Source organism: Nicotiana tomentosiformis, chromosome 8, assembly GCF_000390325.3.
Source record: "Nicotiana tomentosiformis chromosome 8, ASM39032v3, whole genome shotgun sequence".
Classification (NCBI taxonomy): domain Eukaryota; kingdom Viridiplantae; phylum Streptophyta; class Magnoliopsida; order Solanales; family Solanaceae; genus Nicotiana; species Nicotiana tomentosiformis.
Window position 1 is genome coordinate 29,063,713 of NC_090819.1, and position 144,179 is coordinate 29,207,891.

The window sequence follows — 144,179 nt, forward strand, 5'->3', positions numbered from 1 at the left end:
GAATTACAGGTCTAGGTGTAGGTATAGATGGGTAAGCAGGTCTAGATGAAAAGGACCCATTTATATCTTGGGAAGACATATGATTATAGTAAGGGGTAGAGAACGGAGTAGTATACCCTAGGTGTGGTACAAAGTATAAGGGAGGTGGAACTGAAGACGGGAATGTAGGTGGAGGCACATGAGGAACAGAAGGTGCAGGTGGTGGAGAGGTAGGGAGACGACCTAAATTACGCGAAACTTGTTTCTTCTTCTTTGATTTACCTCCAGCAGCAATCTGAATAATACAAGTAAGAAAAAAATAGCATGTTAATTCTCATAGGACCAAATTTAAAAGCATAATTATTACATAAGTTAGAAAAAACAAACATGTCAATTATCATCATCGCTTGTTTCATTTTCATTATCCATTTCATCGTCGTCGCTTGTTTCATTTTCATCATTAGTTTCATCATCCTCGCTTGTTTCATTTTCATCAGCAAATTCTTCCTCCTCAATGAATTCATTTTCATCACCTGAATCTTCCTCTGCATTAGCCATAGATGTCCCAATTCCATAATCATGTTCAACTGACAGATCAACTTCTTCGTATATACCTTCACTATGCAGCTCATATTCTAATTCATTATCCATAATTTGTTGAACACTTGATATATCATTTTGGTACGCTACAACTAGTGTATCCTAAACTTCCACTCTTTCAAATGGCTTAGTTTTAATAACTACCCATCATTGAGTCTTATTTTTATACATCAACGGATAAGGAGCGTAATACACTTGCTACACATTTTGTGCTATAATAAATGGATCATAGCTTTCGTACTCCTTCGCGTGCTTAACTTTTATTATTTTGTATTGTGGGTGTACCTTTGTACCTCTATTTGGTGTGGGATCAAACCACTTGCATCCAAAAGTATCAACTTTTTCTTTGGCCAACCAACATACTCTATTTCTAAAATCTACTGGAGCATACCATAATAATCGATATCCCCACTTTGGTCACCATCACCACCTTTTACCCACACCCTGCTATTAATTATTTTCTTATTCTTTAACCATTTTTCCGTATGAAACTTGACAAAATACGTAGATATAATTTTGACTTGTGGGGTAGGCCCCCAAGCTATATCACGCAAAAATGGATCACATATACCATTATTTGGATTATGAACCTATATAGAGTTGAAGAAAATTGAGAAGTTAGAAAAGTCATATAGTATGTACATAATGAAAATTTTGTTACATATCAATTAACATTTACATAATCTCTAAACCACTCTGAAAACTTTGGATAAATATCATCATGGCCGAACTGACTCACAAAGTAATTGTCCGACATATTTACAACGTTTATCAGTTAAAACAAGAATAGATTATGCACATAGGTCAATATTATAATTCCAAACCTACTTGTAAAATTATTAAACTTCGGGGTAATTGAGCAATACATGTGTTGTAGCAGATATTTTTTCCTTATCAGTTCAACTTCTTTTTTGACGACTTTTAGGACCTCTATCGGGTTGATTGAATATGGATATAGGGGTGCCAAAGGATCATTATTACCTTCATCATCATGTCGATTCGGCCTATTTCTCAAATATGGAACATGATTCTCAAAATAATACGAACAAAAATGAGAGGTTTCTCTAACTAGATACGATTCACATATTGATTCCTCAATCTTGGCCTTTTGTTTCACGGTCCGTTTACATTTACCAATAATCCTGCATAATACACATTTAGATAGGAATTCTTTTAACCAAAATACATAAAGAGAAAATAATTATTGGTCATTACCTCTCGAAGGGATACATCCATCTACATTGAACCGGTCCTCCAAGTCGTGCCTCTTGTGCAAGGTGAATTGGGAGATGTTCCATTACATTGAAGAAACCACATGGATTAAGATTAAAGGAATATTACTTTCCATGAAAATTAAGTTTTCATCCCTTAATGTGTTAGAGCACAAGTCTTTAAAAAAACAAGCTTATCTATGTGATGGATTTCCATATTCTCTAAGGCAATGAACTAAATGCAATAGGAATTAACGATTCCAAGAAAATGTGACAATCGTGGCTTTTCATATACATCAACTTTCCTTCTTTCATGTCAACACACCTGAATAAGTTTGACGCATACCCATCGGGCATCTTCAAATTCCTTACCCACTCGCAGATCATTCGTTTATCATCCAAAGTGTATGTATAACTAGCCTTAGACTTCACCATCCTGTTATTTACTTCTTTTAGTTCTAATTCTCTTCGCATGCGGTACTCTTGTAAATACATCCCGGCCTTCAAGTTATCTTTTATCTTATTCTTGTCATCCATTATAGTATTAAACAGGTTATCAAAAAAAATCTTCTCAATATGCATGACATCCAAATTATGTCGAAGAAGATTATGCTTCCAATAATGTAACTCCCAAAATATGCTTTGTTTAGTCCAATTATACTCAACGCCATAACCAGGTATTCTAGCCGATGGAGACTCCGTTACCTTAGGTAGATATTTAACCCTCTCCCAAATTTCCTCACCTGACAGGTTGGTGGTGGCTCATCATAAGCTTTTTGATTTTTCATAAACGCGCTAGTATTTCTCCTGAACTCATGATCCATCGGAAAGAACTGCCGGTGACAGTCAAACCATGTATTTTACCTCCATGTCTCAAAGTGAATGCTTTTGTATCTTCCATACAGTAGGGGCAGGCTAAATTTCCAGCAGCCGACCACCCAGACAACATTCCATACACAGAAAAATCATTAATAGTCCACATCAAAGCAGCACGCAATCTAAAGTTTTGCTTAGTTGATATGTCGTATGTTTCAATACCTTTATACCACAATAATTTTAGATTATCAATCAACGGCTGCAAATATACATCAATTGAACTTTTTGGATTACTTAGACTCGGAACTGTGCAAGTGAGGAACAAATATGGACTTGTCATACACATCTCAGGTAGAAGATTATATGGCGTAACAAAGACAAGCCAACATGAATATAGTGCAGCAGAGACAGAAAATGGAGTGAATACATTTGCACACAAACCCAACCTAACATTTCTTGATTCATTAGCGAAGTCTGAAAATATCCTATCAAAATGCTTCCATGCTTCTCCATCTAAAAGATGACACAAAATACCAGGCGGCCTTCTATTTTCATAGTGGCATCTCATATGAGGAGCAGAACTCGTTGATGCATACATCCTCTTTAATCTAGGTATAATTGGTAAGTAATGCATCTTCTTAACTGCAACTTTCTTACCTTTGGCATTTGTGACTTCCTTAAAAGGAGACAGTCCACAAAATTTGCACACTTCTAGAGCTGCATCATCTTTATAATATAACATACAACCATTTTCACAACAATCAATTTTTGTTGAGGAAAGTCCTAACTTGGAAACCAATTTCTTTGCATTATAGTAATCATTGGGTAAGTTAATGCTTGGACTAACTTCACTCATAAGCCCAATTATAGCATTCATTCATGCTTGAGAAATATTTCAATCTGATTTAATAGTTAGTAATCTAACTGTAACAGACAACTTAGAGTGCATTGAGCCTTCATAGAGTAGACGACTAGCTGACTCTAATGATTCATAAAAGCACTTTGCCTCATCATTGGGAGTCTCAACAATATTTTATTGGGATTGAACCCCTGGGTAAATACCGAAAGCATCTGACACCATTTCATGTAATCGAGAATTTTTAACATTATTCTCCATTTGTGCACTACTCTCACCGCCAACTAGATTTTAAAAATGAACATCACCAACACTACAATAGTTCTCTCCATGAATAGACCTCATATAATAATTTTCCCTAAACCCCTGGCTATAAAGATGAACTTTAACATTTTTCGGTTTCAAAAACTTTGTACACTTGCATTTCACACAAGGACACATAATTGTTCCTAAATTATGAAATTCTAAAAGTGTTTTTGCATGAGCAATAAATTCTTTAACACCTTCAATAAATTCTTCCTTTAATCCACAACGATTAGGATGATTTCTATCGTACATCCATCTACGATGTTCACGTTCTATTTAGTACACAAATAATATAACACAAACAAATGAATAGATTTAGAACAATTTATTTTTTTCAAGTTAGTTTATAATTAATATTAAATAGTATACCTTAAAGAACTCACTTAGTTTACAATTAATTTTGAATAGTATACCTTAAAAACTCACTATTATTCGTCTTTTGTTTAAGTCAAGAAAAAGCTATGGTTCTAGATCAAATTACTATGAATGAAAAGTTCTTTTTCATAGAAATGCTCCCATTAAGTTCTTGAAATCAGTTTTAAAAAGTCAAACCAAGATTCTAACATATTGGTTATCGTCCACAAATAATTTTAAACTTGAATGTATCTAAGTGACATGTATTGCTCCCTTTCTTAAGCTTAGTAGTCTTTTGATGATGTTGTTGTCACGACCCAAAATTCAACTAGTCGTGATGGCACCTAACCCATCCCGTTAGGTAAGCCAATTTCTAACTAACCAATTTCAATAATAATTATTAAAGCAATTTAAGTGAATAAGGATCCTGATCTTATACAATCCCCAAGAACTGGTAGTACAAATCATGAGTTTCTAAGAATAGAGTATACAAAGTGGAAATGAAATAAATACATAGTTTATTTGAATAATACATAAACAGAGCTTTTATAAATCTAAGGTTACCCTAAACAAGAGAAAACTACAACACGAATGCATGTACATCTTCAAATCCTGCAACCATCGAGCACATCAATAACAACAGCCAACATCTATACGCAATGTGCAAAAGTGTAGTATCAGTACAACCGACCACATGTACTGAGTAAGTAACAAACCTAGCCGTAGATTGAAAGTAGTGACGAGCTTCCACCAAGGTCGGGTCCAAAACCAATAGTCCACAACAATCCATAACAACATAAAGCAAATAATATCAGAAGTAACTCAGGGATAAAATACTTAGCCAAATAATGATTTCAAAAAACAAAATAGTAGTTCTTTCTTTCAAATACATCAGTGAAAACCCAAATTATTTGCCGAAGTTGCCAATAATATGAATAGTTTGAAAACAATAAATTTCTCCAAATATCTTCTCAATAATAAATAATATGTTTCATTTTCATTTCGTATAACCCGTGTAAAACAAATGCATCACTATGCACATCTGTCAAAATGTGTGAAAAATCATGAATAATGTGATGTTGTACAGCATGAGAAAAAAATACATCTCTATGCATGTATGTCATGTGTGCATGCCAATGCGATGCAATTCAGTGATAAAATCATAAACAGCTCCTCAGGCAGAACATCACTCATATACAGCCCCTCAGGCAAACCTCACAGTCACTCGTGCCACTCGGGTATACCTCACAATCACTCTTTCCACTCGGGCATGCCTCACAATCACTCTTTCCACTCGGACATACCTAACAATCACTCATGCCTCACAGTCACTTAGCACTCGGCACCCGCACTCAGTAGGTACCTGCGCTCACTGGGGGTGTGTATAGACTTCGGAGGGGCTCCTTTATCCCAAGTGCTATAATCTGCACGGACAACTCACGTGCTATAATAATAAAGTATGTTGCAGGCGGGCAGCCCCGATCCACACTCATCCTTACAATCAGGCCCTCGGCCGATATCAAACATGATGCGGCGTGCAGCCAGATCCCATAAATATGCAACATGCTGCGGCGTGCAGCCCGATCCCATAAATATCCTCACAAATCATGTCCTCGGCCTCACTCAATCATAAACCTCTCAAGCCACTCGGGCATTTCAGTAAAAATGGGGCATTCGGCCCAAAACATTTATATGCATCAAAATAGAGTCATAACACTGAGTTATGATATGCAATAAAATGAATATGACTGAGTGTGAATTTTTAATTTAAAAAAAATAATTCATAGCAGTATGACCTCTGTGGGTCCCAATAATACTGGCACATAGCCTCAATCATGATTTTAATATGCTTTTCAGCTTAATTTCTCTAACTCATAAAACGCATGGAAAATGCCAAGATCATTTAACTACAAAATTCCATAGAAATAATTATGTCACAATTTTTATAGTGCACGCCCACACGCCCGTCACCTAGCATGTGCATCACCTCCCAACAATTCATGAAATACATATATTCAGGGTTCATACCCTCAACTCCAAGATTAGAAGAGTTACTTAGCTTGAACAAGCCGAATCCAATATCGAGCAAGATAAACAATGCTCCAGAAATCCCATTATGCGCGTATCAACTCCCGAACGGCTCGAATCTACCACAATTAATTTGATTCAGTCCACACAATTTATAGAAATTAATTCCATATCAAAATGCTAATATTTTCCACAAAAGCTGAAATTACGCCCCAAAAATCACCCGTGGAGCCCACGTCTCGAAATCTGACGAAACTCACAAAATACGATAACCCATCCAATTACAAGTTCAACCATACTAATTCCACTCAAATCCGACTCCAAATCGATATTCAAACTTGAAAAATTCGTTTTGTGACATTATAGAAATTTCCTTCTATTTCTCTTGAAGATTCAACAATCTTACACCAAAAATGAAGATTAATTCATGGAATATAATCATAAGGGTGTTAAGAACACTTACCCCAAGTTGTGTGGAAAATTTTCTCTCCAAAATCGCCCAAACCGAGCTCCAAAATGTCCAAAATGAGAAAAACTCTCTGAACCCTCGTTTTAAACACTGCCCAGGCATTTCCGCACCTGCGGTGCCTGGGCTCGCACCTGCGCATTTGCAATTGCGGACAAAAATGTGTGCCTGCGGAAAACAGTCGGCCCTCTAAAATCTCGCATCTGCGGGTTTCACAGATGCACATTCCCCTTCATACATGCGGTCGCCTCATGCCATCCCCAGTCCGCATCTGCGCCAACGCCTTCGCACCTGTAGCCTCGCAGATGCGGGAAATTCCTCACACCTGCGAGCAGTGCCCAGTCCCACTCTTGGCCGCTTCTGCACCTTATTTCACGCACATGCGGCTTCGCACCTACGATCAAATTCTTCGCAAGTGCGATCACACCAGTAGGCAGCAGTTCCAACATTTCCTTAAGTCCAAATTTGATCCGTTAACCGTCCGAAACTCACCCGAGGCCCCCAGGACCTCAACCAATGGTATCAACAAGTCCCATAACATAACACGAACCTACTCGAGGCCTTCAAATCACACCTAACAACATCGAAATGACGAATTACTCCTCAATTCAAAATCAACGAACTTTGAACTTTCAAATTCTACATCTTGTGCCGAAATACATCAAATCAATCCGGAATGACTTCAAATTTTTGCGCACAAGTCACATTTCACATTACGGACCTATTCCAATTTCCAGAATCGGATTTCGACCTTGATACCAAAAAGTCAAACCCCCGGTCAAACTTCCCAAAAATTCAACTTTCGACAATTCAAGCCAAATTACACTACGGACCTCCAAATAATTTTCCGGACACGCTTCTAAGTCCAAAATCACCATACGGAGCTATTGGAATCATCAAATTCGATTCTGAGGTCGTTTACACATAAGTCCGCATCCGGTCACTATTTTAACTTAAGCTTTAAACCTTGGAACTAAGTGTTCTAATTCATTCCAAAACCTCACTGGGTCGGAGCCAATTACCCCCGGCAATTCACACAATAATTTTTAAAGTACAATTTGAGAAGTAAATGGGGAAACGGGGTTGTAATACTCAAAACGACCGGCGGGGTCGTTACATTCTCCCCCACTTAAACATGCATTCGTCCTCAAACGTGCCAAGAGTTGTTTCCAAGCCATCAAATCACTGTCCCATCTTACCTCACACGTACCCGGGGGTGAACCCACATCACCCTATCCCACATAAGGCTTGGCTACACAATGCAACTGAAAATTATTAATTTAACCTTAGCCCACAAACCTTGGAGTTTAATTTCCAACATTTAAAATTTCTTTCAAGACACAAATCTTACATTTAAACACTATATAAGTCTGAACAAGTTATATCAAGCTATAGCCATAACCCCAGATATAATCACATTGCATACTACACAACTCGCATGCTCGTAGCACCATTCCTGATCGCAGTGACTACTCCAAAACCAACCGCATACTAGTATTAAACCCATATCGAACCAAACCTCATCCCAAAACCTTCGTACACTGTTGATAATAAAAGAAACACGCGAAATTTTATGACCACTTACCAGATCAACGAGTCACGGAGCCCTCTCGCCCCAACCAGAACCATAATCCCTTTCTGAGCCGACTTTCAATATTATACTCCCGAATATACCGAAATCAAACCTGATAGTACCCATTCTAGGTCCAATGACCTTATATTACTAAACATAATTGTTCCATAGACATGCCTCACCAATATAACTCAGAGCCATAACTCGTGCCATCCGTGCACTAATACGTAACAATTCAAATGTACCTAGTCATGGAAAATGACTCAAATGAGAGAACTGCCCCGCCAGATTAACAAGTACCTCCACAACGAAACGCTGAAAATTCATCATTCACCGTATAACCATCACCCGATTGTAACACGAGGTTCATGTTATATACTCCGAGCTACCCTACTCCAAATTAATAACGACGGAGAGGCAAATGACAAAAATACCACACAAAACCTGAAACGACATAACCATTACGTTATCGATCATGCAATACACCAAGTATTCATCACACTCAAATTTCGCTATAAAGCTCAAATAGAACCACACCATCTGTGCACATAACCAATGAATCACAACTCCTCGTAGCATAAAGGAGTAACTCACAGATCATTTGAGAACACGAATAAGTTCAACTTCAACCGAATGACACATCCCTCAATAATAGCAGTATGGAGCCAACCATTCCGGCTTGTTGTAGAATGCATATCTTAATTAGGCCTACCTATGGACCCCAAATCAACTTGGGTTACCCACAAATAGATAAAAATCCCTCCGAAAATCCTTAGTGACTGAATCATAACACATTTCATCATTCGGCTAGCTCTGGCCACAACTTCACAATCCACAACCATGAAACAATCTACTCATGGGAACTCCCAATCTCCAAATCCATAGAACACGCGAATCACCATATTTGATTCCATCTACACCGCCTGAATGCCTAATACCTCTCTCATACACGATCATCCCACGAGAAATACTTTAAAAGTTCTTCCGTGCCACTTGACAAAATTTGAATATCAGCAGTCTATCAACCATGTGAGTACCGCAATACTAATTTATACATCCGTAAGTCAAAATACAATGTGCCTTCTGAAGTCCGCCCCTTTCTCATACAACACCAAGTAATAATAGTATTCATCTATTTATTTGAAACCGTCCATGTTGTCCAACATTCGTTACCTTCTCTTCAAGACTGTACTACTACCTTGTACATGAAAATCTAGCTTTCGTACAACACATAACATCTATCTTGCCATCATGTGAAAAACACAAGAATCTTATTATCAACTTTGAGTCACCAATAATTTACATACCATTTTAGTTAAAAACCTTTCTCTTACTTCTTTCCAGGAGGAAATCGCAACACACAACACGTCCTCCACACCGGTAGAAACCATCAAGAATACTTTGGAATCCATTTGCACATAATCAAGCCCTTAAAACTAAATTCCTCTAACTCGACCAAGTCACGCATGTCGCCAAGTCCAGGTGTATTACCACAAAGCACCTGTAAAAAAACCCACATCATAAGCACCCAAAGAACCAATCATATCCATTACCATACTAATCCAACCTACTACCCAGTTGTCCTATTTTCTCTGAGTCCCTTCCGAATTTGTCTTCAGATTGATACTTTTTCTTGCTAAAATACCATGATCTTTAACCACAACTCACCCTACAAATCTTAGCATAGAACAACAACGCCCTACGGCCCATAAGTAACTGTATTCTTCTTAAGCACCTTCAAAAATACCACAACTATAACACTAACTCTAAGAGTACATTATATGAATCTGAAATTGTTCTTCTTACCTTCCTTACACAAAAATGTAGAATCCATAGTCATATAGAATTTCCGCAAGTCTAGGCACCATCAATCGCAAATCTCGGATTTATCCATACACAAGTCCAGAAACATTCTCAATTCTTATATATAATTCTCAAACCCACAGGAATTTTCTCGGGAGTCACCCACTTTGCTCAAATCTAATTGCACCGCCCAAATGGGTCAAAAGACACGTGCCCCATTAGCACCACAACACTCAAAGAAGTAACTCTACTTTAACACACATATCAAATTCATACTCCGTGCGCACTATATCATTCACCAATAACAACTCACCCATCCCACGATTTTTCATATACTCATCCGTGCAATATAATCCGTAACCAGGAATTTCCTTATTCGAGTCATTAACGGTCTCAACTTTGCAAGTCATAACTGGCCCACTAGTATGCCTCAGCCCAAAACTAAACCTTTACACAAAATCATGAAATTGAATTATCAATACCAGGCTCCCCCACTTGGCTCAAAGCCATAGATTAAAACATTCCATAACTCATAATATCAATACTCTATTACTGTCATAATACCATGGTCAGTTCAACGAAGCTCTTTCTCAAACTCATGCAATGCCAACCATAAAAATACCCCAAATCATCCGCTAAGATCGCAATCATTCTCTTGATACTCAAGTCGACTTTCTCAGCCATTCGAATTCAAATCTCCACACATGCACCCCACTGGCAGAAAAGAAACCCTCCACTCATATTACAAGGAAAACACCTACGTAGATTACTCTCCAGGAGATAACCCACCTCCCTAGCCTCAAATTGGCATCTTGTTATATCTTTTCGTAACCACAATTTCTATGCAATCACTTAGTCTGTCTGAGTCCAAACTCACTAACCAAACATGAGAATTTAAATTGGTCCCAAAATTTAACAATCGTGAAAGATCCTTCAAAATATTAACACTCGATATTGTACATCACATCAAAACGAAAATCAAGTACCCAATGGCCTTCCTTTACATTTCAAGGAAACACTTCTCGTCACATTCAAATCGTCTTAACACATTCCGCAGTTACATCGTACTCATCACAAGGATATTCCACTGCTCATCGAGCCACAAATTCCGCTCGTAGGGACATTACCGGACATATGAGTCCAAATGTACAAGTTATAACTGAAGTTACCGAGCTTAAACTACGGTCTAACCATGGCCTCAAGTCCTCCAGACTAGCCCATCACCAAAACAGAGAATACACATCTCGCACATCATCCCAGAAATCACAAGCCGACGATACACATCTGATATCGAGCACTCATGTGCGCATACGAATACATGGAAGGAATTCAAAGAGTTTATGTCTCAAGCTGAATTAATCTCGCACGATAAGGAAAGAAAAATGGGAAGTATATATCCTAAATGCCATGTAGCCTCTCGAAGATAAGTATAGACGTCATCATACCGATCCGCAAGACTCTACTAGACACTTGCTCATGACTTGTAGAACCTATGAACCTAGAGCTCTGATACCACCTTATCACGACCCAAAATCCAACTAGTCGTGATGGCACCTAACCCATCCCGTTAGGTAAGCCAATTTCCAACTAACCAATTTCAATAATAATTATTAAAGAAATTTAAGTGAATAAGGATCCTGATCTTATACAATCCCCAAGAATTGGTAGTACAAATCATGAGCTTCTAAGAATAGAGTATACAAAGAGGAAATGAAATAAATACATAGTCTGTTTGAACAATACATAAACTGAGCTTTTTTAAATCTGAGGCTACCCTGAACAAAAGGCAACTACAACAGGAACGCAGGTATATCTTCAAATCCTGCAACCAACGAGCTCAACAACAGCAGCCAATATCTGCAAGCAATATGCAGAAGTGTAGTATCAGTACAACTGAACCCATGTACTGAGTAAGTAACAAACCTAGCTGTAGATTGAAAGTAGTGACGAGCTTCCACCAAGGTCGGGTCCAAAACCAATAGTCCATAACAATCCATAATAACATAAAGCAAATAATACCAGAAGTAACTCAGGGATAAAATACTCAGCCAAATAATGATTTCAAAAAAAATAGTAGTTCTTTCTTTCAAATACATCAGTGAAACCCCAAATCGTTTGCCGAAGTTGCCAATAATATGAATAGTTTGAAAACAATAAATTTCTCCAAAAATCTTCTCAATAATAAATAATATGTTTCATTTTCATTCCGGATAACACGTGTTAAACAAATGCATCACTATGCCCATCTGTCAAAATGTGTGAGAAATCATGAATGATGTGATGTTGTGCAGCATGAGGAAAAAAATACATCTCTATGCATGTATGTCATGTGTTCATGCCAATGCGATGCAATTCAGTGATAAAATTATAAACAGCCCCTCAAGCAGAACATCACTCATATACAGCCCCTCGGGCATACCTCACAATCACTCTTGCCACTCGGGCATGCCTCACAATCACTCTTGCCACTCGGTCATACCTCACAATCACTCATGCCTCACAGTCACTCAACACTCGGCACTCACACTCAGTAGGTACCTGCGCTCACTGGGGGTGTGTACAGACTCCGGAGGGGCTCCTTCAGCCCAAACGCTATAATCTGCATGAGCAACTCACGTGCTGCACGGACAACTCACGTGCTATAATAATAAAGTATGTTGCAGACGGGCAGCCCCGATCCACACGCATCCTCACAATCAGGCCTTCGGCCGATATCAAACATGCTACGGCGTGTAGCCCAATCCCATAAATATACAACATGCTGCGGCGTGCAACCCGATCCCATAAATATCCTCACAAATCAGGCCCACAGCCTTACTCAATCATAAACCTCTCAAGCCACTCGGGCATTTAAGTAAAAACAGGGCATTCGGCCCAAAACATTTATATGCATCAAAATAGAGTAAAGAAACTGAGTTATGATATGCAATGAAATGAATATGACTGAGTGTGAATTTTCAATTTAAAACAAATAATTCACAGCAATATGACCTCTGTGGGTCCCAATAATACTAACACATAGCCTCAATCATGATTTTTAATATGCTTTTCAACTTAATTTCTCTAACTCATAAAACGCATGGAAAATGCCAAGATCATTTAACTACAAAATTTCATAGAAACAATTATGTCACAATTTCTATAATGCACGCCTACACGCCCATCACCTAGCATGTGCGTCACCTCTAACAATTCACGAAATATATATATTCAGGGTTCATACCCTCAACTCCAAGATTAAAAGAGTTACTTAGCTTGAACAAGCCGAATCCAATGTTGAGCAAGCTAAACAATGCTCCAGAAATCCCATTATGCTCGTATCAACTCCCAAACAGCTCGAATCTACCACAATTAATTTGATTCAGTCCACACAATTTATAGAAATTAATTCCATATCAAAATGCTAATATTTTCCACAAAATATGAAATTACGCCCCAAAAATCAACCGTGGTAGCTCACATCTCGAAATCCGACGAAACTCACAAAATACGATAACCCATCCAATTATAAGTTCAACCATACTAATTCCACTCAAATCCGACTCCAAATCGGTATGCAAACATAACAAAATTCGTTTTGTGACATTATAGAAATTTTCTTCTATTTCTCTTAAAGATTCAATAATGTTACACCAAAAATGAAGATTAATTCATGGAATATAATCACAAGGGAGTTAAGAACACTTATCCCAAGTTGTGTGAAAAATTTACTCTCCAAAATCGCCCAAACCGAGCTCCAAAATGTTCATAATGAGAAAACATCTCAGAACCCTCGTTTTAAACACTGCCTAGGCATTTCCGCACCTGCGGTGCCTGGGCTAGCACTTGCGCATCCACATTTGCGGACAAACATGTGCGCCTGCGAAAAATAGCCGGCCCTCTAAAATCTCACATTTGCGGCGCTATTCTCGCATCTGCGGGCTTCGCAGATGCGCATTCCCCTTCGCATATGTGGTCGCCTCACGCCAGCCCCAGTCCGTATCTGCGCTAACGCCTTCACACCCAGATGCGGAAAATTCCTCGCACTTGCGAGCACTGCCCAGTCCCACTCTTGGCCGCTTCTGCGACTTATTTCACGCACATGCAGCTTATTTCACGCACATGCGACTTCGCACCTGCTATCAAAATCTTCGCAGGTGCGATCACACCAGTAGGCAGTAGTTCCAGCATTTCCTTAAGTCCAAATTTGATCCGTTAACCGTCCGAAACTCACCCGAGGCCCCCGGGACTGCAACCAATGGTATCAACAAGTCCCATAATATAACACGGACCTACTTGAGGCCTCAAATCACACCTAACAATATCGAAATGACGAATTACTCCTCAATTCAAAATCAACGAACTTTGAACTTTTAAATTTTACATCTTGTGTCGAAACACATCAAATCAATCCGGAATGACTTCAAATTTTTTGTGCACAAGTCACATTTCACATTACGAACCTATTCCAATTTCTAGAATCGGATTCCGACCTCGATATCAAAAAGTCAAACCCCCGGTCAAACTTCCCAAAAATTTAACTTTCGGCAATTTAAGCCAAATTCCACAACGGACCTCCAAATAATTTTTAGGACACGCTCCTAAGTCCAAAATCACCATACGGAGCTATTGGAGTCATCAAAATTTGATTCCAAGGTCGTTTACACATAAGTCTGCATCCGGTCACTATTTTAACTAAAGCTTTAAACCTTGGAACTAAATGTTCCAATTAATTCCAAAACCTCACTGGGCCCGAGCTAATTACCCCCGGCAATTCACACAACAACTGTAAAGTATAATTTGATAAGTAAATGGGAAAACGGGGTTGTAATACTTAAAATGACCGGTCGGGTCGTTACAGTTGTAGAGCTATGCAACTTTCAAGTTTTCTCCTTTCCATATCTTATATACAAAGGACACATATTTCTTTCAATCCAGTTTTCTTCTACCGTATTTCTTTAGTCCATTATATCTTTCTTATCCTTTACCATAAATCTATATGTTCTTTTGATAAAATCTTTTGGAGGATAGATATAATACTTATAATAAAGGCTTTTTTGTCAAGGTAAAAGCAATATGAATTCATGTAGTTGTTCTAGCAATTTAACAACTTAACTTACATTTAAAAACTGAAACCAACTTAGAGAATAGGAAATAAAGTTACCTTAAGACTTATAACCTGATTTTGTCTTCTTTCACGCTTTTTGTATCTTCACTTCCTGGTTCGCTTTTCAAAAGGAGCAAAAGAGATGATAATTATACTTAAAACATTATGCTGGTAAAAAAAAGATGTAAAAAAATCCAAAGCAATAATCGGAGAACTCTAAATTAATTTGAATTGTAGTACTAAATAATATATGAATAAAGCAATGATCAGAGAATACTAAATTAATTAGAATTGCAGTACTAAATTATACATGAATATTCCAAAACAGAATAGATGTGATATGTCTACTCTAGAAAACATTAGGTTCTTCCTCCTAAGCAATATAAAAAGTGCTTGAAGTTAACTTGCTTACCAGAAAACAAAGGATCTGCAAACTGGTTCCTACTTTGGTTGTGTAACCATTTAAACTTTGTCTTTTGTGACATATTTAGATCTATTAACATCTTTATACTTCCCCCAATGCCACAAACAACATCTCCAAAGAATGATCCAAAGACCATTTTCAAGTAAATTATTAATGAATGATCTGAAGACCATTTGCAAGCAAATTATTAATGTTACTAGCCTAGAAACATCAAATGAACTACTTTTCTTAGATATTGCTATGAAACTACAATGACTAGTGCTTAGAGAAAATACTTGGTTACTAGCAAATCAGCAGAGAAGTGGCACTTGCTGCGCTCCTTATCCGGGCAAAACACAAAGATAGAGAAAAATATATTTCAATCAATAAATTTCATTACAAAAAATAAAAGGCAACCTAACAAATTCATAATGATCAGTAGGTAAGGAAAAAGATAAAATCTTTCAGGCTTTATAAAGCTAAATCGAGTTCAAACTCTAATAATAATCCTCTAAAATTAAAGTGAAAGGAGAAGACAAATTCAACTGGGTCTATGAACTCAAGACCCAAGAACCCAACTACACACACAAAAGCTAGGTTTTTAGACATGGAGGAACCCTAGGTTTTCAGGCATTTAGGGTAAAATCAGAAAAAGGGAGAAAGGAAGGGGGAGAGAGAGCGAGAGAGAGGAGGGGGGGAAGGCGTCACTTACTCGTAGGATGATCGTGTATGAGATATGTGTTAGACATTCAGGTGGTGGAGTTAGGATCAGATATGATGATTCGTGTGTTCTATAGATTTGGAGGCTAAAATTCTCAAAAGCAGATTGTTTTGTGGTTGTGGACCGTGAAGATGTGGCCAAAGCTAGCTAGATGATAGTATGTGTTATGGTTAGGTCATTGTGGACTTTCGGAGGGTTATTTATCTATTTGTGGATGACCGGAGTTAATTGGGGCCTATTGGTAGGCCCAATGAGGATGTGTATTCCATACCGGTCGGATTGGTTAACTCTGTACTGCTATTGTTGAGGGATGTGCCATTCGGTTAGAGTTGATGTCATTTGTATATGGTATGTTCTATGTAGTACTCTTCTATGCTACGAGAAGTTGTGATTTGTGGGTTATGTGCACACATGGTGCGGTTCTGTTTGGGCCTTATAGTGGACTTCGTGTGATTTGGTGATTTGGGGTGTGGAATGGGTGATTGCGCCTTAGTTATGGTCTTTCCGGGCTGTGGTATATTGTGTTGTTTGCTTCTCCATTGTTATGGTCATGCACTTGTGTACTTGGCGTCGAATTGCTTATAATTGTTAATTTTGAGCATTGGGGACTCGAGGTATTTCATATGGATCAGTGTTTGGATGGGTCATGTATTGCAACTGGGCTATGATAGAATATGATCCTTTGTGTTAGATTCGTGTGTTTTGGTTCTACGGTGTGATGGGTTCTTAGCATTGCGATGTGGTGGTACTTTTTGAGCTTGCGGGACAGTTCTCTCATTTGAGTCATTTTTCATTTTTGGGTGCATTGAAATTGTTGTGTATTGGTGCACAAATTGTATAGTTTATGACTTTAGGTTATATTGGTGCGGCATGTCAGTAGAGTAGCTTGTATGTGATGAGATGAAGTCGTTAGGCCTGAAGTGATTGCTATTGAATTTGATTACAGTGTGTTTGGAAGAGTAATATCGGAGGTCAGCTTAAACTTTGGGGCTATGGTTCTGGTTAGGCGACAGGACTCCATGACTTGTTGACCTGATGAGTGGTTATGAGTTTCTGCGTGTTTCTTTCATCATCGGTAGAGTTCGAAGGTTTTAAACGAGGTTTTATTTGAGATGAGGTTTATTACCGGTATTAGGTTTATTTTTAGCAGCTATTGTGGTAAGAAGTTATTACTGTGAGCATATGGGTTATGTGGTATGTCATGTGATGGCATCTTGGGCTTTGGTTATGGCTTGATACAACTTGTTCAGATTTATACAATGTGTAGATGTGATATTCAGGTCTTGTAAAGAATTTCGGATATTGGAAATTTGGTACCAGGGTTTATTAGGTCCGGATGGTGATTTTGGACTCAGGCGTATGCCCGAATTTACCTTTGGATATTTCTAGAAGGTTTCGGCACTAATTGGCGAAAGTTGGAAATTTGAAGGTTTGGAAAGTTCATAAGTTTGACCGTAAGTTGACTTTGATGACATCGGGTTCGGATTGTGGTTCCGGGAATTTAAAAAGCTTCGTTATGTCATTTGAAACTTGTGTGCAAAATTTGAGATCATTCCGGGTTGATTAGATATGTTTCGGCGCGAGTTTTGGAAGTTGAAAGTTCAAAAGTTCATTAAGTTTGATTTGAGGTACTATTCGTCGTTTCGATATTGTTATGCGTGATTTGAGGCCTCGAGTAGTTCCGTGTTATGTTATAGGATTTGTTAGAATATTCGTACGGGGTCCCGAGGGGCCCAGGTGAGTTACGGACGTGTTTCGGATCATCTTTCATTCATGTGTGATGGCTGGCCTTTCTGGATCTTGTGTGACCGCACCTGCGGAGCCACAAAAGCAGCAGTGGCATCGCAAAAGCGAAGACTGTGCTGGGGGCAGGTGTCTGCAAATGCGGAGTTTTCTTTGCATCTGCGAAGGCGCAAATGCGGCGCATGAGGGAGTAGAAGCGAGAGGCATGCAGGTGCGTGAAGTTTTTTTGCACCTGCGTTTACGCAGAAGCGGAGATTTTTCGCAGGTGCAATGGGCTGATTGGCAGTGCTCTTCCGCAGGAGTGAGATTTTGGTCGCACACGCGAGTCCGCGAAAGCGGAAATTGGTTCGCAAATACGAACGGCACTGGGCAAAAGCTATATTTTAGAGGGTTGGTTGTTTTATTCTCATATTTTAGACTTGGAGCTCGATTTTGGGTGACCTTGTAGAGGCATTTCACCACACGAATTGGGGTAAGCATTCTTAACTCAGTTTTGATTATATTTCATAAATTTATACTCATTTTTGGCATTTGGTTGATGATTTCAAAAGAGAAATTGGAGGGTTTTGTCTAAAGTTTCATAGAGTGAATTTTTGAGTTTTGAACATCGATTCGAAGTCGGATTTGAGTGAAACTAGTATGGTTGGACTCGTAATTGAATAGATTGTCGGATTTATTAAATTTGTTAGGTTCTGAGATGCGAATCCGGGGTAGACTTTTTGGGTTACTTTGGGGTTTTGATTAAAGATTCGATCTTTATCGATTGGAATCCTTAGGCATTATTTGATGTATTTGAGTTGTTTTTGGCTAGTTGTGAGCCGTTCGTAGGTCGGTATGCATGGGATGGCATTTTTGGAGTATCGTGTGGCTTGCTTGGTATTGGATTTGGCTTGTTCGAGGTAAATAACACTTCTAAACTTGGTGTTGAGGGTATGAACCCCTGAATATACGTGATATGTGTTTAGTGCTGAGGTGACACACATGCTAGGTCACGGGCGTGTGGGCATGCACCGTATGAATTATGACTCGGTTATTTATGTAGTACTTTGTAGTTACCTAATCTTGTTTTTATCTATGAAATCTCTACGTGCTAGAGTAATTGAGTTGTGATCCATGTTAGAAACCATGTTTAGGCTATATGCTTATTCTGTCGGGACCCACTGAGGTCATATCTGTTGTGAGTTATTTGCTTAAATAGCAGTTACATACTCAGTCATACTCGTTCATTTGCATATCATATATCAGTCTCTGTTGCTATTTATTGATACATCATATCATCATTTTGGGGTGATTTTCATGACATTGTGAGCCCGAGATACTGGAGAGATTGATGACTGAGTTGGGGCCTGAGGTCCATATTGTGAGTGGTATTGATGGGATCGGGTTGCACGCCGCAGCAGGATTTATTATTCTTGGGCTGGATCTGCCCTGTATTACTGATTCATGATGGGATCGGGTTACATGCCGCAGCATGTTTTATTGATTCATGCCATAATTGGCTTATTATAGTGCTTGGGCTGGATCTGCCCCTCCGGAGTTTGCACACCCGCAGTGAGCGCAGTTGCTATTGATTTTTGGGCTAGATCTGCCCTAGGCTGGATCTACCCTATACAGTGATGAGTGACTCAGAATGTTGAGGGTTGGATCTGCCATGTTCAGTGCTGAATGACTGAGTGTGTCGAGTGATTAAGCGTGATGAGTGAAAAGTGTGAGACAGTGAGATTGAGCTCTGAGAGTGTGAGTATGAGTTCATCATTGTGATGCATTGCATTTGACATGCACACTTGACATATAGGCATAGAAATGCATTTTCCTCATGTTGTAAGGTATTGCGTCATTCATGACTTCACACACACATTGATATGTAGGCATAGAGATGTATTTTCCCCGTGCCGTTTGAAAATGAAACATTTACATGCTGAAAGTCTTGGGAAAATCACATTTTTTACAAATTTACTCATATTTTGGTAATTTCGGTAAAAGATTTGGGTTTTCACTGATATACTTGAAAAGCATGCTTATTTTACGGAAATGTGAACGAGTTGAGTATTTTATCTTTGAGTTACTTCTTTTTTCACTTTTATTATGTCGTTATGAACTGTTGTTGGCTATTGGTGTTGGACTCCAACCTATGTTCCAGCTCGTCACTACTTTCAACCTAAGGTTAGGTTTGTTACTTATTGAGTACATGGGGTCGGTTGTACTCATACTACACTTCTGCACCTTGCATGCAGATGTTGGACGCTGATGTTGCTGTGTACGGCGGGAGCTGAATTCGAAGATGTACCTGTGTTCCGATTATAGCTGCCTCTTGATCTTGGTAGCTTTAGAATTTTTATCTGATCATGTATATTTCAAACAAATGATGTACTTTATTTCATACAAGCTTTGTAAATTCTAAATCTTAGAAGCTCATGATTTGTACTACCAGTCTTTGAGATTTTGTATAAAAGCTCAAATATTTCTTCATTATTGTCTCATCAAATTTTATTGGAGTTTATTTATTATTAATTGGCTTACTTAGCAGGATGAGTTAGGTGCCATCACGACTGGTTGGATTTTGGGTCATGATAGAGGGAAACACTCCTCCTCTAAGGTTCTTCGGATGGAGCCGAATTGTTATGTCCCAAATTCCCATGAACTGGGGACAAGGGAAGAGGGACATCCCCCTCTCAGACGACTGCGGGCAGTGAAGATGATGTAGCAGTTGTTGGTGGCGAAGGCAAATCTGGCTAAGAAGGATATGAAGTCGATGGTGTTGTAGGTTGAGAAGTAGCTGCAACAAATGTAGGGATAGTTGTTGGTTGCTAATCAACCGAAGACGGAAGAGACTCGATACCCAGCCTCCCGGTACCGGGAACAATGACTGGGACTCGAAAGTGAGAGTTAGCATCTTCCACTACATCATATTCCCCCTAGAGCGTCAGGACGTCGTCCTCGATTGGCGTAACTAGGTCAACCAAATGCAATATGTTGAGCTAGTGAAGGTCGTCGTTTTCTAGTAGAGAAGCCCCTTAATCACTAGTTCATCCATCATCATCGATCACCACAGTGTCTACAAATAGCTCGGGCGCGATGCTCATTACCATATTGCCCACTACTGGCTCGGGCACGGCGCTCTTGCCTTTTTATTTTTGCCCTCGACCGCGGAGGGATGTCTCCTTTTTGGTTGCTTGTTCTCTGGACGGGGACTCAGAGGGGAAGAACTTGCATTGGAAGCAGACCCGATGACACCGTTTGGGTAAAATCCTCTTGCAGCAACCTCGTCGTAACAGCAGGATCGGCCAAAACGTCCTCCTTGGGGATGGTAACGGAGCCCTGCAGAAGACCTGAATTCAACAAGAAAGAAAAGTTAGCCAGTATTCATATACGTAAGGGGAAAACGAGATAAGTTCAACCTACCATGATTTTTGGCCTTCCACCCTTACTTAAGGGCATGTTCTTTCTACTTGCGGGTCTCAGGCTTAGTGACATCCAGAATCTTCTGGACCCACTGATCCAAGCCATCAACCCTTGGTGGTGTCCACCGAGTTGCTGAAGCAGTGAAAGAAGAAGGATCAGTAATAGCATGGGACAAGTTTTAGCTAAAAGGAAAGACAGACGATGAACTTACGAATACATTTCCATGATTCAAGAAAAGATGGAGTTGCGGCCGAGATGATGTCCCTGGTGGCAACTGCAAAGAACCGCTCCATCCATCCACGGTCGTTGTCATTGTCCATTCTTGTTAGCAAAGCATGGTCACCACGTTTTCTGAAGTTTATCATTCCCTTATGGAAAATCTTAGGGAATAAAGGTTCATCAGTCGATCCAGGGACAACTCTTCTCCCATCTCCTGGCATAGACGTTGAAGGCAAGCAACCGTTCGCCACACAGAAGGGCTCATCTATGCCAAGCAGGCTTGGTAATGGAAGCAAAACCTCAAGATAACGGAGTCAAGCCCCCTACTCAATGAGAACGGGCCCAAAGTAAAATGATACGTATAAACGTGCGTAAAACCTTTCTTGGAAAAGGTTACCTGCTCCACTAGGCCAGGAGCGATGATGTCCAAATCTTGACAACCACAGTCCTCCTTCACAACAGGGATGCCAGAAGGACGGATGGAAGAAGGGTATATGCCAACAGCCCATGTTCAAAATTTAATTATGAAAAATTGGACTTTTCCCAATGATGGATCTCCTAAACAGTTTTGTTGAGAGATTAAAGTCTAACCAAAAACACACAAACAAAATAAAAAATAGAAAAAATCTAAAAACATGTCTTTTAGTTTTTCTTAGATAGTAATAATCCCCCGTAATTTTTCTTTGTGCCTCGGTCCTTTTCCATGAGATGTAGCTTGAACCATGTAGTAATTTTTGTTTATTTTTAGAGTAGGATGTAGGAAATAAATGGAGGAAGAATGATGAACCTAGGCGACCTTGACTTGTTTGATCATAACATATTTAGGATTTGGCATGTGTAGTATCTTCCGTATGATTTGAAATTATTGATGATGCATTGCTTAGTTGGATAGCATGTTTTGTGACGCTTATGTCTCGTTTACTTGACTTATGTTCACTTTGTGCTTAATGCTTAATATCTCGTGGCTTCATGAATACTTGCATTAGTTGAGTCGTGTGCCATGTGTGGTAAGGTTTTTGTGTAGTCCATGTCTTTGTACTTATGTCTAGAACTTGCCCGATATGTGAGTCGAAGCAAAATTTTAGGTGATGCTCGGTTTGAAAAATAATTTTAGGCTTTCTTTGATCTTTTCGAGCTTTATTGCTATCACAAATAAAATCTATCCCTAGTTAACCATTTTGAGCCTATAGACTTTTATTTGGCACCCACATTACAAGCCTATACCCTTTTTTGTTATTAATTGATATTGTTTTGATCATTTTACCTCTTAAAGCACTTTAATTATAAAATAAGCTCTAAAAGAAGTAAGAAGGGACTAAGTGTGGGGTAGCTTTTGAGTGGAACCAATAAAAGAAAGAAGGGTGCATTTATTTTGTAAAATAATATACCACTACCGTAAATTGAAAAAGAAAAAAAAAAGAAAAATCTTTAAAAAGAGAAGTAAAATTATAGGTGAATAAATTGTTGTCTTTTTCTTGCTAGTGGGGTATAAATTAAAGTAGTGCTTAAAGAAAGAGGGAACATTGTTGGTGGTGATTGTAGTTGTGAAACTAAAGTGGATTGAGGAATTTGCGCTTAAGTTATCATGTGATGTGTTAAAGTGTTTAGGAGGTTGAGTCACTATTCTTAAATATATCCTACCCATCCCTTAGCCCACATTACAACCATAAAAAAGTCCTAATTGATTTCAGATCGAGTGAGCCTACATTAGTAGAGATTTACATTATGGGCAAGCCTATGGTACCAATTGCATGCATGTGACTTCTTTGTGAGAGTGAGATTTTATTTGATAGATGTGAATCTTTAAATTATATTTGATTACGAGATTTGAATGTGTGGATTCAACTTACCCTATTGTTCTTGTTGTGAGGGCACATAGTTTCATGAGAGATATGTAACGTTATAAGACTTCTCTATGATATTGGGTGTTCAAGCCATTAGCACACTGTGATATTGAGTCGCATTTTGAGGCTAGGATTGTTATGAGCATGTTGTCTTCGATGTGAATATTTCTTTTGAAGAATGGCATGAGTCATGGGAATTATTTGTTGAATGCATATACTCTAGCTTAATTGTTGCTATCAACCGTGGTCATTGGTATATTGTGCCTTAATTGTGTAAAATTAAAGTGCTAAAAAAATATGCAAATTGTTGGCTTACTCAAGGACGAGCAAGAGTTTAAGTGTGGGGTATTGATGTTCGGCCAAAAATATATATATATAACCATTATTACCTCACATTATAGCATTTTAATCATCTTTTGAGTGTAATTATATTACTTTGTACTTAATATTATATTTTAACTGTATAGGAATAAAGCGATATGAAGATGACGAGATTTGGAATAAAATTGAATAAAACGCGAAAGAAAAAAAGAAGGAAAATAAACAAATAAAAAATGAGAAGAAAATGAGGGACACCCTTTGGTGTTTGCCCCCCCAAGTGAAGACAAAAAAAGGAAAGAGATATACAACTTAAAGGAAAGAAGGCAAGGAAGAATTGAATTCGTGGAATCGTTACTGTTTTCTGTGCCAGGGCCAGCGCTAGGCGTTGGTCTGGATGTTGGGGATGGGGTACTTTTCCTAGTTCGCTCGGTACAAAGTTATTTCGTCCCTACACGTCCCTAACTCATATTAAAGGGGTCCTAAACCTATTTTGAAGGGGAGAACATTTTTGAAAGGAACTTTTGACCAAAGGAAGATAACAGAGCCGCCGTGGAGGCCGGGTTTCATCTTTCTTCTACTAAACCTTGTATTTTTTATGTTTCTTTGTATGATTTATTGTTTAACTATCATGTCTATGTGGAGCTAAATTTCACGTTCTAGGGTTGTGGTTGTTTCATGACTATTGTTATTCGAATATTGATTTTGATTTCTTAGTTTATCGCATTGGTTTATTTATTCAATCTTGCGCTTAATTATTTGATTGCTTGATCACCAATTGAATACTATCTACGAATCTAGAATTGAACACGAAAGTGGAAATTCAAGATTGCACATAGGATTGAGTAGAGCAAGTTCTTGAACCTGGGCATCGAGAAAATGATTCGTGGTTAGGATAGACATATATCTAATTGCCTTGCTTGGTTGATTTACAGGAATTATAAATGCATTCTTGTTAGTTCTAATTCCATAGACATATAGGCGTTAGGTTAGCTTGAATAGGCGAGTAAGAACTCGACAGATTCTTATGAGAAATATTAACTCAGTTAACCAATAAACTAGATAAATTAGTTAGTTAATTCAATTGAAGAATACAATAGGAATGTTAGATAGCCCATAACCCTAGATGGTTTTTATCACATTGATAATATAAAAATCTACTCTTCCTCTGTTTAAAGTTCATTAGTTATTATTTTTTTTAGTTTAATTACTCTAGCATCACTACTTTTGGGTTTAATCCTTGTTTAGATAATTAGGATAGTTTAATTTAGTTAATAGTTAATTACAAGTCCTCGTGGGTTCGACATCCGACTTTTAGTCACTTTATTACTTGACGATTGTGTATACTTGCGTGTGCGTTTGGCCGCAATAAGTTTTTGGCGCCATTGCCGGGGACTTAGAATTAGCTATTTTTTGATTTCCTATTTAGACATGAATTAAATAAATTTCAAATATCAAATCCTAAATAATTTTGATTTCCTACTACAACTTTGAATTAGTTTTCCAACTTTCTCCCGTAATTCAAAGTTGTATACGTCTAACCTTTGTTGTTGTTGTTGTTGTATTGGAGAATTTCTCTCCAACTTCTACTTTTGTTGAAGCACTTGTCTCTTGTTCTCATTGATGTACTTTGCCACCAACAACCAATTTTGTATAAGCACATGTCTTCAACACTCGTTGATGCATAATGTCACCAACACTCAAATTTGTTGAAGCACCTGTCTTCAACTCCCGTTCATGCACTTTGTTACTGCCAGCCAATTTTGTTGAAGCACCCATCTTCAACTCTCGTTGATACACTTTATCACCACCGCTCAATTTTATTGAAGTTGTTGTCATTAACTACAGCTGATGCACATTGTCACCAACATCCAATTGCCGATTCACTAGTAATCTGTGACGACCCGGTCGGTCATCTTGAGAGTTTTAGCCCTGATACCCTATTAACTGATCTCCTCGTATCTTTTTCTGCTATTGTGACTTGCGGGGAGGTTTCGTATTGGTTTTTGGAGTGTTTTGGGACACTTAGTCACTAAACGGAAAGCTTAAGTTTTAGGATTCGGACCGTAGTCGGAACTATATGAAGATGACTCCGAAATGGAGTTATGTCAATTTCGTTAGCTTTGTTGTGTGATTTTGGGCTTAGAGGCGTGCCCGAATTGTGTTTTGGAGGTTCGTAGCTCATTTAGTCTTGAAATGGCGAAAGTCGAATTTTTGGAGTTTTGGGCCGGTAGAGGAATTTTTTATATCGGGGTCGGATTTCGATTCCGAAAGTTGGAGTAGGTCCGTCGTGTTGAATATGACTTGTGTGCAAAATTTGAGGTCAATCAGACATGGTTTGGTTGATTTCGGCATCGGTTGTCGAATTTGGAAGTTTCAAGTTTCTTTAAGTTTGAATTGGAGGGTGATTCGTGATTTTAGCGTTGTTTGATGTGATTTGAGGGCTCTACTAAATTCGTATGGTGTTTTAGGATTGGTTGGTATATTTGTTTGAGGTCTCGGAGACCTCGTGTGTGTTTCGGATGCTCAACGGGTTGAAATTTGGACTTATGCAATTGCTGAAGATTTCTGGTTGCTGGTGTTTTCGCATCTGCGGTTGGGGAACCGCATGTGCACACTCGCACGTGTGGAAGATTAGGCATAGAAGTGGTTTGGAAGGAGGAGCTAAGGGATCACAGGTGCGAAGTAATATTCCGCATCTGCGATGTCCGCAGATGCGACCCTGGAGCGCATGTGCGTAGAGAGACCGTAGAAGCGAACCAGTTTCCGCAGGTGCGCACGCACAGGTGCGGCCACTTTCTCGCAGAAGCGGTCCCAGGTCCCTTAAGTCATTTCCGCACCTGCGATGGAATTTTCGCAGGTGCGGTGACGCAAATGCAATGAATAGGTCGCAGGAGCGAACTTGCTGGGCAGAAAAGGGAAAAAATTCGAGGGTTTGGTTCATTTCTCCATTTTTAGACTTGGGAGCTCGGAAATTGGCGATTCTTTGAGGGATTTTCGGAGAGAGCTTTGGGGTAACGATTCCGAACTTGATTTTGATCATATTTCATTAATCTATTGTTGTTTTCTTCATTTAATTAAGGAATTTGAGTAAGAAAGTTGGGAGAATGGGGGGAAAGTTCCCCAATCGAATTTCTGAGTTTTGAGTGGGATAGAGACATCGGATTTGGATAATTTTGGTATGAGTGATCTCGTGAGTGAATGGGTGTTCATATTTGGTAACTTTTACCCGATTCCGAGACGTGGGCCTGGGGAGAGTTTTTTTGGACGCTTTTCTAATTTCTTGCCTTAGCTTTGATTTCGTTAGGTAGATTAGTTTCTTGTAGCTATATTTATGTTATGTAATTGGTTTTGGCTAGATTTGAGCCATTTGGAGTCGGATATTCATGGAAAGAGCATTTTGACAGATTGATTTGAGCTTGGTTCGAGGTAAGTGGCTTGTCTAACCTTGTGGGGGAACTCCCCTTAGGATTTGGTACTGTTTTATATGTGAGCATTGTGTACGTGAGGTGACGAGTACGTACACAAGCTATTTGTTGTAAAACTCTATTTTTCACTAAGTCGTAACATATTTTCTTCTCAATTGAAACATACTAGTATATGTAAATATCATGTTTAGCATGCCTACTTGTTTAACTACCTATTTGAAGTCTGTGAAGCATGTTTAGTGAAATTACCACTTTCCTTGACTTGAACTTAGTCTAAACTGTAGGATTTCTTCCTGTAAATGTTATTTCAGTGGGTTGCACTGCATATTTACTTTTGGACTACGGAATGGTATTCCGGGAGATCCCCTTGTACTGTGTATTTACTTTGGGACTACGAAACGGTATTTTGGGAGATCCATCATTCTGCATATTTATTTTGGGACTACGCAATGGTATTCCGGGAGATCCCCCTACTCATTTACGTTTAGGACTACGAGACGGTATCTCGGGAGATTCCTTGTAGTTACCACTATGTTCTGAGCTATTTTCTTTTATTGATTCTATTCCTGTTAGATTTCCGTATTTATTTTTACTACGCTATTTCATTCTGTCTTATTTCATTATATTTATACCAGTAGGGCCCTGACCTGATCTCGTCGATACTCGATCGAGGTTAGGCTTGGCACTTACTGGGTACCGTTATGGTGTACTCACGCCCTTTTCCTGCACATGTTTATTTTTTGTGTGCAGATCCAGGTTCATCTTACCAGCCTTATCACTAGTTGCAGTTGCGGCTGCTTATTAGAGACTTCAAGGTACATCTGCATGCGTCCGCAGATCCTTGGAGCCCCCCTCTATCCCCCTATGTTCATTTTGCCTTCTTTCTGTAGAAATGATGTATAGAATGGTTAAGACTTCTTAGTAGCTTGTGACTTACGGTATTCCAGGTTTGGGGGAAGTGAATATTGTATATGCCGAGTGGCACTATTTCTGCTTATTTACTATATTTGTTAGCTGTTATCTTTGTATTTTCATTTCATTTCAGCAATAATTAGGCTTACCCAGTCGTAGATACTAGGTGCCGTCATGACGGTTCACGGAGGGAGAAATTAGGTCGTGACAAGTTGGTATCAAAGCTCTAGGTTCATAGGAGTCGTGAGTCACAAGCCGGTTTATTAGAGTCTCACAGATCGGTACGGAGACGTCTGTACTTATATTCGGGAGGCTATGGAACAGTTAGGAACAAACATACTTCTTTTGATTCCTTGTCGTGCGAGCTATTGGCATCAAATTCTAAAAATTCTCTATTCTATTCTTTCTCACATATGGTGAGGACCCGTACCAGAGGATCTGACAACCAGACACCCGCGCCCCCTGCTAGAGCCGCCAGAGGCTGGGGCCGGGGCCAGGACCGGGGTAGAGTACGGCCATGCGGTGCAGGCAGATCACCCGCGCTAGCTGCGAACGATGAGCCCCCAACAGTTCCAGCTGGAGGGCAGGCACCGGAGGTTCCTATTGCTGCACCAGCCCTCCAGGAGATTCTAGCCCAGTTCATGAGCATGTTCAGCACCTTATCTTAGGCTGGATTGATTCTGTTATCTCCCGCCACATCTCAGGCACGGGGAGGGGCATAGACTCCCGCAGCCCACACTCCTGAGCAGAGGGTCCAGGTTGATCAGGCCCCAGAGTTCATTCCTATGCCACCGGTAGCCCCGGCTCAGCATGAGACTAGGACAACCGCTTTTGAGGCGGAGCAGCTCAGACTTGAGAGGTACAAGAAGTACTACCCTCCTACCTTCAACGGATTGGCTACAGATGATGCTCAGGGTTTTCTGGAAGAGTGTCATCGTATTCTCCGTACTATGGGCATAGTGGAGACCAGTGGGGTTTCTTTTACCACTTTCCAGCTTAGAGGAGTAGCCTATCAGTGGTGGCGTGCTTATGAGCTCAGTAGTCCAGATGAGGCAACTTCACTTACATGGACTTATTTTTCGGACATGTATTTGAGAGAGTATGTCCCTCGGAGCCTCAGGGACTCATGGCACACGGAGTTTGAGAAGTTGCGCCATGGTGCTATGACTGTGTTGGGGTATGCAATCCGCTTCAATGATTTGGCACATGCACCGGCCTTGGTTGCCATAGTTCGAGAGAGGGTTCGACAATTTATTGAGGGACTCCACCCCAGTATCAGGATTAGTATGGTCAGGGGGTTGGAGATGGATATACCTTACCATCAAGTTGTGAGTATTGCTAGGAGATTGGAGGGCATGCTTGCCCGAGACCGAGAGGAGAGAGAGGTCAAGAGGTCTCGAGAGAATGGTTCTTATTCTGCAGCTCGTGCCCCTAGCAGCTCGCCATGGTAGGGGTTATGTGAGTAGCCCCGTTCATTCAGCTCTTCCAGCCTCCAGTGGTGTTCCAGCCCCTTCTACGCCCCAGGAGCCTTATTATGCACCACCAGTATATAGTATACCTCCTGCTTGGGGTACTTTTAGCGGCCAGTCCAGCAGACCTGGCCCGAGTCAGTCACAGCAGCCACGCCCTTCGAGGGGTTATTTTGAGTATGGCGACACCTGCCATATGGTGAGGGATTACCCCAGACTTAGGAGGGTTGCACCTCCACAGACTTCTCAGCCACCACGTGCTCCACCGGGTCCTCAGGCTATAATTACAGCACCAGCCACCGCTCCACCTGCTCAGCCAGCTCGAGGTGGAGGTTGAGGAGGTCGAGGTTGCACTAGAGGGGGAGGCCAGGCCAGGTATTATGCTCTTCCGGCTCGTACAGAGGCAGTTACTTCTGACTCTGTCATTACAAGTATTGTTCCAGTCTGTCATTACAGGTATTGTTCTAGTCTGTCATAGAGATGAGTCGATATCATTTGACCCAGGCTCTATGTATTCATATGTGTCCTCTTATTTTGCCCCACATTTGGGAGTATCTCGGGATTCTTTGAGTTCCCCTATTATGTGTCTACTCCTGTGGGAGATTCTCTTGTTGTGGACCGCGTGTATCGGTCATGTTTGATTGCTCTTAGTGGTTTTGAGACCCGAGCCAACTTATTATTACTCAGCATGGTAGACTTTGACGTTATCATGGGCATGGATTGGTTGTCTCCCCATTATGTTATTCTTGATTATCACGCTAAGACCGTGATGCTACTATGCCAAGTTTACCATGATTAGAGTGGAGAGGTACCTTAGAGTATACTCCCCGTAAAGTTATCTCAATTCTTAAGGCTCAACGAATGGTTGAGAAGGGGTGTGACGCATATTTAGCTTATGTAAGAGATGTCAGTATTGATACCCCTACAGTTGAGTCAGTTCTAGTAGTGAGGGATTTCCCAGATGTGTTTCCAACTGATCTTCCGGGCATGCCGCTCGGCAGAGATATTGATTTTGGCATTGATTTGTTGTTGGGCACTCAACATATCTCTATTCCTCCATACCGTATGGCTCTTCTTGAGTTGAAGGAGTTGAAGGAGTAGTTGCAGGAGTTGCTTGATAAGGGCTTCATTAGGCCCAGTGTGTCACCTTGGGGTGCTCCTGTCTTGTTTATGAAGAAAAATGATGGTTTTATGCGTATGTGTATTGATTATCACCAGTTGAACAAAGTCACAGTGAAGAACATGTATCTTTTGCCTCGTATTGATGACCTATTTGATCAGTTACAGTGTGCCAAAGTGTTTTCCAAGATTGACTTGCGATCAGGTTACCATTAGTTGAATATTCGGGAGCCAGATATCCCGAAGACTTTTTTCAGGACTCGGTATGGCCATTATGAGTTCCTTGTGATGTCATTTGGGCTGACCAATGCCCCAGAAGCCTTTATGTACTTGATGCATAGTGTGTTCCGGCCCTATATTGAATCTTTCGTCATCGTATTCATTGATGACATTCTAGTGTATTTCGGGACTCGGGAGGATAATGAGCAACACCTGGGGACAGTGCTTCAGACTTTGAGAGAAAAGAAGTTGTATGTAAAGTTCTCAAAATGTGAGTTCTGGTTAGATTATGTGGCATTCTTGGGTCATATAGTGTCGAGTTAGGGGATCAAGGTGGATCCGAAGGAGGTGGAAGCAGTGCAGAGTTGGCCCAGACCGTCTTCAGCGACAAAGATCCGGAGCTTCCTTGGTTTGGCGAGGTATTACCATCGGTTTGTTGAGGAATTTTCTTCTATTGCAGCACTTATGACCAAGCTGACCCAGAAGGGTGCTCCGTTCAGGTGTACAGAAGAGTATGAGGAGAGCTTTCAGAAGCTCAAGACAACTTTGACTACAGCCCCAGTACTAGTATTGCCTTCAGGTTCGGGGTCTTATACAGTTTATTGTGATGCATCGCGAGTTGTCCTCGGTGTGGTGTTGATGCATGACCGTAGGGTGATTGCCTACGCGTCCAGATAGCTGAAGGTGCATGAAAAGAACTATCTTATCCACGACCTTGAGCTAGCAGGTATTATTCATGCCTTGAAGATTTGGAGGCACTATTTGTACGGTGTTCCTTGTGAGATCTACACTGATCACTGGAGTTTGCAGCATCTGTTCAAGTAGACGGATCTTAATTTGCGTCAGAGGAGTTAGTTAGAGCTGCTTAAGGATTATGACATTACAATTTTGTACCACCTCAGGAAGGCCAATGTGGTGGCCGATGCTTTGAGTCGTCGGGCAGAGAGTTTAGGGAGTTTAGCATATCTACCAGCACCAGAGAAGCCTATGGCATTGGATGTTCAGGCCTTAGCCAACCAGTTTGTGAGATTGGATATTTCTGAGCCGAGTCGAGTATTGGCTTATGTGGTCTCTCGGTATTCTCTTTATGATCGTATCAGGGAGCGTCAGTATGATGACCCCCATCTGCTTGTCCTTAAGGACACGGTCCAGCACGGTGATGCTAAGGAGGTCACTATTAGGGAAGATGGTGCATTGAGGATGTAGGGCAAGTTATGTGTACCCAATGTGGACGGTTTGCGTGAGTTGATTCTCTAGGAGGCTCACAGCTCGCGGTACTCCATTCATCCAGGTGCCGCGAAGATGTATCAGGACCTGAGGCAGCATTATTGGCAGAGGAGGATGAAGAAGGACATAGTAGAGTATGTGGCTAGATGTCTAAATTGCCAGCAGGTGAAGTATGAGCATCAGCGACCGGGTGGGTTGCTTCAAAAGATAGAGATTCCAAAATGGAAATGGGAGAAGATCACTATGGACTTCGTTGTTGGACTCCCATGGACTCAGCAGAAGTTTGATGCAGTTTAGGTGATTGTGGACAGGCTGACCAAGTCAGCTCATTTCATTCCTGTGATGACTACCTATTCTTCCGAGCAGTTGGCTCGAATTTACATTCGTGAGATTGTCAGACTTCATAGAGTACTGGTATCTATCATCTCTGACCAGGTCACGTAGTTTACATCGCAGTTCTGGAGATCCGTACAGCAGGAGTTGGGTACTTGGGTGGAGTTGAGCACAGCTTTTTGCCCTCAAACGGACGGGCAGTCCGAGCGCACTATTCAGATTCTTGAGGATATGCTCTGTGCGTGTGTGATAGAGTTTGGAGGTTCTTGGGATCAGTTCTTGCCACTTGCAGAGTTTGCCTACAACAACAATTATCAGTCCAGCATTTAGATGGCACCGTATGAGGCTCTGTATGGTAGGCAGTGTCGGTCCCCAGTGGGTTGGTTCGAGCCGGGCGAGGCCAGATTATTGGGTACAGACTTGGTTCAAGATGCCTTAGAAAAGGTGAAGGTGATTCAGGACAGACTTCACATAGACCAGTCCAGACAGAAGAGCTATGCGGACCGGAAGGTTCACGCTGTTGCATTCATGGTTGGATAGCGGTGCTTCGGGTTTCACCTATGAAGGGCGTTATGAGGTTCGAAAAGAGGGCAAAGCTGAGCCTAAGGTTTATTGGCCCCTTTGAGGTGTTGCGGCGAGTTGGGGAGGTTGTTTATAAGCTTGCCTTACCTCCCAGCCAAGCAGGAGTTCATCCAGTATTTCATGTTTCGATGCTCCGGAGGTATCACGACGATTCGTCTCATGTGTTTGATTTCAGCTCAGTCGAATTGGACAAGGATCTATCCTATTTTGAGGAGCCAGTGGCTATTTTGGACATGCAGGTTTGGAAGCTGAGGTCAAAGAACATTACATCAGTAAAGGTTCAGTGGCGGGGCCAGCCGGTCGAGGAGGCGACTTGGGAGACCGAGCGGGATATGCGCAACCGTTATCCTCATCTTTTCACAGCTTCAGGTATGTCTCTATCCTCGTTCGAGGACGAACAATTATTTTAAGAGGGGGAGGATGTGATGACCTGGCCGGTCATCTTGAGAGTTATAGCATCGATCACCTATTAACTGATCTCCCCGTATCTTTTTCTGCTATTGTGACTTTTCGGGAGGTTTCGTATTGGTTTTTGGAGTGTTTTGGGACACTTAGTCCCTAAATGAAAAGCTTAAGTTTTAGGATTCGGACCGTAGTCAGAACTATGTGAAGACGACTCTGGAATGGAGTTCTGTCGATTCTGTTATCTTCGTTGTGTGATTTTGGGCTTAGAGGCGTGCCCGGATTGTGTTTGGAGGTCCGTAGCTCATTTAGGCTTGAAATGGCGAAAGTCGAATTTTTGGAGTTTTGGGCCAGTAGCAGAATTTTTTGATATTGGGTTCGGATTCTGATTCCAGAAGTTGGAGTAGGTACATAGTGTTGAATATGACTTGTGTGCAAAAATTGAGGTCAATCGGACGTGGTTTGGTTAGTTTCGGCATCGGTTGTCGAATTTGGAAGTTTCAAGTTTCTTTAAGTTTGAATTGGAGGGTGATTCATAATCTTAGCGTTGTTTAATGTGATTTGAGGACTCGACTAAATTCGTATGGTATTTTAGGATTGGCTGGTATGTTTGGTTGAGGTCCCGGAGGCTTCAGGTGTGTTTCGGATGCTCAACGGGTTGAAATTTGGACTTATGCAATTGCTGAAGATTTCTGGTTGCTGGTGTTTTTGCATCTGCAGTTGGGGAACCGCAGGTGCGGACTCGCACGTGCTGAAGATCAGGTGCTGAAGCAGTTTGGAAGGAGGAGCTCAGGGATCGCAGGTGCGAGGTAATATTTTGCATCTGCGATGTCCGCAGATACGACCCTGGAGCGCAGGTGCGAAGAGAGACCGCAGAAGCGGACCAGTTTCCATAGGTGTGCACGCGTAGGTGCGGTAACTTTCTCGTAGAAGTGGTCCCAGGTCCCTTAAGTCATTTCTGCACCTGCGATGGAATTTCCGCAGGTGCAGTGCCGCGGGTGTGATGAATAGGTCACAGGAGCGAACTTGCTGGGCAGAAAAGGGAAAACAATTCGAGGGTTTGATTCATTTCTCCATTTTTGGACTTGAGAGCTCGAAAATTGGCGATTCTTTGAGGGATTTTCAGAGAGAGCTTTAGGGTAATGATTCCCAACTTGATTTTGATCATATTTCATTAATCTATTGTTGTTTTCTTCATTTAATTAAGGAATTTGAGTGAGAAAGTTGAGAGAATGGGGGGAAAAGTTCCCCAACCGAATTTCTAAGTTTTGAGTGGGATTAGACATCGGATATGGATAATTTTGGTACGAGTGATCTCGTGAGTGAATTGGTGTTCATATTTGGTAACTTTTACCCGATTCTGAGACGTGGGCCCGGGGAGACTTTTTTGGGCGTTTTTCTAATTTTTTGTCTTAGCTTTGATTTCGTTAGCTAGATTAGTTTCTTATAGCTATATTTATGTTATGTAATTGGTTTTGGCTAGATTTGAGCCATTCGGAATCGGATATTCATGGAAAGAGCATTGTGACAGATTGATTTGAGCTTGATTCGGGGTAAGTGGCTTGCCTAACCTTGTGTGGGGGAACTCCCCTTAGGATTTGGTATTGTTTGATATGTGAGCGTCGTCTACGTGAGGTGACGAGTACATACACGGGCTATTTGTTGTAAAACTTCATTTTTCACTAAGTCATAACTTGTTTTCTCCTTAAGTGAAACATACTAGCATATGTAAATATCATGTTTAGCATGCCTACTTGTTTAACTGCCTATTTGAAGTCTGTGCAGCATGTTTAGTGAAATTACCGCTTTCCTTGACTTGAACTTAGTCTAAACTGTAGGATTTCTTGTTGTAACTATTATTTCAGTGGGTTGCGCTGCATATTTACTTTGGGACTACAGAATGATATTCCGGGAGATCCCCTGTACTGCATATTTACTTTGGGACTACGGAACGGTATTTCGGGAGATCCCCCTGTACTGCGTATTTTCTTTGGGACTATAAAACGGTATTTCGGGAGATCTCCCATTTTACATATTTATTTTGGGACTACGGAACGGTATTCCGGGAGATCCCCCTCCACATTTACGTTTGGGACTACGAGACGGTATCTCGGGAGATCCCCTGTAGTTACCACTGTGTTCTGAGCTATTTTCTTTTATTAATTCTATTCCTGTTAGATTTCCGTATTTATTTTTACTGCGCTATTTCATTCTGTCTTATTTCATTATATTTATACCAGTAGGGCCCTAACCTGATCTCGTCACTACTCGATCGAGGTTAGGCTTGGCACTTACTGGGTACCGTTGTGGTGTACTCACGCCCTTTCCTACACATGTTTATTTTTCGTGTGCAGATCCAGGTTCATCTTACCAGCCTTATCACTAGTTGCAGTTGCGGCTTCTTATTGGAGACTTCAAGGTACATCTACCTGCGTCCGCAGATCCTCGGAGCCCCCCTCTATCCCCCTATGTTCATTTTGCCTTCTTTATGTAGAAATGATGTATCGAACGATTAAGACTTCTTAGTACCTTGTGACTTACGGTATTCCGGGTTTTGGGAAAAGTGAGTATTACTGTTTCTGTTTATTTACTGTATCTGTTAGCTGTTATCTTTGTGTTTTCATTTTATTTCCGCAATAATTAGGCTTACCTAGTCGTAGAGATTATGTGCTGTCACGACGGTTCACGGAGGGAGAAATTGGGTCGTGACATAATCAACTTCCAATTTTTTTTAACCTCTCTCCAACTTTTGGAGAAGAGCTTCTTTTCTCTTGTGTAAAATTGCTTGCACCTCTTTAAGCTTGCAATATTACAATTTTATTTTTAATCCACCTCTCTCAAGCTTTAGAGAAGATCTTTGTTCCTCTTGTGCCAATATTATAATTTTCTCCTTGATCTTGAATTTTTTTTCAATCCTTCTCAATATGTTTTTTCTCATGCATATATCACTTGCCTGATGTTTTTCAAGATACTTCAACATACCCAATGGCCAGACGGCGAAACATATTGGCTAGCGCCTCCCGCTGGAAGCGGAAGCTACTTGATTCTCTCCCAAGATCGTAGAAGCTCTAATACCAATATGAAGAATTAATAATTTATTAAGTCTTCAAATGATTGCTACATGTTCTTCACAAAATCTCCACACAATAATACTATAAATCTCTGAAAGCTCTCTACAGTTCTCACAAATATCTACACATTAAAATAAGGTAGTAACACTCATATTATAACAGTACGAAATCTATTTTAATTAGAAATATGAAAGCATATTCCTATATTAATTCTCACTACAAATTCTATTTAGACATTAAATAAACACGCAAATATCAAATCCTAAATAAGTTCGATGTCCTACTACAACTTTGAATTAGTTTTTCAACAACACTTAATTTTTTCGGGGTTCTGTAATCACTACTAAAAGACGCCAAAACCCGATCATCAAAATTGACAGATAGTGGTTGATTTAAATCCAAAATAGACCAAAAACCGATCGAAATATAACGGTCAATAAACAGTTGGCCGGTACAAATAATTGACCAATATCAATTTGTTTTTTTCGATCGATGGAATCAGTCTGGTTCAACCTAGATTTACATCATATTTACTAACATGTGAACCAAAAAAATCTCAAATAATTATCGGTATCTGACGAGTGCAAAACCAAAGTGTAAAATTGAAGCTCGCTAGTCAAAGATAGTATAAATTATGTATCGTCTCCACAGGGATTGGAGTTAGATAATGCTCTAGTAATTTCTTGCTTAAATGCTATTCAAAATGATCAATAATTTGATTTAGAAAGATTATGAACTACAAGTAACTACTAAAAGTAAAGCAAATAACAATTGATTGCAAAGAACATGAGATTAGCAGTGTTGGTTTGTTATCAATGAGAGAAATAAGGGTAATGACATGATAGGTGTAAGAATGTTATCCTGAATTTGACACTATTAAATTTTACTTTTAATGTTCTATTGATTCTCACAAATTCAACAGGTTATTACCCTAATATTTTGATTCAGGTTCCTCTCTCGAATAAACCTGAGCCATTCAAAATAAGCTAATATGAAGTGCGGTGAAACTTGCAAGAATTTATTGGTAGGAATGATCTAAGGAAAATTTTTTGCGAAGAATCTTAGTTCAAAAGGTAGATCACAAAGCCTTTTCGATTACTTTAAAGAAGTACCAAAATAAATTAAGGCATGCGTTGCAACAATATTTAATATTATGCTCCTCTTTCTATTAAATGTGATAATGAATAAAATCACAACTAGAGTTAAAGCTCCTCCAACAAATTCAAGCAATCAAACAATAATCAAATCCATAGATGACAATCAAGTCATAAAATCATGTCAAATCCTAAGGTAAACTACTCCATAATCATGGAGGAAGTCATCACTTTCTAACATCCTGAATTGGTTCTCGGCCCCTGAACACGATTACGGTTTAATTTCTTGGACTTTTACTCAGACTTCAAAGCTCCACATTATTCAATTTAGTTCCAAAATATCTTCTTAACTCGGAATCATCTCCTGTAAGGCATAAAATACGTAATAAGTACAAATCATCATTTAAACTCAAACAAGAATAAAGTACAGTAATTAGAGTAAAAAATGCAGTTAAAATACGGGTTCCTAGATTACAATCAACACTCCACATTTAAACCACTGCTCGTCCTCGAGCAATCAGACTACACTTCACATAGAGATGATGTTTTCATCAAACTACTTTCCTAATTCATCATACCAATAATATTTAAAGCAGACTAAGCACCATACTATAATATCCTAGCCTCAAGACTCAACTCACAAGCACCACGTATTTTTCAAAACCTGCTCACTTACTCTAACATAGAGGCCAAAAATATTATCTTTCCTTTGCAAATCATGTGCCCTCACACTAAAAATAAAGAGTAGTTCCACACACAATAAAATTCAAGAACAATTAGGAACCCAAGATAGAAAGAATTCAGTAATAATATTCATGTGCCACAAAAGACGTACTATAGGTTTGCTCGTAATGTACTACTCTACTAATTGCTGAAAAATACTCTTGATATTGAACTCTAAATATTATGAAGATGGAGCACAACCAGCCTAAAAAAATGGTTATAGAGTTAGCAGCTGAACATTATCATAAGTCTGATATTTGTTTTAAATATAATGGAAATCATTTATGGGTTGATTGTCAAGTAGGTAAGTATTCCTCTTATGGTTCATCTTTTAAAAAGTCTCGCTTTGTTTCTAGTCCTTACAGGTATGAGGTTTCATATAACCACAATATTAACTCTTGATGGAACAAATATCCTTATTATGACTGGAATGAAAGCGAAGTGAGACAACCGTCTCAAGAGGAGAATGGTAGTTTAGAAGAGCTTATGTATAAGTTCATGAATAATGTTGAAGAGAGACTTATACAAAATGATGAAGCCATTAAGAACCGAACAACGCAAGTGAGTCGAATAGTAAGTATACTTTCAGAAAGCTCATTGCGTTGTGATGGTGAATATATGGAGGAGATACCCTGTGACAATGAGCCTATCTAAGAAGATGAGCATTTATAGAGAGAACTTTTCACTCTACAAGAAGACTCTGATTCAATTAAGATGATTGAAGATGAGACTTTCGTTGATTGTGAAGCAATAAAAGAAGAGTTCAAACCTCCATCCACCTTTTCATATTTACAAATAGTAGAAGGGAATGGGAAATATGTTCTTGGACATACTAGAGGAATATTCGCATGACCTTTCTTCTTTGTTTTCTTATTCTAACCTTGACCATGTGGACTTTATTTTTGAGAATTTACAAGTTGATCCATGGATTGATCCTGTGAAAGAACGCGGGAACAAGTTGAGAATGATCCTACAAGAATAATTCACTCAAAAAGAGACTAAGAAAGAAGAAAAAAAAAAGAGCAGGTTTTACAGATGTCCTCATAAGAATTTGGGCTAACGAGATCTATAAAAATTTCCAAGGATCATAAATGAGGAAAGAAATCAGAATCAGGGGTTGAGTTTATAAGTTCTCGAAAACGGAAAAAATTCAGGAGAATTTCCTTTACCTCTTATTTTTTTACTTGTGTGTCATGAGGACATGTAACAATTTAAAGTGTGGGTGGGGAATATAAATATGTGTGTATTTATTTTGTGTGTGCTTTTCGTCCTTGGTTAAGAATAAAATCAAGTTTTCCCGACGATAGATATCCTAAACAGTTTTCTTGAGGGATTAAAGTCAAAACAAAAGCACATGAACAAATAGAAAAATTTTAAAAAGAAGAAGTTGTCTTTTAGTTTTTTTATTTTATTTTCTTAGATAGTGTAATAATTCTTCCTTGTTTTTTCTTTATGTCGCGGTTCTTTTTCAAGGGTTTTACTTGAATTCGGTGTAGTTAGTTTTTCTTTTGGTAGCATTAAAGATATCTTGTGTCATAGGGTTAATTGGAGATAATCTTTGTTGACTCTGTTGTGCCTTGAGAGAGGTGAGTGCCTTAGTTGTGACGCCTAGGCTCATATTTTGACTCATGACTAAGTGCTTAAAATGTGTTGCTTTTGCTTAACTACTTTGACTAGAGAGTCGGGATAGATCCAGACCTGAGTAAGTTATGTGCCAATGTGTGAGTGACGTTGTTTGTTGATATTTTGTGCATGTCATTTGATGTCTAGAACTTGCCATTGTATAGGGTAAAATATGTTATATTAGATGATCGCATAAGGAAGTGACACGTGGAGACGAAAACAGAAGATAGCTGAAACCGAAGGCGACGATCCCGTATATTACCAGAGAGAATGATACTCATAAAGATGAAATAAATGTCTGCCACCCGGTAACATTTAATGATGAATATTCTACAACATTAAATATACTGCCTGTTATGAGAAATATGGCATTCACTGCCCGCCATTACACATTCTTCAATGGCCCTCATAATTGACATTAAAGAAGGGCTTGATCCTATGACCTTGTTACCTAGGTGCAGCTATACATAGTGAGCTATATTATCATTGTAAATGACACGATTTTTCTGGCAAACATACGCTACACTCTATCCAAAGCTTAATATAATTTTATTTTCTTGCTTTTTTTATATCATTGTTGTTGTGCCCGAAAGCCCTGCTCTCGAAATCACTATTTCTGTTATTTCGTCTTCATCTCAAGGCTAAGTACTATATTTTTATCTAATTCATCGATTATTTCAGGATCAAATTAATTCAATTGTTTAGAAACCACGTATGAATTCAACTGTACCGTTTTACGGGTAAACAACTATGTGTGTTTGTAAAGCGAAATAACAATCTTATTCGGTTTAGAAAGTGATAGAGGCATTTCTTTGTTGAGCTAGATATATGCTTGATTTTCAACAAATCAATATTCATCCTAGTTAGCCTCTTTGAGCTTGTAATCCTATTTCTTTGGCAACTACATTACGAGCCTGGCCCTTTGTTTGAATTAACTATATGTTTGAACCTTTTTACCTCTCTTGAGCACTTAAAATTATTATGAGCTTGTTAAAAGTTAAGTGGAGGTATGGTTGGCTTTTTAAGTGAAAGTTAGGAATTTAGAGCAAGGTGCACTGTTTGAAAAAATTTGTGAGAGCCACTTATAGGGAATTGAAAAAAAAATCAGAATTTAGAAGAAAAAAAGGAGTATGTGTTGCATATATTAGAAAAATTTGTTCCTTGCCCGTGGTAGCTTTTGCTTTATTTGTGCTTAAAGAATTGGAAGCTTGGTTTTAGTATTTTGTGAAGGTTGGAGTTTGGTTCAATATAAGTGTGGGGTTGAATTGTAAAATTGTATATGTATTAAAGTGTTTGGGGATGTGTAGTGACTATTGTTCAAATTATATCCTACTCATCTCGCAACCCACATTACAATCAAATAAAGTTCTATTTGATTCTTGACGAGTGCTTGACCTCTAAATTCTAAAATGAGATTTTACAATGTGAATCCAAACTAGTTAAATCCTGAAAATAATACTGAACATTGAGTAAAATATAAAAAAAGGTACGTATATAATGTCCAAGTTCCTCTTTTCCTCTTTTATATGATTATTTCGTTAAATATAAAGGTTGAAAGTTAGAAATCAAGTGGTAAAAAAAAAACAGAAATTAATTGAAGTGTAACGGGCTAACGGCCTCTACTATTCAATCCAAGTTCCTTTTTCCCAGACAACCATTTCACAACATTTTACCGTGTTAATTATTCATTACTCAACAGGCATACAAACTACATAGGGCACATTTGGCCATAACGTTTTTTTAAAAAATATTTTTTTGAAAATTTTTACTTTTTTTTTTTAGAATAAGTGTTTGGCCATGAAAAATTCAAACTTCACTTGAAGTTGAATTTAAAAATTTAAAAAGCTTTATTTTCAAAATTTTCACTTCAAATCACTCACAAAAATTCAAATATAGCTCCAAATTATATTCATATCCAAACACAACTCTAATTTTCAAATACCATTTTCACTTAATTATTTTTACTATTTTCTGAAATTTTATAATTCTTATGTCAAAATGCCCACTTAATATTTCTAAAAAAAATTGTTTACCCAATCCCATTATTATTTTTGTCTTGTTTTGCACATAAGAATTGTGAAATTCCAAAAAATGATGAATGTTTTTCTCAACTGAAAATAGTATTTAAAAATTTAATGTTTGGATAGAATACAATTTGGAGTTATTTTGAATTTTTTTGATTGATTTGAAGTGAACATTTTACAAAATAATTTTTTGAAGTTTTTTAAAATTTCGAAATTCAACTTCAATTTAAAATTTTCATGGCCAAAGACTGATTTTCAAAAAAAAGTAAAAATAAATTATGGCCAAACGGGCCTCATATCTTAGACCGAATAGTAGATGCCATTACACTTCAATTGATTTCTATTTTTTTTGACGACTTGATTTCTGACTTTCAATGTTTATATCTAAAGAAATAATCATATAAAGGAGGAACTTGGACTAAGGTAGAGATTATATTCAAAATTTTCACTTTAAATCACTCACAAAAATTCAAAAATAATTCAAATTGTATTCATATCCAAACACAAATCTAATTTGCCAATACCATTTTCACTTATTTTTTTTTACTATTTTCTGAAATTTCACAATTCTTATGTCCAAACGCCCACTTAATATCTCTAAAAAAAAAATTATTTACCCAATCCCATTATTGTTTTTGTCTTGTTTTAGTCATATTTTTATATTTTGTAAATTTTTAATTAAAATTTCATATTTTATTCTAGATGACATACTCTTCTAGTCATGTATATGTAATGTTAAATTTGTATATACCAAAAGTTTTTGTTTCTTTCTTACATTATATGTGTCCGGCTGAACCATATATATAAATTAAAAAAGAAACTTTTTTCTTAATTTATTGTTTACTCTAATTAGTGAAGTGTTACTTAAGTCAAATATTTAATGGACTGAAGAATATAATTTAGATAAAAATTTGTATAATTAGAGTTATTAAATATTTTGCAAGGAGAATATAAGATAGACTCATAGATCACGTGACTCAATCGTATGCCTGTTTAGGATAGATTGTACTGTGTGACTCTGTGTGTGAAGTGGAGCTTCAAATGGATAGGAATGGCGACATGTGTGAAGCCACCAAGAAGTGAAAAGACCACTTGTCAGATCCGAGCTCTATCCTTTTTTCTTTTTACTTTTTCCAAAAATACATTCTCCTTAGTAAGCTGACAAAATACTATCTTAAATTGTAGCTATGCCGACAGGAGAGATTTACAGCGGTGATCGGCGAGAACTTCTGCTACCGGAGAATCAGACGGCTGATCAATTTGTTTGCTATTACTTTGCTGATGAGGTCATCGATCGTGTTCCCCACTAGCTAGGGTCCTTAAAGGGTACGCAACTTCATTTGTTTGGCTAATTTTTTAATATTCTGATATATTAGGGTTAGTCTTCACAGAGTTTTTTTTAGTATCTGAACCATGGTGTTTTATATGTGATGTCCGTTTGTTTGATTGCTTTCCCGTGTGCATATTATGTATTTATGTGTTTAGAGTTTTGGAATTTGTGCCATTTGGTGTTATATAATGTTTGGATACAAAATAAGTCAGGTTCCCCAAGTCGGAGAGAATTTTAGATTACGCATTTTTTAGGGGGAAGTACGAGAGTTCGACATTGTATTTCCCTTAAGAATAATTACTATTTCACTAGTTTTGTTTGGAATTAGTTGCAATTATTCTTGACTATTGATTTTCGTGTAAGGTAAAAATTGTTTTCGAACCTCTAGACTTAAGCTATTTATGCTACTATATTATTTAACTATATTATACATTAAAATTGAATTTGAGGTTTAATGTTGCATATGAGTTAAAGGGTGCTTACCAACCAAAATCAGGCTTTGATCTAACCCCCCTAGTATCTTTTATCATTTATGGGCGGAAGGCAATTACTTAAGATATTAGAGTTCTTAAGGGGTGTTGAAGTAAACAGGGGTTATAGTAGTTCGAGGTAGGGACCGTTCTTGCAATTAGAGTTTTTCATGGATGTAATTTTAGAGGATTTTCATGAACTACATCTTGAGAGAGAGATTGAGTTTAAAGGCCGTGAGCTCGTGACAGTGTTGGTACTAGAGCTCTAGGTTATTCTCCGACGAATAGAGCATAGACCGGTATGCAGTCAAATCTCAATTATGGTTATATAACCGACCATTTCCATAATTGTGATACTGTGAAGGTGTGATAGATTATATCTCTCCTTTCTTTCTTGTTTCTCCATGTGTGGCGATTAGCGTTAACTATATGAATGGCACACACTTTTTATTTTTGTTGAAAATTAGATGGCTTCGAGTCAATCTTCAAATGGCGTACTATGATAGGGTTCTAGGAGGCACCAAATACTGCATCAAGTAGGTAGCTGTCTTCCTAGCTTGAGGAAGAGATATAAGTTCATAGACGGGCCAGTGTAAGGCTCGTGGTGCCAACATGAGAGTTCATTGTATCAGCAAAAGATGTGAAATGAAGCCTGGTTTTGAAATGAGTAGTAGTCCCCATTCTACCATTTATGAGGGTGTTACCGCGAGACATTTACATGTAGAGAGCTTGAAGGATAAAATGGGTAGGCGAGTGAAGGCTAATCAATGCAGTTAAACTACTAGGAACATAGATGTATCCTTAATAACATTGGTACATTTGAAACCATCGAAGTTAATGGGTTACAGTCTTAGAGTATCCTCATGTTATTGGGTAAAATACTAAAGGCATTACGAGCTCTAGGATGTTCCGATGAGGTCTGTGAAGCTAACACCATATTGACCGGAAACATTGAGTATATTATAATGTTAGGAGAACCTGCATGTGGTGTTACATGGGATGGTTCACTAAGCTATTTGTGGATCACTTCCTTCCTAATAGGTAGATGAGAGAACGTTTATGCAGTTTGAGAGATTAGTTCATACTCTAGATATGGATATACCGACATATGACATCATGATTTCCAAGTAGGACAATATGTTGCCTACTTAGCGTTGAAGAAGCATTTCAATAAAAAGTGATAGCGAGTGAAGATGTTCACCTACTGTGAGGAAACCGATCTTTTTAGAAAGATTGAGAACAAGGTACAAGATAGGAGTGTAGTTGAGGATCATGTAATAATGCTCAAACTAAGGATCTTTCGTAGGTTCCGGAGCTTAGGGTCAAGGACGTCAACGGGGTCTTCTGGCTAGGAAATATCGATTTCAATGTCCACATTCAGTCTGCACTTAAAGAGAAGTGCACTTATAGAGACGTTCTAGCTTGGGGGGGGGGGGGAATTACCATCATATGAATATTGTGGTTCTAGACAACCATTTGCTACCAATCCAATATCTCAGACATATATTAGAGAACACTTAGGCTAGTGCAGAATCATGCCTAGATGGTGCTATGAGTTTGGCCAAACAAGTCACTACTTGAGGGACTCTATTCTGCTCGCAAGAGAGATTAGCCAATCCTTTTTCACGTTACTTGCATCCACCTAGACTATTCATAACAATCTCGGGCTTTCCAGTAAGGGCAACAAAGGTCAAGGTGCCAAGGATTGCGCCACTGGGAATCTAAGATAAGAGGGGTGTCAGTAGAGGCCAACCAAGGTTCTACACACTAGTGAGACAAGATGCTTGGGCATTAAATGTGATGGTTAGAGGTATTGTTTTTGTTTGCTCACTTGACGCACTTGCGTTAATTAATCTAGAATCTCTCCGCTTCTAAGTGTCCTTATACGTCGCCTTGAGGTCTTGGTAAACAACTAGAGATATCTATCCTTTTGTGGTTTCCACTCATGGGGCGAATCTTTTTCAGTTTAACATGTATCTGGGGCTTGTCAAATTCAAGTTGAGGTTAAGGATACCTAGCTGACCTAATTGTTCTTGATATAGGCGTGGGTATGGATTGGATATCTTCTTTCCATGCTGCCTTCGGTTGTCAAGTGAATGTAGTTAGGTTAGAAATATACAATGGACCTATTTTTTTTTGCTTAAAATGGGATCAGGTTACAGAGATGGGCAAGGTTATATCATTTATGAAGGAATTACCATCATATGAATATTGTGGTTCTAGACAACCATTTGCTACCAATCCAATATCTCAGACATATATTAGAGAACACTTAGGCTAGTGCAGAATCATGCCTAGATGGTGCTATGACTTTGGCCAAACAAGTCACTACTTGAGGGACTCTATTCTGCTCGCAAGAGAGATTAGCCAATCCTTTTTCACGTTACTTGCATCCACCTAGACTATTCATAACAATCTCGGGCTTTCCAGTAAGGGCAACAAAGGTCAAGGTGCCAAGGATTGCGCCACTGGGAATCTAAGATAAGAGGGGTGTCAGTAGAGGCCAACCAAGGTTCTACACACTAGTGAGACAAGATGCTTGGGCATTAAATGTGATGGTTAGAGGTATTGTTTTTGTTTGCTCACTTGACGCACTTGCGTTAATTAATCTAGAATCTCTCCGCTTCTAAGTGTCCTTATACGTCGCCTTGAGGTCTTGGTAAACAACTAGAGATATCTATCCTTTTGTGGTTTCCACTCATGGGGCGAATCTTTTTCAGTTTAACATGTATCTGGGGCTTGTCAAATTCAAGTTGAGGTTAAGGATACCTAGCTGACCTAATTGTTCTTGATATAGGCGTGGGTATGGATTGGATATCTTCTTTCCATGCTGCCTTCGGTTGTCAAGTGAATGTAGTTAGGTTAGAAATATACAATGGACCTATTTTTTTTTGCTTAAAATGGGATCAGGTTACAGAGATGGGCAAGGTTATATCATTTATGAAAGGTCAATGATTACTAAAGAAACTTTATTGAAGTTTCTCAATTTGATAAAGAGCTGAGAGATGAGGCTCCTAGTATGAAAAAGGTACTGGTATCGAGTTAATTTGCATATGTATTTCCTAAGGATTATTGGTACTATCCCCACAATAAGAGAGATTTTTGTATTGACCTGGCAAGTTATTCACAACACACATCGATATTCTCAAAGTCATACGGTGCCTCCAGAATTGAAGGAGTTCTAGGAAAAATTTCAAGATCAACTAGATAAGGGTTTTATCCGACCAAGCATATAAACTTGGGAGTGTATCAGTACTCTTTGTGAAGAAAGATAATGGGTCTTTAAGAATGTGCATTGACTACATGAAGTTGAACAAGATCACATGTCGTAACACATAATCATTGCCTCATATGGACTACCTATTTGATCAGTTATAGTAATATGTCCACATTTCAAAGATTTTATCTTTGGTCGAGATATCATCAGCTCATAATTATGGAGAAAAATATTCCTAAGAAGATAGTCTTCGGGACTTGATACTGGTTATACGAGTTCCTTGTGATGTCCATCATACTAACGAATGCTTATGTTGCATTCACGAATAGGGTGTTCAAGACATTGCTGGATGACATATTTGATATAGTATTCATTGATGATATATTAGTATATTCCCATAGCTGAGAATAACATGAGAATCATTTGAGGAATTTGTTGTGGACACTATAGGAGCATGAGTTTGTGCTATGTTCTTCAAGTACGAAGCTTGGATAAACTCAGTGTCATTCCTAAGATATGTTGTATATAAGGATGAGATTACGTCTATTTTGTTCGGACTTGGTGTGGATAATCGATACAGGTGTGGATCTAGAGGTCGAGTTTTTCATCACATGAATTTTAGGGGTATAGATCCGTGTGCGGATCCGGGTGTTGGGATATAGTTAATAGATGTATGTTATGACATATAAAGTATATATTTTATTATAAAATATCTTGTGTAATAAAAAAATATTCGCATACTTTATATAGCTCTATACATATGGCATATATCCAAAATCAAACCAAATACCTAATCAATTTATATTTCTCGGTCATAGAATGTAGTTAAGGTATCCAAAGTAAGTTGACCAAATCCGATGTGAATAACAAACTCATACCCACACCCATGTCAGGTCAACATGGGAGCGATGGAGATTTTAAAGAGTCCATGCAACATAGATGATGGTAGATCTTGTGAATATAGAAGAAGTTCAAAAACAAACCAGATTCACTACTTCTGCGAAGATATGCATTTCTTGAAATTGGTAGCTATTACAAACATTTAGAAGGATTCTTCTAGGATAGCAGCATTTGGAAAAGGCAACACAAGAAAAGTTGAAATTTCAGTGGACAAAAGAACGTAGCAAGAGTTATTGTAAGAACGTAACAAGAGCTATCAAAAGGGTGAGAACTGAGAACCATGAGGTCTCAGGTTCAAATCCTAGCAGAGGCAAATACTATGTGATTTCTTTCCATCTATCCAAGCCTTGGTGGATAGAGTTTTCTGGTACCTGTTGCTGGTGGGAGGTGGCAGGTATCCCGTGGAATTAGTCGAGCTGCGCGCAAGCTGACCCGAACACCACGGTTATCCAAAAAAAAAAAAACAAAGGCTATCAAAAGCTGAAGACATGTTTGATAATTTTACCAATGTTTTGTGATGATTCTAGGGCAGGATTTGAATGTGTTCTCATGCATCTTGGTAGTATGATAACTTATGCTTTGAGGCAGTTGAAGAAGCACAAGTAGGATAATCTAACACATGATTTGGAGATGTTGGTAGTGGTGTTTGCCTCTAAGATTTGAAGGGCATTACTTGTACACATATACGTACAATAAGAGCTTGAAGAACAATTTATACCGAAGAAAATTGAGTATTCGCCAACGCTAGTGGATGAAACTATTCAAGGACTATGAGTGTACTATTCTTTATCGTCCGAGAAAGACAAACGGTGTGGTTGATGTAATGAGCAAGAAATTCAAGGGTAGTTTGGCACAAATATTCTCATGGCCCAAATCCAGATGGCCATGACCAACACCCACGAGCACAACACTTGTCGGCGAACTCATATCCTTCGTTTATATACTATACGTAACATATATATTGGAGTTCCATGAGACTTTGTACCATAAACACATTAAATAGATCATTGGATGATCACATATCATCACGTGGAAGTTATAGGGAACATAAACATTAAATATTCCACAAGGCATCACATAGGTATATAAAGCCTTTCCGACATACATTACGTGTTACAACTACCTTGAGGGTTCATGGAGAAACACTAGAATGATGTTATAACTGTCCTAGACATAAACGTGATACATACAAAATAAAGTCTGGCCACGTGGGATGATTCAAGGGACTAGCCACTTGGAACTTGTATAGGCAGTAAGAGGAAAGGAATGAGTTCACCAACTTAGTTCGAAATAATCGGTCAGGTGAAATGCAACAATTAAAACACATTATGATAACACACACTTACATACTTATACTTGTATATATAGTTATTATCACTAAGGGAAAGTAAGCATACATCATATTAGTGGCAAGCATCACTAGTTCAAATCATTTTTCTTATCTCTTTTACCGTGCAAAGAAGCATCTTATTAGCTATCACATTTTCTGTATTAACTTTGTCTCTTAGATTGCAATTGTTTCTCCCTCATAGGTAATAGGAATATGGGTGCGACTACGCTCTCGTGGGTAATATATACTATTTTATCTTGTTTGTCTTGTTGATCAGCTGCCCAAAGATCTCTTCATAATTGTTCAAGACTGTCATCACCTTCCTTAAAGAATCAAAATGAGCAAAAACAAATGCAATGATGTCATCAGCATGATGATTCAATGGATCAGTTCACTTAGGCATTGCCAAATCCAATGAAAGATTTGTCTTCAAATAACTTGTCCAAGGACCTGGAAAGCACCTCAGCAAAGAGAATGAACGAGCCACGAGAAAGAGGATCTCTTTGCTTCATACCCCTTGTAGCTGAAAATATCCTGCAGCTTGACCATTAATCAATATTGAGTACTAATTATTGGACAATAATCTCTATGCCATATTGATAAAATGCTCAACAAACCTCATCTTTCTCACAACATGCAACAAATATTTTCAAGAAATCCTATCATAGGCTTTGGTCATATCCATCTTGATTGCATGATAGAAAAAGGAAGAAATTACCGGGAGTTGAAGAGTAAGAAAAGGTCTTCCCCATAGACCTTTAGACCAGACCAAAAGAAGCAAGACCAATAGCCAACAACAACGGTAGTAGTTGCAGAACTACTGGGACGGGAGAGGACAACCTCTTGTTCCTGCTCCTCTTTCTTTGCTTCGGGGACGGAGGTCCTATGGTAGGTAACATCAGGCACAAGCAAGTTGACCGAGGGGGACCGACGGTTCTACTCCTCCACCGAGGAGCCGTTCTTGCGACAAGCAGGGATGTCGTCAACTTCTCAGTCCCTCATGAGGGTAGCACGCACCTCTACATCTTTTCCTATCTATAGTCAGGAGACTGCTGCTCATAACTACTAGCTATCTATCGATCCCACGATAGCGAAGGCTAGAAAAAAGATTGAATGAGGTCATTAACATTTCCTCCTTGACTTCAGTTTTGGAATATTTTCTTTGGAAGTTGAACAAATTTGGTGTATGTGATGGATTTAGGCAATGAAGCACCCCCAAAGAAGACTAGTAGCATGTTATATATATCCTTACCTACAATATCCCAACACCCCTGATAGGAGATGCTAGTGAACCCATCAGGACCACTAGTACTAGCACCAGTTAATGCAAATACAACCCCTTTCACCCCCTCAATAGTTGGATACATGCAAAGCTCTATTTTCTGCTCAAAAGACACCCATTGAAGGGACATTATCAAGTAGTTCAAAGTTAATAGGATCTCCTTCTTGTGTGAATAGGTTCTGAAAAAATTCCATAGTAGCATTAGAAATTAGATCTTGAGTTTAAGCCGGTCCCATCTCCATTTGGATCCATTTCAATTGCATCTTCTCTTTTTAATACCATTCACTTGATTGTGGAAAAATTTAGTGTTCCTATCTCCTTCAGAAAACCAAGTCATATCTGCCTTCTGCTTCCAATATTGTTCTTTTATTCTCAGATACTTCTTCAACTCAGCTTGTGCTTTTTGAAGTATAATTCTATTCTCAATTGTAAGCTCCTCCTCAAACAACATTTCATTCAACCAAAAATTATCTTCCCTAATTGCAAGCTCTTAATGATATCACCGTAGGCATCTTTGCTTCACTTAGATAATGCAATCTTAACCTTCTTCTATTTCTTCTTGGACATTAAAAAGGGATTCCCAAAAAAATTAGCCATCCAGTTTTGCCTCACCACTTCTTTAAAGTTCTCATGTTGAGTCTAGAAGTTCAAGAATTTGAATGGCTTGACAAACTGAGTAGATTCTTCTCCACGGTGCATCAGTAATGGTGCATGATTAGAACCTTTTTTGATGAGGTGTTCCACATCAATTGCTGGGAACAAATTCTGAAATTGCAGATTCACAAAAATTCTGTTAGCCTCTTGAATATACATTCTACATTATGTCTTCTATTCCACGAAGTGAAAGGATTCCCTTTGAAGCCTAGATCAAACAGTCCACACGAGTTGACATAAAAAGCAAAGTCTTCATATTTAGGTGATCATTATATGTTGTCCAATGACGTGATGAAATACAACAAGCTCCCACTCCATGCTCTTTATTCATGTTGCTGAAAAGGCCTGTTGTGTATTCACATACCTTATATTCCAAATCAGGGCCTTAATCATCATTTAGGTTGTGAAACCGCCCTCTTAGGCAAAATTCTAGTTGGATGTGTCACTTCTTTATTCTGATTTTGTTTTCTGCCTTTATAACTACCCTTTGCACTAGCTCTAGGTGATAAGTCTGCTTCTCTTGCTACTTGTTTAAAGTTACATGCAGTTGATTCATCATCACTCTCTTCTTTAATATGGTTCTACTCCACCAAGGCATTTTTAATCTCCACAGGTGTAACATTATGAGTTATAATGTCATGTAAGACTTGGTTTGAGGACTTCAGTGGTACAATGATTTGCAATTGTAAATTCTGCCCAGTTCCTGAAGCACAAGCCGTAGGAACATTCAATTGCTCCAGTAGATAGAGGTTCTACAATCACTTCCATTTGACCTTGTTGTGTGTTGATATTCTCGTTAACCAACTGATCATTAAGCACATTATCCTCGCATAAACACCATGCTCAACCTCCTTCCTTTGCAAATCATTGGCAGAACCCAAATTAGGGTTTACTAATCCGTAAAAATAGTTTTTACTGTTTCATTAGTTTCAGGTAGTGGTCTTGCATTACCAGTCTTCACAACATCAATCACAACAACTAATTTCATACCCTGATCACTACTAGCATTTCCAATAACCTCAGGCCTAATTGGATTAGTTAAGACACCCAGATTAGGGTTCAGTGGATGTTTGTGGAGGCTGTATGGGTGAAGGAGACGATTGACCAACCTCTTTAAGAGGTTGGCCAGTGGTCAGATTGGCCATGGAAGGCTGCTCATGAAAATTGCCTGTGTTGCGCCTCAAATCGCCTATTTTGAGAGCTTTGGGTTAGGGTTTAGGGTTTAGAGTTTGAGTTTTGTGCATGTTTCTTGTTTAAACCTAAAGTTTTAGGTTAAATTTTATTGTTAGGATATGGTTTAAACCTAAAGTTTAGGTTAAAGTTTATGTTCAATATCAGTAGAATGGAATTATACTGCTAGAATTATGGTTGAAATATTAAAGTTTAAATTAATATTGTTAGAATCATGATTTGAATTTTTAAACTGAAGGTTGAATTATATTGATCGTAAGGTTTAAATCTTAAAGTTTAAGGTTGAATCTACATTTAAGGGTATAATTTAAATTAATATTGTTAGAATATAGCCTTCAACCTTAGCTCAATGCTCAATTTTTGTTACATTCATAAAACAGGACTCATAGAGAGTTAACAATGAAACAAACTCCAAATAATGGCTCTAGGCCGTTAAATCCTCTAGTTTTAACCCACGGATGAATCCTAGGTTCAAATCCTCCTCTTTGCCCAATCTTAACATTAATATATGGTTGTCGATAGATGATAAGTCACACTCATGAGTTAAGGAGGAGAAGTTTTCCGCTTTGAAGTTGAAGTTCCATAACATTTGGGTGATTTGGCGCGGAAGCTGAAAATATAGACAAAAATCATGGATTTGATAGTTGAACCCAAATTATTAGCCTAAGATTGTATAATTTAACCAAAACATGAATTTTAATCCTTCTTCATACCTTAAGGATTTGAAGATTTTGGGTTATGGCTCAACCCCTCTTCCTTGGGGTGCTCTTCCTCTCTTGGGTCGTGCTGAAATGATAAAAGAGGTTAGGGTTGCGGTTTATAGTAGAGGGTTGGAACCCTATGGAAATGGCCAAATACTCCCCCCCCCCCACAAAAAAAGAAATCGGTATCTTGCATGGCATTTCAACACAACATAAGGCGTTGTGTCAAAAAAATCCATGGATGAGTGTCTTTATTTTTTTCCGGATGAGTGGGAGTCTACGTTAGTTCTTAATCGTGTGCACAAAACTTCTCAAGATATCTTCTCAGATACAATGATTTTTTAAGTCAAAGCTAGGGTGATATTGAATAAAATGGAGTACCTTATATATGAAAATTTCTATGTTAATCCTAGCCCTCCTGATACATATGTTGCTTCACTTTTGGTGCTGCACCCTGATCGCGTCCAAATGCACACCTCAATAGAGATATAACGATCGTTTGCAATAATAAAACCCAACTAAGAGTCGGGGTCGAATACATAGGGAGCTAAGATGGGAGTTAGGGGTATATATTTCAATGTGCGTGATTGAATTATCTAGATTGCACTTCCACAAAAAGATTGGTTTTCTATTTCTAATTTTACTGTATTGATTGCAGAATATAGAAAGAAGACTAGAGAAAATTATTTTTGAGGTTTTTCCAAATTGATAAAAAGCCTAGAGCTGTGGCCATTGCCTAGGTGTTTGCCTAATGGGATAAAGACTTTAATGTTTGTTCTGTTGAGTGGGTGTATTATAGCTATCAACTCTAAATTACCCACTCAAAACAGTTGATAAAAGCTCAAGTCGGGTTATTACTATCTCTAGGTTGAATCCTTTAATTGGGTTAATCAATCTCTCGATTGACCCAATTCCTTGTTAGCTAAGTTATCCTAGACTAGGCTCTTTCTCAAGAAGAGACTAAGTCAAATAGGCATGAACTAATGTTTTCAACCATTAATTCCACAATTAAAGCATTAACTAAGCTAAATAATAAACTCCCAATCATAAACATGCAATAAATTAAATACCCATAAGGTTTACACACAAGGGTTGGGTCACAACCCTAGTGAAAATCTAGCTACTCATACTTGGGTTTGAAGAAAATAGAGAAGAAAGGCTAATTAAACTGATAATGAAATCTTAAAATGATTAAATCTATTGTAAAATACACCAAAGTAAACTTCCAAAAAATGGCAAAGAAAAACGGCTACAGTAATTGCAGATGTTCAAACTTGACCTAATTTTGTGAAACTCGTCTATTTATACTAGCCTGAAAATCTCGGACAAAAATACCCCTCGGGAAGTTCTGCGGCCGCACAATTCCATGTGCGGTCCGCAGATTTCTTCATATGGCAGGAACTGGGGTTCTGCGGCCGGACATTTCTAAACTGTGACCGCAAGGCAACTGTTCTGCGGTCCGCAGATTAAGAACTGTGACCGCAAGGCTCTCTTCTACGGTCCGAAATATTAGGAACTGCGGCCACAAGGCTCTCTTCTACGGTACAAAATATTAGGATTGCGGCCGCAAGGCAATCTTCTCCGGCCGCACAAATATATTGCGGTCCGCAATTGACTGAGGTCCTGGATTTGGTCCTTTTGCACTCTCTAATCTTGACCCTTAGCCCATATTTTGCGGCCACACAATTCATGTGTGGTCCGCAATTTGCACAAATGCCTGCAAATTTTTCCTTCTTTGTTTGCGGTCGCAGATGGAATTCTGTGGTCAGCAATTTTTGCTGTGCACTTTATTGCCTTGTGCTTAGACTGCTCCTTTTTTAGCCGGATTTCATTTCGGGGGCCCAACTTCCAGAATTCCTGCAATTTTGCACAATTTTGCGTAATTTTCCTTCGGGTGGGGTTGGGGGTGGGGTCCAGGGGTGGGAAGGGGGGTAAGAAAGCCTCTAGGCTGAGAATTGGGTCTTGAAACATTGGGACGTTGACGGGGAAGTCTATAGAGTTAAGTAAGATTCTTCAGAAGAGGAAGATCAACATAGCGTGTGTTCAAGAGACTAGATGGACTCAGGGATCGCTAAGGGTAAGAATGAGGTAGGTATTTTAGTAGACAGAGACCTCAGGGAGCTCGTGGTTGAGGTTAAGAGGGTAAATGATAGGTTGATGAGTATTAAGCCGGTAGTTGGTGGGTTTACTGTAAACGTGATTAGTGCATACGCTCCTCAGGTAGGTTTGGACCAGGAGGTCAAGAAGCAATTCTGGGAGGACTTGGACGAGATGGTGCGTAGTATCCCGCACACAGAGAAGTTGTTCATTGGCGGAGATTTCAATGGTCATATAGGGGCTAGTGCTAGGGGTTATGATGATGTGCATGTCGGGTACGGTTTTGGGATAAGAATGAGGGAGGTAATTCACTGTTGGATTTTGCTAGAGCTTTTGATTTGGTTATAGCTAACTCGAGTTTTCTGAACAGGGAAGAGCACCTGGTCATTTTCCAAAATTCAATGGGCAAGACTCAGATTGATTATCTTCTCTTCAGGAAATGCGATAAAGGTCTGTGCACTGACTGCAAGGTCATCCCAAGTGAGCACCTCACGACTCTACATAGGCTCCTAGTTATGGACCTGGAGATCAAGAGGAGTAGGAGGAAGAGGGCAGGGTGCAGGCAACCTAAGATCAAGTGGGGTAACTTGACCAAGGACAAAGCTCAGGAGTTAAGGGAGAAGTTGTTGGCTATGAGGGCCTAGATGGGTATGAGGGACGCGTCTAGTATGTGGTTGACGACTGCGGATTGCATTAGGGTAGCTGCTAGAGAGGTCTTAGGGGTCACGAAGGGCTTCATAAAGGGGACTGGTGGTGGAATGGAGAGGTTCAAGGTAAAGTGGAAGCTAAGAAAGCTGCTTATTTGAAGCTAGTAAAGAGTACAAACGTGGAGGAAAAAATGACTTATCGGGAGTGTTACAGAAAGGCAAAGAAAGAGGCAAAGTTAGCAGTTACGACGGCTAAGAACGCGGCGTTTGCTCGTTTGTACGAGGAGCTCGAGGGCAAAGGCGGGGACAAGAGGTTGTACCGGTTGGCCAAGGTGAGGGAGAGGAAAGCCCGCGACTTAGACCAAGTCAAGTACATCAAGGACGAGGATGGCAAAGTGTTGATGGACGAGGCACTCATTAGGAGAAGATGGCAGACATACTTCTATAAACTGTTGAATGAGGAGGGGGATAGACACATTGTGCTGGGTGAGTTGGAGCACTCCGAGAGTCAGTGGGATTTTGGGTACCGTAGGCGGATTACGGTAGAGGAGGTGGAAGGGGCGACGGGGCCAGATGAAATCCCGGTGGAATTCTGGAAGAGCGCAGGGCGGGCAGGTTTAGAGTGGCTCACTGGGCTGTTTAATGTTATTTTTAAGACAAAGAAGATGCCCGAAGAAGGAAGGTGGAGTACGATGGTTCCGCTTTACAAGAACAAGGGTGATATCCAAAATTGCAACAATTATAGGAGTATCAAGTTGTTGAGTCACACTATGAAGGTTTGAGAGAGGGTGGTGGAGGCCAGGGTGAGAAGGTGCATGCCTATTTCTGAGAATCAGTTTGGATTCATGCCGGGGCGTTTGACTACGGAAACGATTCATCTGGTAAGGAGATTAGTGTAGCAGTATAGGGAGAGGAAGAAGGATTTGCATATGGTGTTTATTGACCTTGAGAAGGCATACAATAAAGTTCTGAGGGAGGTCCTGTGGAGGTGTTTGGAGGTTAGCGGCGTTACGGTAGAACCAAGACAGAATACTTGGAGTGCAAATTCAGTGATGGGACCCATGATGCAGACGTAGAGGTTAAGCTTGATGCTCAAGTTATCCCTAAGAGAGCGAGTTTTAAGTATCTCGGGTCTATTATCCAGGGTAACGGGGAGATTGACGAAGATGTCGCACATCGCATCGGAGCGTGATGGATGAAGTGGAGGCTCGCTTCCGGTGTTTTGTGTGATAGGAATGTGCCGCTAAGACTTAAGGGTAAGTTTTATCGAGTGGTGGTTCGACCGGCTATGATGTATGGGGATGAGTATTGGCCAATCAAGAACTCCCACGTGCAGGAGATGAGAGTAGCAGAGATGAGGATGTTGAGATGGATGTGTGGGTGTACCAGGAGAGATAGGATTAAGAATGAAACTATCCGGGACAGAGTGGGAGTAGCCCCCGTGGAGGGCAAGATGCTGGAGTCGAGGCTGAGATGGTTCAGACATGTGAAGAAAAGAAGCATTGATGCTCCTGTCAGGAGGTGTGAGAGGTTGGCGATGGAGAGCTTGAGAAGAGGTGTAGGCCTAAGAAGTACTGGGGAGAGGTGATTAGGCAAGACATGGCGCTGCTTCAGCTCACTGAGGACATGACCCTTGATAGGAAGGTGTGGAGGTCGAGGATTAAGGTAGAAGGTTAGTAGGTAGTTTATAGTTGTTCACCGATAGTCTTAGTAGCATGCATGTCCCTTTATATTCTTAGATTTTTATTACGTTTTGTGGTTTTGTTCGCCTCAGGTATTGTATTCCCTGTTGCTATTATTTGGTACTACTTATCCTTTATCTCTCCCTTTTCTTTTCTCTTCCATCTTTCTTCCTTCCTTGCTTTCCTCTTCTTCTTCTTGCCCTTCCTGAGCCTCGGGTCTATTGGAAATTGTGAGAAGGCACGGGAGAAAATATGTTATTGATATTGGATGAATAAATACAATACAAGAGGTCCCTATTTATAGCTATACACTACAAGGAGATATTACTCCTCTTTCAATGTGGGACAAGACTACACTATACATATCTATAAACTAACACTCCCCTCAAGCCGGTGCATACACATCATATGTACCGAGCTTGTTACACATGTAACTAATATGAGAACCAGTAAGAGACTTAGTGAAAATATCTGCTAGTTGATTATTCGACTTTACAAACTTTGTAACAATATCTCCTGAAAGTATTTTTTCTCTGACAAAGTGACAGTCGATCTCAATGTGTTTAGTCCTCTTATGGAACACCGGATTTGACGCAATATGAAGAGCAGCTTGGTTATCACACACTAGTTCCATCTTGCTGATTTCTCCGAACTTTAACTCCTTGAGCAACTGCTTGACCCAAACTAACTCACACGTCGCCATAGCCATGGCCCGATATTCGGCTTCGGCGCTAGATCGAGCAACTACATTCTGTTTCTTGCTCTTCCACGAGACCAAATTACCTCCTACTAGAACACAATATCCAGACGTAGAACGTCTATCAAAAGGTGATCCTGCCCAATCAGCATCTGTGTACCCAACAATCTGCTCGTGGCCTCGATCCTCGAATAGTAATCCTTTGCCTGGAGCTGACTTTATATACTGAAGAATGCGAACAACTGCATCCCAATGACTATCACATGGAGAATCCATAAACTGACTTACAACACTCACCGGAAAAGAAATGTCAGGTCTAGTCACTGTGAGGTAATTCAATTTGCCAACCAACCTCCTATATCTCGTAGGGTCTCTAAGAGGCTCCCCATGTCCAGGCAGAAGCTTAGCATTCGGATCCATAGGAGAGTCAATAGGTCTGCAACCCATCATTCCAGTCTCCTCAAGAATGTCTAAGGCATACTTCCGCTGTGAAATAACAATACCTGAGCTAGACTGAGCGACCTCAATACCTAGAAAATACTTCAATCTGCCCAGATCCTTAGTCTGGAAGTGCTGAAAGAGATGTTCCTTCAAATTAGTAATACCATCCTGATCATTACCAGTAATAACAATATCATCAACATAAACCACTAGATAAATACACAGATTAGGAGCAGAATGCCGATAAAACACAGAGTGATCAGCCTCACTACGAGTCATGCCGAACTCCTGAATAATTGTGCTGAACTTACCAAACCAAGCTCGAGGGGACTGTTTCAAACCATATAGTGACTTGCGCAATCTACACACACAACCATTAAACTCCCCCTGAGCAACAAAACCAGGTGGTTGCTCCATATAAACTTCTTCCTCAAGATCACCGTGGAGAAAAACATTCGTAATGTCTAACTGATAAAGAGGCCAATGACATACCGCAGCCATGGACAAAAAGAGACGAATAGATGCTACTTTAGCCACGAGAGAGAAAGTATCACTATAATCAAGCCCAAAAATCTGAGTATATCCTTTCGCAACAAGACGAGCCTTAAGCCGATCAATCTGGCCATCCAGGTCGACTTTGACTGCATAAACCCAACGACAACCAACAGTAGACTTACCTGCAGGAAGAGGAACAAGCTCCCAAGTGTCACTCGCATGTAAAGCAGACATCTCGTCAATCATAGCATGTCGCCATCCTGGATGAGATAGTGCCTCACCTGTAGACTTAGGGATAGAAACAGTGGACAAAGAAGATATAAAAGCATAATGTGGTGACGACAGACGATGATAACTTAAACCGACATAGTGGGGATTAGGATTAAGTGTGGATCGTACACCTTTGCGGAGTGCAATTGGTTGACTAAGAGGAGACAAGTCCGCAGTAGGTGCAGAATCTGATGCGGGGCGTGAATCACCTGGGCCTGATGCTGGATGTGGACGACGATGATAAGTCAAGAATGGTGGAGCTGCAGAAGGTTGAACTGGATTATGTGGAGGAACTGGAGCTATAGGTGGTGGAGCTACAACCGGAATTATAGGTGGTGGAACTGGAGCTATAGGTGGTAGAGCTACAACTGGAGCTATAGGTGGTGGAGCTACAACTGGAGTTGTAGGTGATGGAGCTGGAGTGACTGAATCTCCAAAAGATGAAATTGGTAGTACCTCAGAAATATCTAAGTGATGACCTGAACCTGTGAAGTATGATTGGGTTTCAAAGAAGGTAACATCAGCGGACATAAGGTACCGCTGGAGGTCAGGAGAGTAGCATCGATACCCCTTTTGTGTTCTCGAGAAACCCAGAAATACGCACTTAAGAGCACGAGGAGCTAACTTATCTGTTCCTGGAGTAAGGTTATGGACAAAACAAGTGCTTCCAAAGATACGGGGTGGAAGAGAGAACAAAGGTAAGTGGGGAAACAAGACAGAGAATGGAACTTGGTTCTGGATAGGTGAAGATGGCATACGATTAATAAGATAACAAGATGTAAGAACGGCATCCCCCAAAAACGCAACGGAGCATGAGATTGTATGAGTAGGGTACGAGCAGTTTCAATAAGATGTCTATTTTTTCTTTTAGCTACCCCATTTTGTTGAGATGTGTACGGACAAGATGTTTGATGAATAATCCCATGAGATTTCATAAACTGCTGAAATGGGGAAGACAAATGAAACTGCTGAAATGGGGAAGACAAATACTCTCGGGCATTATCACTACGAAATGTGCGAATAGAAACCCCAAATTGATTTTGAATTTCAGTGTGGAAGGTCTGGAAAATAGAAAACAACTCAGATCGATTTTTTATCAAAAATATCCAAGTGCATCTGGAATAATCATCAATGAAACTAACAAAGTAGCGGAATCCTAAGGTGGAACTGACCCGACTAGGACCCCAAATATCTGAATGGACTAAAGTAAAAGGTGACTCTGCTCGATTATCAAGACGTCGAGGGAAATGGGAGCGGGTATGCTTACCAAGCTGACATGACTCACACTCTAGAGCTGACAAGTGAGATAAACCAGATACCATTTTTTGAAGTTTTGACAAACTGGGATGTCCCAACCGTTTATGTAATAAATCTGGTGAATCAGTAACAGGACAAGTTGTAGAAGGAAGACAAGATGTGAGTCCATGTGATTTAGCAAGGATAAGGTAATAAAGTCCGTTTGATTCACGCCCGGTACCAATGATCCGCCCCGTACTGCGTTCCTGTATAAAAACATGGTCATCAAGAAATAAAACAGCGCATTTAAGTGATTTGGCTAAGCGACTAACAGCTATGAGATTAAAAGGACTATTGGGATCATAAAGGACTGAATCTAAAGGTAAGGAAGGAAGTGGGCTTGCTTGACCTATTGCAGTTGCCATGGTTTGAGACCCATTGGCCATTGTGAATTTTGGAAGAGATTGAGAATACGAAATAGTAGTGAAAAAAGATTTGTTACCAGAAATATGATCTGATGCACCTGAATCAATGACCCAAAACTCAGAGGATGAAGATTGGGAGAAACAAGTCACGCTATTACCTGTTTGAACAACAGAAGCTATCTCAGACGATGTCTGCTTACATGCTTTATACTGAAGGAACTCAATATACTCTGCTAAAGAAACCATCCGACTATTCAAAGCATCGGTCCCCATGTCGCTACAATTTGTAGTAGTAGCTGAAGAAATAGCTTGAAAAACACTGTCTACAGCAGGAAAACAGAACACTGTTCTGCGCCGGAACACTGTTCACTCCGGAAACACTGTAGCTCGCCGGAAAATTCCAAAGTTGTCGGAATTTGTTGTAACCAGGATGGATAGACTCGGAATTCCTTTGTGAGCAAGCTGTCCTGAAGAAATATTTTCAAAAAATGGCCAGAAAAGTCACTGTTCACGCCGGAAAAATATAAAAGTGGTCGGAATTTGATTTGAATTAGATGGGTAGGCTCGGAATTTTGAGGAGAACACACTGTCCTGAAGAAACTTCGTGAAAAAATGGCCGGAAAGTGGACGGAACCCTCGCCGGAAAAGTTGTTTCCGGCGCGTGGAGGAGCGTGGCGGCTTTTCTACCGGATAAAATTTCAAGGGGTTGGTAGTCGGAGGGTGATCTACCTGATGGTGGTGTTGGTTTTAGCACAACACCGACAGAAAGTGACTTTCACTTAGACAAGCCTTAGGTCACCGGAAAAATTACACGATGACTAAGTTCTTTCTTCCCGGTTAACGCTGGAATGACGCACAACGATCTTTTCTCACTAATGCTCTGATACCATGTGAGAAGGCACGGGAGAAAATATGTTATTGATATTGGATGAATAAATACAATACAAGAGGTCCCTATTTATAGCTATACACTACAAGGAGATATTACTCCTCTTCCAATGTGGGACAAGACTACACTATACATATCTATAAACTAACAGAAATAATCTCTCTACCTGCATTAGGTAGGGGTCAGGTCTGCGTACAGACTACCCTCCCCAGACCCCACCTGTTGGGATCAAACTGGTTTTTTTTTTGTTGTTGTCATTAGTTTCGGGAACACAATTTAATGCTTTTAGATTTAAACAAAAGCTAAAAGGCGCTAATAAGTAGCTAGAATTCCCACTTCTCAACTCCTCGAAACTTAAGTCTTTGCTTGTACTAAAGCAAATAAATTGTTTCCCACCTCCAAAAGTTAAGGATCATTTCAGCGAGTCGAAGGTGAGCCATCCGCACATTAGTTGGGACCAACAATTACCCACACTACCTATGTATTATCAACAAGGCGACAAGTTAAACATTTATGCACATATAGTTCTAAAGTGACATTTGAGCATCAAAAGTTGGCTTTACTCATCAAGGACTCTTGCTTTATCATGTAGGTCATGGTGGACTCCAAACTCTTCCTCTTCTACTTTCTGGTTGCCTGGCTCACTTAAGAATTTTAGCACTAAATCCAAAGATTTACGAAAGGTTCACTCATCTCTCTCAAGAGAATGTCTCAAGTATGGGTGTTTAACGGACGGGGTGGGACGGGCTGTACACAAAAAAAACCAGCCCGTCCGTTTAACGTTCCGGGCTGTTAGCAGGCTGAATTAGCGGGCTGTTAGCGAGTTGTACTTTTTCGGGTTTTTTTTTGTCCGTCCGGGTTCGGGCTGGACCGGGCCGTGCTATTTTTTTCTTTAAAGTAAATTTTGTTTTTCTTATTCAATGTTATTGATACTTAAGTGTTTGCAAACTTTTAAGGTTTAGAATTAAACTTTGAAGTTTAAAGTTTTAAATTTGAAATTTGAATTTTACAATTTTAAAATTGAAATTTGAAAGTAAGTGGCTATAAAAAATTATTTAATAAGACCAATAGGCAATATGTAAGGATCAAGCTCTGAAGGCTTTCATTTGATATTTTTATTGAATAATATATAATACTTCAAATTAAGTTGCAAGTTCTTTTTGATTTTGTTATTTTTGAACTTGCAAATTAAAAGTTTACAACAATTATAAAAAAAAGAAATAGTACATCACATGCTTTGCATCATTTTTGTAAGTTCATCCATGTCAACATGAGGTTCTTGGTTTCCAGCATTGGTTGAATTAGAACCATAAACCATTATATCTCCAATTTCTTGGTCCTCCGCTTCATCTACCTCGTCACGCCCTTGATTTCGCCGTTCTGATCTTATCCAATCTTTGAAGCACACTAGAATTTCCAAAGCGTTGCTGCCCAATGAATGACAGGTATCTCCTAGTTGCTGCCTTGCTTGGCTAAATGCGCTCTCTGATGCGACTGTTGAAATCGGCACATTTAGCACGTCTCGAGCCATGGCCGAAAGAACATGAAATTGATTTGAGTTGCTCTTCCGCCAACCCAGTGGTAGAAAGTCCTTTGTGGGGGGCTCTGCTGACTTTTGCAAGTAGAATTGAAGTTCATCAATATTCTTGCTACTGGTTTGTTGATGCTCCCCTAGTGTAGACCAAATCAAATAATCTTCAACACCATCATTATCATCCAAAGCACTGGTCCCAGATGTTGAAACTGAACTTGAAGGAATATTTGCATCTACAACAGAAGAAGCATCAACAATGTTAGCATAATATTTATATAATGTTTCTAAATGTTTGTGTAGATCAGAAATACAAGTGTCAATATCAGGAATTTCAGTTGGTCCAATATCCATATAAGAATATAAAGCACTGATTAATTAGCGACAAGTGGCCATTTTGATAGAAGGGTTTAAAATAGCACCAATTAGGTAAATAGGGGGAATTGGGTAGAAATATTTTTTAAACTTATCTAGCATAGATTCAACAACAGAAGTATATCCTTCTTCCTTCTTCAAATTATGTAGTAAAAGAGAAATTTCAGCAATATGAACTAAAACATTTGCAATAGTAAGATAATAAGCTCCAGAAAACTCAAGTGTAGTGTGATGACTCGCCATGTCATCATGCCACATAGGCGCCATTTGGCATATATTAATGCCATGTGGAAGCTTACATGGGAGGAAGGCTTGCATTTGTGAGAAAATTCTAGAGAAGTATGGACATTTCCTTTGGAAGACTAGATCCCTATGGATTTGCTAGGAAAGTCCTTGAAATCTTCTAGGCTTGTAGAGAATTCTAGAGAAAGCCCTTATCTTATAAATATTAAGGACTTGTGTAACAATTAATATTTACATACTAGCCCCTAGGAGACTAGTATATAAAGGGGGCCATTCATTTGTATTTCACCAAGCAAACAATTCAAGTTCTCTCTAATACAAAGTTTCCTTTAACAATTCTCTTGTGTTCTTTCTACCATTCTCTTAGCGATCTTGAGTGTAGTAAGGTTGAGTTGGCATAACAAGAACGTGAGCAAATTGTCAAGTGCCGCACGTGTACTTAGTTAACGACTAAGTACGTGACAACGTGGTATCAGAGCAAAGGTTGCAACTAAGGGAATGGCGAACGATAGAGAAATTAATGTTGCCAACACCCAAGCCAACGTCATCCAGGATGTTGCTGGCAAGAGCGGTCGTAACAAAAAGAGAAATGCTACCAACAAGATCCAGGAGGTGCCACCCAAGGTTGTGTCAAACGAAGGGTTTACATCCCAAGAACCATCTGCCACTGAGGCGAGCGAGGATGAAGTGGAGGTCCTGCCCGAGGACATCTCGCTTGGTAAAGAGTGGGTGAGGAAGATGAACGCGGGGATGGACGCCGTGGAGATCTTTGGCCAACGCTTGGGGAAGGTGGAAGGCACCCTTAGCGTTCTAGAGGGGCACACTATTGAAGATATTGAGAGTATCCGAAATGACTTGGAGGGACGTACACAAACCGAGATGGAGCTAAGGCTAACCATCACTGCCTTAGAGTGCAGACTCATGGAGGCTTTGAGTACTATCGATGCTATGAAGGCAAAGATAGAGTCACTCGAAGAGCATGTTAGTGCTGGCGTGACCGAGGCAGCCAGCAATGTTGTGGTGACGAGGGAGGCCAAGATCTAGGCTCCCAAACCCCCGATGTTCAAAGGTGTTCGTTATGCACAAGAAGTGGAAAACTTCCTTTGGCACTTGGAGAACTACTTCAAGCACGACAAAGTGAAGGACGACGAGGCCATGATCAACACTGCAGTGTTGTACCTCTCAGGGACTGCCATGCTATGGTGGAGAAGGAAGATGGCCGACGTGGATAAAGGTTTATGTACTATTCGCACGTGGGATCAGTTCAAAGCCGAGTTCAAGCGACAGTTCCTTCCAAACAATGTCTTGTACGAGGCAAGGCGCAAGCTTAGGGAGTTGAAGCAAACAAGGAGCATACGTGTCTATGTCAAGGAGTTCACTACCCTTATGCTTCAAATCCCCAACCTGAGTACCTGACCAATGATGACTTGTTGTTCCACTTCATGGGTTGCAAAATTGGGCTAAGCAGGAGTTACAACGCCGGCAAGTCACAAATATAGACCAAGCCATAGTGGAGGCCGAATCATTGATGAATTTTAGGCATGACAAGCACGACAAAGGGAAAGTCAAAGAATCGAAGTTTATCAATGTCAAAGGTGGGGGAGACCGTGGCAAAGGCAAGGAGATACAACAACAATACTATAAGACTCAAGATTCCAAAAAGTTAAGTGGCCGTCACGGCTACGCCGTGAAGAAGGCGCAGACCGAGAAGAAGGGATGTTACATATGCGGAGGGCCGCACAACTTCAAGAATTGTCCCGACCTAAAGAGCCTTAGCGCCATGGTCCGTGAACGGAAGGAGCAGCCGCAAGGAGAGAGTTCGGGAACCGCACAGTTAGGTATGTTCGGATTATGCGGTGCTGTCACAACGCAATCTATCCAACCTACCGAGAATGGCAACCAGTACGTGGATCTCACCATCAACAACACCATCAACAACAAGCCTGCTCGTGCAATGGTGGATACTGGAGCAACTCATAATTTTGTGACTGAGGCTGCCGCAAAAAGACTAGAATTGAAGCTTGCTCCAACCAACTCCCGCGTCAAGACCGTGAATGCCGAGGTACAAAATGCTCGTGGGGTAGCTAATGGAGTTGGTGTCAAATTGGGAACTTGGAAAGGTATGACAAACTTTACCGTAACCGCTATGGATATCTTTGACATCATATTGGGACAAGAGTTCTTTAGACATTGTCATACTTTGATCGATCCCTACCTCCAACATCTATTGGTTATGGAGCGAGAAGGAGCTTGCATGGTACCTATAGTGTCTATGCCACACGGACAGAGCCAAGCATAACTCTCAGCTATGCAGGTTGTCAAGGGGATCAAGAAGGGGGAGCCGACGTTCGTGGCAACCATTGAAAGTCTGGAAGAAGACAAGAGTTTTCAAGAGACACTACCACCTTGCATAGAGAAGTTGCTTGAGGAAAACAAAGATGTCATGCTCGAGGAGTTGCCTAAGCACTTGCCGCCTAGGCGAGAGGTGGATCACAAGATTGAGTTGGAGCCGGGGGCTAAGCCACCCACATTTGCCCCATATCGTATGGCACCGCCCGAGCTAGAGGAGCTTAGGAAACAATTGAAAGAGCTGCTAGATGCTGGTCACATTCGCCCATCAAAGGCACCTTTCGGCGCACCAGTATTGTTTCAGAAAAAGAACGATAGATCGTTGCGCTTGTGCATAGACTACCGAGCACTTAATAAGGTCACAGTGAAGAATAATTACCCGATTCCGCTCATTGATGACTTTTTTGATAGACTTGGGCAAGCCAAGTACTTTACCAAGGTGGATCTTCGCAAGGGCTACTACCAGGTTCGCATTGCAGAAGGGGACGAGCCGAAGACAGCATGTGTGACGAGATATGGAGCCTTTGAGTGGTTGGTGATGCCCTTCGGCTTAACCAATGCACATGCCACATTTTGCACCCTTATGAATAAGATTTTTCATCCCTACCTTGATCAGTTCGTGGTAGTCTACCTAGACGACGTAGTCATCTACAACAACACCTTGAAGGAGCACATGAAGCACTTAAGGAAGGTTTTCCAAGTCTTGCGGGAGAACGAGCTATACATCAAGAGGGAGAAATGCGAGTTTGCACAATCAAAGGTGCACTTCTTCTGCCATGTTATTAGCAATGGCGAGCTACACATGGACAAGGCTAAGGTACGTGCTCTCCAGGGGTGGGAGGCACCTATAAAGGTAACTGAATTGAGATCCTTCCTTGGCCTTGTTAACTACTATCGTCGGTTCATCAGTTGCTACTCAGCAAAGGCCGCACCATTGACTGAGTTGCTAAAGAAGAACAAGCCATGGGTTTGGACGGAGCATTGTCAAAGGGCGTTTGAAGACCTCAAGGCAGCTGTCATAGAGGAGCCGGTCTTGGCATTACCTGACTTTGCCAAGACATTTGAGGTGCATACCGATGCCTCAGATTTTTCCATTGGTGGTGTCTTGATGCAGGATAAGCATCGCATAGCATTTGAGAGCCGTAAGTTAAATGAGACGGAGCGACGTTACACGGTGCAAAAGAAGGAGATGACCGCCATTGTGCATTGCCTTCGTACATGGCGACATTATTTGCTCGGATCGAGGTTCGTGGTCAAGACCGACAATGTAGCTACTAGCTATCAGACGCAGAAGAAGCTCACACCAAAACAGGTTAGGTGGCAGGATTTCTTGGCCGAATTTGATTTTGCACTGGAGTATAAGCCAGGCAAAGGTAACGTTATAGCCGATGCCTTGAGCTGGAAGGCCGAGCTTGCTGTAATCACTTCAACAAGATGGGTTATTCGTGAGGCTATAAAAGAAGGTGTGCAGCATGATCCAGCAGCCAAACAACTTATCGAGTTAGCCAACCAAGGCAATACGAGTCGTTTTTGGGTCGAAGACGGTCTACTGCTTACCACAGGTCGGCGGGTCTATGTGCCTAAGTTTGGAGACATTAGACGGCGGATTATAAGGGAGAGTCATGACACAATGTGGGCTGGTCATCTAGGCCAACGTCACACTAGGGACTTGGTTGAGTCAGTCTACTATTGGCCACGCATGTGAGATGACATAGAGTGTTATGTGCAGACTTGTCTTGTCTGTCTACAGGACAAGGTTGAGCAACAAAAACCCGGAGGACTTTTGGAGCCACTACCAGTTGCAGAGCATCCATTGGAGAGCGTGACTATGGACTTTATCACTTGCCTACCGAAGTTTGACGGTTATGATACTATTATGGTGGTCGTGGATAGATTTTCCAAATATGCCACCTTCATGTCTGCCACACCAGGTTGCACTGTCAAGGAGTGAAGTATTGGGGCTTACCAAGGCATATTATCAGTGATCGAGACCCCCGTTTTACTGGGAACTTTTGGAGAGAATTATTCGACATACTTGGCACGAAACTACACTTTTCCACTAGTTTCCACCCACAGACAGATGGACAAACGGAACGGGTCAATGCCTTACTAGAATGCTACTTGAGGCATTATGTAAGTGCGCATTAGAAAGATTGGTCAAGGCTTCTAGACATCGCCCAATTCTCTTATAACTTGCAGCGGAGTGAGTCCACGGTGCAAACACCATTTGAGCTAGCCACAGGCCAACAGCCACAAACTCCACATTCATTACCAGCCGCGTTCGAGGGAAAGAGTTAGGGGGCTTATCATATGGCCAAAGGATGGGAGGAGCAGCTTGACACTGCTAAGTCCTACTTGGATAAGGCAGCTAAGAAGATGAAGAAGTTTGCAGATCGTAAGCGGCGTCCCACGGACTATAGAGTTGGGGACATGGTCATGGTGAAGTTTAATCCAAGACAGTTTAAGGCACTACGGGGCATGCATCAGAATCTGACTCGCAAGTATGAGAGGCCATTTAAGATAGTCGCCAAGGTAGGCAAGATCTCATACAAGCTTGACATGCCATCGTATCTTAAGATCTACCCAGTCTTCCATGCCAGCATGCTTAAGCCATATCATGAAGATAAGGATGATCCGAGTAGGGGCTAATCAAGTCGAGAGCCTATGACTATCACCTCATTGCATGATAGGGAGATTGAGGCTATCATGGATTACAAGGCCAGGCGAAAACAAGGGCAAAAAGCCACCGCTATGTTCCTCGTCCATTGGAAAGGGCAATCACCGGAGGAGGCCACATGGGAACGATATGAAGATTTATGGCAATTCAAAGATAAGATCCGAGAGTTTATGCAGCAACATTGCGCCGCGGTCGTCGCAACATTAGGTGGGGGAGAGTGTTATGATTCGCCATGTCATCATGCCACATAGGCGCCATTTGGCATATATTAATGCCATGTGGAAGCTTACATGGGAGGAAGACTTGCATTTGTGAGAAGATTCTAGAGAAGTATGGACATTTCCTTTGGAAGACTCTAGATCCCTATGGATTTGCTAGGAAAGTTCTTGAAATCTTCTAGGCTTGTAGAGAATTCTAGAGAAAATCCTTATCTTATAAATATTAAGGACTTGTGTAACAATTAATATTTACATACTAGCCCCTAGGAGACTAGTATATAAAGGGGGCCATTCATTTGTATTTCACCAAGCAAACAATTCAAGTTCTCTCTAATACAAAGCTTCCTTTAACAATTCTCTTGTGTTCTTTCTACCATTCTCTTAGTGATCTTGAGTGTAGTAAGGCTGACTTGGCATAACAAGAACGTGAGCAAATTGTCAAGTGCCGCACGTGTACTTAGTTAACGACGAAGGACGTGACAGTAGCCACATGAAATTTTTGTAAAAACTTTACAACATCTTCAATGACATCCCAAGTTCTAGATGTTAACAAACGGCTTGGATCGGTACAATGAGAATTAGCAACTCCAGTTATAGGCATTCTATATTTATAACAACATTTTAAGAATAAATAAGTATAATTACACCTAGTAACTATTTCTTCAGGCATGAGTCTTGGTTTTAGTCCATAGTGTACACATTTTTCTTTAAATGCATTTAATCTAGCACTTTTATTATTTCCTTGAATTACACCAACATCTCTTCTAACTAAAGTGATATCATCTCTAAATAATTCAAGACCACTCTTCACAATCAAATTATAAATATGACATGCACATCTAACATGAAATATTTCAGGAAGTGGTGGGTGTATATGCAATTTTAATATTGTAATAGCAGCATTGTTATTAGAAGCATTATCAAATGACACACACACAACTTTTTCTGCAAGATTATAAAATATAGCAACTTCATGGATAGTATTACTTATAAATGCTCTAGTATGACTTTGATCTTCATCATATTTAAAAGCAATAATACGTTTTTGCATACAAAAATTATCATCTATCCAATGGCATGTAACAGTCAAATAATCATTATCATTTACAGCACGACCAATATCAGAAGTAAGAGAAATTCTACAAGAAAGACTGGCGAACAAATAACGTATATATGTCTGATATTTTCCAAAAAGCCTAAAGATATCAGCTCTACAAGTACTTCTAGGAATACCTTTAAACAAAGGGTTATAAATTCTTTGAATATAAGTAACAAGATATGGTGAAGCAGCAAAACTAAAAGGTAAACAACCTAAAACAATCATTTTAGCTAATTCTTCCCGATCTTTCTTAATATCGTATTTACCCATTAACCCTCCAGTACCCGGGTTAAGTTTTTGTTGCTCATCTTCCTTATCTACTCCCCTATCAAGAGGGTGGTTGTCTACCATGTGCCTATGAAGTTGACCCGTTCCCCCTCCCTTACCGGTCTCATGTTTATAAATATCCTTACAAATTCTACATCTTACATAATTTTATCTTCTTCTAGTCTGTCAAAAAAATTCCAACACTCACTTCTTAATCTTCGATTCTTCTTAATAGGGAGGGGAGGCCTACTTGTATTATCACGACTTTCACCCCAAATATTTTGAGTTTGACTAGCATTACCAGGTGTAGCTGGTGGTGTTTCAAGATTATCAGGTGATTGAATATTGTCTAAATTATCATCTAAATCATCATCTATACCATAATTTTCTTGAAGTCGCTCATAATCTACATTTAAATTTTCAGGTGAACTTTCAGAAATATGTGTAAAGCTACTAGAAGAACAAACACCACCTCTTGATCTTTTGGAAGTTTTCTTACTACCACCTCTACTAGTGCATGCTTTTTTGGCTGCTCTAAATATATCCATTATATAAATTAAATTAATAATTTTAAATAATAAAATAAGTGTACACCAAAGAAGAGAAAGATATGGAACGAGTGTACCGGGATTCCGGATGCCACATTAAATTTGATATCAAAAATCAAACTTCAATTGATAGATCGATACTTGATAGTTGATACCACACTTCACTTGAATACTTGATATTTGATAATAATAATTTTGTAATGGCTAAACTAAATATTTGATGCAACTTGAAATAATAAGTAATTGAGAATTTAAGAACAATAATCAATAATATCAAGAGAGAATTAGAGTAGTAAGAGAGTGAATTGTGAGGAAAAATGAAGAAGAAGGGGGGCTATTTATAATTTTTAAAAGGTTAAAATTGTAATTTATCAAATATTAGGGGTGTGGGGGCTATTTTCTTAAGGGGTAGGCCGAAATGGCCATTTCTGCAAAAAAGGGCCGTTGGCCAATGATCATATTTGAATTTGACCGTTGGCAACGGTCCAGGGAAAAAAAATAATAATAAAAAAAAAAGAAAAAAAAAAGAATTTGTAACGAATACAGGGTTGAACCGGGCTGTAGCCAATTAAAAACCTGTTAACGGGCTAGCGGGTTCCGGTGCACCGGTATCAAAAAATTGTTCGTTTGAAACTCGTTCCTCGCCCAACCCGTCCCAGCCCGCCCCCACGCTACAGTACCGGGCTGACCCGGGTTGTAAACGGGTCAGCCCGGCCCGATTAACAGGTATAGTCTCAAGTACGGCTTCAAGTACCATAGGCTTGCCCCTCTTGTAGATCGCCACTAATGCAAGCTCACTCGGCTCAAGATCAAATAAGACTTCTTTCGGGATGTAATGAAGGCCTTTGGATTAGGTTTGGATACAATATGGTTGAGTGGTTACACCTTTCCTTAAGCACTACATTTTTTTTAATTCTCGGCTCACACTTTGCCAATTTTTTGAGGCACTTTCTTTTCCTTGGGGAACTAGAGAGACTTAACATCACTCTTTCTTGCTCATTACATTCATTTTCTCTCTCTTTGATTTTTTCATGCTTGGGATCATTACCTGTCTTTGAATCCCTTCAATTCTTCCACTTATTCACTATTTTGTGTTCTCCTTTTTTTTTCTTGCCCTTTTCTTCTCATTATTTCTTTTCTCCTTTTGTGCCTTGATACCTTTTTCAAGTTCCTCGTCTCTCCCCCAAACTTATGTTATTAGCCAATTGTTTCACAAGAGTGTTAAGGAAAGCTCGGGTGCCAAGAGAGGATCACGATCAAACGAGTAAAGGCTTGTAACATGGTTGTCAAATGAGAAAGGCTCGAGGCTCAACGGGGTTGACTAGGGATCACAACATTGGTAGGCAATAGAAAGCTCAAATGGGTCAAGGAAAGCCTACAATCACTTCTCAAGCCAAGCAAAACTTAGGATTTCGCCTTGAAACACATTCGGGGCAAGTTCTAGACCTTTCGCACGGGTACTTGGACTAATAACAAAGCAACTTACCTCTCACACAACTGGATTGTTAAAAATGATAGAGTCGAGGGCCCACAACGACCACATTCAAGATTGAAAATCACTATGGTTCAATTAAACCACTCGATGGTTGTTAAAGTCAACACAAGAGTCACAAAGTCGCTAACTAGAGCTATTTCTTTCTAACCATAAGTACATAGTTAAGTGTGTTGGTACCAAATGAAGCATGTTTGACTCTTCGAGCATGACTTAATTAGGTCTTTTTATTCATTAATACTACTATTATTAGCTAAACACGAAAAACGGACTCATTCCCTTAAGAAGGTTGTCACGCCATCCATCGTTGGGACGAGTCACCCGGTTCACACAACAATTACCTTTGGAAAGAACCGTGACATTAAGAAAACTAAAGGCTTATTGTCTACTAAAACATAGAAAGAAGCTACTAAAACTAACAAAGAAGCTGCTAACTCAAACTACGAACTAATAATGGGACCAAAAATAAAGAAGCTAATTGAACAAAAACTATTGAATATACATAATGAGAGAAAAAGAGAGAATATATGCAGAATAAGAAAGAGAACAAAAATAATATCAAGTTATTACAGGCCAATTGTCTCAGAATGTACCAATTAATATCAAATAAACTCCACCCCCCTGAAATAAAAATACGCATTGTCCTCAATGCTCAACACAAAAAGAGTAAAAGAGGGGAAAAAGTGAAGAAAACTCCCTATGGCTCCTTGGACATCTCTATGTCTATAGCAAGGTCACCACCCTCGGTCTCATCCAATTGGATCTCATCATTGTCAACTCTGGGAGTGACTGGGGTGGTGAACATCTGACGCACTGCCTTGGCAGTGTCGGCAGCAGAGTCTGGCTCCTCAGACTGGCTAGCTGGTACCACCGGTGCTGATGGTGCTGCAGGATCTGGGCCTGAAGGGTGTGGGTCAATCAACATGTCAAAAAGGATATCTCCGGCTGCAGCAAGCTTGTTCACCTGCCTCTGGAGCTTGTCCACTGACTTCTTACTGGCCCGGGACTTTCTCATCTTCTTTACTTGTTTGCCCAGCTCCTCGATCGCTGACCTGTGCTGTACCAAAGCAGCCATGATGGTGTTCTGGTTCTCTAGGAGCTTCTTCAATGTCTCCTTAACTGTCGGGGGAATCTGAGGTGCCTGAACAGAAGACTGCTGCAACAGTACTAGATAAGTCAAACAACTTTACTGTCTTCATCCAGTTGTTGAGGCTCGCCAATGTCTGGGAGACTCGCAGTGCAGAAAGTGGGGCACCAGGCATGGACACCGGTTTCAAAGCTGATGTGGAACCTGTGGCAGGAACTGCAGTAGGAACTGAAGATGATGGTGGAGACATACTGCGGCACTAGAGGAGGGCTCGACCGATGTGGATGGAACATTAACTGCCTCCGCAACTACCATCGCTGGCTCATCAGACTGGCCTGTGGTGGTAGACGACCGACCTTTTCTCTTAGGGTTGTTCGCATCAGTCGGTGAGTACCATGAGAAAGGTTTCTTCGGCCGCACCTTTATATCATAATCCCTCGATTCTACCCTCGCATCCGTGAGATACTCTGTAATAGTGTTGGGATACGGGTAGGACGAGTCATCTTGCCGAGCAATGACTGAGATGTTGGCCGACATCACGGCACCCACATTGATAGGGTGCCCGGCCATGATCGAAGCAACTAGAACTGCCCGAGGATCGGGAGATAGGTCTCATTCTGGCTCGGATCCAGTCTGCTGCAGACAAAGGTTTGCCAACCCTTTGCCTTAAAGCTCAGAGTGCTCATGTGAATAGGAACCCCTACTGTGATCCATGGCAGTGGTGGCCCAGGAGCTGCTGGAATCTCTGCCAACCAAGGCCGGGCTTTTATCTCCCATTGCATACTTCTCTAAGTATTCCTTCGGCTTGACATCTTCGAAACCCAAGTACGTGTTGAGAGTAGCTTTATCAAATCTCACTTTAAGATTACGCACTTTGGTTACCTTTGTTCCCTTCTTGATATGTGCCACATTGGCGTATAATTCCCGGACAAAATATTCTTTGGCATCCACCACACTCTGGGTGAACCACATCCACCCCTTGTGTTCCTTGAACTGCCTCAGCACTATCGGGTTATATTTCTCCAAATCCTTCAATTGAAACTGCCACTCAAGAGTAAGCGACCTCACTGGCCACCATTGACAGAAGTTGGTGAAGGCGGCCAAACTGACAAACCGGTCCTCCCAAACCACTTTCTTCTTCGTCCTTTCAAGACCGACAACTGTAGCATCTCTCCCACTGCCATTATCGAGGATGTCCTGAAGTGATGTATCTGGTGTCTCAGGGACAAGTGTGGTAGATGGCTCAGAATTCTGACTAGCACTTTACGAACCCTTAGAAGTGTTGTGTGATGATGGCTTGTCCCTTAGTTGAAATCTCCCGGACGGCCTGGACTATACTGCCGGTTGTTCCTGAACAGAGGTTGAGTCGCCCTCTGATACGTCCCTAGACGGGGTGTACGAACTCGGCTCAGAGAGATCTACACCTATCCCTCTCCCGGCTGTTGGTTTCTTTGGGATTGTTCTTTGCTGGCCGAGGGGTAAGGCACTTGTGCCTCGACCCCTAGTTGGTTCACCCCTCCCTTTAGCAGTATCACCTCTGCCTCTCGATCGAATCATTATCTGTATCAAATAGAAGCAGTTGTTAGTGGCAATTCAATGTGCAATCAAACACAGGGGATGTACCAGAAAACACAGTTCAGTGTCGGTTGTTCCTGAACAGAGGTTGAGTCGCCCTCTGATACGTCCCTAGACGGGGCGTATGAACTCGTCTCAGAGAGATCTACACCTCTCCCTCTTATGGCTGTTGGTTTCTTTGTGATTGTTCTTTGTTGGCCGAGGGTTAAGGCACTCTTGCCTCGACCCCTAGATGATTCACCCCTCCCTTTAGCAGTATCATCTCTGCCTCTCGATCGAACTATTATTTGTATCAAATAGAAGCAGTTGTTAGTGGTAATTCAATGTGCAATCAAACACAGGGGATGTACAAGAAAACACCAAAAAACACAGTGAAGGTCATAGTTAAATCATGCTTGCAGAATGAGGATCTGCGGTTCGCACATTTTTCTTTGCGGCCGCAGATGAGGGCTTGTGGACCGCACAATTCTCTCTTGCGACCGCAGATGGTAATTGCAGTTCGCACATTTTTCTTTGCGGCCGCAACTTAGAAACCAAAAACATGCCAACTCTCTGATGACAGAGAATTGGTAGATGTGCGGCCGCAACATGTTTTTTGTGGTCCGCACATTTTGTCTTGCGCCGCACATTGGATCTCAGATATGTAAACTCTCCGAAGACAGTGAAACAACTGTTTTGCGAACGCAATGGAAATTCTGTGGTCAATACAATTTTTGTTGCGGCCGCAAACTCATTCTTAACTCAACTGACCGATAGTCGACTTCTGCGGACCGCACAATTTCAGGTGCGGCCGCAGAATTCAAAATATACGAACAGCCAGTTATTTCACTCTAGGGTTTGCAATGTTTTGTGCAAATTTTGACATGGTAACATCATAAAACCATGAGAATATATTTACCCAGTCCCCTTAGAACATGTACTAGTTAATCCAGTACAGATTTACCCCCACAAGTATGTACAATTGAATTCAATTGACAAATGGCCTAAAATTGACTAAAAATCTACAAATTAAAATTAAAAAAATTTAACAAGATTGTGAAGCATACCAAATGAATGAGTGATGAGTGATTGATCAAATATGTTGTATGAATACACAGGTAGACTCAGCAAGAAACTTCAAAAGATTACTGTGATTTTGCTCAGAGAGGGAGAAGAGTAACAATAGCCCTAGCCCTCTATTTATACGTTTAATGTTCTTAAGGGAAAGAAGAGCGAGTGCGACCGCAGAATTTCAATTGCGGACCGCACTCTGTTACCTGCTGAGCTTAAATCATCATTTTGTCTGCAGTTCGCAGAATTTTGCATGCGACCGCATATCCCTTGTTGCGGCCGCAGATCGACCATTTTTATGACAGACCAACTTCAGAGAGTTGGCATTATTCACCTTCCATTTCTGTGGTCCGCAAGATAATTGTGCGGCCGCAGAGCACTTTTGCTGCAACAACTGTAAATGTGCGGTCTGCACAATTCACCTGCGGTCCGCACAATTTTGCACACTTAGCCAAATTTCTGTCCACCATTCCCGTAAGGCACACTCATCCCTGTAGCACAATTCAAATCAAGTTTGCACAAAAATAACACCTAACTACAAAAAAAAAAAAAAAAAGAAAAGAAAAAGAAACATGGGTTGCCTTCCAAGAAGTGCATGATTTAACATCGCGGCATGACGCAGAATACCATCAGTTGAAATGAATTACCGCCACGACGTGGCCATCTCCAACTTTTCCCAAATAGCGCTTCACTTGGTGACTATTGACTCGGAATACCTTATTGTTTTTGTTCTTCAATTCCAATGCACCAAAAGGCGTCACACCCACAATTTCAAAAGGACCACTCCATTTAGATTTTAGCTTTCCGGGAAATATCCTCAACCTCGAGTTGAACAACAATACGAGATCGCCCACTTTGAACTCATTGTTCCAAATGTATTTGTTATGAAGATATTTCATTTTTTCTTTGTACAAGGACGAACTTGCATAAGCATTATACCAGAAATCATCCAATTCATTCAAATGTGCAACCCTTAAGTTAGCGGCTACATCCCAATCAAGATTCAACTTCGTTAGAGCCCACATGGCTTTGTGCTCAAGTTTCACCAGAAGATGACAAGCTTTGCCGAACACCAACTGGTATGCCGTATGGCGATATTCCAATAGGTGTTTTGTAAGTCGTCCGATAAGTCCATAATGCATCATCAAGCTTCTTGGACCAATCCGTCCGGTTATCATTCACTGTTTTGGACAAAATACTCTTTATCTCCCGGTTGGAGACTTCCACTTGACCACTAGCTTGTGGATGATAGGGAGTCGTGACTTTATGAGTAATACCATACTTGCTAAGTAAAGTGTCGAAAGCTTTGTTGTAAAAATGTGATCCCCTATCGCTTATAATAGCCCGCGGAGTACTAAACCTTGTGATAATATTCTTTTTCAAGAACGCCACAACACTTCTCGCCTCATTGTTGGGTAAAGCAACGGCCTCAACCCATTTAGACACATAATCAATCGCGACCAAGATGTAGGTGTTTCCACAAGAACTCACAAACGGACCCATGAAGTCAATATCCCACACATCAAAGATATCAATATCCAAAATGGTAGTGAGAGGCATTTCATTTTTCTTTGTGATTCCACCGGCCCGTTGACATTCATCACATCTTTTCACTACATCATTTGCATCCTTGTAAAGAGTGGGCCAATAGAAACCGCAACTTAGCACTTTGGCCGCAGTTCTTGCTCCGCCATGGTGACCACCATATGACGAAGAATGGAAAGCCCCAAGAATTTCACCTTGCTCTTCTTTCGGTACACATCTTCTAATCACCCCATCCGTACAAATCCGGAAAAGGTATGATTCATCCCAGTAATAATCTTGACAATCCCGTTTGAGCTTCTTCCTTTGGTTTGAAGAGAACTCATCCGGGATGATTCCACACACAAGAAAATTTGCTAGATCCGCGAAATGGCACATCCTTCATTGAAATAGCCAAGAGTTATTCATCGGGGAAGGAGTGATTGATTTCAAGGCCATCATGCGGCCTCCTTTCCTCCAAATGAGATAAGTGGTCCGCCACTTGATTTTCACTCCCTTTTCTATCTTGGGTGTCAATATCAAACTCTTGCGACAAAAGCACCCATCTCATCAACCGAGCTTTGAAATTTTTCTTGCTCATAAGATAACGAAGTGCTGCATGATCTGTGTGGATAATAACTTTCGCACCTATCAAGTACGGGCGGAACTTCTCAATTGCAACTACAATGGCAATGAGCTCTTTCTCCGTAACGGTATAGTTGACTTGGGCACCATTCATGATCTTACTAGCATAGTAGACCGGATGAAAAATCTTGTTGATGCGTTTCCCTAAAACAGCCCCAACCGTTACGTCACTAGCATCACACATGAGTTCAAAGGGGACACTCCAATTTGGAGCGGTGATGATGGGAGTGGTTGTCAACTTGAACTTTAACAATTCAAAGGTTCTCATGCAATCATTGAAGTTAAACTTAGCATCTTTCTCAATAAGCTTGCACAATGTGGCCTAAGAAACTCCGCACACCTTTCACCATAGTTGGAGGTGGAAGTTTAGAAATCACCTCAATCTTTGCCTTGTCGACTTCAATTTCATTCTTTGAGATTTTGTGGCCAAGGACAATGCCTTCCTCGACCATGAAATGGCACTTCTCCCAATTTAGCACCAAATTCGTTTCTTCACATATTGCCAACACTTAATCTAAATTTGCAAGACAATCATCAAAAGAATCTCCAACTACCGAGAAGTCATCCATGAAAATTTCAAGGTAGTCCTCCACCATGTCCGTGAAGATTCCATCATACACCTTTGAAAAGTCGCTGGTGCATTGTACAAACCAAATGGCATCCGCTTGAAGGAGAAAGTACTATAGGGACATATAAAGGTTGTTTTCTTTTGATCCTACGGAGCAATAATGATTTGGTTGTAGCCCGAATACCCATCAAGAAAGCAATAGAAAGCACGACCGACCAACCTATCAAGTATTTGGTCTAAGAAAGGAAGTGGAAAATGATCCTTCCTTGTGACTTTGTTGAGCTTGCGATAGTCCATACACACTCTCCAACTGGTCACCGTTCTTGTAGGAATCAACTCATTATTGTCATTGGTGACCACTGTCATACATACCCCCTTCTTTGGGACACATTGAATCAGAGAAGTCCACGAACTATCAGAAATGGGGTAGACAAACCCGGCATCTAACCACTTGATAATGTCCTTTTTGACAACTTCTTGCATAGCCTCGTTGAGTCTCCTTTGATGTTCAATCGATGGTTTTGCGCCTTCCTCCAAGTTGATCTTATGCATGCAAAATGCGGGGCTTATTCCCCGAATATCCGCCAATGTCCACCCAATAACCTTCCTCCTCTTATGTAGTACCACCAATGTAGAATCTACCTGCACGTTAGTCAAACAAGAGAAAAGAATAACCGGTAAAGTAGAACAATGGCCAAGAAATTCATACCGAATTCAAGTTCAAGTAGAAGTTCACAATAATAATAATCACCATAGATCTCCATAAACTCAGGTTACAAGCTTAGATAAAAGTTTCTAATCCACAAGTCCGTCGAGTCTCCAAATACGGATTTGACAAAACATGCAACAACTTAAGAAAATCAACAACCAATAGTTCCATGAGATAATGTGCTATGCAATGATAATAAATGCAATGTAGATGTAAGGCAATGCACTGTTCAACTATCCATATCCGTACACATATGCTAAGACAATGCCTCGAAGTCATGACCCATGGGGGACGGGGGACCCGCGAAGTCCATGTACCTGTTGCGACGGGCAACCCGATCTCATATACTCCCTCCGTTTCAATTTATGTAAACCCATTTGACTGGGCACGGAGTTTAAGAAAATAGAGAAAACTTTTGAACTTGTGGTGTAAAATGAGGCACATATATTTTGTGTGGCTATAAATCATTGAATAAAGGTAAATTATTTTCAAATAAGGAAAGAGGTATTATTTTTGGCACGGACTAAAAAAGAAATAAGTTCACATAAATTGAAACGGACGGAGTATATGTTTATGTTGCAATGCGCAACCCGATCCGTATGTATATACCCGTTGTGGCGTGCAATCCGATCCATAACGTACATATCCGTAGCGGCGTGCAACCCGATCCATAAGTCAAGTGAGAATCAAGTGTCACGAATAGATTCAACCAAATTATTCACAAGTATAGCAAAAATGGCGAAAAGTCCACACAAACAGCAATCATACCAACCTAACTGGAATTTATCACCACAACCATGCCCGAAGGCCTATCATGTTTTCCCCGTCAACATCTACAACTACATACGATTAACTAACCGAAGTCTAATAAAGATAAGTTGTAACCTACCTCGAAGCCGAATGTGAGCCACGAACCCCAAGCACAATGCCTTTCCTTTCCGGAGTGCTTTAGAATGATCAATGTTTGTCAAATTTGAATTCTACGTCAAAATACGAATCTATGGATACCCATAATGGCATACTTTTACCCGGGACCCAAAAATGGACCAAAATATCAAAAATAGCCAACCCGATCCCTCAAGGCAGAAATTGGAATTTTATTTAAAAATTGGATTACCCATAAATTATAGTGTAGATCCAAAAAACCCATTCAAAAAGCCTTCATCTTGATTCTCAAATCCATGGTTTACCACTTTTCAACTTTTAGGTTCTAAACCAACGGAAATAAACTTGAGGAAACATCAAAATAAGGGTTAGATACTTATCCCCTTGTTGAGACGAGAACAATGCAGCGAAAATCACCTCAAATGGAGCTCTAGAACTCAAGATGCTCAAAATATTAAATGAACGCAGTGTGAGCGATTTTCGCTTCCGCACCCAATAACTCGCACCTGCTGCCTGCCAGGTTTCATTTCTGAACTTGCAGACCCTTTTTCGCATCTGTGGGGTCGCGTGTGCGGACCCCACTTCGCATCGCACTAGCGCCAACTATCCTCTCCGACGCTAAAATGGGCATAACTCCCTCATACGATGTCTGAATTCGACGATTCTTTTTGCTAAGGTTCCGTAATTATGATACATATCTAATGGTTTAATCGAATCACAAATAAAAGGTCTTTTGCTCAATATATTACCCCTTTTGCCCAAAGAAACAACGTCGAAACCTCAAATACGAGTGCGACACAACCCAAATCCATTTGAAACTCATCGGAATCTCATCAAAACTTTTGGACAAGTCAAAAATCATCATACTAACCTGCTCAAACTCTGAAAACACCCAAACAAATCCGTCTTGACCTGATGATGACCGTTGTCAACTCCAAATTATCTCAAAAGCTAGTTTCTCAACCAATCACCTAAATCGCACCCGAACCTCTCCGGAACTGAACTAACGACTCGACTAAGTCAAAAATCAAATTCTGGCCCTAATGGAATCGACAAAACTTCAAAAAAGTCGCATTTGCTCCCGTGTTGACTTTGGTCAAACTTTCTCACTTTCCTAACTTAAGAACTTCCAATTCCACCAAATTCGATCCACAACTCACCCGATTGCCTCGGGAACCCCGCAACCTATCCCCGCAAGTCATATATATCAATATGAAGCCAAAGGAACCAATAAATTTCGAATCCGAGTCTTATTTTTTCCCATGTTCATCTTTTCACCATAAATAGGCATATTAAATGCTAAAACTGACTTAATTGTCAAAAACCAACCAAACGAACTCTAAAATTAGCCCCGTCAATTTTTACCGGTCATAAAAATATTTCAAATGTAACGGAATATTCAGATCGCTAATCAGAGCACGTTTTCCCAAAATAAACAATTTATCTAAATAATTAAATGCCGGAATTTCCAAAGTGAAACCTTCTCCCAAAGTAGGGTTGTACATAATTTGGTAAATACCGAATTACTGTACCGAAACTGAACATTTTTGTATTAGGTATTCGATATTTTGGTATTCGGTTTAAGTTTTAAAAAATTGGTATTAGGTATGGTATTTGGTATTTTAAAATGAAATACCAAAATATCGATATCGTACCGAAATATATATTATATTACACAATACACATTTTATTAATAATAACATAAATATAAGAAATCTAAAATTTTACTTTCCTTTATTCTCTAAGTTCATCAATTAACTTTAAGCAAGTAACAAGATATTTCTCTAAGTTTTCTCTCTCTAGGTTGGTATTTGTTGGTTTTGGACAAAAATTTTGTCAACAAACGTTTTTAGTTTTGTACTTTTGAGTACTTTAATTAAGAATATTACCGTCTATGACTCTATGCACTAGTTAGTATTCAAACCAAATAAACCGAAGTTACCGAACCGAATAAACCGAAACCGAAAGGAGAAAAACCGAACCATACCGAATTTAATTAGGTACGGTATTGGTATACCATTTTAAGAAACCGAATACCGAAAATACCGAACCGAAATATCTAGATACCATACCGTACCGACCGACGAACACCCTATCCCAAAGTGAACCAAATGACATCCATTTGACTTCAAATTTTGCAAGAAAGTTAAAAACTCCGAGATGGAACTACGGGAAGGGTATTTTGGGGGGAAAAGAAGCTTAAAAACTCAAAACGACCAGACGAGTCATTACAGTGTATCACATGCATACACATGGCATCTTGTTCATTTAACTAATTAGGTGTGATTTAGCTAATTAATTAATTTATCTAAATGCAATAAGGGTCTTAGCATGTTGATATCGCATTCATCCTTATTGAAGGTACTATGTTTTAGGTACTATAGACTTGTCTGTCTACGCTCATGTATCCTATAAATCAGACCTAACACATGCAACATCTTTTATAAAAAATCAAATCACAAGTAAAACAACCTACTATGTTGAGTCTAGCCTTTAACCTTAGCTCAATGGCTCAATTTTTGTATACCTTCTTAAAACAGGACGCATAGTGAGTTAACAATGAAACAAGCTCCAAACAATGGTTCAATTTAGCCCTAGGCCATCCAATCCTCTAATTTCAACCCAAGGATGAAACCTAGGTTCATATCCTCCTCTTTGCCCCTAATCTCAACATTAATATATGGTTGTCGATAGCTAATAAGTCACACTCATTAGCTAAGGAGAAATTTTTTGCTCTTTGAAGTCAAAGTCCCATAACATTTGGGTGATTTGGCACGGAAGGTGGAGATGTAGACAAAAATCATGGATTTGATAGTTGAATACAAATTATTGCCTCAACGCTTAATTTAACTAAAACATGAATTTTAAGCCTTTTCCATACCTTAGGGACTTGAAGATTCTGTGTTATGGCTCAACCCCTCTATACTTACGGTGTTCTTCCTCTTTTGGGTCGTGCTAAAATGATAAAAGAGGTGGGGGTTGGGGTTTATAGTAGAGGGTTAGAACCCTATTAAAATGGCCAATTACCCCCAAAATGGGATCCAAAAGTATGGCATGTCACTTCAACACAACCTAAGGCATTGTGTAAACAAAAATCGTGAATGAGTGGGAGTCATTTTCTTTTTTCATTGGATGAGTGGGATTCTATGTTAGTGCCTAGTCGTGTACCCAGAACTTCTAAAGATATCTTCCAAGAGAGTGAAATAAACAACTTTTTGTAATAAATCAAGAAAAAAAAAACAATAACTTTTGGTCATGTATAACAGATTATGTGAACCTCTGGTAGCCTAACAACCTCGTCATGATATCCCTTACTTTTGTTTATTTTGCTAGGTAAGAAGTGTGCCAACTCGGCCCTTTACCACAATCTTGGTGTAAGTGGCATGTCTTTAGTCACATCGAACATCTATTGGTTTCTATTGCGTGGCTACTGATTACTAATTTGACTGCAGTCAAGGTATATATAACAACCACATAAATAATTTACTAGCTTGGCTCAGAACGCGTGAATACTAAGAGGAGAGTGAACAAAATAAGAAACTGACTCTCTAACCTGTCTAGATAGCTCTTCACATGTAATTGCGATGCGCTACACAACCATAAACATGACTTTACTAAGATAGTGCTCCTTGACCAACTCCTAGGACTCATGAAACTCAGGCTCTCATACCAAGTTTGCGGGTAATGATCGGCACCCGACAGGGCTGGTGTCCCAAGTAGCGAATATATAAACTTGTTGTCCTGACTATGCATAAAGCATATATTGGGGTTCCAAATGAACCAAAGGAACCCTATCATGTGTCATTAAGTTAAGACTAAGAATTTTATTAATGAAGATAGAAGTGGGGCATAGCCCTTTAAAGGATTAATAACGAGAAAGAAATAATCCGCCACCAAATAAATGTGGGGCTTTACTGAACTTGTAAGACACGAAGATAAATGGAGTGGGAATATACAATGCAATGAATCTCATAGACCACCACCAACAACAACAACAACCCAGTATAATCCCACTAGTGGGGTCTGGGGAGGGTAATGTGTACGCAGACCTTACTCCTATCATGGTGTAGAAAGGTTGTTTCCGATAGACCCTTGACTTCCTCCCTCCAAGAACTCCCCACCTTGCTCTTGGGGTGACTCGAACTCACAACCTCTTGGTTTGAAGTGGAGGGTGCTCACCACTAGAGCAACCCACTCTTGTCTATAAAAGTGGATCATGATTTTTCTTAAATGAAGGGCAGCTCGGTGCAATAAGCTCCCGCTTTGCACGGGGTCCTGGGAAGGGCAGGACCACAATCGTACGTAGCCTTACCTTGCATTTCTGCAAGAGGTTGTTTCCACGGCTCGAACCCGTGACCTCCTGATCACATGGCAATAACTTTACCAGTTACAACAAGGCTACCCTTCTTTAAATGAAGTTAGTATCAAAATTCGTACTTTAGCAAATTTAAAACTTTCATATATAATAGTAAAACTAAAGTCATAAACATATGAAAAAGGATTAAAAAAATGCTTTCGATATCCATTATTTTGCCCATCAGGCTTAACCAAAATGTTTCGTTATATTGGGAAGGTTCCCACTGGACGCTTATATTCCATCATGTTTACATCATGACGTCCGATCAATACTCACCTGATTGACTAGGGATAAACGTCAAACAGTAGTATAGTATGGGTCAAGACTAGGTATGCTAGCAAGACTTAAACTAACACTAGTCTAGGGCTTATCGTAAGTTGCTACTAATATGGTTCGACTCACACATCCAAAGTAGACTCATGTCAATTGTCGATGATTGGACGTAGTAGATGAGTATTGAAATTCTAGCATCAAGTCTTTAAGCTTTGATTTGAGGTCAATGGAGACCTAACCTTCCTAAAGTATTTCCTTTAAAAGCATGCCTTACAACTGTTCAAAAAAATGCAATGAGGGGAAGCCTTGGATGGCTTGTATCAAGAGTTAGGGACATGAGAAAGAGAGAAAGAGATGTTTAAACTAGTATGACCGAGAGAAAAGAGGAGTAAAGAGTATTAAAGACTATACTCAACAAGTGTTGATAGGAGATAGATAGGCTATTTGATTAATTGTTTAACTCGAACCACGAGAATAACAATTAGGATTTACATACATCTGTACACGATGAATTTAAGCTATACTTATGGAATTACGCTCGTAGAGGTAGAGGACACCATGAAAATATAAAGATTAAGAAAGTCTGTGGTCCAGATGGTATTCCTATTGAGGTTTGGGAGTGTCTCTAGAGAAGTCGGAGTAGAATGGTTTACCAAGCTATTTAATGCTACATTAAGAAGTGGTATGACGCCCGACGAGTGAAGAAAGAGTACCCCGATCTCACTTTTATAAGAACAAAGGATTTATTCAAAGTTGTGCAAACTATCGTGACATTAAACTTGTGAGTCAATACAATGAAATTCGGGAAAAGAGTGATGGGGCGTAGACTTAGAGACACTACAAGAGTGACTGACATCAGTTTGGATTATGCTCGGTAACGCTTGCTAAGAAAATTGATAGAAATTTGTTACGAGAGAAAGAAAGATTTACGGATGATGTTCATTGATATGGAGAAAACATATAATAGAGTACCAAGGAGAGTCCATTGGTTTGTGTTGAGAAAAATTAAATTCATGTTAAATATTTAAAATGTCATAAGGACATATATGAAGGAGCATTTACTAGCGTTAAAATAGTAGTAGGAGCTTAAAAGAGTTTTCCATAATCGTTGGTTCAGACCGGAATCAATTATAAGCTTGTACATGTTTACCCTAATTATGGTTGAGCTAACCAACATACACAAGAGGATGTACCACAACGTGATATTTGTTAATGATATTGTGCTAATTGACGAAACCAGCGAGGATGTCAACCAAACACGTGAACTATGGGAAAACACTCTAGAGAATAAGGATTGTAAGATAAGTAGAAGTAAGATTGAATATATGCAATGCAGGTTTAGTTAGCATAAGAAGAGTGAAGCTGAGGTGATGAGATAGGATTGTGGTGCCTAATGCAAACAATTCAAATATCGAGGTTGGTTGTTGTAGGAGGATTTAGTGATAGATGAGGATGATATACATAGCATCAAAATTAGATGGTTGAAGTGGATTAGAGGTATCAGGTTGTTACGTGATAGGACGATACCTACCAAAGTTAAAGGTATTTTGGTTGGTTTATTGAACATTTATAAGTCCATAAATGATATAGAAACACATCAGTACCAGACCCTTCCGCCTCTTCTACTTCCTACCCCAAAACCATTAAAATCACTCATCTAAAATTAGAGTTTCTACCCTAAATCAAATCGCAAGGAAATGCAAAAAGTTATATTCATAAAAAATTTAAGACATTTACAGAAAGTTTTATGCAGAGATATAGAAACACATTCACATTGTAGACATATCTTTATCTCTAACCAAGTGGGGAATGGAAGAAATGAGGGGGTGTGGAAGGACGAAAAGTACATGGAGGAGGTAAGAAGGGTGGGTGGGGCTTAAACAGAGATAAAAGTGAAAAAATAAATTAAAGTGGCATTTGACACATGGAGGAGTGTGTAAAATGTAGCCCTCCACAAGCTTGATTCTGTATTTTCTAGGAGGTATTAGTTCCACTTTGAAATAGAATAGGGTTAAGGGATCGCCACTAAAGTTTAGGTGTAGAATTGAGTTTTTGGTATAAGTCTAAGGGGCGACTTGTGTATTTTTTCAGAAGATTTATATAAGCGTTACCAATTAGTTGAAAATATATTGTACTCATGTTAATGTGTTCACTTTCGGTTCTTGGGAGATTCTCCGACCTTATTTGAGCATGATATGTTCTATAGGCTTGTTAACGTATCCTTTAGTTGTAAGCCCTATTAGAGATTCCTTCTGGTACTTTTCATTTTTATTTCTGTTTTGTAATGTTAGCATGGGATAAATTAAAATAGAAAATATGGTCGGTGATGACTAATATAGTCGACCCCAACTTATTTGGGATTGAGGCTTAGTTATTGTTACGGCTGGTTGGGAAACTAAGGTTAAAGAAATTAGTTGTATCCATGAAATTATCCATGAATCCAATGAATAAATGATTGAACCAATTGAAAAGTGGTAAATTATTGATTGATTTGAGTTACCCATGGCATGGGTAAAACACAATTTGATGATTTGAGGGTCAAAGATGAAACCAAAGAGGGTTGAGTATTGGGAATTTGTTATGGATGAGTCTATATAGGGATATAAAGAATACTCTTTCTAAAAAAAATGACACTAGATTAATGCAATGCAGTTATAGATTGATTGAAGGAAGTGTTCCCGATTGCTCGTGAACGATATGCTTGAGCTACACACGCTTGTATTGTGAGTGATAACCTTACTAACGGTCGTAAAATCTTGGTAGAAAGATAAAGCTTGCACTTGTCAAAGATGATATAGATTATTGTTGATCCTACGAGGATTGGTGTTTCTACTTAACTAATTAATGTTTCCTGAACACAACTTTAGAAATTAGATAACTTTATGAACGATTCTATAATTAAAGTGAATTGAAAAATGCCAAATTTCTGGAGACAGAATTGATGGTAAGAGATTCTAATAAGCAAAGAGCGTTTGGATATGGATTTCACCTTTGACTAACATATGGTCTTCATTCCTCTTTAATCTATTCACTTTCTAAGTTATTTGGTGTTCCTTTAAATTATGCCAAACTATTATAACCTTCTTCCTAGCCCCTAGGTGTACCTTTCGCGATTAACAAATAGTGAAGATATTAAAGCACCTCAAGTGTTGAACATTATTGACTAACCCACCTTAGGTTCCACAAATAGATTATAAACCCTCTTAGTTACCTAGATATGATTGCAACTAGGTTCAAGACTAGCCTTTTCTCGCGTTCAGGATAAGAAAAAACAAATTATGATCATTCAAGAATAGGTGAGAATGTAAAGGATTCAAACGACTTCTTTCGATTAGAATTTTGAAAGTGCACTAAGAAGGATTAATCAAATCAACAATAGATGAAACAAAAAAAATTAATAAATCTTAGGATCCATCTAAATCCTACTACAAGAAAGCCACTCCATAGCGGAGTTCGATTCAGATAAAATAGTATTGAAGCCACAAAAATTTCATAGGTGCAAGAGAACGTAAAATGTGAGAAAAAAGAACTCCTAATCTTGAATTTCTTCCTTGAATCCTTGATTCTTTTGTTGGATCCTTGCTTCCTAGCAATGGCTGCCAATGTGTGTCAGAAGTTCCTCAAAGAAAACCTCATTTTCATGATTTGATTGTTTTGGTTGTCCGTCGAGGTAGGAAGCCCGTCGTTTACATGGTACACTCTTGTAAGCTTCTCAAACCTAAGTAGTTGATTGTGACACCATATTTTACATAGCTTATGATTTTTATGATGGGGCTAAGATGATGCCCGTCTGTTACCGCATCGTTATCTTATATATGATGTATTCATGATATAATATATCACTGGTTATTGTTATAAGGAAAGGCGTTTCTACTCTATTTTTGTGAATACTATGTACTGGCGTGCTTCTTGACTTGTATCCATATAACTTAGTTGTTGGGAAGCGTTATCTACTCGTTAAGCTAGGACTCACTTTTTTTTTCTATTGTTCTACAGAGACATCTATTGACGTAGACGAGGACCTACCTATCTAGAGCTTGCAAAGTTGATAGTACTGGTTAGCCCCATGTTGGTTTGCTCAGGGGAGTCTTTATCATTTATTCTTGTCCTTTCCTTGAACTCTTAGGATCGCTTTGTTAGTTTTCATGAGTACTTTGGTTATCGTAACACTTTTACCGTGCGTTGAGTTTGTTTTTTTTAATTTAAATTTTCATGATGGACCTAGTATTATTATGTTACTAATGGGAGGTTTGTAATTGTGGTGACTTGTTTTAATGGGTGTTGTGATTTTAGCCGAGACATGGAAGTTTTGATAGCCCTTCCCTGGATACGCGAATTTGATAGTGCTGGTGAACCCCATGTTGCTTCGCTGGAGCGAAGAGTTTTCGTCATTTTTGTCGTCCGTTCTTTTAAACTCTTAGAATTGCTCCTTTTGACAATTTCATGAGTATTTTGGTTGTTGTAAGAATTATAAGTACAACTTTCCAATCTTTTTTGGTGACGGAGTAAGTATGTTACAAAAGGGAAGTTAGTAGTGGTGGTGGACTTTGTTGTGCTGTATGATTCTAGCTGAGACAGGAAAATATGGATAGCCCTAGATATAGGAAAACTTTGTCCGATTTGCTTTAAAATCCTAGTAAACTTGCTAGGTACTATCCCTAAGCGCCGATCATGTCTCTAAATTGGGTCGTGACATTTTTGCAGGATTAAGATGCACAAATAAATTAGCATTTCCAAATTATTGAAAGTAATGCTGCAAAGGTGGATGCAAGAGTATTGTTTCATGTTTTACCTGATCAGTTTGTAGAATATCAAGCTTTGTTGATACGAACATGATGTTGTTTGTGGATGCAGGGCACTAGTATTCACTCCAGAATCTGCATATGTAAGGGCATTACTGCTTTACTGAGAAGTGTGTCTGGTTTTGCCTTAGGATGTTTCAGAAAATGAGTTGTTTCATGTAATCTGATTCATTTTCTCAAGGACGAAGTGAGCCAAAAAACCGAAAGTACCCCATGAATTTCATTTTTTTTAAAGAGGAAAGAGATTTTGAGAAATGACCTGATGAATTTACCTGTATTTCAACTCTCAGTACAAATTGATCTGCAGCATCTTTAGAGCATGGTAATAAGCCGGTTGACTTGTACCCTGTCAACATGAAGTAGTGCATCAATAACAGATGTAATGGCTAATATTGTAAGGGAAGGAAACAACAAAATTTAAGGTGTTTGTGAGGAAGTTAGAACGGGCAGTTTGTTCACACCTCTAGTTCTTCGTTTGTGTCAGTTGAACCATGTAGGAGTATTAGTTACTATTGTACTAGATCTATATGCAATGGTTTCTTCAGTCTATAACTCTATGCCACTTTTGTCTTATACGTGGTTCTAATTATTGACTTTTGCAGTCTTGTACTACTGTTATATACGGTATTACATTCTTTTGCTGCATGCTATGAACAATGGCGATACTGTAGACTTGTTATGTTTTTCCCTTTCTTTGAACTGTCAACTCTAGCAAGTAGCCCGCAAGGGTTGACTGAATTGGTTGGGTGATTGGTTTTTCACATGTGAGATCTGGGATCGATTTCCCGCACCACCAACCTCCTTAGTCAGAGTTCGTCGCAATGAGTTTGCCTAGTGCAGTTGACATCTCGTGTGTAGTTTACGAGTTATTGCACAGTGAGCAGGTTATGTCAATGTGCACCCGAAGGGTAGCGATTGTGGATTTTACTGGGATCCGTCTTATATAACTTGTTGTGTTTCACTTGATGATACTTTCTCATGTTTTCCATCGTCAAGCATATTTTAGACGACTTTAACTGATTATAAAAAAAAGACTAAATTTTTCTCTTACGTGTACACATTATCATTCTACTTTGCAAAGTAGTTGAAACTTATAGTATTACTTAATTTGTTCTATAGGCAAGTATTGATAGTGTCGTGTTGATTATTACTAGGTTTGTGCCACGAGCTTAAGCCTTTTCTTTAGTATAATTAAGCAAAGGGCACTAGAAATGTTTTTCCAGATTGGGTACGAGTGTAGGGCCATTACATGACGTAAACAATCTGACCTGTAGATTTGCCAAAGGAAACCATTGATCCAGTTGTTCTCCCCTGCACCAGCTCTTCTTTTTGTCTCAAATGTATTTGGCGTTTACTTGTTCATGCAATGGTTATTATTACTACTTGGTACTATATACTCGATTAGATTCTTTTGCTGCTAATGAACAAAACGGTGATACTGTAGTTTTGTACCAACCATTCGCATAAAAATAAAATAATCTTAATTGAACACGAAAATAGCATTTGAAGTCAGCGTACTTTTCTGCATATGCAATGTAAAGTTAGTACGTATAGTACGAGAAAAAGCATTGATGGGATAAAAGACAGAGGTTTGAGATGTTTGACTTATCATGGGACGCCGCGAAATCCTCAAAACAAGTACGTGTGGTTCATAAGTCCCATAATTCCATCATTAAAAAAGTAGTAGAATTCAAGAGAAAAAACTTTAGAAATTTGATTTAGTTACATATATATGCATAAGTAGTCAATGGAGTGGGTAAAGAACTTTGGAATTTTAGGAGGAAAAAAATGTTACAACTTTTATTTAACAACATACATAAGCATCTAAGGGTGTGACATAGTGGTCAATGGAGTGAACGGAGAACCTTGAGGTTTCAGGAAAGAATAAATATTTGGTAAATTCTTTCTATCTGCTCAAGTTGGTCCAGACACTATGTCATAAAATACAACTACATATACATAATAATATATGTATAGAACAATGCTTTAAGTCCCAAATTCTAGTCGTTGATAAATAATCTAAAAACATATAAAAGTTCAAAGTTTTGAACATCAAACGAGCTATATTTCAAGACATTAGTCGTTTGGTAGGGTGTATAAGAATGATATTGAATATGGTGTATAGGTAATGTTGAGATTAATAATACTGAAATTAGTTATGCTCAGATTATTTTTTATCGAATATTTGGTTTGGTGTATTAAAAGTTTTGAAAGGCAATTCTATCTTTATACATGCTTATCCATATATTCAAAACTATGATATTACTAATGTCATGGTTTGCTATGTATAAGAATAGTACTGAATATAATGTGTATATAACTTATACAAATATTAGTTATACATAATTGGAAAACACTACCAAATAAGAGATTAATAATACAAAACCTAATACATATATTATTTTGCCTAATACATCCTACCACACGACCGGAAAGTGCGCATAAAACGTTCTTGGGTCGTATGGTAGAACAACTCAAGGCATAAAATGTGCATAGAGCCGTGAACATCTTTGAACATAGAGCCAAGATGTAAAGAGGGCATTGGTATTTGATTTCGTTTGTGTAAATTGTTCTTCTGATGCTAATTGGCATTCAAATAACTTTAAGCTTTGGGTGCCTAGGATGACGTGTTAGGATGGAGATTAACAATATATTTTGGAAAATTCAGATAAAATAATTGTATTTTCTAATGCACATATTACAATTTACAGTGTTGGGAATATCGTGATTCGAACAAAAAGAAAATGAAAGCATACCTCTAACATCAAATTAATGAAGAGAAAAGGGACAGAGATTGCCCAACATATAATTGATATCCCACGAACTATCAGTATACAGTTATACTAATAAATTTGAGAAGTTATACTTTTTTTCTTTGCTCACGAACTATACAGTTATAATTTATACTACTACTTTTTGTGTATTCTAATATACTTTTTTTCTTTCAAAAAATGAACAAGAAACTGAAAATCAGTGCTTGTCTGCATATGGAAAATTATGTTGACATTTTTTCGAACACAATAATACTTTTTAGTACTGATAGAGTGTTACACTTTCATCGTTTATATAAACAAGTTGAAATTCTTATTTACGAGGTAGAACCATTGTGCATGGTTGTGTGTTCAAATTCATCAAATCCTACTCCGATCCTCGGTTTTATTGTTATGTTCAAATTTCTTTGGTCTGAATAAAAACAAGTTCCTCTAAGCATGTAACAATACGGTGGAAAATGAGAAAATATTCTTTTCATTGCAAATCATAATTAAGGACCAAACAATCTCAAACATTAAAAGATAAAACCTTTTAAACTGCTGTAACAGTTTAAAAATAAAAAGGGAGAGTGGGGGATATACGACAACGAAGTCCGGTGTACGAAGCATTCGGCGTTTACGCAGGGTTCAGGAAGGGCCGCATCCCAAGGAAGTGTAACGTATGCAGCTTTCCCTGATCCAAGTATCAATGACTGATTCCTAGATATAAGACAACGAAGTACTAGCAAAAAATAGTTGTCACTATGATATACCACTGCTTATTCATTTTCCCACTTTTTAGCGAGGGCTGAAGAAGAATATAAGGCCACCAAAGTTTTGGTGGATGGTAAATAAATACTCACACCCTTAATTAAAGATTTCGAGTTTGAGCACTTGAGTTATATTTGATAAAAAGAATTTTACCATCAATATTGGCGCGAATCCTGATTAGTCGGGTCTTAAAGTGGGTAACTAGGGGTGTCAATCATTCGGCTCGGCCGGTTATTTGATAAAATTTGTACTATACCAATTTTCAGTTACTCTATTTTGTGTTAATAAAATTAGATTTTTTGGAATCACTCCAACCATCTCGTTTCTCTTTGGTATCTGTACGGTTCGGTTAATTTTTTTATTTTTTTAAATGTCATATAAAAATCGCTAGTAGAAGTTAGAACGCGATAATATATGTATTTGTATATGACTTAGCAAAACTCTTTAGACATTTTTTATTCTTTAACGGGTGATGAATCAGGAAAATATGAAAGATCGCCGGAGTAGAAATCCATCTCACTAATCTACAACAACATAAAAAAATTGAGCAAAGACAAAAGAGAAATATAAATCACACGAGTGGAAAGATATAAATCAAGCTGAGACTCAAGAATAGAGTCTATACAAGATTAAGTTTTCAAAAAGAGAAATCTAAATCATATGAGAGGAAACATATTCAATATATTATAGTTTGCTACTTATAATCGATGGAATACCTTGTGTCTTGCTACTCAAGATGTTGGAACTAATTTAGTTTTAATAGGAGTGACAAAATATGTTTGAAAATTGGGATTTCGAGTTTTAATTACTTGTTGGCTTGTAACCGTTTCATAATCCTAAGGTCCAAGGAAAAACATTAATATTATGTTATTTTTAAATTTAATATATAACATATATTTTTCATATGTATATTTATTCGGTACGGTTCGGTTCGAACGATTTAGTTAATTTTTAAATATTTGTTGACACCACTACGGATAACAGTTAGCGAATATGAAACTAAGCTAGTGTTTGGCTATAGATTCCCAAATTTGTTTTGAAAAATTATTTTGGGTGAAATTTGGCTTGAAGATGAAAATGTGTTTGGACATACATTTTCAAAACATATTTCCCAAATTTATTTTGGAAAAGCATGTGTATTATTAGGGATTTGGCCCAATTTGAGATTTAGGATTTTGCCAAAATATAGGCAAAATTTATGACCAAACATGTATTTGTCAAATAAAATTCAAGTTTATTTTGGCAAAATCTATGGCCAAACGGGTCCTAAAAAAAAGATCTGAAGTCAAAGTAGGATATAGGAGTCGTTTTTTCATTTTATGTGCTTTGGTATCACCGTGCCTAAAGTTTAAGAAGGTAAAAATAACTTTTAAGTCTTGTAATGTAAAACTAAATATTAATATAACATATTTTTTAATACCTTTTGAATCTTATAATTTTAAAACTGTCATGCCATTTTTCTATAAGGGTGTATCACTAAAAGATAAATGGGAATGTTGGAGCTAAACACTTGCTAAATGTCACGACCCCAATCTCCCACCTAAAGATGTAGTGATGACATATAATTCTAAGACTAGGTAAGCTTAACATTTAATAATAACTTAAGAGAAATAATCAACAGAAATACTAAAGCAAAACTGATAAACTCATATAAACTTTCAAAATAGGATCTCAACAACACTCTTTCCAAAACCGGTGGGTCTGAGTCATAAGCTCTACAGAATAATCTAGAATGTCTACTACAACGCTATCTGAATAAGAAAATAATAAAATGAAATTATATTGAAGGTGACTCCGAGGCTTGCGGACGCCGAGCAGGTATACCTTGAAGTCTCTGGAAGGCAGCTAACAATCAATCACTAACGTCCAGCACGGGAAGACGTACCTGGATCTGCACAAAAAGACGTGCAGAAGCATAGTATGAGTACACCACAACGGTACCCAGTAAATATCAAGCCTAGCCTCGGTAGAGTGGTGACGAGGCCAAGTTAAGAAACCTACTAGGACAAGATAAACAGAATAGAAATATAATAACTAGATGTAATGGAAAACGGAGAGAGGAATAATAACGAAGCAGTCTAATAATGTAAAGTAATGACAGAATTGTAAGCATAAAGACAACGATAAGGAAGGAATGAATGAGAACCATAGTTTGTCAAATATGGAACAAACTGATAAAACAAGGAAGAATAAAAGTAACAACAACAGTTCAACCAATAACACTTTCAAACATGAGGTGCACAACAAGAATCACAACTGAGGTACCGCCTCGTATACAACAAGAGTCACAACTAAGGTGCCGCCTTGTATACACATTTCTCAATTTCAATCACAATCTTTTCTAATACCACCGCGTGGGCCTTTCATTTAGATAGTTTTAAAAATATTTTTTTCGAAATAGCTACACACACTTTAGCCCACCTTATGACGTCGCGTGGCTTCAAGTAATTTCCTTACTACCAACACGCACATAAATCCCACCTTATGCCACCGTATGCACATTAACCCCTATCCTTATACCGGCGCATGCGCATCATATGACAACATAATAACAACTCGCACCACAAGTGCCCATATGCCATAACTTGCCAAAAATCAACAATATCAATATTTTCATAACAATAGCCCATGACTCAACCACAATGTATACAAGAATATCAACAATAACAATGAATGCGAAATGTTTAATAAGGAAGATGTCTCAACAATTAACAACTTCGCCTCAATGTGATACCGACTTTCATAATCTCAACACCAATAACTCAACAAGAAGTTATTTCACGAAATAACAACTTCAATTACAAGTAATTTAACAATTAAAGGTGTAACAAGGAAATATGGAAGGAAATAACTTCAACTAGGCATATAAGAGCAAAACAACAGGTAAGAGGTAGAACAAGTACTAACGAAGTCAAATAAGGTATGTAAGGATAGACTAATACATGTAAGAATAGATTAACAATGAGAATTACAACATGATACGGCAATTCAATTAAAGGCATGGAAAGGGTCTAAATAACTTAAGAGAAATAATCAACAGAAATACTAAAGCAAAATTGATAAACTCATATAAACTTTCAAAATAAGATCTCAACAACACTCTTTCCAAAACCGGTGGGACTGAGTCATAAGCTCTACAGAATAATCTAGAATGTCTACTACAACGCTGTCTGAATAAGAAAATAATAAAATAAAATTATATTGAAGGTGACTCCGAGGCTTGCGGACGCCGTGCAGGTATACCTTGAAGTCTCTGGAAGGTAGCTAACAATCAATCACTAACGTCCAGCACGGGAAGACGTACCTGGATCTGCACAAAAAGACGTGCAGAAGTATAGTATGAGTACACCACAATGGTACCCAGTAAATATCAAGCCTAGCCTCGGTAGAGTAGTGACGAGGCCAGGTCAAGAAACCTACTAGGACAAGATAAACAGAATAGAAATATAATAACTAGATGTAATGGAAAACAGAGAGAGGAATAATAACGAAGCAGTCTAATAATGTAAAGTAATGACAGAATTGTAAGCATAAAGACAACGATAAGGAAGCAATGAATGTGAACCATAGTTTGTCAAATATGGAACAAAATGATAAAATAAGGAAGAATAAAAGTAACAACAACAGTTCAACCAATAACTCTTTCAAACATGAGATGCACAACAAGAATCACAATTGAGGTACCGCCTCGTATACAACAAGAGTCACAACTGAGGTACCGCCTTGTATACACATTTCTCAATTTCAATCACAATCTTTCCTAATACCACCGCGTGGGCCGTACATTTAGATAGTTTTGAAAATATTTTTTCCGAAATAGCTACACACACTTTAGCCCACCTTATGACGTCGCGTGGCTTCAAGTAATTCTCTTACTACCAACACGCACATAAATCCCACCTTATGCCACCGTATGCACATTAACCCCTATCCTTATACTAGCGCATGCGCATCATATGACAACACAATAACAACTCGCACCACAAGTGCCCATATGCCATAACTTGCCAAAAATCAACAATATCAATATTTCCATAACAATATCCCATGGCTCAACCACAATGTATACAAGAATATCAACAATAACAATGAATGCGAAATGTTTAATAAGGAAGATGTCTCAACAATTAACAACTTCGCCTCAATGTGATACCAACTTTCATAATCTCAACACTAATAACTCAACAAGAAGTTATTTCACGAAATAACAACTTCAATTACAAGTAATTCAACAATTAAAGGTGTAACAAGGAAATATGGAAGGAAATAACTTCAACTAGGCATATAAGAGCAAAACAACAGGTAAGAGGTAGAACAAGTACTAACGAAGTCAAATAAGGTATGTAAGGATAGACTAATACATGTAAGAATAGATTAACAATGAGAATTACAACATGATACGGCAATTCAATTTAAGGCATGGAAAGGGTCTAAATAACTTAAGAGAAATAATCAACAGAAATACTAAAGCAAAATTGATAAACTCATATAAACTTTCAAAATAAGATCTCAACAACACTCTTTCCAAAACCGGTGGGACTGAGTCATAAGCTCTAAAGAATAATCTAGAATGTCTACTACAACGCTGTCTGAATAAGAAAATAATAAAATAAAATTATATTGAAGGTGACTCCGAGGCTTGCGGACGCCGAGCAGGTATACCTTGAAGTCTCTGGAAGGTAGCTAACAATCAATCACTAACGTCCAGCACGGGAAGACGTACCTAGATCTGCACAAAAAGACGTGCAGAAGCATAGTATGAGTACACTACAATGGTACCCAGTAAATATCAAGCCTAGCCTCGGTAGAGTAGTGACGAGGCCAGGTCAAGAAACCTACTAGGACAAAATAAATAGAATAGAAATATAATAACTAGATGTAATGGAAAACAGAGAGAGGAATAATAACGAAGCAGTCTAATAATGTAAAGTAATGACAGAATTGTAAGCATAAAGACAATGATAAGGAAGCAATGAATGAGAACCATAGTTTGTCAAATATGGAACAAAATGATAAAACAAGGAAGAATAAAAGTAACAACAACAGTTCAACCAATAACTCTTTCAAACATGAGATGCACAACAAGAATCACAATTGAGGTATCGCCTCGTATACAACAAGAGTCACAACTGAGGTACCGCCTTGTATACACATTTCTCAATTTCAATCACAATCTTTCCTAATACTACCGCGTGGGCCTTACATTTAGATAGTTTTGAAAACATTTTTTCCGAAATAGCTACACACACTTTAGCCCACCTTATGACGTCGCGTGGCTTCAAGTAATTCTCTTACTACCAACACGCACATAAATCCCACCTTATGCCACCGTATGCACATTAACCCCTATCCTTATACTGGCGCATGCGCATCATATGAAAACACAATAACAACTTGCACCACAAGTGCCCATATGCCATAACTTGCCAAAAATCAACAATATCAATATTTCCATAACAATAGCCCATGGCTCAACCACAATGTATACAAGAATATCAACAATAACACTGAATGCGAATTGTTCAATAAGGAAGATATCTCAACAATTAACAACTTCGCCTCAATGTGATAACGACTTTCATAATCTCAACACCAATAACTCAACAAGAAGATATTTCACGAAATAACAACTTCAATTACAAGTAATTCAACAATTAAAGGTGTAACAAGGAAATATGGAAGGAAATAACTTCAACTAGGCATATAAGAGCAAAACAACAGGTAAGAGGTAGAACAAGTATTAACGAAGTCAAATAAGGTGTGTAAGGATAGACTAATACATGTAAGAATAGATTAACAATGAGAATTATTACATGATACGACAATTCAATTAAAGGCCTGGAAAGGGTCTAAATAACCTAAATCGGTCAAATACCACATATAACCCGGGTACCCACTCGTCACCTTGCGTACACGGCTTTCACATAACACAATAGTAAACTCAATCCTAGTTCCTAAGGGGTAGTTCCCCCATACAATGTTTGAGCACTTGAGTTATATTTGATAAAAAGAATTTTACCATCAATATTGGCGCGAATCCTGATTAGTCGGGTCTTAAAGTGGGTAACTAGGGGTGTCAATCGTTTGGCTCGGCCGGTTATTTGATAAAATTTGTACTATACTAATTTTCAGTTACTCTATTTTGTGTTAATAAAATTAGATTTTTTGGAATCACTCCAACCATCTCGTTTCTCTTTGGTATCTGTACAGTTCGGTTAATTTTTTTATTTTTTTAAATGTCATATAAAAATCGCTAGTAGAAGTTAGAACGCGATAATATATGTACTTGTATATAACTTAGCAAAACTCTTTAGACATTTTTTATTTTTTAACGGGTGATGAATCAGGAAAATATGAAAGATCGCCGGAGTAGAAATCCATCCCACTAATTTACAACAGCATAAAAAAATTGAGCAAAGACAAAAGAGAAATATAAATCACACGAGTGGAAAGATATAAATCAAGCTGAGACTCAAGAATAGAGTCTATACAAGATTAAGTTTTCAAAAAGAGGAATCTAAATCATATGAAAGGAAACATATTCAATATATTATAGTTTGCTACTTATAATCGATGGAATACCTTGTGTCTTGCTACTCAAGATGTTGGAACTAATTTAGTTTTAATAGGAGTGACAAAATATGTTTGAAAATTGGGATTTCGAGTTTTAATTACTTGTTGGCTTGTAACCGTTTCATAATCCTAAGGTCCAAGGAAAAACATTAATGTTATGTTATTTTTAAATTTAATATATAACATATATTTTTTATATGTATATTTATTCGGTACGGTTCAGTTCGATCGATTTAGTTAATTTTTAAATATTTGTTGACACCACTACGGATAACAGTTAGCGAATATGAAACTAAGCTAGCGTTTGGCTATAGATTCCCAAATTTATTTTGAAAAATCTGTTTTGGGTGAAATTTGGCTTGAAGATGAAAATGTGTTTGGACATACATTTTCAAAATATATTTCCCAAATTTATTTTGGAAAAGCATGTGTATTATTAGGGATTTGGCCCAATTTGAGATTTGGGATTTTGCCAAAATATAGGCAAAATTTATGACCAAACATGTATTTGCCAAATAAAATCCAAGTTTATTTTGGCAAAATTTATGGCCAAATGGGTCTTAAAAAATAAGATCTGAAGTCAAAGTAGGATATAGGAGTCGTTTTTTCATTTTATGTGCTTTGGTATCACCGTGCCTAAAGTTTAAGAAGGTAAAAATAACTTTTAAGTCTTGTAATGTAAAACTAAATATTAATATAACATATTTTTTAATACCTTTTGAATCTTATAATTTTAAAACTGTCATGCCATTTTTCTATAAGGGTGTATCACTAAAAGATAAATGGGAATGTTGGAGCTAAACACTTGCTAAATGTCACGACCCCAATCTCCCACCTAAAGATATGGTGATGACATATAATTCTAAGACTAGGTAAGCTTAACATTTAATAATAACTTAAGAGAAATAATCAATAGAAATACTAAAGCAAAACTGATAAACTCGTATAAACTTTCAAAATAGGATCTCAACAACACTCTTTCCAAAACCGGTGGGTCTAAGTCATAAGCTCTACAGAATAATCTAGAATGTCTACTACAACGCTATCTGAATAAGAAAATAATAAAATGAAATTATATTGAAGGTGACTCCGAGGCTTGCGGACGCCGAGCAGGTATACCTTGAAGTCTCTGAAAGGCAGCTAACAATCAATCACTAACGTCCAGCACGGGAAGACGTACCTGGATCTGCACAAAAAGACGTGCAGAAGCATAGTATGAGTACACCACAACGGTACTCAGTAAATATCAAGCCTAGCCTCGGTAGAGTGGTGACGAGGCCAAGTCAAGAAACCTACTAGGACAAGATAAACAGAATAGAAATATAATAACTAGATGTAATGGAAAACGGAGAGAGGAATAATAACGAAGCAGTCTAATAATGTAAAGTAATGACATAATTGTAAGCATAAAGACAACGATAAGGAAGCAATGAATGAGAACCATAGTTTGTCAAATATGGAACAAACTGATAAAACAAGGAAGAATAAAAGTAACAACAACAGTTCAACCAATAACTCTTTCAAACATGAGATGCACAACAAGAATCACAACTGAGGTACCGCCTCGTATACAACAAGAGTCACAACTGAGGTACCGCCTTGTATACACATTTCTCAATTTCAATCACAATCTTTCCTAATACCACCGCGTGGGCCTTTCATTTAGATAGTTTTGAAAATATTTTTTTCGAAATAGCTACACACACTTTAGCCCACCTTATGACGTCGCGTGGCTTCAAGTAATTCCCTTACTACCAACACGCACATAAATCCCACCTTATGCCACCGTATGCACATTAACCCCTATCCTTATACCGGCGCATGCGCATCATATGACAACACAATAACAACTCGCACCACAAGTGCCCATATGCCATAACTTGCCAAAAATCAACAATATCAATATTTTCATAACAATAGCCCATGACTCAACCACAATGTATACAAGAATATCAACAATAACAATGAATGCGAAATGTTTAATAAGGAAGATATCTCAACAATTAACAATTTCGCCTCAATGTGATACCGACTTTCATAATCTCAACACCAATAACTCAACAAGAAGTTATTTCACGAAATAACAACTTCAATTACAAGTAATTCAGCAATTAAAGGTGTAACAAGGAAATATGGAAGGAAATAACTTCAACTAGGCATATAAGAGCAAAACAACAGGTAAGAGGTAGAACAAGTACTAACGAAGTCAAATAAGGTATGTAAGGATAGACTAATACATGTAAGAATAGATTAACAATGAGAATTACAACATGATACGGCAATTCAATTAAAGGCATGGAAAGGGTCTAAATAACTTAAGAGAAATAATCAACAAAAATACTAAAGCAAAATTGATAAACTCATATAAACTTTCAAAATAAGATCTCAACAACACTCTTTCCAAAACCGGTGGGACTGAGTCATAAGCTCTACAGAATAATCTAGAATGTCTACTACAACGCTGTCTGAATAAGAAAATAATAAAATAAAATTATATTGAAGGTGACTCCGAGGCTTGCGGACGCCGAGCAGGTATACCTTGAAGTCTTTGGAAGGTAGCTAACAATCAATCACTAACGTCCAGCACGGGAAGACGTACCTGGATCTGCACAAAAAGACGTGCAGAAGTATAATATGAGTACACCACAATGGTACCCAGTAAATATCAAGCCTAGCCTCGGTAGAGTAGTGACGAGGCCAGGTCAAGAAACCTACTAGGACAAGACAAACAGAATAGAAATATAATAACTAGATGTAATGGAAAACAGAGAGAGGAATAATAACGAAGCAGTCTAATAATGTAAAGTAATGACAGAATTGTAAGCATAAAGACAACGATAAGGAAGCAATGAATGAGAACCATAGTTTGTCAAATATGGAACAAAATGATAAAACAAGGAAGAATAAAAGTAACAACAACAGTTCAACCAATAACTCTTTCAAACATGAGATGCACAACAAGAATCACAATTGAGGTACCGCCTCGTATACAACAAGAGTCACAACTGAGGTACCGCCTTGTATACTCATTTCTCAATTTCAATCACAATCTTTTCTAATACCACCGCGTGGGCCTTACATTTAGATAGTTTTGAAAATATTTTTTCCGAAATAGATACACACACTTTAGCCCACCTTATGATGTCGCGTGGCTTCAAGTAATTCTCTTACTACCAACACGCACATAAATCTCACCTTATGCCACCGTATGCACATTAACCCATATCCTTATACTGGCGCATGCGCATCATATGACAACACAATAACAACTCGCACCACAAGTGCCCATATGCCATAACTTGCCAAAAATCAACAATATCAATATTTCCATAACAATAGCCCATGGCTCAACCACAATGTATACAAGAATATCAACAATAACACTGAATGCGAATTGTTCAATAAGGAAGATATCTCAACAATTAACAACTTCGCCTCAATGTGATAACGACTTTCATAATCTCAACACCAATAACTCAACAAGAAGATATTTCACGAAATAACAACTTCAATTACAAGTAATTCAACAATTAAAGGTGTAACAAGGAAATATGGAAGGAAATAACTTCAACTAGGCATATAAGAGCAAAACAACAGGTAAGAGGTAGAACAAGTATTAACGAAGTCAAATAAGGTGTGTAAGGATAGATTAATACATGTAAGAATAGATTAACAATGAGAATTACAACATGATACGACAATTCAATTAAAGGCCTGGAAAGGGTCTAAATAACCTAAATCGGTCAAATACCACATATAACCCGGGTACCCACTCGTCACCTTGCGTACACGACTTTCACATAACACAATAGTAAACTCAATCCTAATTCCTAAGGGGTAGTTCCCCCATATAAAGTTAGACAAGACACTTACCTCAACTAGGCCAACTCAAACCTCAGAAATAGTTTTTCCCCTAAAATTTGCCTCATTGCAGCTCAAATCTAACCAAAATTGACTTAATATCATCAAACATTGTAAGGGATAATAATTACAATAGATAAAGCAATTATCTTTACACTTTTTTCAAAAGTCAACAAAAGTCAATCCGGGGCTCGCCCAGTCAAAACTCGGGTCCAAGGTAGATTCCGACTACCAATAACCCCAAGAGCCCATATATGTGATTAGTTTCAAAATCCGAGTCCAAATCGACTGTCAAAACTCAATTTCTCATTTATTAAAAACTTGATAAAATTTCCCATTTTTTCCTCTTTGATTCACATAAATTTGATGTTAAATCTAAGATATAATCATGAAATATAGTTGAAAATTGATAAGAATCACTTACCCCATATTTGTAGATGAAAATTCCCTCCCCAAATCACCTCCTACCGAGTCTAGGGTTTTAAAATATGAGAAATGGGATGAAATCCCGACTTTTCTAACTTTTTGTTCAGTTGCAGATGTCGCAATTGCAATACTGGGTTCGTAATTGCGAAGAATGTCTCGCAATTGCGGCAACTGTCCAGCCTATAGGGACTTCACAAATGCGACAAATGGGTTCACAAATGCGAATTCTGTCCCTTCGCAAATGCGACAGATTAATCGCAAATACGAACTACCCAACTCAGGCCTAATCTTCGCAAATGCGAACAAGGTGTCGTATTTTGAGACCCACCTGCTATGTTCGCAAATGAGAGGCTGGTGCTCGCAATTCCGATATCAGAGCACCAGCACACCACATATTCCCGTTTCAGTTTAAAACATTCTGAAACATGTTCGAAACTTATCCGAGCCCTTAGATCTCCAAACCAAACATCCACACAAGTCTAAAAATATTGTACAAACTCGCTCGCATGATCAAAACACAAAAATAACATCTATAACTACAAATCAGATACCAAAATGCATGAATTTCAAAGTAAAGTTGAAGAACTACTAGAATTGCAACTAAGCGTCCGAATCCTACCAATTCAACTCCAAATGATATCAAATTTTGCAGACAAGGTCTAAATAGCCTAATGAACCTATTCCAAGTACCAAAATTAAATTCTGATCCTGATATTTAAAAGTCAACCTACGGTAAAACTTCTAAACTTCAAATTGCTAAATTTTGGCAAAACAACACAAATCAACCTACGAACTTCCGAATTCGATTCCGGGTATACACCCAAGTCCAAAATCATGATATGAAGCTATCAGAGCCATCAAAATACCATTCCGGGGTCGTTTTCATAAAAGTCAATCATTGGTCAATATAAACAACTTAGGCATTTAAGCTAAGAATCAAATTGTTCAATTCAACCCGAAACCTTCTCGGAATGAAACCAATCAACCCCGTAAGTCATAAAACCACAATCACACATGAGTGAAGCATCAAAAGGGGAAACGGGTTGCAGTTGCACAAAATGATCGATCGGGTCATAACATTCTCCCCCACTTAAAATAAACGTTCGTCCTCGAACGTGCATAAGGACATACCTGAAGTAATGAATTGATGGGGATAACAACTCTGTATGTCATGCTCAGTCTCCCAGGTCGCCTCCTTGACCGGATGACCCCTCCATTGACCCTTCACTAAAGCAATATTCTTTGATCTCAACTTCTGGACCTACCTTTCCAAGATAACCACCGGCTCCTCAATGTAAGTCAAATCCTTGTCCAATTAGACTGACCTGAAGTCTAAAGCATGAGATGGATCACCATAATACTTCTGGAGCATAGAAACATGGAATACCAGATGAATTGCAGATAAGCTAGGTGGCAGCGCTAGCTTGTAGGCCACCTCACCAACTCTCTCAAGGATCTCAAAAGGACCGATATACCTAGCGCTCAAAAGGACCAATATACCTAGAGCAAAACCCGCTCTCCAACCATAAATGTTATATCATGAACCTTCCGATCAGGATAACTCTTCTGTCTAGACTGGGTTGTACGAAGCCGATCTTGAATCAACTTGACATTCTCTAGGCATCTCGAACCAAATCTGTGCCTAACAACCTAGCCTCTCCCGGCTCAAACCAACCAACTGGAGAACGACACCATCTCCCATACATGGCCTCATAAAGAGCTATATGAATAATCGATTGGTAGTTGTTGTTATAGGCAAACTCTATGAGCTACAAGAACTGATCCCTAGAACCCCCGAAATCAATAACACAGGTACAAAGCATATCCTCCAATATACTTGAATAGTGCGCTCAGATTGCCCATCTATTTGGGGGTGAAATGATGTACTCAACTTAACCTGTGTGCCTAACTTACGCTGCACAACTCTCCAGAAACACGATGTGAATTGCGTATCTCGATCTGAGATAATGGATACCGACACACCGTGAAGTCGAACAATCTCATGGATATAGATCTAAGCTAGCTGCTCTGAAGAATAGGTGTTTACCACCGGAATAAAATGAGCCGACTTGGTCAACCTGTCTACAATCACCCATACTGCGTCAAATTTCTTTTGAGTCAGTGGGAACCCAACAACGAAGTCCATGGTAACACGCTCCCACTTCCACTCAGGAATCTCAAGTCTCTGAAGCAAACCACCCGACCTCTGATGCTACTTCACCTGCTGACAATTTAGGCACTGAGCCACATACTTCACTATATATTTCTTCCTTCTCCTCCCCTAATAGTGTTGTATCAAATCCTGATACATCTTAGCGGCACCCAGATGAATGGAGTACCGCGAACTGTGGGCCTTCTCAAGGATCATCTCACGCAACCCATCCACATTGGGCACACATAATATGCCCTGCATCCGCAACACGCCGTCATCTCCAATAGAAACCTCCTTGGCACCGCCATGCTATACTGTGTCCTTAAGGACAAGAAAATGGGGATCATCATACTGACGCTCTTTGATGTGGTCAAATAAAGAAGACCGAGAAACCAAGCAAGCAAGAACTCGACTGGGCTCCGAAACATCCAATCTAACAAACTGATTGGCCAAGGCTTGAACATCTAGGGCTAGTGGCCTATCTATTGTCAGTAGATATGCCAAACTACCCATACTTTCCTCCTTTCGAATCAAGGCATCGGCGACCATATTAGCCTTCCCGGGATGACATAGAATAGTGATATCATAGTCTTTCAGCAACTCTAACCACCTCCGCTGTCGCAAATTAAGATCTTTCTGCTTGAACAGATGTTGTAGACTCTGGTGGTCTGTATAGACCTCACATGGGACACCGTACAAATAGTGCCACAAAATCTTCAATGCATGAACAATAGTTGCCAATTCCAAGTCGGGGACCAGATAATTCTTCTCATGACCCTTCAATAATCGAGACACGTAGGCAATCACCCTACCATCTTGTATCAAAACCGTACCAAGCCCAATACGTGACGCATCATAATACCAGTAGGCAACACCAACTTGAGCTTTTGAAAGATCGACTCACACTCCTCGGACTATTTGAAAGAAGCACCCTTCTAGGTCAATCTGGTCATAGGTGCAGCAATGGATGAGAAACCCTCTTCGAAACAGCGATAATATCCAACCAAACCAAGAAAACTTCGAATCTCAGTGGCTAAAGATGGTCTGGTCCAACTCTAAACTGCTTTAATCTTCTTCGTATCTACCTTGATCCCCTCACTTGACACCACATGACCCAAAAATGCCACCGAATCAAGCCATAATTCACACTTTGAGAATTTTGCATACAACTTATTCTCTCTCAAGGTCTGGAGTACGATCCTCAGATATTGCTCATGATCTTCCCGACTGCGGGAGTACACCAAGATGTCATCAATAAACACAATGACGAATGAATCAAGATATGGCTGGAATATACTATTCATCATGTGCATAAATATTGATGGGGCGTAGGTCAGCCTAAATGACATCACAAGAAACTCGTAGTGACCATACCGAGTCCTAAAGGCAGTCTTCAAAATATCCGAATCTCAAATCTTCAACTGATGATACCCTGACCACAAATCAATCTTTGAGAACACTCTAGCACCCTTTAGCTAGTCAAATAAGTCATCAATATGTGGCAATGGGTACCTATTCTTCACTGTAACCTTGTTCAACTGCCGATAATCAATACACATATGCATAGAACCATCCTTGTTATTCACAAACAACATAAGAGCTCCCCAAGGCGACACACTAGGCCGAATGAAACCCTTATCAAGCAACTCTTGCAACTGCTCCTTTAACTCTTTCAACTCAGTTGAGGCCATACAATATGGTGGAATAGAAATGGGTTGAGTTCCGGACAACAAGTCAATATCAAAATCGATATCCCTATCAGGCAGCATGCCCGGAAGATCTGCTAAAAATACATTTGGGAAGTCTCTCACTACCGGAACAAACTCAACGGTAGGAGTATCAACACTAACATCTCTCACAAAGCCTAGATATGTATCACACCCCTTCTCAACCATCCACTGAGCCTTCAGAAATGACAAAACCTTGCTAGGAACATAATCCAATGTACCCCTCCACTCTAACCGTGGAAAACCTGGCATAGCCAACATCACAGTCTTGGTGTGACAATCCAGAATAACATGATAGAGAGACAACTAGTCCATGCCCAAGATAACATCAAACTCTACCATACAGAGAAATAATAGATCAACTTTGGTCTCAAAACCACCAATAATAACTAAACACGACCGATACACACGGTCCACAACAATATAATCTCCCACAAGCGTGGACACATAAACAGGAGAACTCAAAGAATCCAAGATATATCCAAATATGGAGCAAAGTAAGATAAAACATATGAATAAGTGGATCTCGAATCAAATAAGACTGATGCATCTCTATGACAAACCAGAACCATACCCATGATGACTGTGTCTGAAGCGACTACCTCCGTCCTACCCGAAAATCATAGAATCTGGCCTGGCCTCCCCCTCTAGGGTAACCTCTATCCGCCTGTCCCCCACCCCTAGCTGGTTGTATGGGTGGAACAACAACTGGAGCAGCAACCATGGCATGTGAAGTCTGTGGACCTGGCTGAATCTGTGGAGCCTGAGTAGTATGGCATCATCTATCCGGGTCGGTGCCGGACTCCTTTGTGAATCAGTCCCTTTCCTTGTCTTCAAGAGTTTGGCCTCGGTGGGTGTGGCTGCTGGGATTAGCTCAGTCCTAGTCAGCTAGACTGACCACTAAAGGTATCCCGTGCAGGAGGTGCACTAGAAAGTGGCTAAGCAAAGTGTGCAACCTGAGACCTCGGGCTAAGCAAAGTGTGCAACCTGAATGAACTGGATGGCTCACATAGCCTCTACCTTGACGGGTTGTAGCTACAGCGTGGCCACCACTAAATCCTCTAGTACCTCGAGGCCTTTTGGCCTTTACGAGCGCAAAGCACACACTTAAATTCTACTCGCTAATCAAATATAATATAGTATAATTTCATATCCACAAAGATTAGATTTAAGAAGTATTCTCGTAGTTTCTAGCTTGGTTGCTATCCAAGATAATCAACAGTTGAGATTTATAAGATTTCTAACTAAAATTAACTACGAATCTAATGCTATTGACTAATGACAATCGAAACAAGGAATAAGCAAAGAAGGTTATCAATGGTAGAAGATAGGGTTTTGATAGGATAGGTGCAAGATAATTGTTTGGGATCTAATTATAGATAATTCACTTCTAATATTCAAGTGAGTCTCACGAATTCACTCAATTATTAGTTCAAACATTCAGCAAAAACTCCTCTCTCGATTAAGTTTTAACCTCATAGGATGAACCAATTTAAGCACGTGAAGATATGCAAGAATGCGTAGTGGATTGGTCTATAGGAGAACCTCTCTCGATTATACTCCTAATTAGGTTTAATCAATGACTCAACTAGCTTCTTTCGATTACTAAGAAAAATTAATGAACTCAACCAACAATATAATGCAAAAATATCACAAGTTATGCCTCTCTCGATTACATGAACTAGTGAATATAGATGCAATAATTAAATCATCCAAAAATACTTCAATACATAAAACTAAAGTTATAATCCACAAATAATTATCAATAAACCAAATCCATCAAACCCGAAAAGGAATTACTCCTTAGATATGGAGGAATTCATCACGAATAAAATTAAAGTATAGGAAAATATAAATTCAATCCAAACTCGGGTCTTGAGTGAGGAAGAAATGATGAAATTCCTGTGCTTGTGTTCTTTCAACTCCTCCTTAGCCTCCTTAGGTCCAAAGTATGTCGAAAGTCCAGAAAATAATGTTTTTCATGTATTTATACCACGTAGGTTCGACCCCAGATGAAACCATCTTCTCCTAGCCGAAATAGAACATTGGCTTTATAAAAATTACACAGGCGCACCGCATGGGGCGACGCGCCATGCGTGGCATTAGTGGGGAAATCCAAAGAGCTCAACAATTGACAGGCAGTAGGATTTGGGCATCCGTGGTGCACCACGTGCTGCGGTTGTGGAGTTTTCTCAGAGTACGGATTTTTGCTTGATTTTTGACGTCCAGACTTGGTCCTTGATCCCTGAACATGATCCCGTCTTAATGCTTTGGTATTTTACTTAGACTTCAAATCTCCAAATAGCACGAATTAGCTCCACAACATCTACATAGCTCGAAATCACTCCTACAAGGTATAAAATACACAATAAGTGCAAAACACTACCAATTAAAGCTCAAACACAAATAAAGTGCGGTGAATTAGAGTGCAATAAGTGAATAAAATGTGTAATTATAGCCTACAATACCCCACACTTAAACCATTGCTCGTCCTCAAGAAATCAAACTACTCTTCATATAGACACGACCTTTTTCAATACCTCTCATAACCCATCATACCAAGAATATTTAAAACAGATTAAGAACAATACCGTAACATCTTAGCCTCAAGATTTGACTCAAAAGCACCATTCATTTTTTCACAACCCGCTCACTTACTCTAACACAGAGGTCAACGACATTAACTTTCCTTCATGAATCTAGTGCCCTCACAAAACAATAGAGAGTAGTTCTACACACAATAAAATTTAAGAACAATTAGGAACTCAAGATAGAAAGAATTCACTCACTCTCAGAAGTAACATTCTTATGCCACAGAAGACGTACCATAGGTTTACCCGTAGTGTACTACTCTACTAATTGAACTTATTCAGTCAAGGATCAAGTAGGACTTTAATTAGTTGTAATATAGGGTGCGGGATGGGTAGGATACATTTAAATATAAGAGTGACTACACCTCCCTAAGCACTTTTAATACATACAATTGACCATTAAAACCACACACATATGTCCAACCATAACTCCACCTTCACATCAATATACATTAACTCCCTACTTCTTTAAGCAAAAATACATCAAGTTACCACTATCAAGGAATATTTTTTCACAATCATACACTTATTTTTTTCCTTTCTTTTTCAATTCAAGTGGCTCTTACTTTTTCAAAATATTGCACTTTTCTCCTTATTTCAATAGTTCCACTCAAAAGCCAAACCAACCACCCCACACTTCAATTTTACAAAGTTCATGACAAATTCAAGTGCTCACGAGAGGTACAAGGTTTAAATAGATGATCAATTAAAACAAATGGGTACGGCTTGGAATGTGGTTGCCAAAGAAACAGGACTACATGCTCAAAAGGGGTTAACTACGATACATAACAATTAGCTGGGTAAACATATCATTGGCTCAACAAATAAACGCCTATATCACTTCCAAGATTGAATAAAGCTACTATTTTACTTCGCAAACACACAGGTCAAGTTTTAGACATCAAATGCAATGCACAAAATACACAAAACCTCACACATACATGGAACATAACTCACTTAGGATCGGACTATCAAGACACTCTAGTCAAAGTAGTTAAGCAAAGTTAAAATCATACAATTTAAGGTACTTGTACAAGAGTCAAAAACTGAGCCTAAGCGTCACAACTAAAGCACTTACTATTCTCAAGGCATATTAAAGTTAAGAGATATTGCCTTCAATTCAAATCACAACACAAGATTTCCTACTCCTAAATGAATAAACTACTACTAACTACACTCGGTTCAAACAAAACCCTTGAAAAAGAACCGCGGCACAAAGAAAAACCAAGGGGGAATTATTACACCACCTACAAAAGAAAATCTTTTTGTCTTTTTCCTTCGACTTAAATCCCTCAAGAAACCTGTCGATGATATCCATCATCGGGAAAAATTAAAAATTGAAATTTTTTATGTTTTTTTGTCAATTGTTTTCTATCTCCAACTACTACAACTAACAAAAAGAAAACTAATATACATACATACATACAAATACCCCCCACCCTACATTTTAAGTTGTGGCATGTCCCCATGACACACAATTAAAAAGCATAAGGTAAAGAAACTTCCCAAAATATCTAGTCGGGGTCTGAGTCAAAGTCGGGCTCCATTCCTCGTGCCCGAACTAATGCACACATCCATGAATACATCTTCTTCTCAGCCTTCTTGGGATACACCCCACACTTATCTTTCTCGGTCACTACAGCCTTCTCTTTCGAACACTTTACTTTGTACTCAACACTTGCATCTGGTTTTCCTTTTTGCACCCCCTTTTCTACATCCATTTTAAACATCACAGTTTCCTCACCCACTCTAAGCATGAATTTTCTCTCGTATATATCTAATATAGCTCTTCCTATCGCTAAGAATGATCTTCCTAAGATAAGGGGGACCTCCTTGTTTTCCTCCATATTCACCACTATAAAATCCATAGAAAATACGAACTTATCCACTCGAACTAACACATTTTCCACTATCCCCTCGGGTATTAAAGTCGTTTGGTCTGCCAGCTGCAACGATATTGGTGCAGATCTTATCTCTCCAATCTCCTTCTATAGTTTCCTTTAAATAGATAGAGACATTAAATTAATTGAGGCACCAGAATCACATAAAGGCTTTTCAAAATTAATACTTCCTAAAGAGCAAGGTATAGTAAAACTCTGTGGGTCTCCACACTTTTGTAGGAGTTTGTTTTGTAATATCGCACTGCAATACTCTGTGAGCTTGACCACTGAGGACTTCTCTATTTTCCTCTTCTTCTTAAGGATCTCTTTTAAGAATTTAGTATAAGAGGGCATTGTGATAACACTTATGTGAATGGTAAGTTTACATGAGCCTGTTTCAGCACATCCAGAAATCTCTCAAACTGCTTGTCCAACTTTTCTCTACATAGCTTTTGAGGGAAAGGTAGCGCATGCATATACTTGCTCACATCATGTTCCTCCCTTCTCGCTTTTTCTTCCTTCTTCTTTTTCTCAGATTGCATCGGGCCTTTTTTCTTCTTGTCCTCATCACTCTTCAGCTGCTCCCCACTTTCTTTTTCAAATATCACATCCTTTTGGATCGGGGTGGGGTCTTTCAACACTTGCCCACTTCTCAAGGTTACAACATTCACCGTTTCTTTGGGATTTCTTTCAGTATCAGCAGGGAGAGTGCCTGGAACCCTCTTAGATAATATTGTTGCAATCTGTCCCACTTGTTTCTCTAAATTTCGAATTGCTGCCCCTTGTACTTCAAACTTTCATCAGTTTTCACAATGAAGGCCTTCATGAGATCTTCTAGACCAGACTGATTGGGCTGTTGAGGCTGAAACTGCTGCCTCGGCTGATTCACAAAACCAGGAGCTCCTTGTCCCTGAAATCTGGGGTTGTTTTGTTGCCATACATTAGCGGTACCCCCAGGTGAACTCCATGAAAAACCGGGGTGCTTCTGACCCATTGCATTAAAATTATAATTTCCCATAACATTCACTTCCTCAATTGAGGCTTGACACTCATGAGTAGGGTTTCCTCTTCCATATATATCACAAGCTGCGTGATGCTCATTTTGTATTGTAGCCAAGGTCAGCTTCCTTATTTCTTTATCCATAACCTCAAGATGTACCTGCACAGATGTATTAGCATTAACTTGGTGAACACCAATTGATCTTCTTCTTTCAGCCCTCTCAGAGGGCCACCGATTTGCATCTTCAGACAACTCATCAAGAATTGTAACTATTTCCTATGGATTCTTCTTCATCAAAAGGACTCAAGCTGCATTGCTCAATGTCTTACGTGAGGCCGGTGTCAATCCATCCCAAAAGTCCTGGAGTACATCGAGAGTTCAATTCCACTATGTTGACACTTTCTAACTATCTCCTTAAACCTCTCTCATTCTTTAAAAACAGTCTCGGTCTCTTTTTGGAAGAAGTTATAGATTTTTCTTCTAAACGTGCCCGTCTTAGCTGATGAGAAATATTTATCAAGAAATTTTCTGGTAATCTCATCCCATATTCTAATCGATCACGTGGGTAAGTTTTGAAGCCACTGCTTTGCATCATCTTTGAGTATGAAGGGGAATGCCCTTAAGTATACTGCATTTTGTGACACACCATTGTATTGAAAGGTGTTCATAATCTCCTCGAAGTCCATTAGATGTATATTTGGATCTTCGTTCATCTTTCCTCTGAAGACACATCAATTTTAAAGGGTTTGAAGCAACCCTTGCTTCAATTCGAAATTGTTAGCTGCAATTGGAGGCGGTCTAACACTTGGTAAGCCTTGATTGTAGACCGGTCTAGCATAATCTCCCAATGATCTCCCAGGCATAGGAGCTATATTTCCGAACTGGTCTGCATCCAAGGGTTGATTTTGAGTAATTCTCCTACCCCTATCTTCTTCATAGATAATCTGTGAGTCTCTCATAGCTGCTTCCTCAACACCCCATGCAGTTGTTTCTCGTTGTTGGGCTGTCTCTCTTGCAGCCAAATCTACATTATCATCATTGTTTCCAGCCATAAGTTCTTTGGTTGAGGATTGTTCAACCTTTTCTAATGTCTCGATGACATTTCTTTCCTTTGTCAGTTGTCAGAGTTATTTTTCTATCTCGGCCTCGTATGGTAGCACTTCTTTCGCAAAAGCTCGAGTCATGCACCAATCTAAACCTGTAACCTGTGCACAGTCAGCAACACCAAACGTAAAAAGAGAATACAAATAAAAAGAAAAAAAATCCTAAATTAGCACTACAAACTATTTCAAACACTATTGAGTGCCAATCTCCGGACGGTGCCAAAATTTGACGAGCGCAAAACACACACTTAAATTCTGCTCGCTAATAAAATATAGTATAGTATAATATCGTATCCACAAGGATTGGATTTAAACAGTATTCTCGTAGTTTTTAGCTTAGTTTCTATCCAAGATGATCAACAGTTGAGATTTATAAAATTTCTAACTAAAGTTAACTAAGAATCTAAAGCTATTGACAAATGACAATCGAAACAAGGAATAAGCAAAAAAAGTTATCAATGGGAGAATATAGGATTTTGATAGGATAGTTGGGGATCTAACTCTAGATAATTCACTTCTAATGTTCAAGTGAGTCTCACGAATTCACTCAATTATTAGTTCAAACGTTCAGCAAAAACTCCTCTATCGATTAAGTTTTAACCTCACAAGATGAACCAATATAAGCACGTGAAGATATGCAAGAATGCGTAGTGGATTGGTCTTTAGGAGAACCTCTCTCGATTATCCTCCTAACTAGGTTTAATCAATGATTCAACTAGCTTCTTTCGATTACTAAGAAGAATTAATGGACTAAACCAACAATATAATACAAAGATATCACAAGTGATGCCTCTCTCGATTACATGAACTGGTGAATATAGATGCAACAATTAAATCATCCAAAAATGCTTCAATACATAAAACTAGAATTATAATCCACAAACAATTCTCAATGCACCAAATCCATCAAACCCTAAAGGGAATTACTCCGTAGATATGGAGGAATTCATCACAAATAAAATTAAAATATAGAAAAATATAAATTCAATCCAAACTCGGGTCTTGAGTGAGGAAGGAATAATGAAATCCCTGTGCTTGTGTTCTTCCAACTCCTCCTTAGCCTCCTTAGGTCCAAAGTATGTCGAAAGTCCAGAAAATAACGTTTTTCCATGTATTTATACCACGTAGGGTCGGCCCCAAATGAAACCACCTTCTCCTAGCCGAAATAGAACATTGGCTCTATAATCATTACACAGGCGCACCGCATGGAGCGACGCGCCATGTAGGGCATTAGTGGGGAAATCCAGAGTGCTCAATAATTGACAGGCAGTAGGATTAGGACAGCCATGGTGCACCACGCGCCACGGTTGTGAAGTTTTCTCAGAGTATGGATTTTTGCTTGATTTGTGACGTCCAGACTTGGTCCTTGATCCCCGAACACGATCCTGTCTTAATCCCTTGGGCTTTGACTCAAACTTCAAATCTCCAAATAGCACGAATTAGCTCTACAACATCTTCATAGCTTGGAATTACTCCTACAAGGCATAAAACACATAATAAGTGAAAAACACTACCAATTAAAGCTCAACACAAATGAATTAGAGTGCAATAAGCGACTAAAACGGATAATTATCGCCTACCATCAGGCCTCCCTGTCCTCTCTTACGGCCTCGCATACCTTCTAACCTCTGTCTACTACCTGTTGATATGGGGTATCTGTCTCCAACTCTCAAGCCATGCTGAATCTAATACCATAGTTGAGCCCCTCGATGAATCGGCGGACTCGCTCTCTAACTATAGAATCCAAGGCAGGTGCATGTCTAGATAAATCACTGAATCTGGCAGCATACATTGACACCGTCATAGTACCCTGGCGCAGCTGGTCAAACTCCGCGTGCCATGCATCCTGAAGGGTATGGGGAACAAATACTCTCAAGAACATCTCTAAAAACTGAGTCCATGTAAGTGAAGCTGCATCGGTTGGGCTACCCTCCTTGTAAGCCCGTCACCATTGATACGCTTCTCCTAACAACTGTAATGTAGTAAAATCAACTCCGCTCGTCGATGCCACAGTACAAAGAACAAATCAAGAGACTCCAAGAAAGCAAACTAAATCATAGATACGAAAGTTTCCCTACAAAGGGGATGGATTCAACAACCCATAAGGGACGGCATGCCAAGCTATACAAATAGTTAATTTTTGTGCTATGACCAACTTTAGCTGTTATAACTCAGAAAACTTTTGTACTACAATAAGCTAACTTTCTCAGAGTATTCTTACTCTATTTTCATACATGGACCGACCTTTCCTTCCATTCGAAAGTAAGAACAAGAAGGAAATTTAGAAATAACTCATATGTAATATATCACAAAGATTTATAAAGGTTACAGGATGATCCTAGAACTACAATATTGCCTCCTTTATATAGGTCTAGGAGGTTTTTACAAGACAAACTTATAAAATAAACCTTTTTTATATGGCAAACCTATCTACAAGTGGGTCCCTTTAAACATGTGAAGGACCTTAGGTCAAGAAACTAATATACACTAAAACGCTCTTGAAAACATGTGAAAGGGATGAAATATACATGGTATAGCATGTGGAAGTATGTGGGAGCATGTGAAAGCATATGAAAGTTGGGTGCTCCATGTGACCAAGCATGTGGAAGCATTTGAAAGTGGGGCCCAAATAATATGGAAATATGTCAAATTTTATCTTGATATGGGTAGATGATTTTTAGGATTTTTGGTAGATAATATAGGATTAAGGTGAGATTAGCAGGGATTTAGGTGATTATCTTGCGTTGATTCTTGGGCTTTGTCCTCTAGGCATCTTTTCAAAGATCTTGTGTAGTAACGCCCGGAGCTTGATGATCCTACTTTGTTGTGTTCTTTCTCCTTTGGATTGAGAGATGTAATTCGTAACCTTAATCTGGAGATGTCTTGAGTGACTTTTTCTTGGATGACTTCATATGGTGTCTGGTATTCCTTTTGCTTCTTCTCAGACTCTTTCCCAGTGAGGATGAGTGTTGGTATAATTATAGATTGCCTAATCTTTTGGCCATATCTCTCTTGGGATACACCTATTTTGGTGGAAGACAATTCCTTGTGCTTCACAATATTCTTTTTCCATGGATAAAATGGACACGAAAAATTTCCAACAGAATGATACTTCTGCTTGCGCCTGAATTTTTCCATTAATAATCTTCACTGACGTATGGAACATGAATACCTTTGCTTTGTAGGAATCGTTGAACTATTTTATCCAATATCTTCGAGGCTTGAACCATAATAAAAATACTTTAAGAGCAGGTTCAATATTGTTAAAATCTTAGAAGACGTTGCACTTAAATTCCATGAAAATATAATACTGATGGCATAAGTACCAGAAAAACCATAAAAGTTCATGTCGAAAATCCCTAGCTTATGCTATGAATATATGGTAGAATGGATATTCTGGATTGACTCCATAAGGCTTAAGAATGGATCCTCCATGTTGCCGAAAAAACTGGAGCTCATAATAAGTTCTTTTTTCTATTATAATTGATGGATCAAAGGGATCCATGAGGCTGAACAACTCCGATGGATGATCCTTTGGCTTCAATGAACTTGTTCCTAGTACATTTGAAAACATGAAGATGTGGCTGATTAGCTTTCGCTTTGGCTTCATCTTCATTGGGAAAAATCTCTTTGAGAATTTTTTCGGTCGAGATAGAAAATCTGTGAGGATATTATCCTTTCCTTTCAGGTGCTTGACTTAAAACTTGTATGGAGAGAACCAGTGGGTCCATTTGAGAATATGAGGATTAGGAATAATTTTTGCATTTATCTGGATCATCTTTGGGAACACCTTCATATCCATTTCTATCCGAAATTCTGTATGAATCCGGAAAAAATTAAGTTTCTTGATTCCATTCTTCACTTCAAGAATTTCCTTAAAAGTGAAGTGATAATATTGATCGGTATCTTTGAACTTTCCACTGGCATATTCGCATATTTTCCTCTGGCCATCTTCTTCTTCAAATAGAACAGCACTCCAATATTCATTGCTGGTATCAGTTTACAGTATTTTCTTACCTTCTGAAGGGATGTAGAGAGACTTGACATTTTTTATATCTTTTTTATTTTCTTGACCGCTTCATCTTGTTCCTTTCCCAATGACGAACCATTTTTATTGAGCATCTTTGTGAGTGGAGAAATATATGTAGAGATATTTGGGATGAAATCTCTTATATAATTTACTACACTCAAGAACTATTGGATTTGCTTTGTTGTGAGGCTGGTATTTGGAAATTTGAGTAGTTCCTGACATATATGTGGTCCTGGACTATAAGCACCTTGGACAAAATACATTCCGAGAAAAGAAATTTCTTTTTGAGCAAGAACCATTTTTTTGCTAAAAGCATGATCCCATACTATATTACTAATGCCTCAAATTGACGAAGCCAGTTGACATGTTCCTCTAATGTATCACTAAATAACAGGATATCATCAATGTAAACCAAAGAGGTATGGAGGATGGGGTAAAATATTTTTATCATGGCTTTTTGGAATAAGGAGGGTGCAGTTTTTAATCCAAAAGGGGATGACTTCCCATTGAAAATGATGATCAGGGATGCAAAATACCGTTTTGGCTCTTTCTTCAGGGTGGATTCCCAATTGCCAAAATGATGAGAATTTTTTCGGTCGAGATAGAAAATCTGTGAGGATATTATCCTTTCCTTTCAGGTGCTTGACTTAAAACTTGTATGGAGAGAACCAGTGGGTCCATTTGAGAATATGAGGATTAGGAATAATTTTTGCATTTATCTGGATCATCTTTGGGAACACCTTCATATCCATTTCTATCCGAAATTCTGTATGAATCCGGAAAAAATTAAGTTTCTTGATTCCATTCTTCACTTCAAGAATTTCCTTAAAAGTGAAGTGATAATATTGATCGGTATCTTTGAACTTTCCACTGGCATATTCGCATATTTTCCTCTGGCCATCTTCTTCTTCAAATAGAACAGCACTCCAATATTCATTGCTGGTATCAGTTTACAGTATTTTCTTACCTTTTGAAGGGATGTAGAGAGACTTGACATTTTTTATATCTTTTTTATTTTCTTGACCGCTTCATCTTGTTCCTTTCCCAATGACGAACCATTTTTATTGAGCATCTTTGTGAGTGGAGAAATATATGTAGAGATATTTGGGATGAAATCTCTTATATAATTTACTACACTCAAGAACTATTGGATTTGCTTTGTTGTGAGGCTGGTATTTGGAAATTTGAGTAGTTCCTGACATATATGTGGTCCTGGACTATAAGCACCTTGGACAAAATACATTCCGAGAAAAGAAATTTCTTTTTGAGCAAGAACCATTTTTTTGCTAAAAGCATGATCCCATACTATATTACTAATGCCTCAAATTGACGAAGCCAGTTGACATGTTCCTCTAATGTATCACTAAATAACAGGATATCATCAATGTAAACCAAAGAGGTATGGAGGATGGGGTAAAATATTTTTATCATGGCTTTTTGGAATAAGGAGGGTGCAGTTTTTAATCCAAAAGGGGATGACTTCCCATTGAAAATGATGATCAGGGATGCAAAATACCGTTTTGGCTCTTTCTTCAGGGTGGATTCCCAATTGCCAAAATCTAGATTTAAGATCAAACTTGAAAAAATATTTGGCCTTGGCTTAATAGGAGAAAAGAGTGAGTTTATTTGGGATGGAGAATTTATCATCTTGGAGGAAGTAGTTAAGTGGCTGGTAGTTAATGACTAACTTGAGTTTTCCTCTTGTTTGCTCATTTCTTTTGTTGATATAAAATGCTTCGCAAGCCTATTGTGAATTTGATAGCTCTCTCTGATCAAATTCAAATAGTTCTTCGCATTCTTTTTTTGCAAGTTAAAGATGATCTGGATCCATGCCTGAATGACAGGCTTTTGTTGGATTGATGTTTTTGTTCTTCTTGAAAGGGAGCTTAATAAAAAACTTTCCATTCTTCCATAACAGGCTTTTTCCTTTCTTCATAAAATCCTTGTGGGATTCTACACATGAATGCTTAATGAGATTTTGTTCAATATCCTTGATTTTTTCATCGTTGGTGATTTGGAATAACCTTGGAATTTCAGAATAAGATTTGAACTATTTCTTAAATATAATCCCATTAGCCCTAATCTAAAGTTTATCTTTCAGTTGTCTGAAAATGTCGAATCCAACAATAAGGTCTATTCCCGGTACATCAGACCCTATCAGCTTGGTTCTGTACTTTAATCCTGAAAAACCTCAATTGTGACAGGGTGCTTTGTGATGACAGTGGTAGTTAGGATCCCATTTGATGCAGTATTGAAATCCTTAAAGTGCGGCACCCATTGATCTTTAGGGAGAACAACAGGATTCATGAGTGAACAAGCAGCTCCAGTGTCAATGAAAGCAATAACTCGAGTTGGTTTATTCTATTTGGATGGATAAACCTTAAGTTCCACCTGAGGGATGACTACAAGGGCATTGATCACCTCTCGGGCTTTAGCCACTTTTCTGAAATTTGATAGTGGTCATCACCATGATCTTTGTATATATCAAGAGAGAATAAAGTTTCTTCAGTGGGTTCATCGTCCATAGAGAATATGGACTCGAGGTCCTCTTCTTCTCCGAGATGTATGCCAGTGTAATCTTCAATTTCTTCAAGGAGTTTGATAGATCTCCTCGATTAGGGACAATTGCTTGCGAAATGTTTGATATTGTGGCAAATAAAACATTTGTTCCTCTTGTGAAAATTTCCTGGCCTCCTTCGTCTGAAATATTTTATGCGCATCCTGGACCTTGATTTTCCATCTGGAATTGTTGGCCATCTGAACCTCTTGAATCCTTTCCGTCTCCTAGATGTGTGGCATGAACATCCTGATCCGTTGATCAGATCAAATCTACGGGATGCTTTGTCAAGAGCTGGATTGTGTTGGATAATTTGTTTTAGGGTAGAGCGCTTCATACAAATGTCCTCCAATGCGACGACAATAGATTGCCTGACGTAGCCGACTTGGGAGATTGTTATTGACTGAAACCTTTCTTCTATGATGGCCATGGTTTGGCTTACTAACAACTTTGGAAGGGAAGAGACAAAGGCTTTCTTCAGGTTGATGTCTCTACGGATCTCAAAGTATATCTTTGCCATTTTTTGAAAATGCTTATCAATGTCGTATCTATCAAATGACTCACACTTCATCTCGAAGAGTTGACTTCACATATTTTCTTGTCTTTGCCCAGTATCTCCACAGAAAACTTCATGTAGGATTCTAATGTTGAAGGCAAAGTCTAGGGAAGTAAGAAAAGTATTTTTGTCTTGAATCCCAAGTGAGTTCCACCATTCTCTGTGGATTCCTGAGAACTTTGAATGTGAGTTCTGAAAGGATAATATACTTTTCTCGTTCTACCAAATTTTTGGTTACCATCCAAGTATAGAAATCTTGGATCCTTTAAGGCCATTTTCCACCTTGACGTCATCTAAGGTGAAAGTGTGGAAGCCAGTACCAACTGGTTTCAATGCCATGGGCTCATATCTTCTTTCTGGGATTGGTTCATCTGTCATACCTTGTTGTTCCTCATCTACTTCAGATATTTCTGGGTCTCTTGGTTGGTTTACAAATACTGGGCGATCGTCTTCTTCAGAAGAGTTTGTTGTGGCTTCATTGCTTGATTGAGAGCTATCTTCCATTATATCATCATCTCATGAATTTAGAGATTCTGACCATGTGATATCTGCTTCTGACATGTTTCTTGGCTGGGAGACATAGAGGTTTGGAGCCTTTTGATCAGAAATCATCAGGTTTTTGGGGTTGGACCCTTTTGAACTTTATCCATGATCTCGCCTTTTCTTGGTTTGTGTCTGGGCCGCAAGAGCATCTTTCCTTTCCCAAACCATCTTTGCAATATCAAATTCATATTCCTCTTTTAAGGGTTGGGTGAAAGAAATAGGATTTTGTGATATAGTAGGAAAAGCAGAAAAGGTGTAGTCTAATTTAGGTGGGCAATATGCTTGTGGCGACATAGGGAAGAAGGTAGGTTTTGAAGGGAAAACTGGAGTTTTTTGTGACTAAAAGCGGTCATTTCTCAAAAGTTGAATTTTTTCTCTGATGGAAATCGTCTCCTTTTGTTGTTGTTGGAAAAATTGAAAAAGGAAATTTCCCGGGGGACAAATCTCATATTGTAAATTTGCCAACCTTAGTTTTAAGACTTTAATTAGTCCTGCATAGTGAGACGGTGTCTGCTCCATTTTTTTCTCAAATGTTTCCACTCTGCTCATCATTTTCTTTTGTGTATGGGCCACAATTTTTATGGTGTTGCCAATACTGTTCAGCACTTTATTTTGACAGATGGAATTTTCTGATTGCCAGTTCATTGTTGCTTCACGAAACTATCGAATCCATCAAAACACTATTCCGAGTTTGTTTTCACAAAAGTCAACCATTAGTCAACATAAACAACTTAGGCTTCTAAGCCAAGAACCAAAGGGTCCAATTTAACCCAAAACCTTCCCGAAATAAAACGAATCAACCCCGTAAGTTATAAAATCATAGTCACACTTGTGTGAAGCATCAAAGGGGGAAACAAGGCACAATTACACAAAACGACTGGTCGGGTCGTTACACTAAATATATAAAAGATATTATTCTTTATAAAACAAACAAAAAAGAGAATAAGGCACATTGTTCTTCGGGCAATAGATTATATGGTGAGGATAATGTCCTACATTATTAATCGATTGCTAACTTTAACTTTATAACTCGTGTAATACTCATATAAAAGAACAAACCGAGGTGATACTAATTAACTCCTTTTTTGTTTCTTTTCGTTATTCGATGATCTTTTTGAGAATCTATCAATCTGGATTAGCATCGAAAAGTCGCATTTTAAGGATAAAGTGTTCTCATGCTAATAGGGACTCTATAACCAGAGCTCGAACTTAAAACCTCTAATTAAATATAAATGAGTACTTATCATGCCATTACAAACTTTGTTGGTTGCTAAATTAACTCCTGAAAAGTTTATGCATATGACGACCCGATATATCATTTTGAGTATTAGCCCTATTTTCGTATTTCGAGACCTCTATTAGCTTCGTTACATATTTCTTGATTTGCGTGCGTGATCCATGTCATTTTTCGGAAAGTTTTTATATGAAATTTTGAAGAAAAAGTGATTTTAGGCTTAAAATGAAACTTGAGTTGACCGCAGTCAACATTTTTGGTAAACGATCTCAGATTGGTATTTTAACAATTTCGGTAGGTTCGTATAATAGTTTTAGACTTGTACGCACTATTGGTTGGGGTTCGTGGTGAGAGGAGCGCATTTCGATGTGTTACGTGAAGAATTGTGAAAATGAGTTTTCAAGTTGAAAATCATGAGTTTTGATAATCGATTCTTGTTATTTTGATGATTTGAGGTAGAGAGCAAGTTTTTATGATGTTATTATACTTGTGTGCATGTTTGGTTTGGAGCCCGAGGGGCTCGGGTGAGTTTCGAATGCGTTACAAAATGATTTGGAACTGCTGGTGTCCAACAGTTGCTGGTGTCTGATTGCAGGTCTCACAATTATGAGGACCTGTTCGCAATTGCAAGTCTCGCTTTTGCGAAGTTGAACTCGCAAATGTGATTATTGGTTGGGGTGGTAATCTTCGCAAATGCGATGTTCCTGTAGCAAGTGCAAGGTGGGTGATCCGCTTTTCCGATGGGTAGGTGGCAAATGCGACTAGAAGCTAGGTTGGACAACTCTTACAAATGTGATGGTTGTCTCGCTTTTTCGAGGTTGGGTTTATCGCAAATGCGATATTTTATGTTGCAAATGCGATACCTAGGGATTGTTGGACAGTTCGCTTTTGCGGACAAATGTTCGCATTTGCAGGCGTCGCAATTGCAAACCTGAGTTCGCAGTCACAATTGCGAACCTGAGTATGCAATTGTGATACCTAAAGCTGGGTAAAAGAGGTAAAAATCGGGACTTAGCTCATTATACACCATTTCTCAATCCTAGACAGTCTAGAGGCGATTTTTTAAGGACCCTTCCTTCCCAAAATCATTGGTAAGCAACTCTAATCCACTTTCTTTCAATTTTTCATTAATTTTCATGAATCTTTAATATCAAATCTAGGATTTCCATGGTAGAAATTAGGGATTTTGGTAGAATTTGAGAATTTTGTGAAATTGATATTTAGACCTCAAATTGAGGTCGGATTTCGAAACAAATGACATAACGGGGATTGGGGGTGAATGGGTAATCAGGTTTTTGTTTGAATTTCGTGTTTTGACCAAACGGGCCCGGGGTCGACTTTTGTTTACTTTTTTCAATTTCATTAAAGATCGAATCTTTTTCACTTGTTGGTAGTTTCTAAAACTTATTTTGAATTATTTGAACTATATTTGTCTAGATTTAATTGGTTTGGAGGCTAATTCTAAAGGAAAAGTCATGGTTGAGCATTGATTTGGTTGCGAGAAGATGTAAGTGTCATGGTTAACCTTGACTTAAAGGAATTAGAATTTGATTGGTTTATTTTCTACTTGATTTATGTGTGGGGACAACGTATATGCAAGGTGACGAGTGTATCTGCGTGATCACAGGTTAAGCATGCGGGTTGAGATATTTATTTATTGTTTTCAATTATTTCATGCTTCATTTAATCCATGTGATTACTTATTAACTAATTGAATTGCTATTTGCCTTTACGTGTTAAATTCATGCATTTATTAGTTACATGCCTTCATTGCTAAATGTTACCATGTATCCGTGACTTTATCTAATGACTGTCTTTACTTACTTTGTGATTTAGTCTGTTGTTAGATATCTACTTTTATTCGCTTTTTAACTTTAGTTATGTAATTTCCCTTATTGTGTTTTATTTTGTGATGCGCCGTAGTTGACAAGGTTTCCTCAAATGTTTTCAACAACACCGACTCGATCTCATCATCGTCCAAGTCATTCCGCTTGATTGCGCATGTATAGGAGGTTACATGCTCATTTGGATCTGTGGTCCTATTATACTCGGGAATGTTGGCCATTCAAAACCTCTTTAGGATCGACTTCGATGCCTGCGCTCGGGGGGGGGGGGGAGGAAGGCTTCTGAATGAATTTTTTGGAGTCCAGACCCCTCGATATCGGGGGTTCTCTCAGGATCTGGTCGACCCTGGAGTTGTAAGTTTCCACCTTCTTGTCGTTGGCTTCTATCTTTTTCTTGCCAGACTCCACCCATTTTGTCAGCGCTTCGAGTATTTTCATCACCTCGGAAGTTTCCCCGAGCCCGAATCCACCTGCCCGGAATCAAATTCTGAGGTCCCTAGCCCGAGATATGGAATTTTTAAGAAAAATTAAAAGTTTAAATTCAAATAGTGACCGGATGTCGAATTATGTGCAAACGACCCCGGAATAGAATTTTGATGATTCCAACAGCTCCGAATAGTGATGTTGGACTTAGGAGCGTGATTGGAATTTAATTTGGAAGTTCGTAGTGAAATTAGGCTTGAAATGGCTAAAATAGGAATTTAGGTTTGGAAGTTTGACCGGGGAGTTGACTTTTTGATATCAGGGTCGGAATCTAGTTCTGAAAATTTTAACAACTCCGTTATGTCATTTATGACTTGTGTACAAAATTTGAGGTCAATCGGACATGATTTGATAGGTTTCGACATCGAATGTAGAAGTTGGGAATTCTTAAGATTTATTAAGTTTGAATCTATGTGTGATTCGTATTTTTAGTGTTGTTGGATGTGATTTGAAGACTCGACTAAGTTCGTATGATGATTTAGGACTTGTTGGTATTTTCGGACGGGGTCCCGAGTACCCCGAGTGCGATCCGGATCGAAATCGGATAAAATTTTGGACTTAGGCAAATTCTGAAATTTGCAGCTTCTGGTGTCATCGCACCTGCGGAGGGACTGACCGTAGGTGCGGACTCACACAAGCGAGTTGTGGCTCATAGAATTGGATGAAGGCTTGCCCAGTTGGAGCCGTAGATGCGGCTCATGTTATACATAAGCGCTTGCGCAGAAGCGAGAGGAAGGGCGCACGTGCGGGCAGGTCTGCAGGTGCGATGGAATTTTCCGCATCTGCGAAGGCGCAGATGTGGTCCAAAGCTCGCAGAAGCGAAGGCAGCTGGGATGAGCAATTTCCACTGATGCGGTATTTCACCGCAGATGCGGGACCGCAAGTGCGAGAATTTTGTCCGCATGTACGAAAACACTGACTAGATTACAAAAACAGAGGGGTTCCGATATTTTTGTCATTTGGACATTTTCAACACGGTTTTGGGCGATTTCTCAGAGAGAATTCACGGGGAAACTTCAGGTAAGTCACATTTTATCATTGTTAGTCAATTATATTGGATTATCATTGAGTATTTCGAATAGATTACATGTTTTTGAGGTGAAATTAGATGATTTGGGCCTAGGGATTTCAAAATGAGAATTTGAGATTTGGAGGTCAAGTTGATGTCGGATTTTTGTAAAAATAGTATGGTTGGACTCGTAGTTGAATGGGCGTTCATATTTCGTAACTTTCACCGAATTTTATTGAAAAATATAGTATTTTCTTATGGAATTGATTCTATAATTTTTGTTGACTGTATCGAATTAATTATGACTAGATACGAGTCGATCGGAATCGAAAAATCGAGGAAAAAGTATACTACTTGGTTAAATTGGAGCAAGTCGAAGTAAGTGACTTGTCTAACCTTGTGTGGGGGAAATTTCCCTTATAATTGATATTAATGTGATTATTAAAATATGTTGAAAGTCGTGTACACGAGGTGGCGAGTGTGTACACGGGCTAAATATGAAAGATTATATTTTTAAATTATGTAGATCATTGTTGCGCATTTATTAAATTATTTTATCTTGTTATATTCTTCATCATTGATTTGAGATATATACCTTAAATTTGTTTGACATTTTTCTGCTAATTGTTATACCTGTTTAGTTGAAACTTGGTTTTTTTTATTCTATGCATTACTTGAAGGGTGATTTTCTTTAAATTAAATATTATTAATACGAAATATTTGACATTTTAAATTTGATATTGAAGCAACGTATTAAAAAATTTGAAATATTATTTTCCTGAATTATTTATTCTTGAATATTTTGTAAGATTTTTGTACTCATTGTGATAAAGCCGTGAGCTCTTTATTGTGAAAAAGTATTATTGATGATTTATTTTGGCATGAGCTGTGAGCTCTTATTTGTGGAAAAATATTGTTGTTGAATTATTTTGGCAAGTTACATTATTTGAGCACTTGAAGTGCAAATTGTGATATATTGTGATATTATTGATATGCATGCAGTGGTATAAGGTCTGGGTATTGAAACGCATGCGGTGAGATAAGGGTGGCTTGATACGCGTGTCTAGTAGGGAGGAACTACTGGAAGTCCTGCGGTGTGATAAGGATGGCTAAAACGCGGGATGATATTTCGGGAAAAAATGTTTTCTTTCAAATAAATTGTGAAGGCTCCCACGGTGAGACAAGGAAATGAGATATTGTGAATTTGTTTATGATTTGGGACTACGAGGCGGTACCTCAAGAGTGACCTTATTGATATTGATTTATGGCCGCGGTTGCCTTGATTATTTGTTGTGATTTTTTTAAAGTTGAAAGAAAATTCGGTTTTGTTTCCATGAGATATTATTTGCCATTATTTTGCTTAATTAAATGGTGACACACTACTTGATTCATTTCCAATGTCATTTTATTTTACTATATTGTTAAACATTTTACCATGCCATTATTATATTCCAGTAGGGCCTCACCTGACTTCGTCACTACTCTACCGAGGTTAGGCTTGGCACTTACTAGGTACCGTTGTGGTGTACTCATACTATGCTTCTGCACATCTTTTTGTGCAGATCCAGGTACATCTTACCTGCCTAGACGTCAGTGAGTTACCTGCGCACGGAGACTTCGAGGTATATCTGTCAGCATCTGCAGACTCCGGAGTCCCCTTCTATCATTTTTATGTTGCTTCCTTATTTTTCTTTAGAACTTGATATATAGAGACATTGAGAATAAATTTTTAGAAGCTTGTGACTTATTTCTACCGGGTTTTGGGAGTTGAAATTGTTTGAATTGTAGTTTATTTATTTTATATATTTATTATTATTCCGCATTGATAGGATTACCTAGTCTTAGAAACTAGGTTCCATCACGACATCCTACGGAGGGAATTTGGGGTTGTGACATTACTGCTATTATTACTTTTGACACCAGATTTCGGGATTTGATTAGTCAGTGTTTGGAGTTGTTATATCTATTTTGAATTTCTACAGGTTTATTTCTTATTAAATTGCTTTCAAACTGGTCCTATAATGATTAATTGTGTATTAATGTTGGCTTGCCTAGCAAGTGGATGCTAGGGGTCATCACAACCCCGCGGTGGGAATTTCAGATCGTGACAAGTTGGTATCGGAGCACTAGGTTACCTAGGTCTCACGAGTTATGAACAAGTTTAGTAGAGTCTAGAGGATCAGTACAAAGACGTATTAAGCATAGATTGGTTCTCACCTTATCACGCTATTTTGGACTGTCACGCCAAGACTATGACATTAGCCATGCTGGGGTTGCCTCGATTAGAGAGGAGATGGACTCCTGGCCATTCTAATAGTAGGGTCATTCATATGTGAAGGGTCGGCATATGGTCGAGAAGGGGTGTTTGGCATATTTGGCCTATATCCATGATCCTAATGCAGCGTTTCCTTCCATGGATTCAGTACCAGTTGTGTATGAGTTTCCAGAGGTATTTTCTACAAATGTTTTGGGGATGACACCCGACAGAGATATCGACTTCTGCATTGACTTGGTTCCGGGTACTCAGCCCATTTCTACTACATCGTACTATATAGCCCCAATTGAATTGAAAAATTGAAGGGGAAGTTGCAGGATTTGCTTGATAAGGGATTCATTAGACCTAGTGTCTGGCCTTGGGGTGCACCGGTGTTTTTTGAGAAGAAAAAGGATGGGACGATAAGGATGTGCATAGACTATAGGCAGTTAAACAAAGTCACTATTAAGAACAAGTATCCTTTACCGAGGATTGATGACTTATTTGATCAACTTCAAGGTGTCAAGGTGTTTTCAAAGATTGACTTGAGATCTTGAAGACTAGGGCATCAAATGTCCCTAAGGCAGATTTTTGGACTCGGTATGGTCACTACGAGTTCTTAGTGATACCATTTGGCTTGACTAATGCCCCAGCAACCTTTATAGATTTGATGAACCGGGTGTTCAATCCCTATTTGGATTCTTTTCTGATTGTCTTCATTGATGATATTTTGGTCTACTCTCGCACTTGAGAGGAGCCTGATCAACATCTGCAGATCGTACTTTAAACTCTAAGGAATCGTCAGTTATGTGCCAAGTTTTCAAAGTGTGAGTTCTGGTTGAACTAGGTTGCCTTTTTGGGCCATGTTGTATCTTCCAAGGGCATTAAGGTGGATCCTAAGAAGATTGAGGCAGTTCAGAACTGGCCTAGACTTACTTCAGCTATAGAGATTCGAAGCTTCTTGGGTTTGGTGGGTTATTATCGCCGGTTCGTGGAGGGGTTTTCATCTATCTCATTCCCATTGACTAAGTTGATCCAGTAGGGTGCTCTTTTTAGATGGTCCGACCAGTGCGAGTTGAGCTTTCAGAAGCTCAATACTGCATTAACTACAGCCTAGTTTTAGTGTTATCTACAGGTTCGGGATCGTACATCGTGTATTATGATGCATCACATATTAGGCTTAGTGAGGTATTATTACATGACGGTGCGGCGATTGCCTACACGTCTTGGCACTTAAAGGTTCATGAGAAGAATTATCTTGTGGATGACTTAGAGTTAGCAGCCACTGTTCCCAAGCTGAAGATTTGGAGGCACTATAAATACGACATTCCATGTGAGGTCTATACCGACTATCGGAGTTTCCAACACATGTTCAAGTAGAAGCTTCTTAATATAGTAGAGATAGATAGAGTTGTTGAAAGACTATGATATCACCATATTATATTATCCGGGGAAGGCCAGTGTAGTGGCTGATGCATTGAGTAGGAAGGCGAAAAGCATGGGTAGTTTGGCATATTTACAGGTAGAAGTGAGGCCACTAGCCATGGATGTTCAGGGCTTTGGCCAATCGGTTTGTGAGATTGGATATTTCAGAGCCTAGCATGGTTCTCTCTTGTGTGGTAGCATAGTCTTCGTTGTTGGAGCATATCAAGGCTCGCCAGTTTGATGATCCCCACTTGTTGGTGTTGAAAGACATGGTGCAGTGGGGTGGTGCTAAGGAGGTTGTGATTGGTGATGATAGGTTTATGCGGCTTTAACGCTATATTTATGTTCCAAATGTTGATGGATTTAGGGAATTGATCCTTGAATAGGCCCATAGTTCACGTTATTCCATTCACCCAGGTGTCACGAAGATGTACCATGATGTGAAACAACACTATTGGTTGGCGAAGAATGAAGAAAGATATTGTTGCTTATGTATCTCGGTGTTTGACTTGTCAATAGGTGAAGTATAAAAATTAGAAACAGGGTGGATTGACTCAGAGATTGGTGATACGGGAGTGGAAGTGGGAGCGCATCACTGTGGATTTTGTGGTAGGCTTATCAATGGCCTTGAGGAAATATGACGCAATCTGGGTTATTGTGGATCGGTTGATTAAGTTCGCACACTTCATTCCGGTGGCAACTTCCTATTCTTCAGAGCAATTGGCTCAGATTTACATCCAGGAGATTATCCGCCTGCACGATATGCATATTTCCATCATTTATGATCAAGACACGCAGTTTGCATTGCATTTTTGGAGAGACGTGCAGCTAGAGTTGGGCATATGGGTCGAGCTGAGTATAGCATTTCGTCCTCAGACGGACGGACAGTCTGAGAGTGCTATTCAGATCTTGGAGGACATGTTACGCGCTTGTGTTATTGATTTCGAAGGTTCATGGGACCAGTTCTTACCTTTAGTAGAGTTCGCCTGTAACAACAGCTATCAGTCGAGCATCTAGATGGCTCCATACGGGGCCTTATATGGGAGGCGATGTCGTTCACCGATAGATTGGTTTGATCCCGGAGAGGCTAGATTGTTGGGCACTGATTTAGTACGTGTTGCTATGTAAAAGATTAAGGTAATTTAGAAGAGACTTCGTACAGCTCAGTCTAGGCAGAAGAGTAATTAGGACTGGAAGGTTTGAGATGTAGCTTACATTGTGGGTGAGAAGGTTCTTCTATGAGTGTTGCCTATGAAGGGCGTGATGCGGTTTGGAAAGAAGGGCAAGTTGTGCCCGAGGTTTATTGGCCTGTTTTAGATCTTGGAGAGAGTTAGGGAGGTTGCTTACAGACTTACATTGCCTCCTAGCCTAGCAAGGGTACATCTGGTATTTCACATTTCCATGCTTCATAAGTACCATAAGGACAACTCACATGTTTTTGACTTCAACACGGTGCAACTTGATGAAAATCTAACTTATGAAGAAGAGTCGGTGGCTATTCTAGACCAGCAGGTTTGTAAACTGAGATCCAAGAGTTTTCCTTATGTGAAACTACAATGGAGGGGTCATCTGATCGAGGAGGCTATGTGGGAGTCCGAGTCTGATATGAGAAGTAGTTACCCCCACCTTTTTACTAGTCCAGGTACTTTTCTTTGTCCGTTAGAGGATGAATGTTTTGTTTATAGGTGGAGAATGTGACAACCCGATAGACCGTTTTGAGTATTAGCCCTATTTTCGTGTTGTGAGACTACTATTAGCTTCGTTTCATATTTTTTGATTTGCATGCATGGTCCGTGTCATTTTTCGAAAAGTTTTTACGTAAAATTTTAAACATAAAGTGATTCTAGGCTTAAAATGGAACTTGAGTTGACCACGGTAAACATTCTTAGTAAACTACTTCGGATCGGTGTTTTGACGATTTTGGTAGGTTCGTGTGATTTTTTGGACTTGCACGCACTTTTGATTGGGTTCCAGGGTGACCCGAGCGCATTTCGGTGAAACATTATGAAAAAATATGAAATGAGTTTTCACGTTGAAAATCATGAGTTTTGATGATCGATTTTTGTTATTTGATATTATTTTGATGACTTAAGGTAGAGAGTAAGTTTATATTATGTTATTACACTTGTGTGCATGTTTGGTTTGGAGCCTGAGGGGCTCGGGTGAGTTTTGGATGCGTTACTGAATGATTTGGAACTACTGGTGTCCAACAGTTGCTGGTGCCTGATCGTAGGTCTCGCAATTGCGAGGACTTATTCGCAATTACGAGTCCCACTTTTGCGAAGTTGGACTCGTAAATGCGATTATTGGATATGGATGGTGATCTTCGCAAATGCGAAGTTCCTGTCGCAAATGCGAGGTGGATGATCCGCTTTTGCGATGGTTAGGTCGCAAATGCGACTGGAAGCTAGGCTGGATAGTTCTCGCAAATGCAATAATTGTCTCATTTTTGCGTGGTTGGGTTCATCGCAAATGCGATATTTTATGTCGTAAATAAGATACCTGTTGACTGTTGGACAGTTTGCTTTTGCAGACAAATATTCACATTTGCGGGCATCGCAATTGCGAACAGAATTGTGATACCTGCAGTTGGGTAAACGAGGGAAAAATTGGGACTTAGCTCATTTTACACCATTTCTTGTCACGACCCCAAATTCCCTCCGTAGGATGTGGTGATGGCACCTAATCTCTAAGACTAGATAAGCCTATCAATGCGGAATAAAAATTTAAATCTAAAATAAATAAACTACAATTCAAATAATGTCAACTCCCAAAATCCGGTAGAAATAAGTCACAAGCTTCTAAGAATCTATTCTCTATGTCTCTATACATTAGAGTCTAAAGCAAATAAGGAAGACAACATAGTAAGATACCAAGGGGACTCCGGAATCTGCGGTCGCTGGCAGATATACCTCGAAGTCTCCTCGTACAGCTAGTTTACTGATGCCTGATCTGATAAGGTGTACATGGATCTGGACAAAAAGATGTGCAGAAGCACAGTATGAGTACACCACAACGGTACTCAGTAAGTGTCAAGCTTAACCTCGGTAAAGTAGTGACGAGGTCAGGTCATGCCCTACTGGAAAATAATAGTAGCATGGTAAAATATTAATAATATAATAAAATAAATGACAATGGTAATGAATCAAGAAGCAGGTCACCATTTAATTACACAAAATAATGGCAATTACTATCTCGTGGAAAAAAACAAAATTTTCTTTCAACTTTAAGAAAATCACAATAAATAATCAAAGGCAACTGCGGCCATAAATCAATATCAACAAGGGCACTCCCGAGGTACCGCCTCGTAGTCCTAAATTATAAATAAATTCACAATATCTCATTTCCTTATCTCACCACGGGAGCCTTCACAATTTATTTTTAAAGAAAATATTTTTCCCGAAATAGCATCCCGCGTTTTAGCCATCCTTATCACACCGCATGACTTCTAGTAGTTCCCCCTACTAGCCACGCGTATCAAGCCATCCTTATCTCACCGCATGTATTTCAATACCCAGACCTTATACCGCCACATGCGTATCAATATCATAATATATCACAATTTTCACCTCAAGTGCTCAGATAATTTAACTTGCCAAAATAATTCAACAACATTATTTTTTTTACAATAAAGAGCTCACGGCTCATGCCAAAATAAATCATCAATAATATTTTTTCACAATAAAGAGCTGACGGCTCCATCACAATGAGTACAAAAATCTTACAAAAATATTCAGGAATAAATAATTAAGCAAAATAATATTTCAAATTCTTTAATACGTTACTTCAATACCAAATTTAAAAATGTCAAATACTTTATATTAATAATATTTAATTTAAATAAAATCAACTTCAAATAATGCAGAGAATAAAAGAAATCAAGTTCTAACTAAACAGATAAAACAATCAACATGAAAAGGTCAAGCAAATTTAAAGTATATAAATCAAATCAATGATGGAGGATATAATAAGATTTAATAATTTAATTAATATGCAACAGTGATCTTCACAATTTAAAAATATAATCCTTCATATTTAGTCTGTGTACACACTCGTCACCTCGTGTACATGACTTTTATCACATTACAATTAATACCAATCCTAGGGGAAATTTCCCCCCCACAAGGTTAGACAAGTCACTTACTTCGACTTGCTCCAATTTAACCAAGTAGTATGCTTTTTCCTCGATTTTCCGACTCCGATCGACTCGTATCTAGTCATAATTAATTCGATAAAGTCAACAAAAATTATAGGAATCAATATCATAAGAAAATACTATATTTTTTAATAAAATCCGAAATTAGCTCAAAAATCGCCCATGGGGCCCATGGCTCGAAATCCAGAAAAACTCACAAAATCCGACAACCCATTCAATTACGAGTCCAACCATACCAGTTTCACTAAAATCCGACTCCGAATCGATACCGAAATCTCGAAAATTCGTTTCTATGAGATTTCAAAAAAAAAAATCCCAAATTTCAATCTCAAAACACTAATTAAATGGTGAAAACAATGATATATTTGTGTATATAGACCAAATCCGAGTTAGAATCACTTACCCCAATGTCTTTCCTTGAAAATCTATCAAAATTCGCCTCTGCTCAAGCTCCAGTTTGTTAAAAATGGCGAATGGGATGAATGCCCTCTTTTATAAATCTGCCCAGGCAGCCTTCGGGACTGAGCCTCGATCGTGACTTCGATCATGGCCCTCGAGCCTAGGCCTCGATTGTGGATTCTATCACATGCTCTAGCCTGGACCTCGGTCATGGACTCGATTATGGCATCGATCCTGGTCCTTCGATCATGGACTCGATCCCGGCATCAAGCCTGGGCCTTCGAACATGGCCTCGATCATGGCATCGAGCCTGGGCCTTCGATCATGGCATCGAGCCTGGGCCTTCAATCATGGCCTCGATCATGGCATCGATCCTGAGCCTCGTCTCTGGCTTCCACCCTGGCCGTCGACCCTAGGCTCGTTCTTGGCTCGATCTTGCCTTGATCACAGCCCAGAATATCCAGTAGAAGAGAAAAATTGCAGCAGCTTTTTAAGTCTAAGTTTTGATCCGTTAACCATCCGAAACTCACCCGAGGCCCTCGGGACCTCAACCAAATATACCAACAAGTCCTAAAACATCATACGAACTTATTTGAAACCTCAAAGCATATAAAACGACGCTAAAATCACGAATCATGCTCCAATTCAAGATTAATGAAACTTAAAATTTCCAACTTCTACATTTGATGTCAAAACCTATCAAATCAAGTCCGATTGACCTCAAATTTTGCACACAAGTCATAAATGACATAACAGAGCTGTGAAGATTTTCAGAACTGGATTTCGACCCCGATATCAAAAAGTCAACTCCCTGGTCAAACTTCCAAACTTAAATTCCTATTTTAGCCATTTCAAGCCTAATTTCACTACGGACTTTCAAATAAAATTCCGATCACGCTACTAAGTCTAAAATCACCATATGGAGCTGTTTGAATCATCAAAATTCTATTCCGGGGTCATTTGCACATAATTCGACATTCGGAAACCTTTAATTTTTCATCAAAATTCCATATCTCGGGCTAGGGATCTCGGAATTTGATTTCGGGCATACACCCAAGTCCCAAATCACGATACGGACCTGCAGAACTGTCAAAACACCGATCCGAGTCTGTTTGCTCAAAATATTGACCAAAGTCAACTCAGTTGAGTTATAAAGCTCTAATTCACATTTTAATCCATTTTTCACATAAACATTTTTTGGAAAATTTTATGGGGTGCGCACGCAAGTCGAGTAATATTAGATAGCATTTTTTGAGGTCTTAGAACATATAATTAATTATTAAATTCAGAGATGACATTTTGAGTCATCACATTCTCCACCTCTAAAACAAACGTTCGTCCTCGAATGGAGTTAGAAAAAATACCTGAGCTGGTGAATAAGTGTGGATAACAGTTGCGCATATCATGCTTGGTCTCCCAAGTCGCCTCCTCGACTGGATGACCCCTCCACTGAACCTTCACAGAAGCATTGTTTTTTGACCTCAGCTTTCGAACATGCCTATCTAAAATAGCCACGGTTCCTCAACATAAGATAGATCCTTGTCAAACTGAACCGAACTGAAGTCTAACACATGAGATGGATCGTCGTGATATTTTCGAAGTATAGAAACATGGAATACCGGATGAACTGCAGAGAGGCTAGGTGGTAGTGCAAGTCTGTAAGCTACCTCTCCAACTCTCTCAAGAATCTCGAAAGGCCCAATATACCTAGGGCTCAACTTTTCCTTCTTCCCAAACCTCATCACACCCTTCATAGGACAAAAACCGGAGCAATACCTGCACACCAACCATGAATGCAACATCGCGAACTTTCCGATCTGCATAACTCTTCTGTCTAGATTGGGCTGTATGAAGTCAATCCTGAATCAACTTAACCTTATCCAAGGCATCCTGAACCAAGTCTGTACCCAATAGTCTAGCCTCGCCCGGTTCGAACCAACCCACTAGAGACCGGTACCGCCTACTATACAAGGCCTCATACGGAGCCATCTAAATGCTTGACTGGTAACTGTTGTTGTAAGGAAACTCCGCAAGTGGTAAGAACTGATCCCAAGCACCCCCAAAATCTATCACACACGCACGAAGCGTATCCTCCTATATCTGAATAGTGCGTTCAGACCTGAGGGTGAAATATTGTACTTAACTCTACCCGAATACCCAACTCACGTTCTACTTCCCTCCAGAACCTTGATGTAAACGCATAGTGTTAGGCACACACGGGGAAGAGTCGGTCGTTCCTTCATCGCGAACGCGAAGGCCAGGAGGGGCAGCCTACGTGAACGTGAACACGGTCTCGCGAACGCGAAGGCTTGGCAGCCTGTACTCTTCGCGAACGCGACAGTGCTCTCGCGAACGCGATGAACACTGTCGCCCAGCACTTAACAAAATCCAAACACGGGATTTAGCCAAAAATTCATTTTTCTCAAAAACCAAATGGTGTGAGGCAATTTTTCAAGAGCCGTTTCTTCCCCAAAGTGTTGGTAAGTGATTCTAAACTATTTTGTTTCAATTACCCATTAAATTTCTTGAATTATCAACCTAAAATCTAGAGTTTTCGAGGTAGAATTAGGGGTTAGGGTAGAAAACTAGGGATTTCGGAAATTTGGAAATTTAGACCTCAATTTGAGGTCGGATTCCAAAACTAATTACATATTCGGGCTCGGGGGTAAATGGGTAAATGGATTTTGGTCCGAACCTCGGGTTTTGACCAAGCGGGCCCGGGTTTGATTTTTTTACTTTTTGGAGGAAAATTTGGGAAATTTAATTTATGAAATATAATTGATTTCTTTAGCAATATTTGATATTATTGAGTCATTTTGAATTGATACGAGTGGTTTGGAGGTGAATTCTAAAGGAAAAGCTGTGATTGAGAATTAAGTGCCCTTCGGAGCAAGGTAAGTGTTGTGTCTAATCCTGACTTGAAGGATTAGGAACCTTAGATTATTTGCTAAGTGAAATTCATGTGAGCGGCATATATGTGAGGTGACGAGTACTTATGCGTCGCCAATTTACCTATTTTTCCATGTTTCTTCCGTTATTTTCTTATATTGTCTCTTTCATATGCCTAATTGCTACATGTTTATACTAGTGTTGTTAAATTGATCGTCATTATCATGTTTATGGATTTTCTGTTGATAATCGAGTATTTATTTAAAAGTTGAGATTTATATTGTGGAACCAAATATTGAAGTAAGGTTTGTACTTGTTATTCTATCTCCCTGTTGTTATTTATGCATTGCATTATGGTAAGGGAGAGTGCTAATGCACGAAGGGTGATGTCGTGCCATATTGTGAGTGTTAATGCACGAAGGGTGATGCCGTGCCATATTCTGAGTGTTAATGCACTAAGGGTGATGCCGTGCCATATTGTGAGTATTAATGCATGAAGGGTGATGTCGTGCCATGATATGAGAGTTAATGCACGAAGGGTGATGTCGTGCCGTTTCTATTGATTTTATGGTGAGATTGAGAGTAAAAGCACGAAGGGTGATGTCATGCATTTTTCCTTTACTGTATTCACTATTCATGTTGATTCATGGTATGTTGATTGCTCCGGTTATCATTCTGTTTCATTTCCTTATCTCGTATTTCCCTCAGCATATTCCCCTCCCGACATTTCTTGTTTAGTTCTTCATTTCTGTTATTTATATATACAATGTTATATTATACAGGTTTATTTGTAGGTGCCTTGCCTTAGCCTCGTCACTACTTCGTCGAGGTTAGGCTCGACACTTACCAGTACATGGGGTCGGTTGTACTGATACTGCACTATACACTTTCTGTGCAGATTTTGGTACCGGCTCGGGTTGATCGAGATTTGTGCTATTGGTCCGCTATCTGGAGACTCAAGGTAGATTTGTCGACGTTCACAAACCATGAAGTCCCCGTCTATCTTCTCTGTCCTAGTGTTTCTTTCATTCAGACAGTTGTATTTCTTTCAGACTATTACTTGTAGAAAATTCTAGAATGCTCGTGAATTATGACTCCAGATCCGGGTGGTAGTAATTAATATAATTTTATAATATTCCGCACTTATCATATTTCATCTTAGTTAATTATTGTTATTTACTGAATGAATATAAGGAATTGGTTTAATGATTTTCTAACGTTGGCTTGCCTAGCAAGTAAAATGTTAGGCGCCATCATGGTTTCGTCGGTGGGAAATTCCGGGTTGTGACAAGTTGGTATCAAAGCACTAGGTTGCCTAGGTCTCACGATTCACGAGCAAGCTTAGTAGAGTCTGGAGGATCGGTATGGAGACGTCTGTGCTTTCTTCTAGAGGCTATGAAGTTTAGGAACAAATTTCACTTTTATTCTCCTCTGTCGTGTGATGTTGTTTTCTCAATAATGATTGAACTATTCTACTCTTATTCTCTCACAGATTGTGAGAACACGTACCGCTTCCTCAGCTGGGCCGCAGCCAGAGCCTCTAGTGGCAACTCCTACGAGGGGCAGAGGTCGAGGCCGAGGCCATGCCAGAGGCCGAGGTAGGGGTAGGGCTCAGCCTAGAGCCCGAGCAGCAGCCCCAGCAATGGAGCCTCGGATAGATCTTGATGAGGAGATTCCAGCTCAGACCATTCCTGCCAGACTAGCTCAGGTTCTGGAGGGGTTCATTGCCACCCCAGTACTTCAGGACGCTTTGGTCCGTTTGGTGGGCCTTATAGAGAATGTGGCCTAGACTGGCGTATTTCCCATGGCACCAGCCATCTCTCAGGCTGGAAGAGGGGCCCAGACTCCCACTACTCCCACTCCAGAGCAGATAGCTCCCTAGTATCAGGCTCCTGCAGCTCATCCGGTCGGAGTAGTTCAGCCGGTTGTTGCGCCACTGACCGGTAATGGGTCAGCTATGTCTTCTGAGGCTTTATGGAGGCTGGACATGTTTACCAAGCTCTTCCCAATTCACTTCAGTGTTGCTCCTTCATATGATCCCCAGGAGTATCTCGACAGCTGTCACGAGGTCCTACGAAACATGGGTATAGTGGAGACTAATGGGGTCGATTTTCCTGCATTTAAGATGATTGGTTCCGTCAAGAAATGGTGGAGAGATTACTTGTTGACCAGACCAGCTGGGTCGCCTGCTCTTACTTGGGACCATTTCTCTCAGCTCTTCATAGAGAAGTTTTTGCCTATCACATTGAGAGAGGAGCATCGCCATCAGTTTGAGCGTGTCCAGCAGGGCAGTATGACTGTTACTCAGTATGAGACCCGTTTTGTTGATTTGGCCCGTCATGCTATTCTTTTGCTTCCCACCGAGAGAGAGAGGGTAAGGAGGTTTATTGATGGACTTGATCAGCATATCAGAATGCAGATGGCTAAGGAGACTCAGAGTGAGATTTCTTTTCAGGCGGCTGCTAATGTCGCCAGACGAGTCGAAATGGTTCTTACTCAGGGAAGTCAGGGGTCTGACAAGAGACCTCGTCATTCCGGTGAGTTCAGCAGTGCCTCATCTAGAGACTGGAGTAATTTTGGCAGAGGCCATCCTCCCATGCCGTTTCATTCAGCGCTCCAGGCATCCCACGGTGCCTCAGGTGGTCGTGGCCCTCAGATGCATTATTCCGATAAGCTAGCCTATAGTGCACCACCAGCTCCTATTAGTGCACATCTACTCCAGAGTTATCAGGGTGGTTATTCAGGTCGACAGGGTCAGTTTCAGGGTCAGCAGTCACAACAGCCGAGGTTATGTTATACTTGTGGTGATCTGAGGCACATTGCTAAATTTTTCCCTCTGGAAACGGGAAGCTCACAACATTAGAGTTCTCGTGCCATGGTTCCGGCACCAGTTGCTACACCACCTGCTCAGGCTGCCAGAGGTAGAGGCTAGACTGTTAGAGGTAGAGGTCAGGCTGTTAGAGGTGGAGACCAGCCAGTTAGAGACTGTCCCAGGGACATAATTCAGGGTGGTGGGGCCCAACCCCGGTGTTATGCTTTCCCAGCCAGGCCCGAGGCTGAGTCATCTGATGCTATTATCATAGGTACTGTTTCAATTTGCAGTAGAGATGCTTCAGTTCTATTTGATTCGGGATCTACTTACTCCTATGTGTCATCCTATTGTGCTTCCTATTTGGTTGTGCTCCGTGATTCTTTGAGTGCTCCTGTGTATGTGTCCACACCAGAGGGATATTCTATTATTGTAGATCATATTTATCATTCGTGTGTGGTCACCATTGGGAGTCTTGAAACTCGTGTAGATCTTCTACTTCTCGACATGGTTGATTTTGATGTCATACTGGGTATGGATTGGCTGTCACCTTATTATGCTATATTAGATTGTCACACCAAGACAGTAAACTTAGCCTTGCAAGGGTTGCCTCAATTAGAGTGGAGAGGGAATCTTGGCCATTCTACCAGCAGGGTTATCTCTTATGTGAAGGCTCGGCATATGGTCGAGAAGGAGTGTCTAGCTTATTTGGCTTATGTTTGCGATTCTAGTGTGGAGGTTCCTTCCATGGATTTAGTGCCGGTTGTTCGTGAGTTTCCAAAGGTGTTTCCTGTAGACCTGCCGGGGATGCCATCCGATAGGGAAATTGATTTCTGCATTGATTTGGCTCTGGGCACTCAGCCCATTTCCATTCCGCCATACCGCATGGCCCCACCAGAGTTGAAAGAATTGAAGGAACAATTACAAGATTTTCTTGATAAGGGCTTCATTAGACCTATTGTCTCGCCCTAGGGTGCACCCGTGTTGTTTGTGAAGAAGAAAGATGGATCGATGAGGATGTGTATAGATTATCGGCAGTTGAACAAAGTCACCATCAAGAACAAGTATCCATTGCCGAGGATTGACGATCTATTTGATCCGTTTCAGGGTGCCAAGGTATTTTCAAAGATTGATTTGAGATATGGCTACCATCAGTTGAGGATTAGGGCATCCGATGTTCCTAAGACAGCTTTTCGGACTCGGTATGGGCATTATGAGTTTCTAGTGATGTCATTTGGGCTGACAAATGCCCCAGCAACATTCATGGATTTGATGAACCGGGTGTTCAAGCCCTACTTGGATTCCTTTGTGATTGTGTTTATTGATGATATCTTGGTCTACTCCCACAACCGAGAGGAGCACGAGCAGTACCTTCAGATCATTCTTCATACTCTAAAAGGCAGCCAGTTATATGCTAAGTTCTCAAAATGCGAGTTTTGGTTGAGTTCAATTGCTTTCTTCGGTCACGTTATATCCGTAGAGGGTATTCAGGTGGATCCTAAGAAGATTGAGGCAGTTCAGAACTGGCCTAGACCCACATCAACTACAGAGATCCGTAGTTTCCTAGGTTTGGCGGGCTATTGCCATCAATTTTTGGAGGGGTTTTCATCCACAGCAGACCCGTTGACCAGATTGACCCAGAAGGGTGCCCCGTTCAGGTGGTCAAACGAGTGTGAAGCGAGCTTTTAGAAGCTCAAGACAGCTTTGACTACGGCACCGGTATTGGTGTTACCCACAGGTTCAGGACCTTATACAGTATATTGTGATGCATCCCGTATTAGTTTGGGTGCGGTATTGAAGCAGGGTAGCAAGGTTATTGCATATGCTTTGCAGCAGTTGAAGGTTCACGAGAATAATTACCCTGTTCATGATCTAGAGCTGGCAAACATTATTCACGCACTGAAAATATGGAGGCACTATCTTTACAGCGTGCCATGTGAGGTATTCACGGATCATCGGAGCTTGCAGTATTTGTTCAAGCAGAAGGAACTCAATTTGAGGCAGAGAAGGTGGTTAGAGCTATTGAAATACTATGATATCACCCTATTGTATCATCTCGGGAAGGCCAATGTGGTGGTTGATGCTTTGAGTAGAAAGTCAGTCAGTATGGGTAGCCTTGCATATATTCTAGTTGGTGAGAGACCGCTTGCATTGGATGTTCAGGCCTTGGCCAACCAGTTCGTGAGGTTGGATGTTTCTGAACCCAGCCATGTTCTAGCTTGTATAGTTGCTCGATCTTCTTTGTTTGAGCGCATCAGAGATAGACATGATGACGATCCTCATTCACTTGTCCTTAGAGACATAGTGCAACACGGTGGTGCTAAGCAGGATACTGTTGGAGATGACAGAGTTTTGAGGATGCAGGGTCGTATTTGTGTGCCTAATGTGGATGGACTTCATGAGTTGATTCTTGAGGAGGCCCACAGTTCCCGGTATTCTATTCATACGGGCGCCGCCAAGATATATCAGGACTTACGGCAACATTATTTGTGGAGGAGGATGAAGAAAGACATAGTTTCATATGTAGCTCGGTGTCTAAATTGTCAGCAAGTAAAGTACGAGCATCAGAGACCTGGTGGTTTGCTTCAGAAGCTAGAGATTCCTGAGTGGAAGTGGGAGCGTATCACTATGGATTTTTTTGTTGGACTTCCACTGAATCAGAGGAAGTTCGATGCAGTTTGGGTCATTGTGGACAGGCTGACTAAGTCAGTGCATTTCATTCTTGTGGCGGTTACCTATTCCTCGGAGTGGTTGGCGGAGATTTACATTCATGAGATCGCCCGTCTTCTCGGGGTGCCCGTGTCTATCATTTCTGATCGAGGTACATATTTCATCTCGCACTTCTGGAGGGCAGTAAGTTGGGTATGCGGGTTGAGTTGAGCACAACATTCCATCCTCAGATGGACGGGCAGTCCGAGCGCACTATTCAGATCTTGGAGGATATTCTCCGCGCATGTGTTATAGACTTCGGAGGATCG

At 39.3% G+C, this 144,179-nt stretch overlaps 2 long non-coding RNA genes across 2 annotated transcripts; both read left to right on the plus strand.

The window, feature by feature from the left end:
• Positions 1-42,907: 42,907 nt before the first annotated feature.
• LOC117276469 (uncharacterized) lies at positions 42,908-89,899 on the plus strand. The gene is made up of 3 exons (XR_004506727.2): positions 42,908-43,048; positions 43,140-43,280; positions 89,374-89,899. It is a non-coding gene; the product is annotated as an uncharacterized lncRNA (long non-coding RNA).
• Positions 89,900-90,000: 101 nt separating this feature from the next.
• LOC138896842 (uncharacterized) lies at positions 90,001-90,434 on the plus strand. The gene is made up of 2 exons (XR_011410259.1): positions 90,001-90,138; positions 90,232-90,434. It is a non-coding gene; the product is annotated as an uncharacterized lncRNA (long non-coding RNA).
• Positions 90,435-144,179: the final 53,745 nt, after the last annotated feature.